Here is a 144,179-nt window from a genome sequence, read left to right as displayed (position 1 = left end):
TTTTGGGTTCTTGAGAAGGATTATAAGACGTTAAAACCAGGGTGCAGAATACAGAAAAGGAAGTAGGCACAGTTTGCCCTTCTACAACAGACAATCAACAACAGATCTATAAACCACAGAAAGAAGTGGTACTCTTGAAAGCCAGGGTGGACTATTCCAAAGGCTGCTCATGGAGGAAGAACATCAGGGTAGTGGGCCATTACCAAGGGGGCAAAAGGTCAGAGTATGGACTGGAAATTCGGCAGACAGAGGAGGTGTTGGAAGGGAAGGTCTCCAAGTTATTTTTGGTCCAGAGTGTCAGCGAGACCGGATCCTCTGGGTTTGCGCCTGTTTCCAATATGTCCACCTCTTGGCAGCTCCAAACTCTGCTAGCTATCATAGCACAGAATTAAAGAATGGCCGAATGGGGGATGGATTTTAGGACCTGTGGAAGCAAGAGTTAAGAACACAAAAGCAAGTATATTTACATTAATCTTCATGAACTTTATTTTTAATTCTTTATGCTTTAACAACATGAGAGATTAATAACTTTTCAATAATGTGACCTTTTTATAGTCATATGCTCTGAACATTGAACTCACTCAAGGTAATCCTTAGCATAGCAATTACATCACAACATGAATCAATGAGTACTTTTGTTCCCAAAGAATTAACTGCTATAGGATTCATGAATAATACTGTAGCATAGGCAAACTGACTAAACTTGTTTTGTCTAGAAATATCACACTCTGTTTGTTCTGGATTTCAAGATTCAATTGCCCAGAAGTTACTGCGCACCTTATTACCAGACTGCGCATCAAGATTCAAGTACCTGGAATGATCGTGCGCTCTGTCGATCTGAACTGCATAGGTTTATTGCCAAGAATGAATTGCGCACACTGTTGCTGATTCAACCATCAAGATTCAAAGGCCATGAAAGGATTGCGCACTCTGCCGATCCGAACTGCAAGGGTTAATTGCCAAGAATGAATTGCTCACACTATTGCCGATTCAACCATCAAGATTCAAATGCCTTGAAATAATCGCGCACTCTGCCGATCCGAACTGCAAGGGTTAATTGCCAAGAATGAATTGCGCATACTGTTGCCGATTCAACCATCAAGATTCAAATGCCTTGAAATGATCGCGCACTCTGCCGATCTGAACTGCAAGGGTTAATTGCCAAGAATGCATCGCGCACTGTTGCCGATTCAACCATCAAGAACTCAAATGCCTTGAAATGATCGCGCACTCTGCCGATCCAAACTGCAAGGGTTAAGTGCCAAGAATAAATCGCACACGCTGTAAATCACAAAGCCAAAACTCAAATGTTTCTAGAAAACAGAGTCAAGGAAATTTCCCCAAACTCTGCCTTACTGCCCTGCTTGAAGATCAGCTAGATAATGAGGGCAGGTCCAGGAAATGTCCAAGTAGGCCTCTGGAACCGGAACCCAGGAAAATGCTGCTGCTCTGCACCAGGCCCTCTGAATAGTGAGCACATGGAGCTGGGCTGGGTTCCTTAAATAGATCAAAGCCTCGCCCAGATGCCACATCCAGCCAGGTTGCAGGAAAGGCTTGAAAATGAACAAGCTTGAAAATGAACAATACATTACAAACAGCATTAATGACAGTTCAAGACAAATACCTGCAATGCAAAAAGTTAATATGCAATATCAGCACACAATGCATGAATTATTACATTGCATAAGGTTTGGCATTTTGCATTATGTTGCCCGTAGAGCGCGCACTGCCCTGGTGTTGACACAGAGAGAGCACAGGGTGCCTGATTACCCCTCTGCACCATGAGCACCACCAAGACCAGTGGTGGCCAGACTCTTCAGTGTCCGAGACCAGGACAATATACTAATTTAATGCCAATCCTGTGATGCAAGGGTAGATTTCTCTACTGTTATGCCAGCGGGGACCCCATTGTGGGATTTGACAGTGACTGACTTGGATCACCCCCATCATCAGATAGACTTTGTAGTAGTGTCTGAATCATTGATGGCAATAAGTGGCTGTAACTGATTGAGGGTACAGCCAGGGTATGGGGCTTGTTGGAGATTGTTAACAATGTTTTATGAATTGTTTTTATTGTCTTGCTGCTCAGTCTCCCTGCTGCCGCTCCCACTCCCAGGCTTGTGTTCAGCCACAGGAGCTGCTCACCACATACGTTTTGTATGACTTCCAGGGACTATACCATACTGACATGGAATAAGGCCTGGGCATAGAAGTCCGCTCCGGTCGAGTTTGTGGTATTCAAGAGAGATTTTGACTAGATTTTCTGCTCCAATGGACCCTGCAATTCCCTATCAGCTTGAGAAGCCTTTTTTCAAACAGGAAGGAAGTGTGTCAGAGACTCCAACTTCCTGTTCCTGTGCAGCAGGCTCCTCCAAGTGCTTTGTCCATCCCCTGGTCACTTTTCACTTGAATTCGAGGTGCAAAGATCACTCTCTTTGCCCCTGGATATACCATTGGATTTAAGGACTTTGTTTTGTGAAACCACACAAGTAAGTTCTAAAACTATTGAATAAGGGTGTTGTTTGTTAATTTGGGCATGCACCAGTATTTTGTTGTGCTTTAATTTGATTTTAAACATTCATAGTGGTGGGAGGCCTGGAGTTTAAGTATGGTCCTAGTTATTATTTATTTTGCATTTCATTGATTTTCCACCTTTTTAAAAGGAAAATTGTTGCACAGCTCAGTAACTTTTCTGCATGTTTGTAATCTTTGCATTATTATTTTAGTACGTGGCATAGATTTCCAAAAGGCCATTTAGCCAGTCGGCCCAGGCCAGTACAAGTAGCCACCAGTGCATGAAATAAATGTTTCAGTTGTATATGTTTTAAAACTTCATTTATGGCAGGGATGGCATTAGATTAAATTAAAAATGTTGGCTATTTTTTGCATTTCATTTTCTGCAAAAAGTGTATATATTGTGGGCTGATAATATTTGATGGCATAGGAGGATGTTGTTTGACCATGTGGCTGGCAGCCATTTTGTGCATGCAGCCAGTGTCCCTTTGCCATATGCTTGCATGCGTTCTTCTTTCTTCTCCTTGCTCCTTGTTGTTGTTGTTTGAACATGTGGCTGGCAGAGCCATTTTGTGCATGGCTCTGCCAGCCAGTGTCCCTTTGCTAGAGGCTTGCATGTGTTATTTGCTTGCCATGCCTCCTTGCTCCTTGTTGATGTTTGGCCATGTGGCTGCCTGGCAGCCATTTTGTCCATCCAGCCAGTGTCCCTTGCCATAGGCTTGCATATGTTCTTTGTTCGCTCTGTTTCCTCCTTGCTCCTTGTTGTTGTTGTTTGATCATGTGGCTGTCTGGCAGCCATTGTGTGCGTACATTGTGCAGCCAGTGTGTCATTAACATAGACTTACATACAAACATTGTCAAATATTGATCATTTGTTTTTTAAGTTTAGATTTTTTACTTTTATTTCTATTTTAATTTTTACATTTTTATTTTTTATTTAAATGTTTTATGCCATTTTTATTCAATTTTTTAAAATTATGTAAAGTTTTATATTTTAGTTTTAATTTTTATAATTGTATTTTTATGATTTTTTTTATTTTAATTTTTATTTAGTTCTGCATTTTGCCTTGATCATGCATCCGCAGCCATCCGATCCAGTCCATCCATTCCTCCATCCATCCATTCATCCAGCCACCAAAGATGCACAGCTGCACTACAGCATTCAGTTTCATAGGTGTTATAAAATTCCATGCCCTCCAGGACACCCTGGCTGTGGAGCACGGCAAACAAACAGCATAATTAATTTTATTAATACCACCTTGCTGTTATAGGTTATTTAAATGATTATTCCATTTACCCATGCACCTCTCTCTGACTACCCCAAGTTTCTCCTTCAACACAGACAGAGATAAAGCAAAGAGCTAGATCTGCCTGATGTGCTGTCTGATTTAAAATGAAATTTATTTGTGGTGTGGCTTACCTTTACAATGTTTGATGAATTAGATATATTACATAAATAACCAACCAAACTAAGATTGCATTTCTCTCTACTATTTTCAACCTGCAACAATGCCACATTTAACTTAGTACACGTTTTCCTTACTTGGTTGTTTTAGGTGGACAAGAGAAGAGACCCCACATCATCCACAGTACTGCCAAAGAGAAGGCCTAACAGTTACTTTGGTCCACAGGCACCAAACCTTTTCGCTTGTGTATCTTAGTGCCACTGCCAACTTAGAGCTTAAGATTGCCCCCAAGAAAGTTGCTCTCAAGAAAGTGGCTAGTGAGAAGAAGAAGCTGTATGCAAGTGGCGTGCCAACCACAACTTTTTTCGGGAGTTGAGTGCCTGCCACACCAGCCTCTGGGAAGGAAACCTGGAGCACTCCCACATCAATAGCACCACCCCAACCCAAGCCCAAGACCATGTCTGTCAGTGAGGGAGCCACTTCAATCATGCCGATGAGCTATGATGTTGAGTTGTATTTGTCCCTTTTTCAAAGTAGTATCCAATCGTTTTAGGAAACAGAGCAAAGTGGACAGCAGCCACTTCCAGATCTTCCCAAAGTCAGAGGAGAACAGAAGATCGAGCTTTCGGTCGAGCAAGAAACTACTCTTTTAGAATCAAGGGCTCCCAGATCTCCAGCAAGAAAAAGGAAGGATACTACACCACCATCTTTTCCAATCACCACTTATGATGATGATGATAGGGACATGGAGTTGACCCCAGCAGAGTCAGAAAGACGGCAGGAAAGGCAAGGGAAAAGAAAAGTTCCAGAAAGTCTTAGAATCATGGAAGGGGATGATGAGGATGATGACGATGTGGTGGAAGCTGGAACAGAGGAGTCCAACATCACTATCCAACCTGCTCTGGGGGATGTGACAAAGGAAGCACTGCCAGCTCCCATATTTTTAAGGCTTCAGCAGAGACCTGCATTAACCCAGACCTCAGTAGAATTATGCACTGCAGAGAGGCAATTGACACACTTGTAACCTCCTACATCCACATCTTCTACATACATTGGCAGTAGCTCAATAAGAAAGTACTCCTCCCCAGTTTGGGACTTTTTTACAATTAGCTAACAGGAGGAGAACATTTCCTTATGCTCCATTTGCCACTGGACTTTCGTCAAGGTCAGTCTGGTTCGCATTATGGTACTGATGGCCAGATGACCCATATGAAAAAACAACACGCACTCCGGTAGGATCAGCACCTTAAACAAACAGCTCAACATAGTTGCGGTGGTGAAGGTGAGGAGAGCCAGGAAACATCACCTACTACTAGTCAAATCACAGTGGAAGGTGAGGAAGAAGAGAGTGACATCCTCACACATAGCAGCTGTGCCCCCAGCAGTGTGCCAGAATTACCTGCCCCAGTGACCTTACAATTGCACAGGAAGACTCAGAGTCAGATGGTGACACCACAGCATAGAGTGACTGCACCACAACGTGCATTGAGTCTACCACCACCTACATCTTAAAAGTCACCTACGTCAGTGGCTCCACAAAAGAAGAAAATCCAGGCTACAATTACAGGCATGATTAGGCAGCAGGAGACATGTGACCACAACCTACCCAAAATCATATTTGTACAGCAGTAAGCTGGCAAAAATTATAATGCTTGACCTCCTCCCTTTTTCTTTTGTAGAAGGAGTGGGATTCTTAGAGTTTGTGGCAGCCCTCTGCCCAAAATGGAAGGGTCCAAGCCAGACTTATTTTGCCAGAGCTGCTTTTACAGTGCTGCATCACGATGTGAAGCAATTGGTTGGACAAACTTTGCAGCAAAGTGTTGTCCACACTATCCATCTGATTCCAGACATGTGGACCAGTTGTCAGGTGACTGCTTACATGCGCATCACTGAACACTAGATCTCTTTTGCCATGGAAAAGTCATACAACGCTACAAACATCTTGGCGAAATTTAATAGCATGGTGTCTGAATGGCTGCGATCCAGAGGCCTTCAAGTTGTATTTGTTGCCACAAACAAAGGCAGTAACATAGTCAAAACCATGGGAGGTGGTGGTTAATTTAGGGTCCTGTGTTTGGCACACTGCATCAACCTGGTTCTCAAGACTTTCTTAAAAAAGAAGACATAGGCCCTCATTACAGCCCGATTACCGCTGTGCTGACGGCCGTCAAGATACCGTGGCGGAAATCCGCTACATGTATTACGACCCACATCTCATAATCTGCCACAATACAGACACCCACACAAGTCCGCCACACCAAAGGTCAGTGATAAACTGGCGATAGTAAAATCTACAGAACTACGGCCACACTATTACGACCCACGAATCAACCGCGGTAATCCATTGGCCGGGCTCAAAATACACACACATTTACAAAACACAACCACATTGGACAATTTAAACTACACACACCTGATACACATACACACACCACACCCACACACCCAATCCAATATAAAACACACACCCACAACCCCATACAACAACATTTTTGGAAGTAGCATAGAGAGAGAGAGAATAGCAAACACAACACCAGCATCCACATGCACACAACACCATCACTCATACAACATCCACGCACTTCAAAGAACACACACACCAACACATCCCCCACACATCACAACAGACAGCACCTCACACATCACCCACACCACATCATGGCACCTCAAAGACACCCCAGGTTTTCTGAGGAGGAGCTAAGGGTCATGGTGGAGGAAATCATCCGGGTAGAGCCACAGCTATTTGGATCACAGGAGCAGCAGACATCCACTGAAGGGTCAATGCAGTGGGACAGCATTCAAGAACACAGGATGACATCAGGAAGAGGTGGAACAACCTATGGGGGAAGGTGCATTCCGTGGTATCCAGACACCAGGTAGCAGTACAGAGGACTGGCAGTGGACCCCCACCTCCTCCCCCACAACAAACAACATGGGAGGAGCAAGTCTTGGCAATCATGCATCCTGAAGGCCGCGCACGAGTAGCAGGAGGACTGGACTCTGATAAGTCAACCCTTTACTACTTTATTCCCCACCCTACCTGCATGCCATCACAAACTCCTACCCCTACCCTTACTCCCATCACCCAAACACCCCACAGATACCGCACTATCACAGCCCACACATCCGAATTCCAAGGCCTGCATGTCACACCAATGCATGGACATGCATCACCAAAGCATGTCCAGTACAAATACTCGCCCAGCCCCAAAATTAACAATCACACAAGGCCAAAGACAATAAGCCAAGCACAGGAGTAGAGGGTAACTCACACTTTGGACAAGAGGGCACACACAGACACAATAACTATGCATTTACCCCCCAACAGGACCCCTACCCAACGTCACCGGACAGGAGGTGACAGACAAATCCAGTCCCCACACGAAAGAGGCCCACAGTGACGACACCCCAAGAGCACACACCCAGCGGGCCCATGCCACTGTCTCCAGGCCATGTCAATCAGCAGTGTGTCCACCACTACAGGGACCCCAGGCAACCCCACTAACCCAAGACAATCAGGGACCTGGGGTCAGTGGCAGTGAGCACACTGTTCAGGGGACAGAAGCAGAGGATAACAGGGAAGCTGGGAGGACTGCTGTGCAACAAGGGGAGGACAGGCGCAGGGAACCCACTCTCCACGAGGCCCTCTCCAACATCATGGGAGCATACCATCATTCCCAGGAAACCATGTGCACGGTACTGGCCAAGTTTCAGGAGACCCAGCGGCTGCAGAAGGAACACAACCTGGGGATCAGGGAGGACTTGAAGTCCATTAACAACACCCTGGTCAACATTGCAGGGGTGGTGGCAGACATGTCCAACACCAAGAGGGACACAGTGGCACACCAACGGGCCCCTGACACTAGCCTGAACAATGAACAGCCCTCCACCTCCATCGGCGCTAGTGGACAGGAGGTCCCGCCACAGGACCAACATGCCACCAGCACCCCAGCCCCTGCAGAAGGAGAACCACCCTGCAATCGGTCCCTGCGATCCAGGCACAAGACAGAGAACATTGCCAAGACCCCCACCAGGAAATAGGACTCTCCTGATAGTCACCCTTCTGTCCCACTCAGTAACCCTGCCCACTTTCAACTGCTATTACCCCACTTCATATGCCCCCTTGGACAATGCACCTGCGATGCCAATAGACTGGACTCTACCATGGACATTCCTCCACCATCACCCCAGCCCATTGCACAGCCCCCTCCACTTATTAGCACAGAAATAAATACCCTTGAATCACAAATCAATATGGAGTCAGTCTGTACTTTCCCAAATGTGTTATTGCAAACTTTCAGAATTATACAATGTCAATGTTCATTTCCACATACCAATGTTAGGCAGTTGTTGGGCAGCAGTAAACTTAGCAGAAGGCAGAAAGTGGTACACAGATCTGTAAAATTGAAAGCCAATGTGAACTGTCAGGGTCCATACACAGAGGCAAAAAGGCAGAATCATGCAATGTCCTACAGTAGTCTGATATGAGAGAAGCAGTGCCAGTCACTTACCTGTGTCTCACTGGAAGTATTGCACGATGATGTTGTTTCGGTTGTCTATATCTTCTTCTTCTTTTGCCTCCTCTTCTTCACTGTTCACAGGCTCCACTGCTGCCACAAGACCAACATCAGGCCCATCCTCCTGCAGCAAAGTCACCTGGAGTCGCAAAGCCAGGTTGTGCAACAAACAGCATGCCACGATGATCTGGCACACCTTCTTCGGTGAGTAGTATAGGGAGCCACCTGTCAGATGGAGGCACCGGAAGCTGGCCTTCAGGAGGCCGAAAGTACGCTCAATTATCCTCCTAGTCCGCCCATGTGCCTCATTGTAGTATTCCTCTGCCCTTGTCCTGGGATTCCTAACTGGGGTAAGTAGCCATGATAGGTTGGGGTAACCAGAGTCACCTGCAAATATAGAGGGACAACTGTGAGACATACAGCAACCATTAGGGACTCTCCCATAGCCAGACACCTATGTAATCTGTGTTGGGACCTTGGGCTCATCTATTAGCCACACCCGGTGCCTCTGGAGTTGCCCCATCACATAAGGGATGCTGCTATTCCTCAAAATGTAAGCGTCATGCACTGAGCCAGGATTCTTGGCATTCACATGTGAGATGTACTGATCTGCCAAGCACACCATCTGCACATTCATAGAATGGTAGCTTTTGCGGTGTCTGTACACCTGTTCATTCCTGCGGGGGGACAAATGCCACATGTGTACCATCAATGGCACCAATGATTTTGGGGATATGTCAGAGGGCATAGAAGTCACCTTTCACTGTGGCCAAATCCTCCACCTGGGGGAATACGATGTAGCTGCACATGTTTCAGCAGGGCAGACAACACTCTGGACAACACGTTAGAGAACATTGGCTGTGATATCCCTGATGCCATGGCCACTGTTGTTTGAAGGGACCCTCTGGCCAGGAAATGGAGTACCGACAGAACCTGCACTAGAGGGTGGATTCCTGTGGGATGGCAGATAGCTGACATCAGATCTGGCACACGGTTCATGGATTGTGGCACGATCAAGTCTGTAGGTGATGATGATGTGTCGGTCTTCCATTGTTGACAGGGCCACCAGGGGTCTGTATACCTAAGGATGATGCCATCTCATCATCTGCCCCAGCGGATGTGGCCTATGGAGGAGAAGGGTGAGCAGAGGGTCATACACCACATAGCTTGCACAAGGCTGTTTAGAACAAATGTGATTTAATCTGTGTTTAGCGGTGTATGTCTGTATATCTGCACAAAACTGCTGTGACACAGTTAGTTGGCCTGCCATGTGGCCACCTGAAATGGCGTCTACCTGACCTATAAGGAGGGACAAGGGGAAATGAGGTAACTGCGCTGGTGTTGTACACCGTCGCAGTAGGCGGACGAAGAACGCAGTGCAATTCAACATTGGTTATCATTGGGCCCTATGGGTTCCAGGAGCCAATGACGATGTACGCCAGCGGTGACTGTACGCACCGCCGCAGACGTGACTGCCATTTTCTATCTGTTCACTCACTTAATACCTGACCTTCAACAGGAGAGGACCTACACTGCAAGTGCTGCTGTGACCTGAGTCTGGAAGTGACAATGGCTACAGTGTTTGAGGAAAGGGCCCCTGCCTTCTCTGCGGAGGAGTTGGACAAACTGGTGGATGGGGTCCTCCCCCAGTACACGCAACACTACAGTCCACCAGACAAACAGGTGCGTACACTGTGAGCATGATGGATGGGACATGAATGTATGGAGTGGCGTTGATGGAAGTTACAGATGGGCGTTGGGCAGAGGCCAACATGTGAGGATGGTCAGTGTATGTGTTTGTGGGCAAGGGTGGGTGGTTGTGGCCAATGAGTGAGAATAACCAGATGGGGGAGTAAAATCCATTCCTACTTTACATTTCCTCTAGGTCAGCACCCACCGGAAGAAGGGTATTTGGCGTGCTATTGCCAAGGAAGTGCGGACCCTGGGGGTCCACCATAGACGGAGCACCCACTGCCGCAAAAGATGGAAGGACCTGCACCGCTGGACCAAGAAGACGGCGGAGGCCCAGCTGGGCATGGCCTCCCAAAGTGGAAGGGGTGCCCGTCGCACCATGAGCCCCCTGATGTACCATATCCTGGCAGTGGCATATCTGGAGTTGAATGGGCACTTGAGGGCATCACAGCAGACACAAGGGGGTGAGTACTGTCTCATGCAGCTGACTCTGCGTGCTTTTTGAGGTTTCTGGGTGTGGAAAGAGGACTGTGGGTTCCCCTAGGGCAGGGCAAGCGTGCCAGGGTAGATCCATTGTTAGGCAGGCTCAGTGCCAGTCCAACCCCAAAAGTCGTAGTGGCCCTCTACACCTAGTCAGGCTCCTGTGGGTTCCAGGTGTGCATCAAACGGGTATCGGCACAGTCCACCATGGGCATGTCATTTTCCCCAGAACTGTTAGTGCATGGCCTAGTGCATAGGGCTGCTCCCTCTGTGTTGTGTCTGCCAACTGTGGCGTTGTTGCAGGACTTGACCATGTCTCTCCTCTGTGTTTCCCCCCCTTTTTGTTTTGTCACCCGGTACTTGTGTGCATTGGCATCATCTTGCGGAAGAGCAGTGGCACCGGAGCAGGAGGGAGCTGCAACCCACATGGCCCTGGAGGGTGAATGTTCGGAGTCTGAAGGCACCAGTGGGACGGAGGGCGAGGGGATCTCCATGACGGGGACAGGAGGAGACACCAGCGACAGCGAATACTCCTCTGATGGGAGCTCCCTTGCAGTGGCGGGCACCTCTGTGCCCACCACAACAGGTACAGCCGCCACCCACCCTCCCAGCAGCCCCTCATCGAGTTTCCTGTGCCCGCTCACCCAGGAGGGTGGGCATCTCCTTCGCCCCAGGCACCTCAGGCCCTGCCCCAGTCAGCCCTTCTGCCCTCAGTGATGAGGCTATTGACCTCCTGAGATCCCTCACTGTTGGGCAATCAACCATTTTGAATGCCATCCAGGGTGTCAAGAGCCATTTGCAGCAAACAAATGCATATAACTGGAGGGCATTCTTTCTGGTGTGGCAGCCCAACAGAGAGCATTTCAGGCCCTGGCATCAGCACTGATGGCAGCCATTATCCCTGTGTCCATCCTCCCCCCTCCAACTTCCACTACCCAGACCCAATCCCCCCTGCCTCAGCCTATCCCAAGCACACCATCAAACCAGCATGCACACTCCTCAACACACAAGAGTGGACATGGCAAACATAAGCACCACACATCCCACAGGCACTCACACAACCACCATCCCCATGCAGACACGCCAACATCCACTGCCTCCACTGTGTCCCCCTTCTCCACGTCCTCCTCCTCCCTCTCAGTCTCATCTCCACTCACACCTGCATGCACTACATCCTCAGCCACTACCTCCATCACCAGCACGCTGATCACCACACACCGCTCATGTGCAATCACCACCCCCACTACCATTCTCATGTCCCCTGTGTCCTCTCCTAGTGTGTCTGTGAGCCCTCCTCCCAAAGTGCACAAACACCAGCACACACCCACTCAACAGCCATCCACCTCACAACAGCCTCCAGCCCATGCACCTTCACCCAAATATTGCAGACGTACACCTCCTACAACCACTACCCCTTCCTCCACTCCCAAACCCCCTCCATCTTCCCATCCCAGTGTGTCTAAAAAACTTTTCCTTGCTAACTTTGACCTCTTCCCTACACCTCCCCACCCAGTCTTTCCCCTGGGGCCAGGATGTACAGATCACAGCCCAGCACCTCAGCCACAAAATCATCCAGCACTGCGGTCCCTGCAAGTCGTGTAACATCACGGGCCGCACCCATCAGGGCTGCCAGTGCGCCACCTAATGAGGCCAAGGATCACCCTATTGCACCACCTGCCAAGGTGAAGAAGGAGACAACATGCCATAAGGACAAGCCGCACCAACCAAGCAGCAAGGCCTCCTCCAAGACAAAAGAGGACAGTGCCAAGGTCCCAGCAGTGACTTCCAAGGTGGGGAAGGGACACAAGGCTAAAGGGAAGTCAGCTCAGGGCACAGAGCCTCAGGGTGAGGGACCAGTGACACCCCTTCTGCAGGTCAGAACAGCAACCTGTAGGACGGTGGACAACGCTGCAAACACCGCCACCTGCACCGCCACCTGCACGTCTGCTGCCTCTGATCCAGTCCCCAGCATCATCCTAAGTGGGCAGCCATCCGAGGCTGCAGGAGATGGCCTGGTGTCTCCCTCCAAAGGTGCTGACAGACACACCACCTCCAGCATGTCCACCCCTGACACCGGCGCAACCACCGCCACCTGCCCCATGACGTACTCAGACTGTGCCACCACAGCCAACATGGACATCATCCCCAGTGGGCAGTCGTCCGAGGCAGCAGGAGACGTCCGGGACCCTGCACAGCACACGCAGATGTACATGAGGCACCACAACTAGCACTGGAAGGACCAGCAGTTGGCAGGTTGAGTCGCCGCAGGGTGGAGTGTGTCTCTGCCTCCATGGAGTATCATGCTACCTGTTCCCAGGAAATCTCATGGCTCTGACATCCAGGTGCAGGAATGGGAACTGCCACACACCATGAAAAGCACTCTGGGCACTAAGCCCCCTCCAGAACCAGTGGAGAAAATCATCCACTACCCCAGTCCTTGGCAGGATGAAGCACTCTGTGCACTAAGCCCCCTCCAGAACCAGTGAAGAAAAGCATCCAATATCCCAGTCCATGGCAGGATGAAGCACTCTGGGCACTAAGCCCCCTCCAGAACCAGTGGAACATGTCACCCACTTGAGAGACTGTGGCTTTGCACTCCCCAGAACCAAGCATTGAGGAAACCACCCACTTGAGAGACCTGTGAGACTGTGGCTTTGCAGTCCCCAGGACCAAACAGTGGGCAAACCACCCACTTGAGAGACTTGTGAGACTGTGGCCTTGCACTCCCCAGGACCAAACGGTGGGCAAACCACCCACTTGAGAGACTTGTGAGACTGTGGCTTTGCACTCCCCAGGACCAAACAGTGGGCAAACCTCCCACTTGAGAGACTTGTGAGACTGTGGCTTTGTACTCCCCAGGACCAAACAGTGGGCCTGGAGCCCCCTTGTGGAGCAGTGGCGTTGTCCCTTCATCTGGCTGAGGTGCCCCCCCTTTCCTCCTGAGGTGCCTGTTTTTTTTCGACCTAATGCCCCACCAGTGTTCTCTCCGTTTAGAGGCAGGTATCATGTGTGGGCTTTGCCCATGCATTTTGGGACCACTTTTCCACGGACAATGAATGGAACACTATCCGGACTTGTGTAGTTGCTGTACATATTTGTATATACTGATCTGTTACAGACCTGTTTCCACATCTGAATTTTAGATGATTACACTCATTACAATCATTTCCTTTTGTCCTTGCGTTCTTCCAGAGGGTTACAGGGTGTATATGTAATGTTGTGGCATGTGTTTGTGTGTATGGTGTGGTGGTGAGGGTTGGGGTGGAGGTGTTGCGTGTTGCGTGTGTGTGTCACTCTCTTTTTCCTCCCCCCCTCCCCTGTGTGCTAGGTGCAGTACTCAGCTTGGTCATCACCGCCGTCTTTGCTGCTCCTGGTAGAAGAGGAGGTAAACCAACATTGGTAGCACCTGTAACTCAGGCTCCATGGCGTCCTGGTTCCTCATTGGGTGTCGAGAAGTGAGTGGTTTCCGTTCCAAGTCCTGTTTCCGCCATGCTTTTGATGGCGTTGGCACCGCCCCGGAAAAGCTGGAGGATTGGTGCTTTGTAATACAGTGGGCAGTACATTGTCTTCCGTCTATCTGTTGGCAGTTACTGCTGCGGTGTTTGTTTCTACCGCCGTGGCAATCAGAGTGTTAAAGTGGCTGTCTGTGTTGGCGGTTTCCGCCATGGTTATGATTCCATTTTTTTTTACCACCGGCCTGTTGACGGTATTACTGCTGCTTTAACACCGACCGCCAGGTTTGTAATGAGGGCCATAGTGAGCAACATACCAAACACCTGCAGATGCATCTCAATTCAGCCATTCTTTTAAAGCCCAGAAACAGGTGCGGATTATTCAGCGTGATAATAGAGTACCAGTTAAAGCCCTGAAACAGGAGGTGCCAACATGCTGGAACTCAACCTATCATATGTTTGAGCAGTACAAACAGATCAATGACTATGTCATTCACAGAGGAGCTGATGCAATTGGGAAATCTATGACCATGAATGCGGACAAATAGGACCTAGTCAAAAGCCACACACAGTTGCTGCTCCCTTTTGTGGGAAAGCTGGAAGTTAGCAAGGAAGACAGTACAATGGGCCAACCTTTCATGTTACTACAACTGCTATAGGAGCAGCTAAAGAAAGTTTCTGAAAGGTTTGCATTTGGGGCTGCGAACAAAAACCCAGAAGCCTATGCCAGTGGTTCCCAACCTGTGGTTCGGGGACCCCTGGTGGTCTACAAAGTCTCTACAGGGCGTCAGCGACTGCTTAGAAAATTAAATAATATTAACATATTAGGTCCACAACTTTCAGTAATGACTCCGCAGGGGTCACCTGATTCCAATAATGATTCGGGGGGGTCCTCAGGTTCCAGTAGTGATATAGTGGGGTCCACAGAGGTGAAAAGGTTGGGAACCACTGGCCTAAGCTGTAGCTTTACTTGTAAAGCAAGGCTTCAAAAGAACATAGATGGTCATTTTGACCCTGGCGGTCCGAGACCGCCAGGGCTAATAGGACGGAAGCACCGCAACAGGCTGGCGGTGCTTCCAGCCCTATTCCGCCGCGGTCACAGCGCCGGGACCGGCGGTTTCCCACCGTTTTAGCCCCGGCGGTGATAATCCGCCAGGGCAGCGCTGCAAGCAGCGCTGCCCTGGGGATTATGACACCCCTACCGCCAGCCTGTTTCTGGCGGTTTGCACCGCCAGGAAGAGGCTGGCGGTAAGGGGTGTCCTGGGGCCCCTGGGGGCCCCTGTACTGCCCATGCCACTGGCATGGGCAGTGCAGGGGCTCCCTAACAGGGCCCCGGCCAGCTTTTCACTGTCTGCAGAGCAGACAGTGAAAAGCGCGACGGGTGCAACTGCACCCGTCACACGGCCGCAACACCGCCGCCTCCATTAGGAGCCGGCTCCTATGTTGCGGCCTCATCCCCGCTGGGCAGGCGGGCGCAAACTTGGTTTGCGCCCGCCGGCCCAGCGGGAATGTCATAATGGGGGCCGCGTGAGTGCGCCCGCATTGGCGGTTGCACGCCGGTTACCGCCTGGCGGGCGGCAGTAGCCGCCCGCCAAGGTCGTACTGACCCCCATAATCTCTTCCAAAGAGCACATCTGTGCCAGTATACCTACTCCACGCTACAAAAAGTTCTTCCCACTATCATTCCATTTTCTGAAGGGGACATTTCACAATACAAAAGGTGAATTGTTGAGCAAGCAGGAGAACTGGAAGAAGAATGCCTAGAAATTAGAGTCCCACTCCACAGTTCTTGGTTGCAGCTTTCAACTTGCAGAGAGGGCAGTCTTGTCTCACATCCGCCAACCCCACCAACAAGAAAACCAGAGCCAACCTCTCCATTGGCTTGGTTTCAAGTGGTAGGTCTTAAGTCCAGTGCAAAGGTGAAGGAAAAATTGGGCGAGCAGATGGCAGCAACAATGACAATTCAGAGGATGTTCCAGGAGTCTCTGGATGACCCGAATGAGGTGTATGTTGATCAATACCCATTGGTGTATTCTTATAGGAAGATGAGCCAATAGCCAGATCTCAGCAGGCTGGCAATAAAGTATCTGGCTTGATCTGTAGCCAATGTGTGTGCTGAACGTATTTTCAGTGCTGCTGGTGCAGTTGCTGGTGCAGTTGTAACACGATTAAAATGAAGCAGCATTTAATACCACCTGATAACACCATTCCCAAAACACCACAGGAGGAGGAAGAGGATGATTGGTCAGAATCAAGTGTCTTAGCTGACCAACTTCTGGGTGAACCACGAGAGTCTAAGCATGAACTCTGCTACCCAGACTGAGTATGCCAGTGCCACCAGAGAACTTTTTAATTATTTCTTGTTGAACTTATTGTTGTCTATTTTTTCTGTGCAAAAAGAAAAAGAAGTGGGACATTATATTTGTGTCTGATTTATGTTGTCCCACCATTTTATAGTCACATATAATCCCGGATTAGAGTTGGACACATGGACAGTGAAGAAGCCCCTATATACCTTTCAGGACATTGGAAGCAATGCCTGTCTCCCTCACATGCCATTGCCTATCTTTTTTTTTTTACATCACCCAGCAGGGCTGCCTTAGATCACTGATTAAAACAAAAGACTGTCAGTGCCAACGTCTAAATCCAATGTGTTGAGGTGATACCATCCAAGAAGAGATATTTTGTTCAACCACCATGCTTTGATTGGAATAGGTAACTATTACTAGTACTAAAGTAACTCTTTTTGCAACAATGAGTGGTGATATATTGAGTGTTTGTGAATGTGTGAGTGATGACTGATGTACTATGAGGTGGCTGACAGTGAGGGAGGGAGTTCAAGTAATTTGTAAACTTGTTTCTGAGGATTTGCAATGTTTGGGGGCTGATGGGTGATCTACCCGCAGGGTCCACTCCTTTTTTCTGGGTCCTCAGAACAGACCAGCCACTTTAGTTACCAAACACAAATCCACACAAAATACTCTAATTCTGTTTCACTATTTGCTCTTCATTTCAACTGCAGTGTACTTCATTGGTTTATCTTGCTTGGTTTTAGACTGGGATGGAGTTACTAAGAATCTGTAGGAGGAGGATGGAGAGACTCAGGGTAGGGCTATCTCAACAGCTAGAAGGAGAACATTATCAACTTCTAAGAGAAACCATGATGAACTGGAGAGTGGTGCGTTGATTTGGAAGTGTTGCTGAGTATGTGTGGGCTGCATTGCTGGCTCAAACGTGAAACTCCTTATGTTCTTGCTCTGCCTCTGGGTCTTCTTGGTATATTCCTGACTCTTCATGAAGCTTATGTTGCTTCCTTTTGTCCTTCTCCGTTACTCTATAATACAGCTACTGTTTTTCTCAATACACAGGCCTTTTCCTAGTCCTCTCCTACATGAACAATACTTGGGAAAAGCTCAAGACTCCAGCTTACCTACTGGACAAGTCCAGACTTCAGAAAGGCACCCAAGAGTGTCCAACATTCCAAGAAAAATGGCGATGCATCGCTCAATTTGGCAATAAAGTATCATTTTCCATTTAACAATCGTAATTTTTACAACTGTGTGGGTTATCTTCCATAATTTCTATTTTTCAAAATTAAAAGACATAACATTTAGGATATACTGTCTGGGTCTCTCTGGGGCAGAATGATTGTTTGCATGCATTTAATTAACTGTGTCATACTTTTCTCTTTGTTTCCACTTTCCTTCCACAACAGATTGATGATGGTGTGTTGCTCAGTGCCCCAATGAATATTGCTGCAGTTTCTTTTGTGTAGCATTTGCCTTTTCACACCTTTTCCCAAATCCCTTTTCTCATCCATTCATCGATCCCTTAACCCTCTTCCCCTGGGCGGTTTGATTTATTGAGGTGTGACTTAATTTTACACCATAAATGAATCACACACTTGCTGGGGTGGATGTGGTGAAAGCAACACCAACTCACTTAATGACCTTCTGCCTTCTTCTACCTGAGCAATATTCTACACCAGCTCAATCAAATCATTATTCATGCCTTGTGTGTGTGTTCTTTGAATGCTTAACTGGTGCATCCACTGGAGTCTGAGCCCCCTTCTCCTGATTCCATGATTTTAAATTCTAAGTTTAGTGTTTATAGCTCCCCACCATTGCTCTTAAGAAATTGATATTGCTAGATTTTATTATCATATCAGGTCTTCTGTGCTGTGTGTCATTGTGGTAGCTGGTCTCAGTATTCCTAAAGTTATAATAATATGATGACCCAATAACTCTCTGTTTTACTTTTCTTTCAATCAAGTTGACAGTGATGCATAACTCTTTGATTAATCCCTCTATGATTCATCCTGTAGTGGATTGGTACCTTTTCTGAAATTCTGCCTTCCCTGTTAACATGCTAGCCTGCTATTACTATCGCCTACCACTCCCATAAGAGTTAAGATGCCACCTTGAGAAAATCCCTGCAGTAAAAAGAAGACAACTCCCTGGCTTCATCTATTTAGGTAAGAAAGCAACTATGGATTGAAGTAGTTAACCTGTTTAGGTATTAATTATAAAACCTATTAAAGAAGATGCTAGCTTACTTGTCTATGTGTATCTCGTTTTTTTAGACAAAATAGGCAATGGCAATCATCCACTAGTATAAAGCAAGGGTAACCATATAAGTAAATGGCATACACTTTTTTAGAAGATTTAAAAAACAGGCTGCACTAAAATACAACAGTGCAAACTGAAACACCAAAATAAACATTTGAATGAGGCATCAAGAAAGTAGAATAAACTATTCCCTTTATTATTGTACAAAACACAACACCCACACTTTCCACCCACAACAGGTGCACCACTCCCCCTAAACAAATAGCCTTGTCCCCAAAAACGTCCAACGCAAAGTCCAATTTGAAGTCAAACCCTATCCCACCTTCCTCCCCACCCTCTCCGTCCACAACAAGTGACCCACCCACCAAAACAAAATATTTTAAAAAAGGGTTTGAAGAGGGCACTTCCAAGTTCAGAGGAGGGTCTGGATATCATTGAGTTTTGCCTCAATGCATGCTACCTGGCAGTTCAGTTGTGCAAAGTGTTGCAGGATGTAGACTTAAAATATGCACTCCTGGCCGAGGAGGGGGGTAGTAGTGGTAGAACCTGGATGGGTTGATGGCTGCTGGCTGCAATGGTATTGCCACTGGGAGACTGGAGGTGCTGGTGACTGGTTGGATGAGCTAGGGCTGGTGGCCAAGAGTTCTTCCTCGGCCTCCTCCTCCTTCTTGAGGACTACCAACCGCTGATATTCATTTCGGATGCCCTCCAGCCTTTTCTGCCAGAGCTGAGCTGTTATCTCCTGGCGAGTTGGATGATGTCCACAAGGAGCGGCTATAGCAGGAAAGAAAGAGGAAAATGACAAATTATAAACTGTGATCTGTTCAAACTATTTTTCTAAAAGTGACACAGTAGAAGTAAATTGCTATATTCTTAGTGCCATTAGAATTTTATGTGGCTGATTATGATGAGCCACAGGGACATTTTTTACCCACACATGCCCCACTGTAGTTGAGTTGACGTCCGAATGTCAGAAGGCTAAAATTTGAACTGGCATGAATCCATTATAGAAGCCATGAAATATTAACATATACATAAATGTGGTGCATGCCAAAAGCGATTTAAAACATTTTTGAGTGGCTGGGACAGTACTTTGGAAAAAAGTGGACTTAAGTATTAAGAGGTGACAGAGTGTGCACTGGGTTTGAAGGGAAACACCTTAAGTTTGAATGCATTAACAACTTTGCAAATGCTGCATTAACTGAAGGAGATGCACACATTACACAGAAAACACTATTGTACATTGCCACACTTCAGTTACATCATAGTAGGACTGGTGACTAATGGGGAGGGAAGTATGACCATGATGGCTGGGAGTATACATATCTGCCTTGCTTTAACTACTGGGAGTTAAGGGAGAAGACAGAAAATGTCAATACCTCACTTTGAACAAAAGCTTTCATAACCAAACAATCCAACCAAGTGAATTAGGTGAAAAGCAGAAATATCCCTCTCTACAACAGCTCCCTTATTTCTTCTTGATCCAAGCAATTATACACTTATCTTTTCATACATCTATTATATCCACCATTTGATACCCACCATTTGATTTAAGCTTACCCTCTCTCATCCAGTCTTTCCATGTTCCAATCCAGTCATCCATATTTATTCACCTGTCCAACCATAGACTCACCTATCCAGTATCCACCTTTTCAAACACCCTGCTTTCACCTTCCCATCCATTTCCTCATGTATCATTCATTGCCATCTACCCATTCCTCACCCTAGCATACTCATTCACCCTTCCTTCGCCCACTTAGCGTCCTTTCACCCCTTTCAAATATCTTCACCCACCCATGCATCTCCTAGCATTCACCTACGTATCTTTCTTTTCCTTTCACCCACACATCCTTTCACTCATATACGATTTCACCCATTCTTTCTTTTCGCCGTCCATCCTTTGCTTTTCCATCAAGCCATCATTTTTAACCTCCATTCAATCATTATGATGAGCTTTTGCCTGCTGATTTGCAGAGAGAAGAGGCTTTAAGATTAAGAACCCAATCCTTACTGCAACTGTTAAACCAGGTGCTTCACAAGCAACACCCTTGCAATGAGTATATAAGTAATTGTCAATGAGCAAGAACAATATGACTTACAAGCACCAGTCCCTGCTGCCACTTGTTATCCCCCTCCGACCACTGCCACATTCAGTGCGCTGGTGCTGCCGCTGTGCCTGAACTGGTGGTTGGTGGGGATAGAAAAAAGATTACACAATTTAGTTCCAACAAAATAAATACAACCACAATAGATCATTATAGTTCTATCGTCTATCATTCTCTATATGAATTTTGTTGATTGTTAAACAAGCAAGGTAGACAAATCAACCACAAACATTTTGTAATGGAGAGACATAGCTCAGCTAAGTCACTGAAGCGCAATAAAGGGGTGAAATACTTTGGTCAATCCAGGAGAACCTGTGAAGAGGTCCTGTGAAGAGAACCTGTGAAGAGTTCTTGGTTGGCAAATGTAATTGGCATGAGCAAGGCAAAGAAAACCTTCACATATACATGTAGAAAAGCTGACTTGGGCATGCAATCTTGTTGGTAGGGTACTTGTCTTAAACATCTGTCCTCTTAGTGTTAAGTACAAGTCCGCAAGCTATATAAGGGGAGAAGGGAAAGCTAAGCTTAGTAAATAGTAACAAAGCAGAAGAAAGCTAATATAGACTGCAGACAGGAGGAAGTCAGCTAAGGGAGAAATATATAAATAAATAGATAAAAGCAGGAATAACAAGAATTTAGCAAAGCTTACTTAGAATGAAAATAAGTTAAAAAAAGTAGACAGGCATATTAAACTAAAAGAAAAAATATTTGAAATGAGGCGAAGTGAAAAACAAGAGTAGAGAGATAAACATAATATAATAGGAAGGCTTAATGGGGCCAGCAGATCTGCCAGCATTGCACTGATAGTGGCACTAGAAGTACTGGCACCCTCTCCTCCCGGACCCGCAGACGCTGTTGCACTCTTCTTCCCCTTGGGTGCTGAGATAAGAAATAAAGAAGAAGATAAAAAAATAAAAGATTAGTGGTACAGTTAATCTTCCCACAAATTGTTTTTGACAAGCAGAGGCAAATACAGTAAGTTGTACTTTTCTATATCAGATTGCCTAGTATGATGGACTCAACTCAAGTTGACCTATTTTGTTTACTTCCCTAATTTCTACTTATAATCCCTACTCTAAGTTTCCTAAACTGCAAGCCATATCATTAACAGATTTTTGATGCAGGGCAGTGCCGCAAACCTTCTTGTAGCTCTTCCCTGCATCAGAAGGAGAGGGCAGGAATTTGCTTTATCTACAATAGATATGGCACATTCCTGTCCTCCTTTTCACCTGGGCACACAATGAGCTGCCATCAGCCAATGCAGGAACCCTTGTACCATGCAGTAAGGGCTCCTGCATTGAGGGGATGATTGTTTTTGTGCAGAAAGGGACAACTTCCTGTAAAAAAAACATTGCAAGAGGAGTTTCCCACCGTAACACCCATGGCACGCCTCCCTGTCTCAGGGTGAGTCAATGTAGGGACTTGCATTGTGGAACAATAACACACACAACAATAAATAAATGATTAACTATTCCTCACCAAGCTCTGACACCTCGATGCCCAGCAGGTTGAGCAGATCCTGTTTCTGGTTGATGATGTCTGCCCAATAGTGTATCAACTGATGCTGGGTGCACTGGCTCCCTGTGTGCCAACAAACCAGCCGGGGCACCCTCCCCCACAGCAGTCGACACTCCCATAGTTTGTAACAAGAACTAAGTCTGCCGCCTGCTGAGAGCACAGAGGGGAGGTGGCACTGCACCCTTTGGTGGCGTTGCCGCCCAGAAGGTAGACGGCTGCTACTACCTTGATCTGCATGGTGCTGGGTGGGATGGAGTAAAGAAGAGAAGAAAAAGAGAATGAAGGAAGAAAGAAATAGGAAAAATGAACAAGGTACAAAAAGTCACACAAAAAAATGAAAATGTTTTAAAAAAAACTAAAATATAAATTTACTGTAAGAGAGGCTAAAAAAATAAATAAAAATGAGGGGTAGATTAATTGGGAGGGTGGAGGATTACAAGGATAAAAAGGGATGGAAAAAAACAGGCGTTCACATGTGATTTTCAATGTGATTACGTATGTCGAATTGCATTTGACATCAAATGCAACACGAACAGGCACCACAGAGAACTCTGCCCGCTCACGGAACTCTGCATAGCGTGGCTGACTTTTTTTGCAACTTCGCAGAGTTCCGCATAGCGTGACTCTGTGCACTCTGCCCACCCCTACATGGAATGTGAGGGGTATAAGCACCTACAGTAAACATCATAGGACCCACTCATACCTAAGGCAGTGTAACATTCAGTTTGTGTGTCTCTAGCAGACCCATTAACTGCAGGGAAACCTCACCAGGTTGTGTAAGCAATGGCAGGGCACAGTACTGAGCATCACTTACTCGGCTTACGCTAGGGGAGGATTAATCTGGGTCACCCCTGGGGTACCATTCATCTTAGAGCATATTTTGGCAGACCTAGAAGGCCACCACGTCATCACAGAAGGCACACTGGATGGTGAACACCTGAGATTTGTGGCACTATATGCGCCAAATGTGAGCCAGCCCCTAATTTTCAGCTCCCTTACACCAGCTCTCTTTCATTCCCCACTGTCTCCATCATTCTAGTACAGAGACCTTAACTGTGTCCCAGACCTTGCACAAGATAGGTCCACTACCCTCGTTCCAGGGGCACAATCTCATATTAACACCAGGCAGTTACCTCATTGGGCTCATAAAGTGCAGGTAGCTGATGGATTGCGCTTCTTATTCCACTCCACCGTGAGCATTCACATTACTCTCCCATGCATGTAGTCCACGTGAGAATATAACAGATTTTTGATAGTGGGACACTTGGCAGCTGCAGCCATCATGTGGGAAGCCTTAGTAACAGTACTACTGAACCCTGGTAGAGACTGACTTGAGGTGGCATCCTATCGCTCCCTTTCATTACTGGACCTTGACTACAAGGTGTTGAATAGACTGATTCTTATGATACACACAGTGATCCATTTGTATCAGAATGGGTTCATAATGGGCAGGAACATGTTTCTAAACCTTTGCCGGTTATTCGGTGTTATGGAGTGAGCATGTAAGGCCGATGGATGCTGAAAAGGTGTTTGAAACCCTGGGGTGAACTTATTTACAGGCAGCATTCTTGAAGGTAGGGCTGGGACCCGAGTTCTGCAAATGGGCAAATCGACCCTCTTGCTGTTCGCCGTGGCCACAGACCCATTGGCCTGTATTCTGCGGGTGCCAAACATGTACCTGGGGCTATCTTGTGGGAGACCACCCTAATATAATTTCTATATACGTCAATGATACTTTGATTTATCTAGTAGCAGACCCCACATTGCTACCAGATGTCAAATTGGCTTTAGACGCCTTTGGTCCCATCTCTGAGTTGTGGATAAATTTGGAGAAATCATGTTTATTTCTTTTGTTATGGATGCTTGAACCACTATGCCACTCCACTAGGAACAACCCCCTACCATAGAAATATGAACCCTTCAAATATTTAGGAGTCCAAATATACCATTCAGAGCATTATCTTGTGGCGGAAATCTGAGGAAGGCCTTGACCTTGATTCTAAAGTCACTGCCCTTTTGAACAAAGCTACCCCTATCACACCTGGGAGAGTGTCTATTGTTAAAATACTGGTCCTTCCATGACTTTGATTTTGTTTGCAGCACTCCCAGAGATATTGAAGAAGTCACTCTTTCTAGACTTACAACACATACTTACATCACTGATTAGGGCTAACAAGAGGCATAGAGTTAAATTGGACACTTTACACGCTATGCTAGAGAACAGGGTTTGGGAGATTAAAATTTTGAGCTTGACTATGTCGTGGATTAACTTCAGTGGCTGTTTCGATGGGTGCTCGACACTTCTAACCCGGAGAGTGATCTATTGGGTTTCAACCTTGGGGACACTCTATTATTGCAGTGGTTAATGGATTCCCCCTCACACCATACTATCCTCTGCGTTGTAATGAAGGTGGCAACATGGTGCTGGAAGAAATACATACACCATGGTAAAAGGGCAAAGCCCTATGTACCTAGCCTCCCCCTTCGGGTTCTCTCACAGTGCAAGTGGCTGAGAGAGATTTCTCAAGTCGATGCCTGGGCCACAGCTGGATACCATACTTGGGGGGACATAGTAGAGGAGGGTAAACTTTGCTTGTTTGCAGATCTGATGGAGGGGGAACCTTGGTCAGTTTCTCCTATACTCCGCTTTAAGAGGGGAGCCAGGGAAATTATGGAACTTAGATAGGGATCCTGCACAGGTTGCTAGCCAATTAGAATTGATTTTTTTGCATATTTCTTTATTGCATTTATATTTTAACATGACATATTGCAGAATAATAGTACATGTGACCTACATGATCGCAATCAATGTCAGTTCACAACAACAAACAGATGGGAGTGAGATGCTGGCAACACAAATCCAAGTACCCACATTTCAGATTTAGTAAAATTGTGATACAGCTCACATGTGCTCGGCACACTGTCCCCACACATCCATTCTATGCAGCCCATAACTAGCGCAGAATCCCGATATCTGAAGGGGGGGTACATATCTGGTCTAGTCATGTATACAGTTCTGCAACATGCTGAATTGAGTACGGATTCTTCCAACTCTCTATCGCTTACAACAGGAGAATCAAAGTGGAGTAAGCGCAGAAGTTAGCGGCATGCAGAAGTCTGTTAACATTAGCTCTCATTGCGTCGCAAGGGGCTACCTGCGCAGCCTCAATGCTTCCTCACTTTGGAGATCCGTCCATTCTGCTCTCACCCAGGCAGACAATATGCCAGTGCCTCAGAAGAACTCCATTTATGGGTTATAAGGCGTTTGGCCACTAAGAACTCCAGGTCCAAAAAAGGGGGACTTTGCATTAAATTTTTTACCCCTAGGAAACAATCCCAGGATACACGTCTGCTAACTAATTAGAATTGATGATAACCTTAAAAAGGTCGGGCCTGCTATTTTGCACATTTACAGAGCTTTGCAGGATGATGTTGCTGGCACTGGGTTCCCTGCTCTTATGGTTTAGTGGGAGGAGAAGCTGTCAGTGGAAAAACAGGATGCTGCATGGCAGAGGTGCTTCGGGTTCATTAGAACGATTAGACGAAAGGCCAGATTTAAGTTTATACAATTCAATTATTTACAGCACTCGTACCTCTCACCTGAAAAAATAGCAAAAATGTATGCAGTTGCCAGAATGGTATGCCCCAGATGCCTTCAGGCTGACTCAGATTTTCTTCATAAGATGTGATTTTGCCCAGTAATAGTGGACTTCTGGCAAACTGTAACCTCTTGCATATCGAATGTCACTGCTTTCATTTTACCGGTTGACCCTGTGCACTGCCTTCTTTATTCTGGGGTAGTAAAAAAAAAAAAAACAATTAAAGGGGTTTCAGGGTCCAGCACTTGTATTTGCAAAACATTGAATTGCTATGTCCTGGAAGGCAATGACAGCCATTCTGGTTACTACATGCAGAAAGACGTGGTCCGTTGGGGTGTCCGCAGAACTTTCAGTTCAAGTGGATTCTAGCACCCAGGAAGGGATGTGTATCTTTATGGAACAGTGGAATGACTATTTAATTAGATTAGGAGCTATTCTTAATCCTCTTGAACAGACTTCCATGATACCTGGAATTGCTGCCCTTTAGATGCTGCGACCTGCTGCGTGTATGATATTGCTTTTGTTCTCCTGGAGATTTGATGGGGTGAGGTGTGGTGGGAAGACGAGGGGAGTTGGTTGTATGTTTCGTCATTGTTTCCCCTTCATTATGATTCATAGTTCTGATGCTCGTCTCGTTTCATATACTTCACCTTTTTGCTGAAGGTGATGGGATGATTGCTTCCACAGGATTATGTTTCTCCTTTCATTACTATGGTCCTCATTATGACCCTAGTGATCCCAAGACCGCCAGGGCCAAGGTGGCCGTCTCACTGACGACGGGCCAGCGGTAAAGACCGCCACATTACAAGTTTGGTGGTTTGGCCTGTGCCAAACTGGCTCATCTCCACTGGTTCCGGCAGGGCGGTAGGACTGCCGAACCGGAGGACAGCACCTCCGGGCTGGCGGTCCTCTGAAGACTGCCGGCGGTAGTACAAGTCGCCTTTCCACCAGGGATTCTGCAACAGTAGCACTGCCATGAAAACCCTGGTGGGAAGCCTGCCGCCGACAGGAAATTCCATGCCTGCCTCCGGCAGACACTTCCTCCAACCCCCCTTCATTTACCTGCTGCCCGCTACCATGACAGCACCACCCTTCCCACATACTCGCACACACACATGCACCCTCAATACACGCATTCACCAATGCTTACATACATGCATTCACCAACACTTACATACATTCATTCACCCACACGCATACATACACTCATTCAGCAACATGCATACATACACTCATTCACTCACATACATACATGCACTCATTCAGCATCATGCATGCATACACTCATTCACTCGCATCAACAGACACGCATTCACACAAACATACCAACACGCACTCACTTCAATAATCACACACACATTCACACATGCATACACACATGCACACACACATGCATACACACCGACATTCAGACATGCAGACATACACCCATTCATACACAACACCCACCATCCTCCCACCAAACTCCTCTGTTGGAGGAACGGCTTACCTTGCCCGGCGAGGAGGTCGTCTGCCAGGACCCAACGCTTTAACTGCCGGCAGCACCCCGCCATCAGGACACCGCCACGCTGTATTACTGCTTGTAATAGGGTGGGTGGAGTCCTTTTGGCGTAGCAGTGATGGCTGTGGAACCGCATCTGTGCCGCCGACTGCTGATGCATTTCCACCCAAATTGTGGCAGAAATCCTTCAGTAGTCATAATATGGTGGTCGGAAGACTGCCAGCACTGGAGGTCTTCTGGCGCCCATGGCTTCAGCGGTCTTTGAAAAAAAAACTCAAAGTGATAATGAGGGCCTATATGCCTGTATTGCTGAACAGGGAATCTGGGCCAGACTAGCCCATGCAACAGTACTGCAACATCTTGATGTAAACAGTGCATTTATCAAGTAAAGTTAATACAAATATTTGAAAAAAAAGATGTGTTGTAAGTTCTTACCTTGAGATGTCAACTATGGCAGCCAGAACATCAGCCATCTTGAGTTATTGAAACCTACCCTTGATGAAAGGAAATGATGTATGTTTGATCTGCTGTCAGATTTCCTGCGCTGAATAGCCAGGTAGAACCATTGCTACTTTTGCTGAGGAACTGTTAAAGTCTGGTGAACTGTCCATAGATACAGGACAAATTGTGGCAGGTTTCAAGAAATACCACATGGAAGGAAACACCACAAACTCCTGTTGGGTAGACCACCAGGTCGGTGGAGGTTGCATCTTGGTAGAATATCCAAACAGCCTCACCTCTCAATGAGGTTCTTAATGCACTAATAAGAGTCTCCATAAAATGCCCTATGGTCCTTAAATTGAATTGAGAAGAGACATTTTATGTGCTGAATGTTCAGATATTGATGTGATTGTGCAATACTTTCCATGCAACAAACATGTTGTTACCCACATTTTCGTATTAGGATCTTTTTTTTTTTTTTCCTCTGCTGCCAACAACTCATTAGGTGCTAGTGTTCTGTAGTAGAATGCATTTCCTCTAGTATAACTTGATTTTGGGGTACAAGTCCCAAATCAGTAGTCTGTTTTTATTAATCCCTTACTGCTTTGAGGTATGAGAGATGTAAAATTCTATATTTATCCAACCGTTGAATACTACAGTTATGAGCTCTTGAAAAAATGCAAATAAAATATGAGGTGGGCCTCTCAGATCCTTTGTTCCCTTCTTACTTCAAAGGCTTCCTGAATAACAGGGAATGAGGGATTAAGGAAATGCAAGCTTCCTGAGCCTGCCTGGAATTGTTAAGTAAGTGTGAACCAGAATTCACCCTATGTCCTAGTAAGACGTTCTATCTTCCAATGTTCTCTGCTGCCATGACTCATGACCACTGTGCTCTGAAGGGATGTGAAAATTGTGTAATTTTCTTTTGTGCAACTGTGCCAAATTTCGGCAAAGTTTCTCAAAATGTCATCTATTTATGCAAAATGGAAATATGGCACTTGGCACTACATTTCAGTGCAAAATGTGTCCTTTAATCACAATCCGTGGTAAGGAAATAATGCCTGACACTTTCACCTCCTGCACCTAGCCCCGATGGTGCATTTAAGTCCATACAGTCCTGATGGAAGTCTTTTGACACAATCCATTGCCAAGATTCACAAACTCAACTGAAGTCCATGAAGTGTTCACAAAATATGACTCTCTTTCTTCAAGTTCAGATATATCATCAATAGAAACAAATTATGTAAGGAATAGCCAACACGTTTCAAGGAGCACCTCTCAGGGAAAAATGATATCAGTATATTAAATGCTTTGTTCCAAATCTTCACATTGGTCATCTATAATATTATTATAGCTCTCTCTGCAAGAAGGTGTCAGAAGAATCAGTTCACCTTTGCAGAAAATCAGTTAAGGACCTGCATATTTTGGGGGAGAGCTATAATAGTGTAGACTGACTTCAGCTGAATTTGTTACTCATGCAATTGATTGTATCAAAAGACCTCTAACAGGACAGTACAAGAGGCATTCTGGCTTTCATTTTGGACGAAAAAACGCATGACATGCTAAAGATAAACAAAACATCAAAACACATGCACCAAGAATGACAGCTCCACATGTTCTGGTAATTCACATTTTCCCACACTCTTGTGCTATAATTTTGCACTAACTGCAGCGTAATCAAGTGATGTGGTGTAATGGCTTAATTTCTGGAATTTCACATAACAAGCTCAATGTGAACTTTCCGCAAACTACACCAATGTAACTGAGATCTCTCTTAGATTCCTGCTAAGCAGCCCCTGAGCAGCTTATAGGTGGTGCAGCAGGCAGCAGGGTGAGGTTAGGCCTTGTTAGCCAGTTCCCACCAGTTCCCAGAAAAATACTATAAGAAATTGGAATATTAGTTGAGGGGGTGAGCATCCACCTCAAATTTTAATCACAATCCTTGTCATGATGAACCATTAAAGTTACTAAATAAAGCTGTGCTTTACACACTGATAGCTTGGCACACAGCAGTCATGCTAAAATTAGAGGCAATGTGTAAAGTACTCAAACAGTAACAAAGTGAAAACACAAAACAAGAAGAATCACGAACAAATACAAAAGTGAGTACATTTTATAAATAAAATGACTCTAAAATTATAAAAAATCCAATAAGTAGAACTGGAGATTTCAATTTTTACATTTTGAATTTTAAGCACAAAGTGGCAACCTTAGTTATATGGTCACGCTAGGCCGGGTCAAAGTCAAAAGTTAAGGAAGACCATGATGGAGCATGGCTCAGATACAGGGACCGGATTCATCCCAGTGGAAAGTTTACCGTCTGACTTATATAGTTTTTTGTGAAAAAAAGTGTTCATTGATGAGTCATCAGCATGGCAAGCTGCAAGCAGGGGTTGAGAGTAACTCGCGTGATTTGCTACAGCACAATTATGTGAAATTACCAGAGATGCAAGGAGCTTAATCTGGTATATCACTATTGGGGCAAACTAGCAAGATGTATCCAGTCAGCGATTCAATGCCAATGAGTTTGGTTCAACGGGTCTCCTAGTGGTTCTTTGAAAGAAAAGTTGGCAACCACTTTGTAAGTACTTGCTTTGGCAGTTTGGGCAGGAGGAGTACACTCTAACATCAGCCATGGGCCCATAACCTGGGGATGCATCTGTTTGGGGTTAGAAGTCACTCCAACAGAGGCCGGAAGCAGGGCCCACAGAAGGACCAGTTGGCAGCCTTGGATACCAACTGGACCTGGGATCACAGCAAGCATATCCAGTCAGGATTCATCCAACAGAGCAGCCCTTCTACTGATCTTCACAGGTCCAGGGGTGTTCTGAGAAGGGATATGTGTTGACCGCTTTTATGCCCACTGCTGACATGTGAGTGGAGGACAAGCCTTTGTCCACCTCTAAATCAGTTCTAGTTAGTTCCTCTAGCCGCACTGGGTTTGATGCCAGCCTGACTAGGGGAACAAAGTTGGGGCATGTCTTGGTGGGAGCATCATTTGCTAGTGGGAAGGTAGACATTCTTTAAAACTCAGAAAGTGGCTGGGCCATTCTGTCATGGGAGGGATTCCCCTCCCCAATCTCAGGGCCCTTTGTACACTCTCTAAAAGCAATACACATATCATTCCGGGGAGCCACCAGGGGTCAAGTAACACTTAACACTGGCATGAACACATTTCAGGTTTGAACAGGAAAAAGACTACTATCTAAAAGTCTCATTTCCAAAACAGTAATATAAAATCTGGCTTTACATTAAGTTGGAAAAATCTTTGAATCATCTTTCTAGCAGCTCCCAACCTGAAACCAAGCAGTTATTGTAGTGTAACCAAGTGTTTTTCTATGGGATGGTCACCCTTTCCACAGTGAAAAAAAGACTTTTGTACTACCAGGACAATATGAACTATAAATATGCATGTGTCACTTTTCTTAAACAGCATGCACCTTGCTTTATGAGCATTTGTGGGCCTAGCAGGGGTGGCTTTTAGGTACTAAAAAGGAAGGTGTAGCCTTGGCAAAACGTTTATTTTGCGAGGTTGAAATGGCAATTTAAAAGTGCGTACACAGGCTGCAAGGGCAGGCCTGGACATGTATTACAATGCTACTTTAGTGGATGGCATTATGAGTGCTGCAGCTCACTTAGCAGGAATTAACAATGCTGATAAATCTCTTACATTTCTTTGCACCATTTGTTCAGCCCTCCCTAGTGCTGGAATGCCCCTCTTGCACACATAATGCCTGGTGCTGGCATAATGTGGTGCAAGGGGTTACAAAGTGGCGCAATGCTTGCATTGCGTCACTTTGTAAATATGGTGTGGTGATTTTGGCATTCCAATGCCACATTAGAGTAAAGAAATTATGCTAATGTGGCGTTGGAATGGCACTAGGCCCTCCTAGATCTGGGCCTATGTGTTTATGGACAAAAATACCTCACCCACATGATTGTGGTATTCTTCATCCTTGACCATTCCACCCTGTTGGGTTAAGATGGAACTAACCCAGAGGTGTCAACCATAACCTGAGAAAAGTTGTTGAGAAAATGGAGCTCAGAATAAAGTATGTCCTGGAAAATGTAGGCAACCCGATCTCAGTAAAATAAAACCGCCTCTGTGCCTGTCCTGAATATCTCCTTTATTAACTGGATCACATAAGGTAGGATTAAACTAAGCTTGCTCCAATCTCAGCAGTGACCTTAGAGGGGTGTCTAGGTGTGATAAGTATCCACCACACACACCCTGTCCATTAATGCCAACATGTTTTGGCTCCTGTGTGAAGTCTTTTACAGGTAGTTTATTAGTATGCTGAAGGGTCCTCAACACCTCTCAGCTTTGAATGAATGACTGAAATGGGTACATATCATTTAGCAGGTGATCCGTGTTTTACTGAATACCTTTCTTTTTTATAAAGACTTGCACAATTAGATTGATTTAATGTATTTGAAACACGGGACTCTGAAATATACACTCTGCTCCGGCTTTCAATATATTACTACCAATGCCAGTGGCAACAAATCAAATTTTGGGACCTCTAGGTTTAAGCCATTTATAGACCTTTGTTTTAAAATCTTCCAAGATTTTGGCAGCTGTATATGATTTCTCCATAACAAACATAGCAACTGTTGCATGCTGCGAATGCCCTGAAAGGCATCATTCACAGTGAGACCAGCAGATAGTATTTGCCAAACTCCCTGGTAAGAAATCAAGTGTGCAGTGATACACATGTACTCTGTTGCGTGCCAACTCGTCCAAATGTCCATCGTGAGAAGGATGGACTAAATGATGTTTCCCGTCATAGCATTTCCAACCAATTGGAGCACTAGCACGGCCACTCTGGCAAAATTGTTCCAGCTGAAAACCTTCCATTTTGGGAAGCACTAACAGTTTAGCCAAACTCCCATTATAGAAATGTTTGTTTCATGGTTCCATGGTACAATGACTTTTTGGTAAACATAGCCTTAATAATGGGCCGTTTTTCCTGTGGTACTACCGTAATCTATGGATACCAGCAGCATGTAGGCTGTCTGGGTGCTTTAGGGTGGAAATTGTGGTATCCTGCTGTGCCTTGTACCATGCAGAGGTTGCTACAGGTGAGGATTTTATATTATGGGAGAGGATTACAGGGCTGCGTTGTGTGATGCAGCTACTGGAATCGCCTTCTTCCTCCTGGCTGCCTTCCTCTTTCGGTTCAGCTGCTGGATATCTCTCACTACCACCAGCTATGTTTTATATGTGCTCTTCCCACATGATTGAGTGTGTGTTTTTTTTTCAAATGGGACATGTGGTCTCCAGTACCATTGTCTTTCTTGATAAACAAAGCATATTACAATGTTAGTGTCATGTGGGGTAAGTGTAAAAAATTCCCAAATGGGGAGGAAAACTTTCTTGTTCTGTCAAAGCCTGAAGAACTGGAAGTAACCCTACCTGGCTGTGTTGTTTGCTTTTCTGTAGGGCATGCTGAGACTGTGGTAAGGGTGGATGGTAGTGGCCATTGCAGGTTTCTGGAGTACTGAGCAAATGGGAGCCAGCAATGTTGGTGGAATCACATGCCTGTGTGCAGGCTGAAGAGAGATGAACTTTACCTTCTATGTGCCACTCTCCACACTGATGACCATTGGCACATCATCATCACAACCTTCATCACTTGCAAGGCTTTCAAGAGCTTTCCTTTTCCATTATCTCTAGGACTCTGCAGGGGTTCAATCCATGCCCACCTCATGAAAGGGGGCTCAGAGAAGTTGGGGCGGTGCTCTTTCTCTTCCTTGCTGGAGATCATGAAGTTGATGAGGGAAGACCAGTCTTCACAACAACATCTTGTTCAGCAAGAACCTCAATCTCCTATTCTACTACTTCCGGAAGATCTATTGCTGACTGCAGCTCCGGTTGTCAGCTTTCCAGCAATGATTTGGTTTGAGGCTTCAGATTCACTGTTCTGTAGTACTGCAGTCACTGCAATGCTGAGAAACATGCCCTTAGGTATTGATGGGGCTGCTGATGCAGGAATATCAGCCTCTTTCTGCCCAGAGGACACCTTGATGCCCGTTGTGGCAACTGGATTATTTTCATTTCCACTGGCCACTTTCTTGGCAGGAACCTCCTTCTTTGGGGTAATCTTTTTAGCATTCACCATTAGCACTTAGCAGTGGAGGACTCAGGTGTCACTATCATCTGAGTTCCTCAATGATTTCTCTCCACATCAGTACTGTGTGTGATGCCTTCTACAGCACCTGGGAGCAAAGCAACAAAAAAGTCAGTGAAAAGTGAAGAATCTAGCCAAATTAGCACAAGTGAAGTCATTGTCATCCTCCTCATCATCCTCATTATCCCAAATGTTTAATGACAGTGTATTCAAAACGTGCATAAACTGTTCTCATATGACAACATTATACAGAAAATGTTAGTTTGTGCCCCTCCATAGCCAAGGGACCCATATAAGAAGCAGGGTTTGCAAGGGTGCTGGGAAAGTGTAGCATAAGTACATTAAATATGTGCTGGTTCCCCACAATGGTCCGGGGAATTCAATAGGAGGCAAGCAAACATAGATTAAATAATTGGTGGTGCCCCACCAGGGCACAGGTGGACTTTATGGAAGGTCGGGGTTGATAAAAATTGATGTGATGGAAATGAATAAACAGCACTGTATAAAAATAAGTCACAAACACAAATAAAATTATTAGGAAACAGAAAAAATAGACAAATATGTTTTAGGTCTCTTCTGTCAATGTAATTCGAAAATAAATTTTAAAAGTGAAATATAGGAATTGAAGCACACACTGGCTGCACAAAATGTTGGAAGCTAGCTCATCCATGACAAAGCCACTGAAGGAGGCATGAACAACAAAGGCAACATGGCCACCAAACACAACTAAATAATTTCACAAAATGGTGGGCACAGCATGGCCAGCAAAGGAGGAGGATTTTAGAGCAAAGACCAAATGGCCACCATGTTCGCACCAATAGACACACACACACATGCATGTGTTATCATCCTCGTGAGGACTACGTGTGGATACTTGCCTTGTGGGGAACAACCATTCCCATTTTAAAAAAAATATAATAGTAACAAAAGAATGTTAAGAAACAATTCATGATACAGGATCCTGCTTCAAATGTGCAAATATATTGTTATTTAACTGCGCGCACAGAAGCATCATTGTGGGGACTTGAACATGCGCTACCATCCTTGTGAGGACTTACTTATGATAGCCATTTGTGACTGAATATAGGCAAAGGCAAATGGCAACATTTTTATGTTATTAACAATATACACAACATCATAATCTATTCATATATTTATAATTACTGCACATATCGTGGGGTACACAAAATATGGAATCTGCTAATAATGTGTCAGAAAATACCATATATCATGATTACTGAAATGCACTTTAAACTGTATTGAACCAATTGTGTAGTGCTCAAAATCGTAGTAGATAAGATAACTAAAGCATACAGAAATTACTGGATGGAATCAAGCAAAATGGTCACGTGGAACCCTGAATTTTAATATTTGCTTACAAATTTGGCAAAGTAGCTATTAGGCCACATCTCCTTAGGAACACATGTAATGCTAATGCTTACATAGGATTTGTGTGTGATAATGCCCATGCAGCTGGTGTGTGATGTCCGCATTAGGATGGCATGTAATGATGCTACAGAAGTGGTATGTGATAACAGTAACACCATGATCTCTATAGAAATAACGTCTACAGCAGTACAGTGTGAAGATAATTATATTCAAATTCCCACAGAAATAGTTTCTTGGGATGTTCAAGTCTCCACAGAGATAGCCTGTGAAGATGATTGTGTTCAATTCTCCACTGAAATGGATTGTAAGAACAATGCCCCAGTCCCCACACAGAGAGCATGAAGATAATTATCAAGTCCAACCAGAGATGGTGGGTTAGTATTGTGGTGTTCAAGTCCCTACAAAGCTAGCGGAACATCATAGTGGTGTTCAAGTCCCACAAAGATAGTATGTGATTATAGTGATGTTCAAGCCCCCACAAAGATAGTGTGTTATTACAGTGATGTTCAAGTCCCCTCAAAGATAGTGTGTGATTATAGTGAAGTTCATGTCCCCATAGAAATATTGTGTTATCATAGTGATGTTCAAGTTCCGGCAAATATTGTATGTGATTATAGTGATGTGCAAGTCCCCACAAAGATAGTGTGTGATTAAAGTAATGTTCAAGTCCCACAAAGATAGGGTGTTATTTCAGTGACGTTCATGGTCCAACAAAGATATTGTGTGATTATAGAGATGTTCAATACCTCCCAAAGATAGTGTTGTTACCGTGATGTTCAAGTCCACAGAAAGATAGTGGTGGTCATTACAACCCTGGCGGTCGGTGATAAAGCGGCGGTAAGACCGCCAACAGGCCGGCGGAAAAAAAATGGAATTACGAGCGTGGCGGAAACCGCCAACAAAGACAGCCACTTTAACACTCCGACTGCCACAGCGGTACAAACAAACAGCGCGGTGGTCACCGCCAACAGACAGGCGGGAGACAATGTACCGCCCACAATATCACAACCTACCAATCCGCCACCTTTTCAGGGGAGGATTCACCGCGAACAAAAACACGGCGGAAACAGGACTTCGAAGGGAAAACACTCACCTCTGCACACCCCACGAGGAACCAGGACGCCATGGAACCAGAGCTCCACATTTTACCAGCCCTTATCTTCTTGCTCCTCTACCAGGAGCACGAACTCCGGTGGCGAAGACCACGGTGAGTACTGCACCTACGACATAGGGGAGGGAGGAGGGAAAAAACAGTGACACACACATGCAACACGCAACACCCCCACCCCCACCCACGACAACACACACTAATACAGCATGATACATTACAGTTACACCCACAAACCCCCCGGAAGAATGCAAAGACAAAAGGAAATGAGGTGAACGATTGTAATATATTAAATTTCAGTAGTCAAATAATATACATACACTATTTACAAATATATACACCAAGAATATTAGTCCAAGGCATTCCACCCTTAAAGTCCGTGGACCACTGTGCCCCACTGTGCCCACCCTGCATGGGCAAGGCCCACACGAGATACCCGAACATGACGGAGAGAACACTGCAGGGGCATCAGATAGAAATAAAACAGGCACCTCAGCCGGTTGAGTGCACAACGCAAAATCCATGAGGGGGCCCCATGCCCACTGTTCAATCCTGGGGAGTGCAAAGCCATAGTCTCTCAAGTCTCTACAGTGGGTGGTATGTCCACTGTTCAATACCGGAGAGTGCAAAGCCACAGTCTCACAAGTCTCTACAGTGGGTGGGTTGCCACCTGTTCAATCCTGGGGAGTGCAAAGCCACAGTCTCACAAGTCTCTACAGTGGGTGGGTTGCCCACTACTATATCCTGGGAAGTGCAAAGCCACAGTCTCTCAAGTGGATAACAGTCTCCACTGGTTCTGGAGGGGGCTTGGTGCCCTGAGTGCTTCATCCTGCCAAGGACTGAGGTAGTGGATGTAAATGTCCACTGCTTCTGGAGGGGGCTTGGTACCCAGAGTGCTTCATCCTGCCAAGGACGGAGGTAGTGGATGTAAATCTCCACTGGTTCTGAAGGGGGCTTGGTGCCCAGAGTGCTACATCCTGCCAAGGACGGAGGTAGTGGATGTAAAACTCCACTGGTTCTGGAGGGGGCTTGGTGCCCAGAGTGCTACATCCTGCCAAGGACGAAGGTAGTGGATGTAAATCTCCACTGGCTCTGGAGGGGGCTTGGTGCCCAGAGTGCTTCATCCTGCAAAGGACAGAGGTAGTGGATGTAAATCTCCACTGGTTCTGGAGGGGGCTTTGTGCCCAGAGTGCTTCATCCTGCCAAGGACAGAGGTAGTGGATGTAAATCTCCGCTGGTTCTGGAGGGGGCTTGGTGCCCAGAGTGCTTCATCCTGCTCGTGGCGGCCTCGGTAGCGTCAGTGCTTTTGGCGCTCACGGGCCTGCGGTGCTTGTGGCGGTGGTGTCTTTGGCAGCGGTGCTTGTGGCGGCGGTGTCCTTGGCAGCAGTGCTTGTGGAGGGGGTGTACTTGGTAGCAGTGATTGTGACGGCGGTGTCCTTGGCAGCACTTCAGCTGCTGACAGTCCTGTCTGGGGCAGCGGGGCTGCTGGCGATCGCCTCCTGGGCAGCGGGGCTACTGCTGGCGGTCCTGTATGGGGCAGCTGGGCTGCTGGTGGTCGCCTCCTGGGCAGTGGGCTGCGGCTGGCGGTCCTGTCTGGGGCAGCGGGGCTGCTGACGGTCGCCTCCTGGGCAGCGGGGCTGCGGCTGGCGGTCCTGTCTGGGGCAGCGGGGCTGCTGGCGATCGCCTCCTGGGCAGCAGGGCTGCTGCTGGCGGTCCTGTCTGGGGCAGCTGGGCTGCTGGTGGTCGCCTCCTGGGCAGCGGGGCTGCGGCTGGTGGTCCTGTCTGGGCCAGCGGGGCTGCTGCTGGCGGTCCTGTCTGGGGCAGTGGGGCTGCTGCTGGCCGGCTCCTGGGCAGCGGGGCTGATGGCGGTCTTCTCCGCCATGCTGATCTTCCCAGACTTGCCGTGTTTCTTGTGCCCCTTCCCCACCTTGGAAGGTGTCGCAGCTGACTCCACACTCCCACCATTACCCCTAGGAGCGGCTTTGGTGGCTGTTGTCTTGCCCCTCTCCCGCCGGGCACTTGCCAACTTTTGATGCTTGACAGGTGGGGGACTGTCCGTGCTGTGGCTCCTTGCCACACTGGCTGCCCTGTTGCCTGGTGCACTCCAGAATCCGGTGACTACTGGCACTACTGATCACGCCGATGTTGTGGCTGAGGTGCTAGTTTGGGACCTGGAGAGTCGGGCCCTAGGAGACTGACGGGGTGGGGAAGGTGAGTGAAAGAGGTCAAGGGTGGACAGGAAAAGTTTCTTAGGAACACTGGGACAGGTAGCTGGAGGGGGTTTGGGAGAGAAGGGAGAGGTTGTGGTTGTAGGAGGCGTACGTTTGGTGACTTTGGGTGAAGGTGCATGTGCTGGAGGCTGTCGTGAGGTGGGTGGCTGTTGGGAGGGTGTGTGCCTGTGTTTGTGTACCTTGGGAGGGGTCGTCACAGACACACTGGGAGAGGACACAGGGGATGTGTGAATGGTAGTGAGGGTGGTGACTGCACATGAGCGGGGTGTGGTGGTGGGTGTGCTGGTGATGGAAGTAGTGGCTGTAGATGTAGTGTATGCAGGTGTGAGTGGAGACGAGACTGGGAGGGAGGAGGGAGATGAGGAGGAGTGGGACACAGTGGAGGCAGTGGATGTTGCTATGTCTGCATGTATGTGATGCTTGCGTGAGTGCCTGTGGGATGTGTGGTGCTTATGTATCCCTGAGCTTCCTTTGTGTGTTGAGGTGTGTGCATGCTGGTATGATGGTGTGCTTGGGGTAGGCTGAGGTACAGGGGATTGGGTCTGGGTGGAGGAAGTTGGAGGGGGAGGCTAGAGACAGGGACAATGGCTGCCATCAGTGCTGAGGCCAGAGTCTGAAAAGCTCACTGAAGGGCTGCCTGACCAGAATGAATGCCCTCCAGGAATGCATTGGTTTGTTGCAACTGCCTCTCTACACCCCGGATGGCATTCAAAATGGTAGACTGCCCAACAGTGAGGGACCTGAGGAGGTCAATGGCCTCCTCACTGAGGGCATCAGGGCTAACTGGGGCAGGGGCTGAGGTGCCTGGGGCGAAGGAGATGCCCACCCTCCTGGGTGAGTGGGCATGGGGCAAAGGCTGAGGGGCAGCTGGGAGGGCAGTGCTGGAGGTGGGATTGCGGCTGTACCTGTAGATGCGGGGGCCACAGATGGGGCAGCCACCACAAGGGAGCTCCCATCAGAGGATGAGTCCGTATCACTCGTGTCAGCTCCTATCTCTGCCGTGTAGCTCCCCTCGCCCTCCGTCCCACTGGTGAAATCAGACTCTGTAGTGTCGCCCTCCAGGGCCATGTGGGATGCAGCTCCCTCCTGCTCCGGTGCCACTGCTCCTCCGCCTGATGATGCTAATGCACACAAGTACAGAGAGACCACAACAACGGGGGGGAGACAGAAGAAAGACATGTTGAGTGCATGCATTACCACTACCGTTGGCGGACACGACAGACACAAAAGCCCCCTGCACTATGCCGAGCACTTGGGGTCCACTATTCAATCCCTGGGACATGGCCTACAAGGCTTTGGCCGATATCTGCACACATGGATGTCACAGGAGCCTGACTAGGTGTAGTTGGCACTGTAGCCAGGTGAGGTGGGGTGCCACAGGGTCTGCCTGAAAAAGGTGACTTAACTAGCACACTCACCCTGGCCTAAGGAAACCCACAGCCCACCTCCCCCACCCAGACACCTCCACTACCCACTGAATCAGCTGAATGAGAGTGTACTCACCCCCTTGTTGCTGCTGTGATGCCCTCGAGCGCCCATCCAACTCCGGGTACGCCACCGGCAGGATCCTGAACATCTGGGGGGTCATGGTGCGAGGGGCACCCCTCCCACGTTGGGAGGCCATCCCCAGCTGGGCTTCTGCCGTTTTCTTGCTCCAGCGGCGAATGTCCTCCCATCTTTTCCGGCAGTGGGTGCTCCGTCTGTGATAGACCCCCAGGGTCTGGACGTCCTTGGCGATTGCACGCCAAATATCCTTCTTCTGGTGGGCGCTGACCTACATGAATTGTACAGGGGAAAAGGAGAATTTATTACCAACTGCACCGTCACAGTCATTGGCCCGCATCCCTATCCTTGCCATGTGGCACATGCACTCACCGTTGTTTGATGCACGCATCTTTCTCCCCCCCTTATCTTTCATCCACACCACTCCACACAGGCATTGCCCATATAGCATGCTCACAGTGTACTTACTTGTTTGTCTGGAGGAGCGTAGAGTCGCGTGTACTGGGGGAGGATCCAATCCACAAGTTTTTCCAACTCCTCCGTGCTGGAGGCAGGGGCCCTTTCCCCAGACGCACAAGCCATTGTCTCTTCCAGAGGTCACAGCAGCACTTGCAGTGTAGGTCCTCTCCTGTCGAAGATCAGGTATCGAGTGATTGAACAGATAGAAAATGGCGGTCAGGTCCGTGGCGGTGTGTACCGTCACCGCCGGTGTACATCGTCATTGGCTCCTGGGACCCATAGGGTCCAATGTTAACCGATGCAGAATTGTGCCGCGGTCTTCGACCGCCTACCGCAATGGTGTATAACGCCAGTGCAGTTACCTCACATCCTATTGTCCCACTTTACAGGTCAGGCAGCCGCCATTTCAGGGGCCCACAGGGCTTTATTTTTAACTGTGTCACACATACCTAGGCCTTGCCTCAACACTCATACAGGCAAAAATCGGGTTATGAATGGTTTTCTGAGTAAGCTGTGTTTATGTACCTCTGAGTTGGTTGACTCTGTGCTCGCTGTTGTCCTTCAAAGGCACCGTCTGCTGGGACATGTGAGGAGATGGCGGCATCCTCCGGTGTACAGACCGCTGGTGGGCCTGTCGACAATGGAGGAAAGACATGTAATCATCACCTACAGGCTTGATCGTGCCACAATCCTGGAACTGTGTGCCCAGTTGGAGCCAGACCTGATGTCAGCTATCCGCCATCCCACAGGAATCCCCCCTCAAGTGCAGGTGCTGTCAGTACTCCATTTCCTTGCAAGTGGGTCTTCTCAAACTACAGTGGCCATAGCATCAGGGATGTCCCAGCCTATGTTTTCCAACGTGTTGTCCAGAGTGTTGTCTTCCCTTCTGAAACACATGCGGAGCTACATTGTTTTACCTCAGGTGGAGGATTTGCCAACAGTGAAAGGTGACTTCTGTGCCCTGGGACATATCTCCAACATCATAGGTGCCATTGATGGGACCCATGTCCCCCCGCAGGAGTGAACAGGTGTACAGAAACCGGCAGAGTTACCATTCAATGAATGTGCAGATGGTGTGTTTGGCAGACCAGTACATCTCCCATGTTAATGGCACATTCCCTGGCTCAGTGCATGGCGCTTACATCCTGCGGAATAGCAGCATCCCTTATGTGATGGGGCAACTCCAGAGGCACCGTGTGTGGCTATTATGTGAGCACTTGGAACCAAATCAGTAAGAATAGTTGTCTGGGTCTGGGGATATCCCTACAGGTTAGTGTGTGTCTAACAGTTGTCTGTCGCCATTTGCAGGTGACTCTGGCTACCCCAACCTCTCATGGCTACTGACCCCAGTGAGGAATCCCAGGACAAGGGCAGAGGAACGCTACAATGAGGCACATGGGCGTACTAGGAGGATTATAGAGCGGCCTTCGGCCTCCTGAAGGCCAGGTTTCGGTGCCTCCATATGACAGGTGGTTCCCTATTCTACTCACCAAAGAAGGTGTGCCAGATCATCGTGGCCCGCCGTATGCTTCACAACTTAGCTTGGCGACGACAGGTGCTTTTCTCTGCAGGAGGATGGTCCAGATGGAGGTGTTGTGGCAGCTGTGGAGCCTGTGGACAGCGAAGATGAGGAAGCAGAAGAAGAGGACATCGACAACAGGAAATCTGTGATCCTGCAATAGTTCCAGTGAGACACAGGTAAGAAGACAAACCTGCCTACTACATGTACTTTAACACTACTACCTCTCTACTGTCTGTCCTTTTCACCCAGTGTATGGTCACTGAGTTGTCACTTTCCCTTACGATTTCACAGATGTGGGTCCCACTGTGTGACATCTGCTTTGTTTCCTCATGGACTAGAGCTGTGTGACATAGGTATGTTGACATTACAATAGCAAGAGCATTTTGTCACTGTAATTGCAAATACACTATTTCGAAATCACAGACAGACTCCAGATTGTTTTGTGCTTTAAGGGTGTTTATTTAAGTGCTCAACATTGGAGGGGGTTGTAAAATGGTGAGGGGTGATGGTGGAGGAATGTCCATGGCAGAGTTCAGTCTATTAGTCTCACAGGTGCATTGTCCAAAGGGACTTCGGAAGTGGAGCTGGGGCAGTTTGAGGATGGACAGGGTGACAAAGTGGGACAAAAGGATGACATTCAGGGTGGTCTCATTTCTTGGTGGGGGTCTTGGCATAGTTCTCTGTCTTTGTCCTGGATCTCCGGGAGTGTTTGCGGGGTGGTTCTCCCTCTGCAGGGGGTGGGGTGCTGGTGTGGTGGTCGCGTGGCGGTGCCTCCTGTCCACTAGCGCCGGCGGAGGAGGTGGGCAGTTTATCGGCCAGGCTAGTGTCAAGGGCCCCTTGTTGTGCCACAGTGTCTCTCCTGCTGTTGAGGACTTCCTTCAGCACCCCTACGATGGTGCCCAGGGTGGAATTGATGGATCTGAGTTCCTCCCTGAAGCCCAAATACTGTTCCTCCTGCAGCCGCTGGTTCTCCTGAAACTTGGCCAGTACCGTTGCCATCGTCTCCTGGGAATGATGGTAGGCTCCCATGATGTTGGAGAGGGCCTCTTGGAGAGTGGGTTCCCTGGGCCTGTCCTCTCCCTGTCGCACAGCAGCCCTCCCAGTTCCCCTGTTTCCCTGGGCCTCTGTCCCCTGAACAGTGTGCCCACTGCCCCCAGGTCCCTGTTGTTGTTGGGGCGGTGGGTTAGCCTGGGTTCCCTGTAGTGGTGGACACACTGTTGATTGACGTGTCCTGGGGACAAAGGTATGGGCCCGCTGGGTGGGTGCTGTGCTGGTGTTTCCAAAGGGGGAAGCTCTGTAGTGGCCTGTGCCAGTGTGAGGGGAACCAACTGTCCTGAGGTCCCAGATGGGCCGGTATGTTCGTCTAGATCCAGTTGGACAGAGCTGCTGTCATCACTGTGGGCCTCTTCTGTTGGTGGTGTGGACATGTGTGGACCCTCCTGTGCGGTGACGTTGGGTAGGGGTCCTGCAGGGGTGTAAAAGCATGGTTATTGCATCTGGGTGTAACATGGTGTGCAATGGGTGGGTGACCGTGTACCCCAGTGGTTGCATTCCTATTTGGGACCTTGTGTGATGATGGTTTAGGGGGGTGTATGGGTATGTGCAGTGGCCATGCATTAGTGATGGGTGTCCATGCTTTGTTGTTGCATGCAGGGCTTGGTGTTGGGATTTGTGGTTTGTGATATTGGGACATTTGTGAGGAGTAGGAGTCATGGTGGTGAGGGCGAGTGTGGGGGTATGTGATGGCATGCAGGTAGGGTGGGGGATATAGTAGTTAAGGTTTGACTTACCAGAGTCCATTCCTCCAGCTACTCCTTCGAGGCCCTCAGGATGCAGAATAGCCAAGACTTGCTCTTCCCATGTTGTTAGTTGTGGGGGAGGAGGTTGGGGTCAGCCGCCAGTCCTCTGAACCGCAAGGTGGTGTCTTGAGACCACGGAACACACCTTCCCCCGTAGGTCGTTCGACCTCTTCCTGATGTCATCCCTATTTCTTGGGTGCTGTCCCACTGTGTTGACCCTGTCCACTATTCTTCGCCATAGCTCCATCTTCCTAGCTATGGAGGTGTGCTGCACCTGTGATCCGAATAGCTGTGGCTCTACAGGATGATTTCCTCCAACATGACCCTGACCTCCTCCTCAGAGAACCTGGTGTGTGTTGTGATATGTGGGGTGATATTTAGTGGTGTGTTGTGTGAGGTGCATGGATGTTATGTGGGTGATGGTATTGTGTGCCTGTGGATGCTTGGTTGTAGATTGTAGTGTCTCTCTCTCTGACCTTCTGTCGCAATTGTGGTCGTAGGGGTTTGTGGGTGATGTGGGTGTGTGTTTTATATTGTATTGGGTGTGTGGGAGTGGTGTGTGTATGTGTATCAGGTGTGTGTATTTTGAATTGTCCAATGTGGTAGTGTTTTGGTAATGTGTGTGTATTTTGAGCGCAGCGGTGTGTACCACCAATGGAATACCGTGGTTGAAAGACCGCTGCGTGGATTCATGGGTAGTGATAGTGTGGGCGTATTTCTGTTGGTGTGACAGTGGAGGCTTTGTTTTCACCAGTTCATCACTGACCTTTGGTGTGGTGGACTTGTGTGGGTGTCTCAATTTTGGTGGATTCCAAGCTGTGGGTCATAATGACCGTGGCGGAATTCCGCTGCCGCGGCGGTGTGTTGGCTGTCTTCTGCACGGCGGTAAGAGGCTTTTACCGCCAATGTTCTAATGACCGCCAGTGTGTGATTATAGTGATTTTCATGTCCCCACAAAGATACTGTGTTACTGTAGTGATATTCAAGTTCTCACAACGATTGGGTGTGATTATAATGATGTGCATGCAAGTCCCCACAAAGATAGTTGTTTTTACAGTAATGTCCAAGTCCCCACAAAGATAGTGTTTTATTTTAGTTTATGTTCATGTCCCCACAGAGATAGTAGGTGAAGATAATCGTGATCCTGACCTGAAATAGTGTGTAAAGTTGGTATTCAAGTCTCACACAGACGGTGTATGAAGATAATGCCATTCAAATCCTAAAAGAGATATGTGATCATAGGCATGTTCAAGCCTTCACATGGATGGTGTAAGAATGTTTTACCACAGAGATGGTGTGAAAATGAAATTATTTTCAGTTCCTCAAAAAGACAGTGTGTTATTATAGAGATATTCTTCAAGTCCCAACAAAGATAGGCCCATATGTAGGAAAAATGATGCATAACTGTGCTAATGCTGTTGTGCTTTAAACTTTTTAACGGTAGCTATCATTATTCTATAGCACCACCCATTCCCTCAATTTAGAAAATGGTGCACAATGGCACTAAGCAATGGTTAGCGTAAAAAAAAGACGCTCACAATTGCGACATGCCATAAGAACAAATTACGTTAATGCTGCAAAAGTGGCGCTAGACCATGTATAACTGCATTAGCGTAAAAAAACGCACAAGCAAGAAAGAAACATTTGGAAAGACAAGATGGAGAATACAGGCCAGAAGAGACGCAAGGGAGACCCCAATCACCCAAGTACCAGCCGGGAGGGTCTATTAAAGTCAGAGGAGAAGAGGAAGCGGAAATGTCGCATTAGTGAGGAGGAGCATGATATTCTGGTCAGAGAGGTGATGGAGCACCAGCTCTTCATCACCTCCAAATTGCCAGTCAGTAGGAGAGACCCCATACGGCAGGCAATAGTAGACAAAGTCAATGGCATGGCAGAGGTGAGGAAGACTGTCAACGATTGCAAGAAGCACTGGCATGATTGCAAGTGCAGGACTAGGAAGAAACTGGCCAAGAACCGAAAGGCAACACTGCAGACTGGAGGTGGAAGTCCTGCATCACAGGAGGACCTGGACAAGCTGGAGGAGATGGTTGCAGCGGTCATACCGGATGAGCTGGTCACTAGAATCGCAGGACAGCGCAGACTACCAAGAACTACCACAAATGCAGGGTAAGGTGCAGGGGGAAACTATCTGGAATCTCATAAATGGCAGAAGTGGGAGGCACACAGGATACACTCAAAGCATGCTAAAGGGTTGCATCGGGACACATAGGCCCTGAATCAAAATGCCCCATCGCCACCCAAGCCACACTTGTTCTGATGCTCTGGTTGTGCAATGCACTCCGACATATACACAACGTTGACATAAGCCACTCACTATGGTTATACTCCTCCATGTAAATATCCAGCACATTGCCTGGAAGTGACATACAATTAGTGTGGCTCTGCCATGACAACACCCATTGCATATTGTTATAGCCCCTGATCCATCACAACTTGTACATCAGAGACTGGGACCAAAGTCAATACCACCCGAGGGTTGGGGTCAGGAGGTGTAACAGGGCAAAATGCTTCCCTCGCTCCTTGTGTCATTGCCCTTCTCATGTGTACTGCATCCTGCAGCACACATTGAAATGCCACCTTCCAAACATAGCTTGTACATCTGTAGGAAGGGACACCTTCCTTCACATAAGCAATGTATCCCCTCTACGCAGGCACCCCTTCATCATGCTGCAACAATGCGTGCATTGGTGCAAGGAGATCAAATGTGTGCAGGTGCAAGGGGAATTGTAGGGGTGTACCGTATTCCAGTAAACATGGCACATCCCTGCATTTCTAAACTTGTGCAGCATCTTGCAACAGATATTGCTGATTCACTGAGCTGTGCCACTTGAGCAAAAATCAGGCCTGAAATTTGCAACCTGTAGAATACAAACCACACAGGATGAACCAACAACAGCTCTCACAAAACTCCATGTAACATTTGGAAATTGCCACAAAATTCAACACATAGAACACATGGGGCATGTCTGTGAACGTCATGTGTGCAGCTGTATAAGTAGCTGCAATTTCACCACCTGACAAGATAGAGGTGGTCATTACAACCCTGGCGGATGGTGTAAAAGGTGGGGTAATACTGCAAACAGGCCGGCGAAAAAAAAAAGGGAATTACGACCCTGGCGGTAACCGCCAACAAAGACAGCCACTTTAACACTTCGCCCGCCACGGCGGTACAGACAAACAGCGTGGCGGTCACCGCCAACAGACAGGTGGGAGACAAAGTACCGCCCACACTATTACAACACACCAATCCGCCACCTTTTCCGGGGCGGATTCACAGTGGATAAAAACACAGCGGAAACAGCCTTTACTATGGGAAAACACTCACCTCAACACACTCCACGAGGAACGACGACTCCATGGAGCCGGAACTCCAAATACTACCTGCCCTTGTCTTTCTGCTCCTGTACGAACAACAGCGACATAGGGGCAGAACATACTGGTGAGTACTGCATCTACGACACGGGGGAGGAGGAGGCAAAAGTTAGGTGGTCTTGCCCTTGTTCAGCGGTGCTTTGCCATGGCTGGCTATGGACTGTTCAGCGGTCTTGGCCTTGTTCAGCGGTGCTTTGCCATGGCTGGCTACGGACTGTTCAGCGGTCTTCACCAATGCGGTCTTGGCCTTGTTCAGCGGTGCTTTGCCATGGCTGGCTATGGACTGTTCAGCGGTCTTCACCATGGCGGTCTTGCCCTTGTTCAGCGGTGCTTTGCCATGGCTGGCTATGGACTGTTCAGCGGTCTTCACCATGTGCAATGGCTGGCTGTGGACTGTTCAGCGGTCTTCACCATGGCGGTCTTGCCCTTGTTCAGCGATGCTTTGCCATGGCTGGCTATGGACTGTTCAGTGGTAGCCTGAGATGGTGGTTCAGATACTGACATTGGTGTGTGGCATGACAAACTCCACACTGGACATTGGGGTGTGGCATGACGAACTCCACACTGGACATTGGGGTGTGGCATGATGAACTCCACACTGGACATTGGTGTGTGGCATGAAGAACTCCATACTGGACATTGGGGTGTGGCATGACGAACTCCACACTGGACATTGGTGTGTGGCATGAAGAACTCCACACTGGACATTGGGGTGTGGCATGACGAACTCCACACTGGACATTGGGGTGTGGCATGACGTTCCATCATCGCCCAGCGGGGCTGTGGGATCCTGGTCCCTCCTGGGCACTGACTCCGGCGGTGGTCTCCTGACCAGTAACGATACTTGGGCCCTCCTGGGCACTCACTCTGGCGGTGGTCTCCTGACCAGTAACGACGGTGCTGGCGGTTGTGTCTGGACCGCCGGAAATGATGGCGCACTTCTCCGCCGTGACACTCACAACAGGCTGGGCAGACTTCCTCAGAACCTTCCCCACCTTCTTTGGAGTTACAGCTGACTCACCACTCGCCTTCGATCCCATTTCACTTGTTGTCCCACCAGGAGTCTTGACACGGTCCCGTCGTCCACTCTCCAATGTCGGTGCCTTTACCGGGGGTGGGCTGACAGTGCCTTGGCTCTGGGTCCTACTGCCTGCCCTGGTGGACGGTGCACTCCAAAAACCCGGAACACGTACCACTGGTAGTGGAGGCTTTTTGGCTGAGGCGCTACGACAGGACTGATGAACTGGAGGGGGGGGGGTGGGGGCAAACAGGTCAATTTGAGAGAGGGACAGTTTCTGACGGACACTGGGATGGGTAGTTGGAGGGGGTCTGGGAGTGGAGGTAGAGGAGGTGGTTGTAGGAGGTGTCACTTTAGCTGTTTTGTGTGCAGGTGCAGGTACTGGAGGCTGTCGTGAGGTGGATGGATGTTGGGTGAGTCATTGCCGGTGTTTGTGTACTTTGGGAGGGGGCGTCACAGACACACTGGGAGAGGACACAGGGGACGTGTAAATGGCAGTGGAGGTGGCGAGTGCAGGTGAGCGGCTTGTGGTGCTGGGTGTTCTGGTTCGAGTCCTAGTGCCTGTAGATGTGGTGCATGCAGGTGTGTGTGTAGACGACACTGGGAGGGAGGAGGGAGAAGAGGAGGAGGGGGACATAGTGGAGACAGTGGATGTTGCTGTGTCTGTATGGGTGTGATGCTTGTGCTTGGGATGGGCTGGGGTACAAGGGATTGGGTCTGGGTGGAGGAGGTTGGAGGGGGAGGCTGGACACAGGGACAATGGCTGCCATCAGTGCTGAAGCCAGAGATTGTAGGGTTCGCTGAAGGACAGCCTGACCAGAATGAATGCCTTCCAGGAATGCATTACTGTGTTTCAACTCTCGTTCTACACCCTGGATGGCATTCACAATGGTAGACTGCCCAACAGTGAGTGACCTGAGGAGGTCAATGGCCTCCTCACTGAGGGCAGCAGAGGTGACTGGGGCAGGGCCTGAGGTGCCTGGGGCGAAGGTGATGCCCACCCTCCTGGGTGAGCGGGCACGGGACACACGCTGAGGGGCTGCTGGGTGAGCGGTGCTGGTAGGGGAGGTGGCGGCTGTACCTGTAGAAGTGGGGCGCACAGATGGTGCCGACACCACAGGGGAGCTCCCATCGGCAGACGACTCCGTGTCGCTGGTTGGTGATCTGGTGACCGACGTGAAGCTCCCCTCGCCCTCCGTCCCACTGGTGAATTCAGAGTCTGTGGTGTGGCCCTCCATGGCCATGTGGGATGCAGCTCCCTCGTGCTCCGGTGCCACAGTACATCCGCCTGTTGATGCTGATGTACAAAAGGACAGGGAGAGCAGGAAAAGGGGGGAGACAGAAGAAAGAGAGTTTTAGTGCATGGCATACCGCTACCGTTGGCAGACAAGACAGACGCAGCAGCCCCATGCATTACGCCGTGCTCCTGACCTCTGCACATGCTATTTCTGGGATATGGCCTACATGGCAATGGTAGTAATTTGCCCACATGGATGGCAAAGGGGCAACTATACATCAACTTCCCTCTGTTTTGAGCTGGGGTAGAGCTTACATAACGGAGGGGCCTTGCCTACCTAACTCGCCCTGGCCTAGGGACACCCACAACCCACCACCCCCACCCAGACACCTCCACTGCACGTAAAGTCCATATGATGAGGTAGTACTCACCCCATTGTGTCTGCTGTGATGTCCTTAAGCGCCCATCCAACTCCGGGTAGGCCACCGCCAGGATCCGGAACATCAGGGGGGTCATGGGGCGACGGGCACCTCTCCCACGTTGGGAGGCCATCCCCAGCTGAGCCTCCGCCGTCTTCTTGCTGCAGCGGCGAATGTCCTCCCATCTCCTACGGCAGTGGGTGCCCCGTCTCTGGTGGGCCCCCAGGGTCCGTACTTCCTTGGCGATGGCACACCAAATGTCCCTCTTCTGGTGGGCGCTGACCTACATGACATGCACAAGGAAAGAGGACAGTCATTACCTACTGCACCGTCGTTGTGATTGGCCCTCTGCCAACTCTATCCCTGTGGCCCATTCATCCCCATGCATAACTGTTCTACGTACTCTGCCCCCTTCCCTCATCCACCCAGCCCTCTCCACCCAAGCCTAGCCCATCCAACGTGCTCCCTGTGTACTAACCTGTTGGTCTGAAGGACTATAGAGTAGCGTGTACTGGGGGAGGACCCCATCCACAAGTTTCTCCAACTCCTGTGCAGTGAAGGCAGGGGCCCTTTCCCCAGACGCAGCAGCCATCGTCGCTTCCAAACCGAGGTCAAAGCAGCACTAGCAGTGTAGGTCCTCTCCTGTCGAAGGTCAGGTATCTAGTGATTGAAGAGATAGAAAATGGTGGTGACGTCCGCAGCGGTGACGTCCGCGGCGGTGCACATCAACGCCGGCGCACCGGTTCATTGGCTCCTGGGACCCATAGGGTCCAATGTTAACCAATGCAGCATTGCGCCGCGCTCTACGACCGCCTACTGCGACGGTGTCCAACGCCAGCGCAGTTACCCCACAATCCCATTGTCCCAGTTGAGAGGTCAGGCAGCCGCCATTTCAGGGGCCCACATGGCTTCAATTACTACTGCGTCACACATACCGAGGCCTACACTCAAAACCTTTCCCGGATGGGTTAATTGTCTGTTGTAGTCTTGTGTGTGACTGTGGGTACATACCTGGAGGAATGCTGACAGTTTCTTCGCTGTTGTCCTTCTTAGGCACCGTCAGTTGGGACATATTGGAAGATGGCGGAATCCGCTGGTGTACCGACCGCTGGTGGACCTGTTGACAATGGAAGAGCGACATGTCATCATGACCTACCGGTTTGATCGTGCCACAATCCAGGAACTATGTACCCAGTTGGAGCCAGACCTGATGTCACCAATCCGCCATCCGACTGGAATCCCCCCTGACGTGCAGGTACTGTCATTGCTGCATTTCCTTGCAAGTGGGTCTTTTCAGACAACAGTGGCAATGGCATCAGGGATGTCCCAGCCTATGTTTTCCAACGTCTTGTCCAGAGTGTTGTCTGCCCTGCTGAAACACGTAAGGAGATACATCATTTTCCCTGAGGTGGAGGATTTGCCTACAGTGAAAGGTGATTTCTATGCCCTTGGACATATCCCCAACGTCATAGGTGCCATTAATGGGACCCATGTAGCTCTGGTCCCCCCCGCAGGAATGAACAGGTGTACAGGAACAGGAAGAGTTATCATTCCATGAATGTCCAGATGGTCTGTTTGGCAGACCAGTACATCTTGCAGGTAAATGCTATGTTCCCTGGCTCTGTGCATGACGCCTACATCCTGCGGAATAGGATCATCCCTGATATGATGGGTCAACTCCAGAGGCACTGTGTATGGCTATTGGGGGACTCTGGTTACCCCAACCTGTCATGGCTATTGACCCCAGTGAGGAATCCCAGGACCAGGGCAGAGGAACGGTATAATGAGGCCCATGGGCGGACTAGGAGGGTGATCGAGCGGACCTTCGGCCTCCTGAAGGCCAGGTTCAGGTGCCTCCATATGACTGGTGGATCCCTATTCTACTCACCGAAGAAGGTGTGCGACATCATCATCACCTGCTCCATGCTCCATAACTTGGCATTGCGACGCCAGGTGCCTTTTCTGCAGGAGGATGATCCAGATGACGGTGTTGTTGCAGTGGGGAAGCCTGGGGAGCCTGTGGACAGTGATGAGGAGGAAGCTGATGAAGATGAAAACGACAACAGGGAGTCAGTCATACAGCAATATTTTCAGTGAGACACAGGTGAGTACATTTTCATGTTTCACATATTATTAACTTTCACACGTCTACCTCTATCCTGTACCTACATTTCACTCCCTATTTGTTAACTGAGTTGTCCCCTTCCGTTTCAGTTTCACTATTGTGGTAACCTACGTGTCAACAGCTTGCACCCCTGAAAGGCTTGTGATGTGTGACATTGGTATGTTGGCCTTCCAATGGGTAACCTTTTTTAACATTGTAATTGACAATACAAAGTTCACAATCATTGACTGACTCCAGTTTTATTAGTGTTTCAAGGGTGTTTATTTAAGTGCATAATAATGAAGGGGGGTTGTGAAATGGGGATGGGTGATGGTGGAGGAATGTCCATGGCAGAGTCCAGTCCATTAGTCCCACAGGTACATTGCACATCTGGCCATTGGAAGTGGAGCTGGGGCAGTTCCGATTTGGACAGGGTAACAAAGTGGGACAGTGGGAGGAATATCAGGGTGGTCTTATTTCCTGGCGGGGGTCTTGCCATCTTGCTCTGTCCTGTTCCTGGATCTCAGGGCCCGCTTGCGTGGTGGTGGTCCGTCTGCAGGGGATGGGGTGCTGGTGTGTTGGTCCTGTGGCGGTGCCTCCTGTCCACTAGCGTCGGCGGAGGTGGTGGGCATTTCATCGTCGTGGCTAGTGTCAGTGGGCCCTTGGAGTGCCACGGTGTACCTCAAGGTCTTTTGAATGTCCGTCAGAACCTCTACAATGGTGCCCAGGGCAGAGCCGATGGTCCTGAGCTCCTCCTTGAACCCCAAATACTGTTCCTCCTGCAGACGCAGGGTCTCCTGCAACTTGGCCAGTACCGTTCCCATCGTCTCCTGGAAGTGGTGGTATGCTCCCATGATGGAGGAGAGGGCCTCGTTGAGAGTAGGTTCCCTTTGCCTGTCCTCCCTCTGTCGCACAGCAGCCCTCCCAGTTCCCCTGTGTTCCTCTGCCTTTGTTCCCTGGACCGTGTGCCCACTACCACTGCCCCCAGGTCCCTGTTGTTGTTGGGGTGGTGGGTTCGCCTGGGTGCCTTGTAGTGGTGGACACACCGCTGATTGACCTGTCCTGGGTAGGGAGGTTTGGGCCCGCTGGGTGGGTGCTGTGCTGGTGTTCCCAGAGGGTGGCAGTTCGGTGTTGGGCTGTGGCTGGGCAAGGAGAACCGACTGTCCTGAGGCCCACGATGGTCCGGGCTGGTCATCTAGATCCAGTGGGGCAGAGCTGCTGTCGTCACTGTGGGCCTCTTCTGGGGGTGGAGTGGTGTTGTCTGGACCCTCTGGTGTGGTGATGTTCCTTCGGGTTCCTGCGGGGGTATGAGTACATGATTATTGCATGTGTGTGTTTCATGATGTGCAATGTTTGTGTGTATGTACCCCAGTGCAGGCATTCCTGTGTGGGGGCTTGTGTGGTGATAGTTGGGGGGTGTTGTGGGTCTGTGCAGTGGGCATGCTTTAGTGATGGGTATCCATGCTTAGTTAGGTCATGCAGGTTTTGGGGTTGGGATGGGTGGTTGGTGTCATGGGTAGATAGGTGAGGATTTGGAGTGATAGGGGAGGGTGTGAGGGTGGGGATGTGTGATAGCATGCAGGTAGGGTGGGGGATATGATAGTTGAAATTTTACTTACCAAGTTCCGTTCCTCCAACGACTCCTGCGAGGCCCTCAGGATGCTCCTCCCATGTTGTTAGTTGTGGGGGAGGAGGTGGGGGTCCGCCGCCAGTCCGCTGTACCGCGATGTGGTGCCTGGATACCGTGGAACGCACCTTCCCCGTAGGTCGTTCCACCTCTTCCTGATGTCCTCCCTATTTCTTGGGTGCTGTCCCACAGCGTTGACCCTGTCGACTATTCTTTGCCATAGCTCCATCTTCCTGGCTATTGATGTGTGCTGTACCTGTGAGCCAAATAGCTGTGGCTCTACCCAGACGATTTCCTCGACCATGACCCTGAGCTCCTCCTCGGAGAAGCGGGGTGTCTTTGGCGTGCCATGGGGTGGTGTGTGTGATGTGTGGGGTGGTGTATGTGTTGATGAGTGTGGTGAGTGTAGTGGTATGTGGTGTTTTGTGCGTGGGTGTTGTGTGGGTGATGGTGTAGTGTGCCTCTGTGTGATGGGGTTGTCAATAGCTGTGCTGTCTCTCTCTGGCCTTCTCTCAGAAATTCTGGTCGTAGGGGTTTGTGTGTGATGTGGGTGTGTGTTTTATATTGTATTGGGTGTGTGGGAGTGGTGTGTGTATGTGTATCAGGTATGTGTATTTCGAAATGTCCAATGTGGCTGTGTTTTGTATATGTGTGTGTATTTTGAGCACGGCGGTGTGTACCGCCAATGGAATACCGCGGTTGAAAGACCGCTGCGTGGATTCGTGGGTCGTAATAGCATTGGCGTTTTTCTGTTGGAGTGGAGGTGGAGGATTTGTTTCTGCATGTTTCTCGCTGACCTTTGGTGTGGCGGACTTGTGTGGGTGTCTGAATTTCGGCGGATTCTGAGATGTGTGTCATAATAGTTGTGGCGGGCTACCGCGGCCGCGGCGGTGTGTTGGCGGTCTTCTGCACGGCGGTAAGCGCCTTATACCGCCAAGGTTGTAATGACCCCCAGAGTGTGTTGTGTGAGTGGTTGGTGTACTGCTTAATGGTACAATCAACATGCGTAAGAACTGGCACAAGTGGCATCAATGTTGCACTACCCGCACAATGTCACTAGCCCAAAATGCAACTGTATCATCATTCAAATAGTGGCCCATGTGGAATCAAGCTGCACATTCCCCTTTATGCCACATCAACCAAGACAAAAAATGCATGCATTGATCCACATTCAACATCCTTACATCAACACATGCTTGTTGCCGATATGTTGTGTGAAAAGAAATGTTCCAAATATAGGGAGGGACAATCTAATAGGGAAGGCAATCCATAATGATTGCACTGTCCCTTCCAATTTGCACATGTGTGGGGCCTGCTACAGGCAAAGGAAAATTTAACAAAAGCATTGTATGCAATGGACCTACATGTGCTTTGCAGCACTAGTCCCATCATGCATGGTGCCAATGCATCATAGCACCAAAAGAGTGACAGCACACATTACACTACTGAGGCAATGCCCACCATGGTGAATATGAAGGCTAATTACATGCCACCATGGTGTCAATGGCAGAGAAAAGGAGCCTACAAGGAAGTAGGTGGCGTGCGATCATTGCACAAAGCTGCCAGATGTAATAGTAAATGATGGTGTGCCACGCTTCCACAAATTTGACAGTGTTGCGTGCCATCATTTTCAAAACTGAGTGATGCGCAGCATTAACTAGAATACAGGGCACACTTGTGTTACTACCTGTGCCGGCACAAAATTAGCTGACGTGGGCCAATGCAACAACCCTTGCATCATAGTGCAAGGATGGCTGCGTTGAGGGAGAGATTGTTTTTGTGCAGGAAGGAACACCTTTCTGCACAAAAACAATCTTAAAATGCATTAGCTCTGTCTATGTGTGTTGCAAAATGCAGCACACATAGAAAAAGTTGAAAATGAGGAGAAAAGATGGCATTTAATTTCATTGCGCCATGTCAACACCATCCCTGGGGTGGTGTTATATTTTGGCAATTACTCTGGTTTACGAAAACTCTTACTTCTGAGGCACTATCAAAATGCAATGGGTGTTGCTGTGGCTCACAGCAACACCCATTGCATGCCCCTACAACGCAATGTGCTGCGTGGGAAGGGACCCTTTTTACAAGGTGCAGTAAGCCACAATAAGTAGCTTAGCGCCACTTTGTAAATCTGCCACAGGGCATTGCACTACCGGAGCATAATGAAATGTGACACTCCGGTGGCACCAGGGGCTCCTAAATATGCCCCAAAATATCTTGTGAGCTTGCTCCATGTGAGATGCATAATCCTACATTTAGGGGGTCATTCCGACCCTGGCGGTAAATACCGCCAGGGCCGGGGACCGCGGGAGCACCGCCAACAGGCTGCCGGTGCTCCCTTGGGCATTCTGACCGCAGCGGTTCGGCCGCGGTCAGAACAGGAAAACCGGCGGTCTCCCGCCGGTTTTCCGCTGCCCTGAGAATCCCCCATGGCGGCGCAGCTTGCTGCGCCGCCATGGGGGATTCCGACCCCCTCACCGCCATCCTGTTCCTGGCGGTTCCGCCCGCCAGGAACAGGATGGCGGTGAGGGGTGTCGTGGGGCCCCTGGGGGCCCCTGCAGTGCCCATGCCAATGGCATGGGCACTGCAGGGGCCCCCGTAAGAGGGCCCCACTTTGTATTTCAGTGTCTGCATTGCAGACACTGAAATACGCGACGGGTGCCACTGCACCCGTCGCACATCCTCCACTCCGCCGGCTCCATTCGGAGCCGGCATCCTCATGGAGGGCTGTTTCCCACTGGGCTGGCGGGCGGCCTTTTGGCGGTCGCCCGCCAGCCCAGTGGGAAACCCAAAATGACCGCCGCGGTCTTTTGACCGCGGTACGGTCTTCTGGCGGTTCCCTCCAGGCGGGCGGCTCCCGCCACCCGCCGGGGTCAGAATGACCCCCTTAATATACAACTACAACCTTGGGTCTGTAACATGTCACTGAGCCTCCAATAGAAAGTAAATGATGTGCAATGTCAACAGCCCCCACAATCCAAGATTGACATTGCACTATCTCTTTGCAGGGAATGATGCCTTACCTCCTGCCAAACTGCCTGTCCTGGATTTTACAGATGACATGGATGACCAACTGCCGACCATCAATGAGGAGACTCTCCAGGATGTCCTGGGTTCCCTCCAGACATCATCTCTAGTTGCAGGGAGGTGACACAGCGTTGCAGAGTCTCCACATAATCCACCCAGCTACCAACACACAGCACCAGCCAGTCATGACACAGTCCTGGGCTCTGAGGTTTCAGCCATCCCCTTCCAAAGGACAGTGGTAGGAGTCCAGCAGGAGCTGGCTAAGCAGGTGCGGGTGGGGATAGAGGCTATGGCAGACAGCCTAGAGGGAATGCAGAGGTGCCTCAGTTCAATTAAGGACAACTCAGCTGCCATCAGAGACACCAGCTACATGGACTCCAGCTGCTGTCATGAGACAGAGGCTTCAACATTTGCCCTCCCAAAGTGGCAGCATCATGATAGACAACAGGCTGGGTGATATACAGGAAATCCCCAGAAATCAAATCTGTGCAGGCAGCTTATTATGCTTTTAGAATAGAACAATCCTCTAATTCTCCTAAGGAGATTTTCTCTATATTCAAGGAAATGACTCGGGAACCTGTTGCCTCCAGTCTTATGAAAGCTTCCAAAGAACACAGCAGTAATTTAGCTTGTTTTTTTTGTAATAAAATTTCTGAGATGCAGTTAACCTTTTCTAATGACTCATCTAAAGAGCCTAAAAAGTTATCTCAGACTGAACACCATCACTCCAGACCCTCTCTCTCAGTCATCCAACTGATGGCATGTGATCTACTTGGAAATTATTTGTTAAGAATAAAATCAGGATCTCCTTTGGATCCTTTTCCTCCAGCCATTTTAGTTCAAGGTTTAGATGTTATAGCGCTGATTTTAACTAATATTTTCAACTATTCTTTTATAGTTGGGAGTCTACCCCAAATTTGGAAACACAATATTATTAAACCTCTACTGAAAAAACCTAAGCTGGAAGCATCTCTACTAAGCAATTATAGACATTTGATCTTCTCCCCATAGCATCCAAAATAGCAGAAAAGCATGTTAGCAAACACATTTCTGGCTTCTTAGAAGAACATAAGCTCCTACATCCCACTCAGATGGGTTTCAGACCTCAACATAGTATGGAAACTGCCCTTTTGGCAGTGACAGAAGAAATTCGACAACGACTAGATACTGGTGGCTATGCAGCAATTATTTTATTAGACTTGACACAGTCGAACAAAAAATCCTTCTTCAAAGAATTACTCAAGTGGGATTCGAATGTACTATTTTTAACTGGCTTTCTTCCTTCTTAGAAGGTAGATGGTTTCAGGTTTTGGATAGGTCTTTTTTCTGATATCCATTCCTTTAGATGTGCGGTTCCTCAGGGCTCCTCTCTAAGCCCCACTCTTTTTAACATCTATATGTCTCCCTTGGCTAAAATTGTGGAACCCTATGGTCTCTCTCTGACATCTTATGCTGATGATACCCAGCTGGTCTATTCTTTTAGCACAATGTAAACTCTTATCAAGAAGCACTATCCTCCTGCCTTACAGACATCACTAACTGGATGTCAGATAGTAAGCTCAAGCTAAATGATGAAAAAACTGAAGTAATGTTGGTTGGGAATTTTTCCCTACTTAAATCTCCCATCTCAATTCCAGAAGAATTTAAAAGACTTCCTCCCCTAAAGGAAACCATAAAAAGCCTAGGCGTATGGCTGGACTCCTGTCTATCGATGGAACAGCATGCAAAAATATTAGAGGCTTCTTGCTTCAATCTTCTAAGAATGCTTAGAAACTATTTCAAATCTCTCCCCTTTCTTGCCAAAAGGCTTATTTTTCAAGCCCTCATATTATCCCGCCTAGACTATGGGAATGTGCTGTTCCTGAGTTCTCCCATCTGTGTATTAAGGAGACTGCAGATAGTGCAGAATGCGGCAGCACAACAACTCATGGCCAGCCCCAGAACTGCATCCATTGGCTTCCTATCCAGCAAAGGATTCATTTTAAAGCTTTGTGTATGGTATATTGAGCTCTTCATGATAGGGGACCTTCATTTATCAAGCACATGATCACACCATACACCCCCCAGAGATCCCTTATATCCTCATCTGCTGCTCTAACTAACACCTGCTGTGCTAAAAAAACAAGATGGGGAGGTAGGTCCTTCTCATTCAAAGCAGCAATCTATGGAATTCCCTCCCCCTGTCACTTTGAATGGACAATTCCGAACTCTCTTTTCGAGGTAAATTGAAGACTCTACACCGCTGGGAGGCCTACCTGTAGCCATGCACTTTATAAATCTATTAGCCTAACCTTAAACTAAACCCTGGAGTCCATACAGGGGGAAGTGGCCTCTCTCAGGGAAACCATGGCTGCCTACCACTGTGATATTGCTGTGATGTTGAGAAATCAGCAGTTCCTCCTTTCTGCAGTGATTCCTTATGTGTTCCCACAAATGGCAGCTGCTGGGACCTTTGACTCCACATCTCTATCCCCTGATGTGTGTGTGGCCCCCTCAACCTCAACAACAGCACCACCCATGTCACAGGAGGCACGACACACATCAGAGAATGAAGATGTTGAAGGAACAACATTCACAAGGAAAACCACCCAGTAGCACCAGTCCGTGCCACATGGACAGTATCTCCTTAGTTCTGTGCTTAAGATCATGCCAGTGTTGTGACAGCAAGGGATGTGCCCTCTTCACTCAGCCACTGTTGACTTGTCTGCTATGTACTGTCATTGTCTCAAATCTTACCTATTGGCAATTTGGACACCTCCTCACTAATGCACACTTTTCCTAACCATGTCTCATTACATGTCCCTCACCCCTGGACTCTGATTGTATAACAAATGGCGAAGGTTCTCTCTTGGGTTCTGTTAACTGGACATTGTGTAGCATTGGAAAATACACTTGAACCTGTAAATAAAGCACCTTGTTCACATATAATATTTCTATGTTTACTGTGATCCATCAACTCAGATAAATGGATGCATTGTGTGAAGCCATATCAATGAGTACAGAACATAATTACATGAGTGCATTACTGTCAGACACGAAGCAACACACTATGATCCTAACATGAAAAAGGTGAATGATGGTGTTGTGGGCTGCAACCAACTTACAGTGTCTTAAATACATGTATTGAACAGAAATCCTTGGATGTTAACATATGGCATGTATGGATCAGAACCAAGTCAATGGTAATTTTCCCAGATGGGAGCACCAGTACAACGAATATGTGTGGTACAGAAGAGGCTAATCTAATCAGTGACAGGCAGCTATAAGTTTTGCAGGATACAGTTCCAAATTTGATTATAGTCATATGTGCCACTATTCAACAATTATACTGCTAGACCCCACCAATGCCGGTTGAAGTTCCATACTTACCTGTCTAAGACATTTCCATCATCTGTACCATTTTCTGAGTAACTGTAAGCTATGTGTGGCACACAGTGCTGGCAAAAGTGCTGTGACAAAGTTGTTGGCATCAGGCATGGTAATCACATAAAGAGCAGCTCTGATACCTATTATGATTGACATCAATGTATATGTGGGCATGCTTTCCATTTCCTAACATCCACAATTGCACAGCAGCACACACTGCCTCTTGTGCAACAATCAAGCCATTCTCAATGCTCAATATTGCATCAGACATGATGTCAATATCCTAACTCAGATGACTTCATAGTGTTGGTCACGCAAAACTTTTAATCATTGAATGCACACATCAGACTGTCTCACACAGAACCCTGGTTTGCCACACGTGATGCACAAGGTGGCAGCATGGGGGTCTTCAAATCTGGATACCTCTCCACTGGTGTAGGGTGGAGGTCCACCTGCAATACATGAAAGGAAACCATAGCTTTGTGATATTTGGACATTTCTGTGCATGGGCAACAGTTTCAAAATCAACTTGTTAAGCTGAGTGAGAAAGTCAACCTAGTGGTAGATCATAACAACTGTCAAACATCTATAATCTGGCACCTACAAAACATCACTTTCCCTGACACTCCTGTGGCCCATATAACTGCAATGTATGTACCTGGAATTATCAGGCACGTATTTTGTTGCTTTATGTCTCCATGACCATATGGGGCTGCATGACACAGTATTCTGCATCTGAGGGGCATGCGATGGTTGTTGCAGTGGCCATCCCATTATGACACCCATAGCTTTTGATACTTCCCCAGATGTTGAAGACATCTAACTCATTGTCACCGCAAAAAGACGGACAACTGCCCAGGGGTTGTGTGAGTATTGCAAAGTGTTGAGGAATGCATTGATACATCCTTGTTTCTTCTTTCTACTATGTGTGTGCCATTACAAGGCACACACACTTGAGCTATTATGCCAAGACAGTTTACTTATATTCATTTAGTTCTTCCTACCTGCACGTTAACTGAATGAAATCACAGATGTCTTGCCAATACTGTGTGGCCAGCCATTGTTGCCATAGTATATCGTTTATTCTCCAGGAATGGATACCGACATGCGCATAGACATTTGCCTCCACACAGACACACTTGCTCTGTGGTTCAAGGATGCCAGGGTTGGTGCAGGTTTCTGAGTAATGTGCTAGTGCAGCTGCAGGCCTGCCTCATACTGTCTGTAAGACGCAGCAGGCCTGTTGTACAAATTCAGCACATGTGTGTGGGGTAATAGACACATTTTGGGGTATATGTGATACACAATTTACAGGAAGAGGAAAGTTCTAGTAGTCTGGACCCAGTGCATAGACAAGCTCTCCTAAATGGTGTTGGTCAATGACACAAAGGGGCATATTTAGGGAAAGTGGTGCTGCACCAAGTGCGTCACTACAGCCCTTGTGGCCCTTAGTGAAACCCTTTCCCCCGCCATGTGTGCACCTTATGAATAATGCGGTGCAGCATGGTGTAGGTAGGGGGCAAGTGAGTCAATTTATACGGGTGCAAATGATGTACTTAGCAGGATTAACAACAAAAAGATTAGCATGACTTCTGCTGAGTACATAGGAGCCCATCATATACATTGATATGCCCCCTCTAAACACCTGCTCTGAGCAAACGTTGAACGTGCATGAAATATGGGAATAGGAAATGTATCATATTTCCCAGAGCCATGTACTTTAGTCCCCCATACAAGGCTAGCCCCCCCATACATGATGCCTGGCGCAAGCCTCATGTTTTGCTGGTCTAAACTGAGTAGTGCTATGCATGCATTGCACTTCTTTGTTATTGTGGTACAGGAAAATAACACTTCTGCCCTGGCTCTGCTTCATTAATGCGAATCACAAAGGCAGCCCTAAGGTGGCGCTGGAGCTCTTAATACAGACCTAATGCAACCTGTCCAGATCCTTCAATGAAACATGCTGCACTCAACCTTATCTCCACCTGTCATGCACATGCAAATAATGGCGTTGCTATCCAAATGGGATACTTACCAACTGCTGCACCAATCTGAATCCCCAGGTGATCCACAACCTTATCTCCACCTGTCATGCACATTCAAATAATGGTGTTGCTATCCAAATGGGATACTTACCAACTGCTCCACCAATCTCAATCCCCAGGTGATCTAGTAGGTCTTGCTCCCTTGAGATCAGGCCAGCCCGACAGTGTTTAAGCTGGTGGTCATTGCAACCAACTCCAAAAATTCTTGTTAGGTGGTAGAGCACCTTGGCCCACCGCAGCTTTCTGGCCTCTGTGGGATAACCCTGGATAAAGCGCCAACCCAAAACCAGCATTATTGGTGGGTAATGCTGCAAAAGCCATATAAAGCTCCCCCCAGTTCATCAACCGCCATCTTTGACATCCTCCTTCTCAAGACATATTGTAGTTTTTGTATACTGCAAATGTAATAGCACAAAAAATGAAATATAAAACTACCCAGCCTACCCCAAATACCCCACAAACTATGCTACCCTATACAGTGACAGATACAGTACAAAAACACTACAAAAGACTTATGAAAAGATACATATACACAACAGCAACAGGACACAGCACAAAAACACTCCAATCCACCAACAACACAAGCTCCATACACTCTCACACAGTCACAGACAATAAGACTGTGATATGAAAGTGAAAGTGAACTCAGTGCATCATGTATGCTTACAGGATGTCCTGATTCATCACTTTCTGGGCCTGTGTATCACGATTTCAGATTTTCGTATTTTTTTTTTAAGAATGATGGTCATGCGTCGATTTTTTTCCCATTGTAACTGACAATGCCTGTGGACTTGCTATTGACACTCAGGGGTCAGGTGTCATTTTTCTGCATAAAAAAGTATGAAGTGTTGGTGTTTGTTTCTAAATTTCTTTACGCACAACGGTCATGCATGGTATTCCTTCCCATACAGTCTGACAAGGCCAGTGGCCATGTGGTTGATGCACAGGGGCCAGGTGTTATTTTTCTGGGCTTGCAGAGTATGGAATTTAGCCTTTTGCCTCAAAATATTTTGACGCATGACAGGAATGCATGGAAATTATTTAGAAAGGCTTACAGTGCACCCAGATTCACATACCATGTCATGTCAGCTACATGTGTGTGCATATCTGTTAATAACTTGACGGTGACATTGTTGTGTTTTACCTATATGTTTTTATATGTGTGTGATGCATGCAATGACTAAAACCATGTGCATATGTGTATGTATAGCTAGACTGTGTCCAATTACATATTAGCACATGTGTACTATGAGTGCACATATGTGTTCTAACATATATTTGTGGGTATACCACATTGTAATGTATGATATACAAATGGACTTATACCAACAACACAGTAACTATGATGGGGTATGTCCAATATCTTGTAAGGCATGTGACAGCCATGGCAAATAGTACTCAGAGGATGCAGTGGACTACAGCTGGGTTGACATCATGTTATTCCTGGCAATGTATGTGCATGTGTGTCCACTCTGTGGTGTGTTGTTAGGTTCAGCCTTCTTATGCTCTGCTACACCTGTGACCTGTAGTTTCCCATGCATCTAATTTGCTCAAGTTGGTGTACACACATGTGTCAATGAAGGTTGGTCTGTGCTGTGTGTGTGTAAAGACATGTGTAGTGTTATTTCAGTAACATATGACCACAGCGGTGTGTTCATGGGATATGAATCCTCGCATATTTATCTTCCTGCATGGAGTATGTAGGGCTTTGGCAAATGCCTGTGTAGTCATATCAATTCCACCTATGTTTCTGTATGTCGGAACACAGGTCATATTTTCCCGTCAATGATCTTGTGATACATATGCACTTACCATTGTGGTAAGTTGCCTTTTGTTCAGACTCCAATACACATTACCAGGCTTTTGCCGTTTAAGTTGTACGTGTGTGCAGAGATATCTGGCATATGTGTGCATGCCACCAAATAGGTACTCACAATCGATCACATCATGTTTGTTATGACTTTCACATAGAGTGGCATACCATTGTGTAGCAGTGTTGCAGTCTGGCAGAGATGACAGCCTACTCATCATCACTACTGTGGGAGTTTTTAACATACACCCATGTTTGCATGTTTAGGCGCAGGTGTACGGAGCTCCACACAACTCAGTCCACTGTGCACATGCATCAGGCCCTTGACAGTGGTGTTAGTGTGTTTTGAGTAGGGATCTAGTGATTGCAGAGCAATGCACTGTCCCACGGAGACAGACACATGCACAATTGTGATCAAAAGGACTGGAATATAAGTTTTTCCCTGGGGTTCTTAATGTCAGCCTTCCCCTATCATGTACTGAGGACTAGCTACTTGCACATGTAGGATATGTCTCATGATTTGACATGGTCTGACAGACATGATTTTATGTCCTTTGTAATTTCCATGGGCAACTTGGATGAGGGTTGCATCTCTGTTGTGACTTCTAATGTGGTGTTATCTGTCACTGTCTCCTGTCATGTTGGCATGTGATGGGCAACTAACAGGTTATTGTAAAAGCAAACATGAATGGGTTATGTACTGACCTAGCCATCATCTCTGTACAAATGTTGGGTGATCACATGTTGACATTGATGTGTTGCACAGTCAGTATTGGTCTATGTGTGAACCTTCTACACGTTTTAGTGCATAACTTGTTAGGAATAATTTGTGTCCTGCATTGCTACCAATCTTTATGCTGCTTACACCTTGTACACATCTTCTATAGCAACATTGTCCAGTAATACATGGACAGGATGCAACATGTGACTTGTGTAAATTGTAGATGGGCACATCTTACACTAATGGCTACATGATAGTTACCGTACCATTGCCTGGCTTTACGAGATTACATGATGTCTACACACACATGACATTACACCTGCCACAGCACTTGTGTTGTCTCCAAGTGACCTCCCATGTTGTATCTCCAAGTATCTGTGGATATCTGTCAGCTGTCCATCCACCTCCTTCATTGAACATGGGTATGCATTTATTCTTCCATTCCACAACCTATGTCACTCTTACCATGACTATATGATGTTAGTGTGTAAAATCATCTCAGTGCTGTTTTTTTATTAGCCACATGCAACATATCTATCTACTTCTACTCTCATTCATTTTTTAATTGGTCTGTGACATGTTTGGACTTTGCCGGATATACTTGCACATCCCACACCTGATTGGCATGTTGGAGACCTGGACATATTAGGGATTTTTGTCACTGTTGGTAACTTTCTCTTGGTCTAGCATGTGAGTGACAATGAGTGGTGCGTATTGATATGTTCTGTGTGATGGTGTAATACAGACTATTCTAGGTTACCTTGCTGATACATGTCAACCATTGTTGGCAGTTGCAAACCCTTTGCTACGTAAACCATACTCCTGTACATCAGTCTTCACATGTATATCCAGATTTGTTGTAGACGTTTAAAACAGCAGATTTGTGTGACAAGTGTGTTTAGAATGTACATAGGGAGTGGAACACACTCTGCCTACATTCTGCCCAGACATTAATTTAGTTTTAGTCTTAAATCCTGACAATGGGCCATATGTTTGGATAATGGTTTAGCAACCATTGCTGCTTCATTTGTCTGGCATCATAGCGCACTTCACAGTCAACGTGTGTGTGCCATAAGTGAGGTACAGCTCACCATGTTTCAGGATTGGGCTCAATGGCAGTGCCAGGACTTAAGGCCATTGATTTACAGTGCAGGCTTTGTCTCTAACGTCGGTTACTAATCTTGAACAGTAAATGAAGGTCCATAGTAACCAATGACGCCCCCCGTCACACATGCACAGTGCTGGTGTAGCAGCAATCCACCTGAGATGTGACACTGTTCAGTTCCTACAGTAGTTTGATAACAGCCCCTACCTTATTTACGACCCCCTTGCATACATCCTCCCAGGTGAGATGATGATGTGGGGAAAGGGCTGGAAATTTGCACATTGTCCACTTAATGGCAGGTTATATTTTGTGGTGCATGGATCTAGGCCTTCAAGAGTTACATGCCCATGAGTTATGTGACACTGATGTGTGACATGGAGGCACTAGACCCTCTTACATACCAAACTATGTTGTAACCATACTTGTAACGGTTGTGTTTCTTTCCCGCTCTCTGAGATATGAGTTGCATTTCAATCGTATATGTTGTAGAAAATGAGTATACCATGGAGATTCAGGTGTCAAGTAATTTATTGGTATTATTTACAAAGTGATTGTATTTGTTCAGTGACTATATGTAGAATTTCTGTATAATTTGTAGTCTTCTGCAAACTCCTACAGTAGTGTTTTGTAGTTCCCATCAAAATGAGCTGCGTCATTGTCATCCTCCTCCTCATTGGGGACATCTACCTCTTCATCCCAGGGAACATTGGTCAGTATATATACATATATATTATGCAAAAATGCACATACCAGTATCATCTTACATACCAGTGGTGGAGCATACAACAGGCTTCCTCCTGTCAGGGCCAGGCCCTTAAACCTTGATTTCAGAAGCCCAAATGTCCTCTCCATCACATTTCATGTTCTTCTGTGCCCTTCAATATATGCACGCTCTTCCACCATTGTGGGATTGCCACATGGAGTCATCACCCATGGCTGTATGCCGTAACCTTGGTCGGCTCCAAAGGAATGAGAGAAGATGTGTTGGTAATGCTTGATAGTGGTTTGGTATGTACCTTGGCAGTTGTTAGTTTTAGGTGGAGTGGTGAATCAAACTTGCTTCTGGTATAGTGTATGTTCCTGTTTTGTGTAATGGTTTCATAGGTCTGTGTTGATGGGCATGAAAATCTTGGGTTGTGGCTCGCGGACCTGGGGATTGTAATATTCAATTCAAACTGATGGTTCAGCCATTGCAAATATGTGTTGTGTTGTCCATATTTGTGCCAGTGTCCTATTATTGGTAGAACCTTCCACCTCCTTGCACCACAGTGGTGTCATATGTAGAGACACCATGGTAGCCTTACAAACTTACAAAGCCAAACTCTGGTCTCCATGTTACCAAGTGGCACTAGGCATGCAGTGCAACACCTAGTGACCCTTTGTGGCAGATGATGGCTGTGCTACGCATCAGGTGTACTAAGGTGTGAATCACACAACTGGAGGATAAGCAAAAGCTGGTACAGTGGAATATCCTAAATTCCTATACCTGATTTGTCACAGACACTTTCAACATATGCACAATACAGGCATTGGGAGGGGCACACCATTCTTGTACATGGGTCCCTATGCACGGTGCATGAAAGGTCGGGTATATCCTCTATACTCCTAGAGAGTCCTACTATGGTTTCCATGATCTTTACAGTATTGCACAAACTCTGCACCATGGTGGACCATTTATATTATACAGCACACACATGGTGGTATTATGGGGCACTAAGAAGTGCATGTGAGGAGGCACTTGGTGGGTGCTACAGGACTTCTCTTCATTCTGCCCCATGGTCATTCATGGCAGGTATTGTTGTATTCCTATGTGTGTGCAGCAGACAGGTGAATGTGTACACTACAGGTGTGTCAGATATATATATAGGTGATATGTAGTTGGTCATGGAAGCACTTGGTGGCATTTGATATTGGTGCTGCCAGAGGCTTGAACCCCATTATTGATGTTGGGCTGTGCCTATGTGTGACTTTCTTTACATTGGCATGGTCTATCCCATTCACATTGCTGAGCTATACAATATTATGTGTAATGTGTGTGGGATCTGTATTTAGGTGTCAACCAGTGGACACTTGTAGTGGTTTGTGCTCAGCTTCTGTATGCAAAGGGGACATGGCCCATCCTGTCCTCATGTGGTCTGTCAGTCAGGTTGTGGCTGCTTCATGTACATGTGGGTGTGTATGTGTGTGTGATGTGCATTGTTTGCGGTGTAGTGTGGCATGTGGTATATGCTTGTTGCCTGTACATCTGTGTTCCCCTGCCTATGTGTGCTTAGTGCGGTGTATGTCTTGTTTGTCCTGCATGGTAGGTGTGTTGTCTCTGTACTGATTGGTATGGTGGCTTACCTACGAGTAGGCTATTGCCATATTGCCCATCCTGGAACCACTCGTCGATGGCAGAAGGCCAGAATATGCAGGCATGATGTATGCTGCCACGGTTTTTGGCAAGGATGTTTGAGAAGAGCTCACGGTGGTCAACAATGGCACGAACATTTATGGCATGGGTGTGCTAGCGGTTCCTGTAAAGGTGTTCCGTTGCTGCAGGTGGCACCAGTTGAACATGGGTGCAGTCCATTGCACCCAGCACATGCGGGAACCAAGCAATTAGATAGAAACCTTGCATGGTCTCCTGCTGCAGTTGCTTGGTGTGGGGGAAGCAGATGTAGTAGAGTGTGAGGTACATGATTGCGTACATAACCTTTGGAAGGAAGACCAAGAAGGATGGCTGGGACATACCTGCCACTTGTGCACCCATTGCCTGAAAAAATCCTAATGCCAGCTTATGGAGGACAGCGCGAAGATGGTCATGGGTGGTATGTTAGTTGGATTTGCCACCCTTGCAGTGATGTCCGGTGCAGGTGTACTATTGACTCCCGGTTCAGACGATAATTCCTGATGACATCTTGTTCCCTGAGCACAAGGATGATTATACGCTGTCAAAAGATCCTCTCCTGCCTTCTGTGCTGCTTTTGTGGCTCTTGTGGTGGTGTTTGGGGTTGCTGCTGTGGTGGTGGAGAGACTTGTTGTCATCGCTGATGTCAGTGGTGTGTGCCAAGCTGGAGCAATAACAGTTCCATGTTGTCCTGGAGGTTGCCAATACTCCTTCTGTGTGTTTTCCTTAAGTGGTGGTGTGTGGGCCTCTTTTTAAGGCCTGGTCTGACCAGGCATTAAAATTTTACACAAATCAGACTTTGCATCATTTTTGTGGTCTGTTTCCTTTCTGTGTGTCATTTTTGCATCGGGGTAAATATGACGCTGGAGGGCTAGCATCATTTTTAGAAAGGGAACGCCTAACTTGCATATCACTGTCGCAATAAAATGCAAGATGGGTTGACACTCCCAAAAAATTATGTTAACTGGGTTGTATTGATGCTAGACAGGTCTAGCATCAAAATATAAATATGTTGGTAGGTTTGCACCACTTTGTGTAAAAAATAAATTACGCAAAGGCGGCGCAAACTTTTCATAAATCTGGGCCATAGTGTTTTATTATCGAATGTTTAAGACCCCACAGAGATAGTGCATGGTTATTGTGATGTTCAAGTCCCCACAAAGTGTGTAAGATAATCGTCTTCATGTCCTCCCTGAAACAGTGTTGAAAATCAATGTCTGCTCACCATATTCTGATGAGGTAGTGCCACAAGCACCTGGTGCTACTCCCAGGCACTACCTCGTCAGAATATGGTGAGCAGATGCCGATAAAGGTTTTTATATTGCTGATGTGGCCCGGAATACAGGGTCCGGAGTCTGCATGTTTTATCTTAGTTTACATCAATGGAAGTGTGCCGAGCAGGAAATGGATTGTGTGCCTTAATTCTACGTGAAACCAAGAGACATTTAGAACAGCTACTACAATCGCACGATCTGTGAATAAATATGTGATCTGTGAAAGGATAATAACTTTCTTACTTTAAAATGGAAGTGAAAGACATACATTCAGAAATACATTTTGTAATGTGTCAATGGATGAAAAAGAAAAAACGAAAATGACATATTATAAGCACAGTTTTTCACAAGACAAGTTAAAAATGAAAATGCACAGTATACCATTTAAAGTTGACGTTCGTGCCGAAGTGCAAAGAAATGTCGTAATTGTTTTCAGGTGTGAAAGATTTGTGGACTATCAATCCCAGAATGCATAAAAACTAGACGGCAGGAGTAAAATGGAGAGAGCAGACGAAACGACCTGGAAGAAGACATTTTTGTCCAAGCGCGTTGTTGTGTTGTGACAAGTCATGGTTTACAGCCTCTGGGAGTGCAGCGTGGTGTTTCTTGATGGTTTATAGTGAGGGTTTGGGTCTTTACCCTGATGCTGCATCGGCAGGAAGGCACGTCGCTAATCAAGGACCGAATATCTGTGGATGATATATATATATATATATATATATATATACAGGGACGTTATAGTTAGGAAATAGAATTAAAGAAACATAGAAATTTATGTTAAAAAAACAAACGATACAGAGACCTTATAGTTAGGCTGACATTTTAAACTTACAAAACCATAGAAATTCACCAGTTAAGTTTACTCAATCCTAAGGTATCTATAACTCTCACTGCTAATTGCCACACAAATTATGGCACTCATGACATCTTTGTGAACCTCATTGATAATATCAATGTAATATTTGCAGTAACGGTTTTGACATAAAAAAGGCAGGGTCGAAAGTTATATTTTCCTTAGGGCACGAGTTATAGTTACTTGAGATAACTCAAACCATAACAGGTAAATTTCTATTGTTTGATATGTTTAAAATGTGAGTATAACTATAACTTCCCTGTAACCTTTGTTTTAAAAAAAAATATATATATCTCATATAGTATATCTATATACTTCTCATCAGTATTTTTACTGCAAATGTTGCAGTGATATTATCAATGATGTCATAGAAGATTACATGAATGATGCAATACGTAGGGTAACTAGCAGTGTATGGTGAGATTACAAGTTATAGTTATCTTGCTGCCAACCCCCATCATGCAGCCAACTCCATGCTGCACAAGGCCTTTGGCTGTGAGTGGGGGGGGTTGGCCGCAGGACTGAGCCTGCAGCCAGGCCCTGCGCCCAACACCCCAAAGCCGCTCAACCTGGCTGGGGGGAATGGAGCCCACCTCTCTGGCCCATTTCAGCTTGAGGGACCCCATCCCCGTGGCCTGCCACCTTATTTAGGGGAGAAGGTACCTGGTTCCACTCCGTGGCCATATTTGGCCCTGGGGGCCCCATCTCTAAGGTCTTCGCCAGTAACTAAAGCGTGAAGGGGGACATGTAGCCACCCTTCATGTGCCAATATTGGTCCCGGGGACCCCATCCCCCAGGGTCTGGCCAGACACTAAAGAGGGAGGAGGGGGGCATGCAACCGCCTCCCAGAGCCAATATTGGCTTACGGGACCCCATCCCCTGGGGCCAGGCCAGTAACTAAAGGGGGGTGGGGGCATTCAGCCCCCCTCCAAGGCTACTATTAGCCCCAGGGCCCCAATCCACTGGGGCCTGGCCAGAAACTAAAGGGGGGAGAGGGCATGCAGCCTCCTCCCCGGGCCAATATTGGACCAGGGGATCCCATCCCCCAGGGTCAGGCCAGACACTAAAGGAGGAGGAGGACATGCAGCCTCCCTCCCATAACCAGTATTAGCCCTGGGGGGCCCATCCCTGGGGACAGGGTCTGGTGGCTACATGGTGGGTGCCATCGAACCTACCTAGGGTACCCACTGGCTTTTTGTAGGAGGCTGTGCGGGGTCTCCAACACACAAGAAAACACATTCACAATCTCTTGTGTAAATTATATAGGATTTTCATTCATATTCTTTTTGAACAATTCATTCATATATTATTTCTATTTTCCACACCATTACCAAGTGCATTGTGGGTTATTTAGTCATCTCCATGTTTGTCCCTGTATTGGCTATTTGGAAGCTTTTACTCTCACCTTTGCATCTCTTTCTTTTGGTTAAGAACCCCTCTGTTACTTGCCAATTACTTTCAATTACATCTAAACTTCAATTTTGTGCAAAAAGTTCTATTTTCAGGTATTGGTACCCGTTTTCCCTTTGTTATTTTCCACACCATACCAAATTGTATTGTGGGTTACGTATTTATCCCTATGTTTATCTTTGTGTTAGCTGTTTGAAAGCTTTTATTTTCTCCTTTACATCTCTTTCTTTTAGTGAAAACCCCTCTTTCGCTTACCAATTACTGTTAGGTATCTTTGAATTTTAATTTTGTACACGATTAAAGTTTACGGGTATTGGTACCCCTTTTGGAAACCACTGTTCATATTGAGCTACTACTTTTTAACTTTTTTTAAATATCAAACATTACTATTTATTTCCAGGGTATTGGTACCCATTTTGTACTTCATAATTTGATGGCTATATTTCCTCACATTTCTACTCCGATATCTTAATTCAAATTTCAATCTCCCATTTCAGCTGTTTGAGCCACAATATATTGAGTTCTACATACATGAACTTCTTTCTTGTGCTTCTTTCTTCTCTCTCACATTATTGCCAATTATTATTTTTTCTTACTTTTTCTCTTATTAATAATTTATTGTGTGTGTAAATATAGGAATGTAATCCATTTTTAATCATTGTGCCAACCTGCCCACAAATTGTTTTCTTCTAAAACATTTTTATGTGAACACTGAAAATTTACATGGAGAAGCTTAAGCCAATTAACCTATACTTGAATGAAAAACATTGCTTTCCACACATGCAGTGCTGAGAAGATAAAAATCCATCTACATTATCCATCTAGACCTGTGTTTAATCCACATGGAATCAAGCACTTCCTCATAATAAAAATTCAAATAGTTCTTGGTCCTGAGTTAGACCTATGAGAGCGAAAGAGCAAATCTCTATTATATGTCTTGATTCTAGCTGGCATAATTTTTTCTCTCTGTCTCCACCACGCTCATTTTTGGCACTTGATCTACTGCATAATATTTCAATAGTTGCCATTGGCTGTTACGTGCCTTCTCCATGTACCTTGAAACTGCATAACTCCTGTCCAAATTAGTGGTGGCACGAATGTGTTCTAAAATCTGCTTTTTTGTCTCACATACTGTGCTACCCACAGACTGCGAATCGACTCTTGCATGTGATGTGTTGTCTAATTTGTTTTACTTGTCCATTTCTAATGAAATATTCTTTTTTGTTAATGCCAATTTTGCATTTTGCAGGCTTTACAATCTCCACATTTTCAGAGTCCTAATTGTTGTAACCAATTTTTCTTTCCATAGCTGAACTGACTTCTAGTCGATTTGTCCCTTAAATTAGGGGCCCACCTGACTGTGATTTGTGGTTGCTCCCCCATGATGTCACAAATTTTTCGGATCTATTTGTAATATAATTCGGTATTTCGGTATTTCCTTAAGATTCTGCAAATTGCTGTTGTATCTTAAATATGTGTGGTGCTAAACGTATTGAATTATCTGAATGCTTGACAGATTTTGTCTTTTTATTATATATTAATCGGTTCTTGGGGTTCTTATCCATTCCTTTGCAGTGGCTATACATTTTATTGGATATTTTCTGGCCTCAGATCTCTCTGCAGAGGCCTTGAGATGTTTTTCACATTCGCTAGGTTCTGAGCAGATTTATTTAATTCTATGAAATTCCCCATAAGGGGTTTTCCATTTTGTATTAGGTGGATGAAATCTGTTGGTATGTAATATTGAGTTTGTAGTTGTGCTTTTCCTATGCAATGTTGCTTGTACTGAGCCCTCTTTTATATAGATGTATGTATCTAAAAGTGTCACTCTGGTGGCACTATTGTCATATGTAAAGCTGAATTTAGTTTTATTGCTATTCAATATTTCGAAATATTCCTTACATTCTAATTCTGTTCCATCCTAAATAAGAAATAGATCATCTATAAATCTGAACCAACTTGACAAAATGTGAAAAATGTATATATATATATATATATATATATATATATACCTATATATCTATATATATATACATATAGATATATAGATCGATAGATATATATCTATGCATATATATATATATATATATATATATATATATATATATATATGTATAGATAGCAGCTCCAGTAAGAAGCACACTGCACCACCAGCAACACTCTATAGTTGCTCACCTCAAATGTCTGTTTATCTAGCAAAGTTTTTAAGCATAGGATCAGCACAGTGCTATCCATGCCACGCTAGATAGGGACAAAGTATTTTGCCATTTGTACAGCAAAACCTTTAAGCTTAGGATTGACATAGTGCCATCTTCGCCGAGCTGTAAAATGACAAAAGCCATTTACTACTCCGGGTACAGTATTACTCATTTTGAACTGGTAAAATAACACCCAAGCCAACCTGGAATGAGTAAAAGCAACCCCTAACACATGTTTCACTATCAATATAGCTCTTCAGAGGGGTTTAGCTTTGTCCAGACTCAAGAGAGCACCCAGTATAAGTCAAAACAAAACTATTTCAAGGTTAGAGTGACACAAAAATTATGCAAAAAAGAAGAAAGAACTCTGGGTAGTTCCCAAATTTAAGTGGAGAGCAGCTCCAGTAAGAAGCACCCTGCAACACCAGCGACACTCTAGAATTGCTCACTTCAAATATCTGTTTATGTAGCAAAATGTTTGAGCATAGCACAGTGCTATCTATGCCAAGTTACATAGGGACAAAGGTGGTAATTTTGAACAGGCTGGTAATGACCGCCACGCCGGAGTCATTACCACCAACACCATGGCGGTCCATACCGCTGTATTCTGGTCACAATAGTGAACTGGATGCAAAGCAGCCAGTTCACTACCACCCACCGCCAGGCCAGAATCGACTGCCGGGCTGATGGTAGGCACATTGGACCCGGCAGTGGAGGCCAGACCGGCGATGGGATTATGAACCCTGGTGGAAAGCATACAGTGACAGGAATTCTCATTCCTGTAACCTGTATGTGACATGCCAGGCCCCCCCTTGCCACTACCCCCACCAACCCCCATGGAATTGGAACTGCCTCCAACCCCAAAAACCCCAAAAAGTGACCCCTAACCCTCCTACCAAAATCACTATGTAGGCCTTCCAGCACCTGCTCACCATCCCCCACCCACCCCCTCATACAGGTCCCCCAAACCCCAACCCCCCCATATCCTCATGCACCCATACACCTAAATGCACACACACATTAATACACGCAGACACACATCCCACCTTCACAAACACTCACGCACACCCCCATGTACTCACACACACACCATCTTACCCCCTTCCCTCTTGGACAGCACTTACCTTTTCCGACGTGCTGCTCTGGGAGGTAATGGGCTCCTTGAATGCTGCTCCATTGGCATTGATGCGTCTCCCTACACCACCATGCTCATAACTGCATCATTATAGGCATGGCAGTGTTTGGTCTGACGTGGCGGTGATGGTGAAGCAGCATCCACCCCCCTGCCACCGACCACCAGTATGTCGCATGGCGGGCCTCAACGCCATCAATGATGGTGAGGCACCATGCGTCAGAATATGGCAGGATGCCTGCCACCGCCACTGGCGGTCTTCCGTCGACCAGCAGCATAGTCGGCGGCAGTTCATCCTGCCATGTTCGTAATGCCACCACAGTCTTTTGCCCTTTGTACAGCAAAATTCTAAGCATAGTGCCAGCCTCGCCGAGCTGTAAAATGACAAAAGCCATTCACCATTCTGGGCACAGTATTACATCTTTGGACTGGCAAAATACCACCCAAACCAACCAAGACATGTGTTCCGATATCATATCATATGTGTATATATTATGGCTAAAGAGGCAATAAAAACATTGACATTCTGACAGTCGTAGTGCAACAACCTAACTATATCTTGCATCCTGCCATGCACTGCTTATGACCTCACAGGTTATACTGCTCATGACATGTTCAATTACATCATTTAGGACATCACTCATGACACGAGTGTGACAGTTTGATATACACTTATTATACTGCAAGGTTTTCAATAAGGTACATCTTGACCTCATTTTCTGTGGCCTATTCACTGCTACTGTTGTGAAGAGGTCAGCTCCTCATGAATGGTTGTGCGCTAAGTAAAGACCATGACTAACAGACACTTGCTGACTCACAGCTCATTGTTTACCCACAAGAAGTCGACTATCTGTAGAGACGTCCATAGGCGTGGAGAAAGTATGCACTAAGTACTTGCGCACCCATGTGCACTTGATTATCCACAAGAAGATGACTATCTCCAACGTTTGTGGTACAAGGTCAACACTGCACATAGTAATTCCTTCACCACATTGGTGGCCATTGGTGGCCATGGGTGCCTAGAGGGAGTGGCTCTCCTTGGAGGGTGCATAGGGCGAAGCAAAGACTGGTAATTTCCTACCTATGTCTGGTTTATTGCTCACAAGAGGTTGGCTATCTGCCAACAGTTTCATTATAGGGCAAGCTTGGTGCATAGTATAGGCTTGGACATCTGGGGTTGATATAAATGTGTTCTCCATAAAGAGTTATTCCTGCAGTAAAGATCATGGGCAGCAGCAACTGCCCCACTCAAGTCTGATTGATTGCCCACATGAGGTCAGCTATCCACAACGTTTTTGGTAAAAGTGAATGCTGCATGTAGGAGGAGGTTGGTTCACCTAAGGGGGCTTCTGTAGCTGAAGGATGATTATGCTACACATAACTCTACACCACTCAGTATTCACTTTCATTTTTGAAATGCTGTTCTAGTTTTTACATTTGAAGGCTGTGTATATTAATACCACATAAAATACAGAAAGTTGCAACATCACAATATAAGAGGGTTCCATCAGAATATAAATGGCAGGTCTACTGGCTTTTGTCAAGGGGTGACCACATCAGTATACAGGGCAAGATTATTTGCTAAATCATGAGAACAATAACTTAATAACACAGCAATCACAAGTTAGGGTTCAATGTTAAACACAATAGAATCCAAAACTATATTTAAAAAACATTCATTATTAATAAAAAGCATTTCATTGCTTATCAATAAACCTTTAAATAAAGCACTTTTATTTATAAAACATTAAGCCCACTCTAAGTAATTTTTTTTAATGGTTGTCAAAAAATATCTTTTTTTTAAACATTTTTCCAGCCATCCATAGTACTCCCGTTGGGACCCCTGCCACACGGACTAGCGAGTTAAGGTATGCTTACCCTGCCCCCTTAAATATCTCTTTAAAAACATTTTTAGGACACACACCTTAGTCCTTTAAGGGCTGTTGGAACATTTCTTTTATGTTGTGGCCAGAAAATAAGAGATCTCACTCCAAAATAGCCCCTTCAGCCAATCAAAAGGCTTGAATTTGTGACTATCAGTCCAACTGTTAATTATTTATACATTTTGAACCTTAAATTCTCAACAAATACTGAACGGATTTACACCAAATCATGCACAATTTCTAGATCGCCCCCCGGGCCAAAAATTTTATTAAAAAATAAATCTGCAAATTTGCTGGGGAGCCACAGATCGGCTGTAAAAATGTTTTTAAAGAAGCAAGGCTCCTGCTTGATAAAACAAAAAGTCCCTTGGGATGGGCCAGGTCTGAGGATTTGGAAAGATATTTTAGGAGGAGGAGTAGGGCATGCAGCCCTTTTCCCTTAGCCTTCAGAAGGACTCAGAGACCCAATCTCCCCAGGGCCGATCAGGGAAATTATGGGGAGGGGGCATGCAACTCCTAATTCCGAGCACAAGGGGCCCCACCCCCAAGACTAATTTCTAAATTTAGGAGAGGGAGTTTGCAGCCCCCTTCCCCAAGCTGATTTCAGCCCGTGGACCCGATTCCCACAGGGCCCATCTGTTTTTGAATGAGTGGCCATGGGGGCTCTATCCTTGATCTGATTTTGGCCCAGGAAACCCCATCGCCTGGGGTCTGTCAGTTTTAAGTAATGGCAGGCAAGGAAGAATGGTAGATGTTTGCTCTTGCTGCAGGAGAAGAGTGAAAATCTGCTCCCGCAGGGTGGGAGCATACTTGTTGCCAGCTTCTGCAAGCACCCAGGAATCGTTGATGGCCGGGGAGCCATCAGGGGTCATGAGAGCTCTGTGGCTACCTCTGCAGCCTCCAGCAAAAATTTTAAACTTGTGGGTTCCCAGATGGCACACGGATACCCATAAAAAATAATAAAACACACACAAAAAAATAATGAGCAGCCAGAGTTGGTCATTTATTTTTCACTGCCCTGGGAAACAGAGCCCTATAATGTTCTTTGTGGACTAATTAAAATATATTTGGATGTGTGGCGGTGCCCCAGTCTGGAGAGGGCACCACCAGTATATTTTGTATGTTTTATGGCAGGCTGCATGAAGTACAGCAGCCACTCAGCAACACTTTTAAAGTCAACTGTGTGTTGCCTGTGGTCTATAGAGCATGCCCCTCTAAACTTTGTTGAGATATTTAACCATTCCCAGAGGTGGAGCTTCTGCTCTTCAGTTTGGGAATGCAGGGATTCCTTGTGGTTGGTCTGATGGCAGCATTATGTGGCCTGAAATTTGTAAAAGAAAGACTCTGACACGTATTTAATGTTGCTTTCAGTATAAATGCTTTGTTTAAATGTTTGTTGACAGACATTACTATGAAACTAATAAGCCTGCTTTTTATATATGGACAGTGACTTACATTAAATAACACTAGAAATTTTCTGAAAAAGCAAAGGCTCAAGTGAAAGTTACAATTAGATATTCAAACAAAACATAGGAAGGAACTAAAAATTACCTCAGATTTCACATCACAGATGTTCTGTGACATCACTTATAACATCTCTGCAATGTCTGAAATAAAATCATTTAAGACAACACTGTGCATGGTGGGGGAGTGACTTGTAGATATTGTAGGGCATGAGCTATAGTTACTTGTGATAACTATAACTGTTGGATTTCAGTGGTTTTGTTAGTTTAAAATTGTATGTTTTAACTGACAATTCACCTAACTATGATGTTCCTTAATCCTTTGTATTTATCAGTGAATTTCTAAGGGTTTTGTAAAAAGCTAACTATCGCTCTCACTTTAACCTTTGTTGTTTTCAGTGAATAAAGAATTTGCATTATGCCCCATTACATAATGAAAAAAGGTATGCATGTTGAATTGAAAAAAGGCAAGCTCATTCATTTGCTGAAGAATAAGGAACTTGTCATGAGTCTGTGGTTGACAGCATGGAACAACTTTAGAAACAAAGGCCTAGGAGTTAAGCTTGCTAGGTACCTTCTTAGTTGTAAACATTCTGAAGACAAGGACAGGATCACGGGGAAGATAAAGTCTTATTTACAAAGCATCAATATGTTTTATTGGCTAAATGTGCCTCTGGAAGGTAGGGCAATGGATTTTCTGCAACAGAACCTCCACTGTTGTCTGTCACTGTCTGTGGCAAAAACATAACGGTTTGCTCTTCGATGATATGTACAGAATGAAAAGCTCAGGAAAAATAGGGACTCAGCTGAGATCTCCCTGCCCTTGTTGCATAAATTACGACTGGGGCACAACTCTGCAGGGTTTGCTTTCCCACCTGTACGTGATGCAGGTGAATTTGGTTCAGTGCACCAATGCTGAATGTGACAGATAAGTTATTGTAGCCCTACAGAATCCCATCCAATACCTTGTTAGTGTGGAACCATTGCTTTTGGGATACCATCACATCCATCACTTTGTGTTGTGAAGCCTAAGGGCCTGATTTATACTTTTTTAGCACTGCATTTGTGTCATTTTTTGTCGTAAATGCGTCGCAAACTTACAAAATCGAATTGAATTTTGCACGTTTGCGCCACTTTTGTGTCAGAAAATGACACAAATGCGGCGCTAAAAAAGTATAAATCAGGCCCTAAGTGTGATAGCAGTGCCCAGACATGGGTCACATGCTCACTGTGCCCCTGGATTCAAGCTGCACCTATGAGCCCATAATTTGTGTGAAACTTGTCCTGGGATGCTAATTTTCTGGTTCAGGGAGGACCTGGCCTGGCAGTTCGGGCAGGACTTTTCCCATTTGAGCAGGGTCGAGGCTGACTTGCATTTGGTTGGATCTAAACTGAGGTGGCATGGTGGGAGATAAATGATGGCTTGGGATACGGCCAGAGCGATTGCCAGTGACTGAGATTAATGTAAGCATTCCATCCATCACTTTTTGTTTTGATGCCCTAAGTGTGATGGGTATGCCTAGAGATGGGTCGCGTGCTCTTTGTCCCACTGGACTAAAGCTATGCCTGGCTGATGAGCCCATAATATGGGCAAAACCAGTCCTGAGTTCCTTTCTTTCCTTGTTCAGGGAGTCACTTGCCCTGGCAGTTTGGGCTGGATTGTTCCTGTTGGGCCTGGGGCAAGGCTGATTTGCATATGGTTGGATTCAAACTGAGGTAGCATGTTGGGAGATAAATGATGGCTTGGAATGCAGCTCGAGCAATCACCCGTGGCTGAAATAAATTCACGCATTTCATCCATCACTTTTTGTTTTGATTCAAATAAAGGAAAACTTTATTTTTAAGAAGCATCAACATGACATTCTTTAGAAGTACATGTGCTGTTAAAAAAAAACCTTTCCTCCTGACTGATTCACACTGCCGCTAATGTCACCGACATGATTCACAAAGGGGGAGGGATGACGCCTTTGTGAATCAGCTACCATTCCAACTCAAGAGTTTGGTAATTCATCACACCTCTTTCATTATTTCAACTGTTACATTGCAGAATGAATTGCAAAAGCACTTTTGTGTTCACAGACCCTCTGATTATGGGCCAGATGTACTAAGATTGGATTCACAAAAAATAGTTGCAAATTGTGCACTGATCTTTTGTGAATCCAGTCTAATTTTGCGAACTGACCATTGCACTAATAGGCCAGGTTGAAAAAATTCCCATTCAAAGGAGGACACAATCCAACCTACTTGATGAATATTAAAGAGATAGGTCCCAAGCTGTGACTTAGTCCAAATGGTGACCTTCACATGGATGGTGGCCTGCTAGGGTCAGTAGACCCCTATGACTGTGTTCAACTTTCAGTACAGTAAACTGTTTTAAAGTTTGTTTGAGTGTTGGATGTAATCACCTAAACCAGTGTCTACTCCCCAACAAACTTATTTTTGCATTCAGAAATGGAATGAAGTCCCATAAGGAACCCTCCACTTTTGTGAATTGGTTATACCCCAACAAAGGACTTAATAATTTCAAAAAGCTTTGCAACAGGATGAGGTCACTAAATGTTGATGCAGCTCATACTGACTTATAATTTAGAGGAGACATCTACAAAATACCTCTTGCAAATTCCCAGTCAGTAGCCACTCCAAATCTCAATTTAGGTTTTGATAAAGGTTTTAAAACTCCTAAAATGAAAAAAAAACTATTTTGCTGTTGTGTAGCCATTTTAGTTTTAGCTCCATGCACTTTTTTTAGCACACTAGGCCTGCCACTTTAACCTAGATATATTTTATTTAGCTTTGTTTATTAGCCACTTTTTTGGGTCTGGCTTTATTTCTCTCTATCCAGCTGTTCTTTGCTTAGGCCAGCACTGTGTTCTTAAACAAGCACTCTGTGCTTCTCTCAAAGCTACAGTAAGATAGGTTGCCAGTGAACTTAGTAAACATTTTGTCTCTGGTATTCATAGAAAACATACATCCTTACGTAAGGACATTTTCTCAGAACATCAGTTGTTTTATTATAAAAACACTTACTTGTCCCATACACGTTAGAGGGAGATTCCAGCCAGATGACCACGACTGTATGCTGATTGTGGAAAGCTTCGCTACAGCTGCTTATGCAGACTTCAGGCCTTTGCTCAGGTATGGGGGATGAAGTCTTCTCAGGGGAACTTGAAGGGCAGAACTTGAGCTTAACATGCCGTGCTCGAATATAGCCTAGGTAGGAATTAGTCTACTGACTTGAGTGACAATATGGTAGCGTTATTTCTATGCTTCACTCTCCTTGTCACAATTTTAATCCTGTCATGCTTTATCATCCTGGTTATTGCAGTACATGCTTTATTTACTAAGATGCAGTTGCTTCATTAAAACTATATTGAAACATATACTGCCTCTGCTTGTCATTGTATATGTGAGATTAATGTAACTGAGATTGGGGTGACAGGTGTTACCTGTAGTGGGTTCAGACTCAGTCCCCCAAGGTACAAGTGATTCTGCCACCCAAATCCAGTAGTCTCATTAGAATAAAGAGAGACTACGTGACGCTACTAATTTGTTAATCACCACTTTTGAGCCCCCACAATAGGTTAGTTAATCTCTGCTTTGTAATTCAAAAGTTTGGAAACTGCAACAGAGCTTCGTACATCTGGCAACTAATCTCTTATTTAATGTTTTGGAAACTTCATGACAACTTTGTGACACTCAGCGTGACAACTGTAATTTACTGTGCACAATAACGTTTCTTATATTTTCAACATCACTTTTGTGGAGTTTGCACAACAGTCTATAATATTTGTGTATTAAGTTAGCGACACAAGAAAAATTCCATGATAAAGTTTCAAAAACAGCATGACAACCATGTGATAAACAGCATGATAATGTGTAATTGTTATACATGATAACCTGTAGCTCCTCATGTACGACTTTTGGCCTCATTACAAGTTTGGCAGTCCCACCGCAGGATAGCCAAACTCGCAGAAAGGACATCACCCCCTTCCCTATTACAGTGTTCCCACCAGTCTAACTGGAGGGAACATTGCAACTGAGAGTTCCAACTGGTCAGACCAGCAAGAACAGTGCTACGACATATCAGTCAATCAATCAATCAGTTTTTGTAGAGCGCAGCTACTAACCCGTGAGGGTCTCAAGGTGCTGGGGGGAGAGGGTGGAGCCTCATTCGAAAAGCCATGTCTTGAGGTTCTTCCTGAAGATGGGGAGTGATAGGCTTTGTCTGAGGTATAGAGGTAGGTTGTTCCAGCTCTTTGCTGCGATGTAGGTGAAGTATTGTCCTCTGGCAGTGGTTTTCCGAATGTGAGGGATAGAACTCGGTTCCATTAAAGCAGCTGAGTGCTATCTCGTAGCACAGAGGGGACCAATCAGCAACCTCGGAATGCTCACTGTCTGCAATGCAGACGGTGCACATTCCAATTAAGGTGGAACGGGCCCCTACACTGCCCATGCCACGGGCAGTGCAGGGCCCCCCGTCACCTCCAGCACACCCTCACTGCCAGGTTTTCCATGTCTGTGAAACCACCATGGAACAGCTGGCATTGAGGAGAGTTGTTATCAGCCCTGGCTAAGGACAACACTGACCACCATCACGCGGTTGGGAACCATGTTCCCAGCAGGGACGGTGGTCCCCTGGCAGGTCAGCCCACCGGGGCTGTAATTGGGTGGTCAGGCCGCCCGGAGTGCAGCGCTCCAAACGTCAACACGACCGTGGTGCTCCTCTGACTGGCACACTCATAATGAGGCCCTAAATCTTTAATGCTGACCACCTACAGAGTAGAGCACTATCTGCCCAAGAGGCACTAAAGCATTTTAGTAGCTCTATATAAATATCCATACCATGCCATATTTTCTATTCTTACCAACTTTAGAACAACCTCCGAACCTCAAACCAGACCCAAAGTAACCCTTTGCGTTCGCTAGTTTACCAGAGAACATTTATATGTTTAACTTCCGGGTCACTATATAGGAAATGTGTGCATTAAGTTTGTATGTGAAAATGACTCTTGATCATGAATTAATTTCACTTCTTACGTTCCGCTATAGGAAAATCATTTATGGTGCCATGTTTTTCTTTCATGTGCACAGCACAGTCTGCATGTGTGCGCAAAATATACTAGTGCCAGTGTGATGTGGAATTGTACTATTGAATAGTTTGTGTATGTTCGTTCCATATTATCCATGTATGTTATCCATGTATGTTAGGGACAATTGGTTGCATGCTAAATACAAGCATTTACAATGCAATGGGTCTCGCGTTTGCTCATGTTAGAGCTATTAGTGTTGTAAACTCCTAACTGGACTTTTCTTACCAAATAAACTGAAAATGAAAAGTAATACCATTTCACATAAGAGAGCCGATTTAAAGCTCCACACCATGAGAAAAAAAAACAATCGCAATTGCGCTGAGTAAAACCCTGAATTCGCAAAGGAATGCTAAGATAAACAATAGAATTAGACTGGTAGTCCTGAAAAGCACCCGATTACAGCCCAGCAAGATCACGCTGTCTATGAAATAAAAATAAAAAGTAGTCCAGAAACCACACGAAAACATGGAGACTTGTATGTTTTCAGTAGTTGGTTGGTCCTGTAGAGGAGGGCTAAGTACCAGAAAAGGCATCACGCATGCATGCCTTTCACTAATGAAATCAAGCAAATTTTAAAAGGCAAGCCCACGAACCAACAAAGGTGATGGGTGTGACATGGGCGTGGTTAAAAGCCCATCATAAAGAGATTACACCAGGGGCCAGAGAGCTTGTGTGCTCAACCCTAATGATGGGGACACCCTGCAAAATGTGATGAAGGGCCCGAGTCTCCCATATGTCACAGATAATAAGTGAAATAGTAGTGATTGGCTCGACTGAGGCTCAACTCTCCTTGTTAATTTGCTGGCTCACCCACTTTACTGTACATATGGGATGCGCCTGATTTGTAGTGTGAAAGGCTCTCTGTTATAACAAGTAGCTCTGACCAGAGCATGCATTTTGAAGTCCATAAATGAAGTACACTTAAAAAACCAGGACCATTTGGAATTTAAGTATGGGTAAATAAATGTGCATCTCTGTTTGAAAAAGAAGACACTTTCAATACATAATACAAATTACCTGTTATTACTTATAAAAGTGCCGCCGTTTTCATGCAGAAGCACAACATCCCTTTGTTTTTAGTGCTCTGGACCCCGCAAATTTGTAGCCATGTGGATTTATGCAGAGGCAATAACCAACTTGTGAAGGGGCAATGGAGACCCATGTAGAGGAGTCCGGCTCAGCAGACAATTACAGTATCAAGATACCTCTTGTGATTAATGTTCCTGCTAGGGAGAGAGATAGGAGTTTTGTCTAGGGGCAGCTTTGACTCACCATAAAGTAGCGTAGAGGGTTAATATGCCTGCTGAAAAGAACAGAAATATATTTTATGTGAATAGCTGAGTGGGTTAGTACTAGCACTTTAAAACAAATGAATGTAAGTGAAAGGGGGGCTATGGAGAGATGAGGGGCACATTTGCCAGGTGGTTGTGAGTGAATCCGAGGAGGTGGGGTGAGGGAGCCAGAAAAGAGTATCGCACAGTGCGCCACCAGGGCTAAAGTCAGCCCTGATCAGAAGTCCAAAACTGCATGGGTTGGCCTCAGAGGGGAAACGGATAAGAGTATCTGGAAGAGTGGCAGCATTCACACAGATTTTAAGGGTTCAGTCAGGCAGAATAATAGCACCTGCTGGGTGTCTAGTCAGTATAGTGCTGCTGCAATGAAGGAGAGTTTTGGGTTGACGGCTGCACACTGACACTGACAGTGATTGTGGCTGTAGCGCGGCTCTCTTGCGCCATCTCTTATGTTTGCCAGACCAGGCGCCCAGGACACAGGCCCCTCCCCATCAAAACTCAACACCACAACCTCAGACACTACCCACCCATATATAAAGCTAGGTTTGGAAGTCCGTCTTAAACAGCACATGCAAAGAAATGCCGATGGCATTGCGGCCCCATTTTGGTAGGAGCAGGTAATATTATAAGGTGGACTGGTCTTTGCATCCCCGCCACTCTGCTTAAGCCGCATTTACAGGAGCACAAAAAGAGGTGACCCAGGTGCAACTCTGCACAAAGTTCAAAATACACGTCTCCAAAGTGCGAGGCTGTAAGACTCACCCGAACTTCCATTCACTTGACTAAATAATCACTGTTTAATTACTTTTCTATTTATCGTTCCTATTAAGGAATGAACAATTGACAATTTACGAGGACAAGAGAAGGACAGACACCGGGGCTGTGCAGGCAGCCTGTGGCAACGAGACTCCAGGAGAAAATGTTTATTTGAATCGAAGACCGGAAAAAAAGCAAGTTCTAAAATTCACATAAAAGGTCGTGCTTCCCAGAGCACCTGAAGCAGAACTCTGTGAATGCAACACTTATGATCTCACAGGGTCTGCAATGTGACCTCAGGAGGCCACAGTACATGCAGAGGAGAGGCTCCACTGCAAAACAGAAAAAAGCAAAAAACAGCGCGATCACGCTGCTACAGTTTAAACGTAACAAATATCTATCAGCAAAAAATGCAATTATGAACATAAAGAAGTGAAATTAATCGTGTAACAAGATCGATGGGATGCGAAGCGCTGGACTTCTGCTAGCGAGATCGCGCTGCGAAAATAGATGAAAAAGTAGTCCACAAACCTGAAGATAACAGCGAGCCTCGCATGTTTTCTGTACTTGGTCGCTGCGCTCGAGGAGGGATTGCCACTGGAAAAGGCATGCCATATGCGTGCCTTCGACTAATGAAAGCAAGCAGATTTAATTAGGGAAGCCCACGAACCAATAAAAAGCACTGACGTGAAGTTGACAGGGCTCCGAGCCCTTTTATAAATACAAAAGAGTCTCCCTGCTATACGCATGCGCGAGCGCATGCAAAGCAGGCTCGACCCTAAAAAACTGAGAAAGTAAAACCGAGGATCACTTACGACCTATATTTTTAAACGTTGTGCGTGTTTTGGTACTTTTTCCTCTCAATGTTGGTGGCATTTTCATGGGAAGAACTTATGGATGGTCATAAAAATTAAGAATATTTTGATTATTTAGTCAGTTTTTGTGGCTACAGTTAGACTTTAACTAGAACTCCAGTGGCCTCTGTGCATTACAATGATTGCAAATGCTGTGGACTGCAATATATCTGCATGAACGTTACTTTACCATCTCTTTGATTGCACCCTCCATTAAACAAATATTTGTCTACACTTACAAAATCATTGCGACTCTTCTCGGAGCAATAATATCAGGTGAAGCAAACCGTCTTTGGTTAATATCTTTAGGGGCCACTATGTTTTAAAATTATATTTTCACCATATTGCAATAGAAAAATGTATATTTAATAATTCGTTAGAATAAAAATTAAAATATTAATTTGTAATGTAATTGTAACGCGTCCAATTATGTGTCTGTAAACCAGTAAAACTACCGCGCGCATGTCTTATAGGATATATACAGGGAGTGCAGAATTATTAGGCAAATGAGTATTTTGACCACATCATCCTCTTTATGCATGTTGTCTTACTCCAAGCTGTATAGGCTCGAAAGCCTACTACCAATTAAGCATATTAGGTGATGTGCATCTCTGTAATGAGAAGGGGTGTGGTCTAATGACATCAACACCCTATATCAGGTGTGCATAATTATTAGGCAACTTCCTTTCCTTTGGCAAAATGGGTCAAAAGAAGGACTTGACATGCTCAGAAAAGTCAAAAATAGTGAGATATCTTGCAGAGGGATGCAGCACTCTTAAAATTGCAAAGCTTCTGAAGCGTGATCATCGAACAATCAAGCGTTTCATTCAAAATAGTCAACAGGGTCGCAAGAAGCGTGTGGAAAAACCAAGGCGCAAATTAACTGCCCATGAACTGAGAAAAGTAAAGCGTGCAGCTGCCACGATGCCACTTGCCACCAGTTTGGCCATATTTCAGAGCTGCAACATCACTGGAGTGCCCAAAAGCACAAGGTGTGCAATACTCAGAGACATGGCCAAGGTAAGAAAGGCTGAAAGACGACCACCACTGAACAAGACACACAAGCTGAAACGTCAAGACTGGGCCAAGAAATATCTCAAGACTGATTTTCCTAAGGTTTTATGGACTGATGAAATGAGAGTGAGTCTTGATGGGCCAGATGGATGGGCCCGTGGCTGGATTGGTAAAGGGCAGAGAGCTCCAGTCCGACTCAGACGCCAGCAAGGTGGAGGTGGAGTACTGGTTTGGGCTGGTATCATCAAAGATGAGCTTGTGGGGCCTTTTCGGGTTGAGGATGGAGTCAAGCTCAACTCCCAGTCCTACTGCCAGTTCCTGGAAGACACCTTCTTCAAGCAGTGGTACAGGAAGAAGTCTGCATCCTTCAAGAAAAACATGATTTTCATGCAGGACAATGCTCCATCACACGCGTCCAAGTACTCCACAGCGTGGCTGGCAAGAAAGGGTATAAAAGAAGGAAATCTAATGACATGGCCTCCTTGTTCACCTGATCTGAACCCCATTGAGAACCTGTGGTCCATCATCAAATGTGAGATTTACAAGGAGGGAAAACAGTACACCTCTCTGGACAGTGTCTGGGAGGCTGTGGTTGCTGCTGCACGCAATGTTGATGGTGAACAGATCAAAACACTGACAGAATCCATGGATGGCAGGCTTTTGAGTGTCCTTGCAAAGAAAGGTGGCTATATTGGTCACTGATTTGTTTTTGTTTTGTTTTTGAATGTCAGAAATGTATATTTGTGAATGTTGAGATGTTATATTGGTTTCACCGGTAATAATAAATAATTGAAATGGGTATATATTTTTTTTTGTTAAGTTGCCTAATAATTATGCACAGTAATAGTCACCTGCACACACAGATATCCCCCTAACATAGCTAAAACTAAAAACAAACTAAAAACTACTTCCAAAAATTTCAGCTTTGATATTAATGAGTTTTTTGGGTTCATTGAGAACATGGTTGTTGTTCAATAATAAAATTAATCCTCAAAAATACAACTTGCCTAATAATTCTGCACTCCCTGTACACCTGCCATACGTCTCTGTGAAGCTCACTATACACTGATCTGCAGAGGCAAAGACACATTTACCTAATTCCCGTTAATGCTTGGAGATTCCGATGGGGCCTGTTGGTTGGGAGCAATTGCTCGGCAACTACAGATATGTTGATGAAATCGTTTAATTCTTCTTTTGTGCTACTCGAAGGTTGTGCCCAGCAGCCTAGGTCAGGTGAAGACGGCCCAATCACCCCTTTGATAAGTGTAGCTGGCTCATGCTGTGACTGGGGCTCTGAGTCACTTTCAAGCTAATTGTCATTTCAAGGAATCCTAACATTTTAAACTCTGAGAAAGCCCAGCCCCATGCAGGAACATTCCTGGAATGTGTAAAATATGCTAACCATATTTCATTTAGCAGCATATTTCCCCGAAAGGACTCAAACTAAAGCATCTCGACAACAAATGATTAAATAATTCTGGTTTATTTAGAAAATATGTGTAAAATGAACTTACAGCATGTTTATTGCCACCTTATGAAGGGGTTCCAATCTGCTTGTAGGCCTTTGAATTCCAGCTTCCTACATGCAACAGGGAGGTAGCATAATTATACGACATTTCATTAACAAATTACAGATTAAAACAGTAAACCCGTTTTTACCAGTAAAATTGTGTGTACTTGATCCTGTTGCAGTTGTATGGTTTCATGGTCACCCACTAAACTACTAGAGAGAACATTTGATTTGATGTTACTTGTGCCTTGCAACTGATTATTAACATCCAATTCTGTCTGTAGTATAAACTGATAATCTAACTGAACTAGCACAGTGTTTTTGCATTTTTTCAAGTTGTATTTGGTTCCCTGTTTCGCGTTGTAAAGCTTGTAACGCGGAGGTAATTGCACATAAAATTATCCTAGCGAATGGTAGTCACCAGTGTTGTTTTACCTCATAAATAATAATGAGGGCCAAGACATCAAGACTTTCTGAAGTGAGCCAATTCCCCATGTATTACAGTTTGCGTGGTTAGAAATTGTAAGAAACTTAAACCACCCCTTTTGTCAAAATAACTGTATACCCTATGTCCGGATGGCTCAGTGATTTAAACTCTAGCTGCTGAGAAGAGCGCCAATCCGTAGGCTATGCGCGGTATCCCAACAAAACCTACTCAAGCTTCCATTCGTCGAAAGTTTGTGAACTGACCACGATTAAGGTGAATAACAGTAACCCCTGTTACTTTACAGAGCATAGAAATGGCGAAATTGCGGTCCGGGAACAATAGTTATTATTGTGGTACTTCTGTTACTATAATTTAGGGATAAACAGCACACATTAATGTAGCATCCTTTTGACCCAAATTACAAAACGAGTATAAAAAGAATTTATGCTCGTGTTTGCTCCCCCTAATTACCACTAGTTTTCAAACTGGGCCCATTTGCATTTTGTGCTGGGGTTTACCTCCCTTTTTGTAAAAAAAATAAAATAACACTGCAAGGAAATGGTGAAATGCAAAAACTGATTGTGCACTCATTGGTAAATCCGGTATAAAGACGCACCAAACATCCAGCATGAATGTATTTGTGCTGGGCTGTTTTTTCACCCGCTGATTACAATGAGCTATTAATTGTAGCTTAAATGTTATGTTCCAAATTCTCTCACTGTCAGTATGTGGACAGCAATCAATACTTAGCTCTGCCGCAACGTTTTTCAGGTCATACTAATGCCTGTGTTAGTTAAAGTTAATTTACCAGTAATCTTTACCAGTTACTTTTTGGTCCGCATTCTGATTCTAGAAGAAATACTGGGCCAGATTTAAGAAAAATGCAGCACAACTGTGCTAGCGTAGTTGTTCTGCAAAACCAAAAACAATTCTTCCACTTAACGACATTCCCTTGCACCATCAGTGCACCACATTTGGAAAATGATGTACCATGGTGCAACGGAAAGGTTAGCGTTAAAACAAAATGATGCTAACCATTGCAACACACCATAAAGAAAAATTACACTAATTCTGCAAAAGTGGTGTTAGAACGATTAGTGCTACGTTTTTTGACACTAAGGGGCATATTTATACTGTGTTTGCGCCGAATGTTCATCAAAAATTCTGACGCACATTCGGCGCAAAACTTGCCCCATATTTAAACTTTGACTCCCGAGCCCCCGGACGTCAAAATTCCTCTGTGTGAGTCATTTTTTGGATGCGGGAAACTGCCTTGCGTTAATGACATGCAAGGTAGGCGTTCCCGCCCAAAAAATGACTTTAAGTCCTGTGCACCTTATTTATACTCCTGCGTCATTTTGACGCACAGGAGAGGGCGGGCCTTAAAAAACGGCGCACAGCCTGATGTGCTCTGTTTTTTAATACCTGGGTCAGGCAGGCATTAATGGATCTGTGGGCTCACTTTCATGGTCTCTGACCATGGAAGGAGGAGTCCAGAGGTGCCCTTGCCTGCCCCCAGGGACACTCCCTGCCACACGCGCCCACCCCTGGAGGTGGGACCCATCCCAGGTAAGTACAGGTAAGTTGAGGTAAGTATTTGTTTTATTTGTTTAAAGTGGCATAGGGGGGCCTAATTTGGCCCCCCCTACATGCCACTATGCCCAATGGCCATGCCCAGGGGACAGAAGTCACCTGGGCATGGCCATTGGGCAAGGGGGCATGACTCCTGTCTTTGCTAAGACAGGAGTCATTTCAATGGGAGTTGTGCATCAAAAAATGGCGCAAGTCCGGTTTGAGGCATGATTTTTGCCTCAAACCTGACTTGCACCATTTTTTGACGCACAACCCCCACTTTCCCCTACGCCGGCGCTGCCTGGTTTGAGTCATTTTTTTTTACTCTGACCAGTCCGCAGCACCGGCTAACGCCATTCCTTAAATAAGGCGCCCGCATGGCGCGTAGGAATGGCGTTAGCCGGCGGTAAAATTTTTGACGCAAACCAGCGCATAGATCTACTTTGTCCATCCTTCCAACATAATATGCCTGTGCCAGATATGATGTATGCAAGGAAATATACCTTAGTCAGGGAGGGAAGAACTATTGGGGCTGACAATCCATAAAGGTTTCACTGTGCTATTTGATAACCTCGTGTGTGAGGCCTGCCAAAGGCAGATGTCAAAGTGGCACAAGCACTACTATGGTGACAAAACTCATTAGACCACTGTGGGAATGTCCACCATGGTGACCAGTAATGTAAATAACGTGCCTCCAAGGTGTCGGTGGCTGGGTCAGGGAGCCTGCAAGGAAAATGGTGGTGTGGGATCAATGCACCAAATGCATTGATACTTTGCCCTATGTGTGCTGCACAATGGAACACACAATAAACAAATACAATCTGTAGAAATACAAACTTGTCACACACCCACTTGTCACTCCTACATCACCCTGAGTTCTTGGACTACACTACAAATCCAGATGTGCAGATCTTTTCAAAAGCATCAGAAGCTGGGTGGGTCACACATGTGTTTCATGGGAAGATCACAAACATACACATGGAATGGCTACTATGTAGTGTCAGGTGAGAGGGGCACATGATAAATAAGTCAGGATAAGGCATGCAAGGTGCCTTCCCTTGGCATGTTAAGTTTGACCTATCACTTTCCACTACTGGAGTAAAAGTAAAAACATATGCTTGGGTAGAGCACTATGATGTCTGTGTCTGGATATTCTGGCACATAATTACCCATTTATGAAGAAACACGCACTGCAACAGCTCAGCTTGCTCTGCTGTGCAGCATCAATTCAAACATGCAGGGATGTGAACTTGCCACATCCCTCTACTAACCTTGGTAATGCTAAAAGATATGACAGACAATACCAAATTTGCCACACAATTTCCATGGTGTACCGCTGTACCTCTTGCCGGTCCAAATGCATCATCAAGACGGAACACACCCTGCTAAATTTACTGACAGGAATGCTGTCAGCCACTTTTAATGTTTGACAAAGCTGGAAACACACATAGAAAGTAATCCACAATAGGATTACAATGTCAGTCCTTCGTACCACAACTACAGTGCGACCCCTGATGTGGTGTCCCAACATGATGCATCCAAACATCAATAAGCCTCAAAATGCATCAGGTGTGCCTCCCACCACATGTGTGTTGTCAGAGTAATGGAAGTGGGTGGGCTTTCCACATGCATCACCCTAGCCACTTTGAGTGATGTGTTCAGCATCCTTCACCACACAGCATAACAATGAACCACCTTGTGTGTATGTGTGCAAACAGGAAGGATACCTTCCACCAATACAACACTCGGTCCAGCAATGCAGCCATCCTTGCAGTTATGCAACAAGGAAACCTGAGATGCAAGGATGAGTGTTACCCTGCAGGAAGGGAGAAAATCCTCTTTGCACACATACACACAAGGTGGTTGAATGTCACAGTGGGTGGTGCAAGTTGCTGGGCACTACTCAAAGTGGCTAGGAGGATGCATGTGGACAACTCACTCCCTACCATCACTCCAACAGCACATTTAGGGTGACAGATGAGTCAGTTACTTCCCCCGCATTCACTGCACCACATCTGGTGGTAGATCCTTCTCCCACCTAGCCGCCAAAACATGGAACTCCCTTCCCCGTCAACCTATGTCTGACCCAGGTCCTCCTGACCTTCAGGAAGCACCTCAAGACCTGGCTCTTCGAGCAGTAGCACCCTCCCAGCGCCTTGAGACCCTGCCGGGTGAGTAGCACGCTTAACAAATCACTGATTGATTGATTGACTGATTACTTACTCAAATATCTGTAAAGCCAAATTCTAAGTATTTCTGTACATCTCCACTTGTGTTGTGAGCACAGATCCGGAACAATGCCAATGCATGCATATTTAACACAGACAAGTCAATGAAAGGGGTACATATGTCAAAGATCATGATTAAAAAAGCAAGGTGGGTGTAACACACTAGGAACTGTGGACTGGCACATTGTGCAAATGGTGACTCCGCAGAAATGATGCTCAGGTGGCACAGAAATGTGTGCCTTGATGTGGGGGTAAGTACCATGTCACTGAGCCACCAGTAGCAAGTAAATAATGAACCATGCCAACAGCCACTACAGTCAAAGATTGACCTTTCACTATCCCATTGCAGAGGCTGATGCCTTACCTCCTGCAGATTCGACTGTCCTGATTTTTACAGATGACATGGATGACCAGCTGTTGATCATCAATGCTGACACTCTCCAGGATGTCCTGGGTTCCTTCAAGACACCATCTCCAGTCACAGGGAGGACACACAGCATTGTGGGGTCTCCACATAAACCACCCAACTAGCAAAACACAGCACCAACCAGTCCTGCCACAGCCCTATACTCTGAGGTCCCAGATATTAACTTTCAGAGTACAGTGGTGGGAGTCCAGCGGGAGCTGGCACAGCAGGTGCGGGTGGAGGTGGATACCATGGCGGGTAGCCTAGAGGCAGTGCAAAGCCTGAATATGGACAGCTCTCCTGACATCAGAGGCACCCACTCTATGCTATGTGGACTCCAGCAGTCCCTGGCCAACATTACTGCTGTCATGAGACAGAGGCTCAACCAATTGCCTTCCTAAATTGCCAGCAGCATGATTGAGGGCAGGCGGGGTGCTATACAAAATGTCCTGGGGTCCATGCAGATGGAACTGGCCTCCCTCTGTGAAAACATGGCTGCCTACCACTGTGATGTAGGTGCTGGGTTGCTAAACCTACAGTTCCTATTTGCTGCAGTGATGCCTTATGCATTCCCAAAAATGACAGCAGCTCGGACCTTTGATTCCACATCTCTATCCCATGATGTTTGTGTGCCCCCCCTCAACTTCAACAATAGTACCTCCCATGGCACAGGAGGCACCCCACACATCAGAGGATGAAGATGAGTAAGGAACATCTTTTACATGAAAAACCACCCACTAGCTACAGTGTGTGCCAAGTGGACAGTATCTCTTTAGTTCAGTGCTTGAGATCATGCCAGTGTTGTGACAGCCGGCAACAAGCCCTCTTCACTCTATCACCGGTGACTTATCATGCGTGGACTGGTTTAGAACTGGCAGCTTTAGGTTGGTCACCCCTAACTTTTTGCCTGCCTCCCTCCACTGTTTGGACACTGTTTTTGCTGGTTTTAAGACTCTGCACACTTTACCACTGCTACCCAGTGCTAAAGTGCATATGCTCTCTCCCTTCAAACATGGTAACATTGGTTCACACCCAATGTGCTTATTTAATCTACTTATAGGTCCCCAGTAAAGTGCACTACATGTGCCAGGGCCTGTATATTAAATGCTACTAGTGGGTCTGTAGCACTGATTGTGCCACCCACATAATTAGTCACTTAACCATGCTGCAGGCCTGCTATTGCAAGGCCTGTGTGTGCAGTTACACTGCCACTTCGACTTGGCATTTAAAAGTACTTGCCAAGCCTAAAAGCCCCCTTGTTCTACATATAAGACACCCCTAAGGTATGCCCTAGGAAACCCATAGGGCAGGGTGCTGTGTAGACAAAAGTCAGGACATGTACCTGTGTAGTTTACATGTCCTGGTAGTGTAAAATTCCTACATTTATTTTTACACTACTGTGAGGCCTGCCCCCTTCATAGGCTAACATTGAGGCAGCCCTCATACATTATTTGAGTGGTAGCTGCTGATCTGAAAGGAGTAGGTAGGTCATATTTAGTATGACCAGAATGGTGATGCAAAATCCTGCTGACTGGTGAAGTTGGATTTAATATTACTATTTTAGAAATGCCACTTTTAGAAAGTGAGCATTTCTCTGCACTTAAATCCTTCTGTGCCTTACAATCCACGTCTGGCTGGGCTGGTTGACAGCTCCCTTGTGCATTCACTCAGACACACCCCAAACACAGGATACTCCGCCTCACTTGCATACATCTGCATTTTGAATGGGTCTTCCTAGGCTGGGAGGGTGGCAGGCCTGACATTTGCATGTCAAAGGACAGTAGCCTACCCTCACACAAAGGACTGCCACACCCCCTACTGGGACCCTGGCAGACAGGATTGAACTGAAAGGGGACCTTGTGCACTTCTAAGACACTCTTTGAAGTCTCCTCCACTTCAAAGGCACATGTCGGTATTTAAACAGGGCCTCTGCCCCTACTAACTCAGACACTTCCTGGTGAAGAACCAGAACCTGCATCCTGCCAAGAAGACTTGCCTGGCTGCTCAAAGGACTCACCAGTCTGCTTTCTGCGAAGGACTGCTGCCTTGCTGTTGCCCTGCTGCCTTGCTGCTCTCTGGCTGTGGTGAAGAAGTGTTCTCCAAGGGCTTGGATAGAACTTGCCTCCTGTTCCCTCAGGACCTCAGGACCAAAAATACGTCATCTCTACAAGAAGGACTCCTTGTGCGGTGAAATTAGACGCCCAGCCTGGCAGAAACGACACACAGCCTGCACCGCGATGAAAATTGCACTGCATGCCGAACCGGTACGACGCAGCCCGACTTCTCAAAGAGAAGATCGACACAGCGGCAGTGTAGCGACTTGAAATTCGACGCATGGGCTCACCGGATCGACGCACAGCTGAGCCAGAATGACGCGGCTGACTTCCAGAGAGGAATCAATACAGCGCCTGCCGTGAGGTAGAAGATTCGATGCAACGCCCAATGGATCGACGCAGCTCCTGTGACTTCGTCCTAGCCGAAACGGAAATCCAGGCATCATCCCTGGGGTGCCTGAAAACCCGCAACCTGAAGTGGATCCACGACCGAGCACCAGAAATCAATGCACAGCCGTCCCTGCGTGAAAACTAAATGACGCATCACCGTGTGCGGCCCGAGAAATCGACGCACACCCCTTTGTTTCCACGCATCTCCTCCTCTGCGGTTCTTTGCTGAGATTTTTCACGTGAACCAGGTACTTTGTGCTTGAAAAAGACTTTGCTTTTAAAAGACTTAAGACACTTTATATCACTTTTCAGTGATATCTCAACATATACTTATTGCATTTTAATCGTTTTGACCTGTTTCTTACCAGATAAATATTATATATTTTTCTAAACACTGTGTGGTGTATTTTTGTGGTGCTATATTGCGTTATTGTATGATTTATTGCACAAATACTTTATTCATTGCCTTCTAAGTTAAGCCTGACTGCTCAGTGCCAAGCTACCAGAGGGTGGGCACAGGATAATTTGGAATGTGCATGATTTACCCAGACTAGAGTGAGGATCCTTGCTTGGACAGGAGGTAACCTGACTGCCAAACAAAGACCCCATTTCTAACAGACTGTCATTGTCTCAATCCCTACCTATTGTCAATTTGGACACCTCCTCACTAATACTCACCTCTCTTACACATCTCATGACATGTCCCTCACTTTGGACTCTGACTACACATTCAATGGCTTGGGATCTCCCATGGTGTCACTGAACAGTACATTGTACATCATTTGAAACAAAACTTGCACATGTAAATAAATCTACATAATCACATGTGCCTTTTTACCAGTGTTCTATCAACTGTTACAAATGTATTAATTGTGCCACGCTATTTCAATGACTACAGAACCAAAGGACATGTGTGGCTTTCTGTCAGACACAAAGGCACACACTAGGATTTAAACATGATTAAGGCGATTGATAACATTGTGGACTACAACCAACTTCCTGAGTCTTCAAAGCTTGAACTAAACAGGGAGCCATGCAAGTTGACATATGGCATGTGTGGTTCAGAACACAAGTGTCTAGAAATGTCCCTGATTATTGTGCCAGTACAACATTGATGTGAGCAACAAAATAGGCATATGTAAGACTGTGAGAGGTAGCCATTAGTGTGCCAGTATCCATTCCCCAAATACAATGGAGTGCAATGTGCTAAACGTTTCAAGAATGATTGTTACAGACCTTAGCACTAACAATTGAAGTTGCATGATTCCCTGTCTAAGAATTTGTATCTATACACAATCCGAGTGTCAGGAACTGCACTGAAAAGTGTCTTGAGTAGCTGATGTCATACCGCTGTCAGTCAGACAAGTCCTTGGTCATAAGGGATAAACATAGCCACACATGTAAATCAATACTGAATGCATACACAAAGGCATTTGTCTAACCTGGCCAGTGCAGACAAGATAACACCCAGACAGTCAATCATCATGGACACCATATTGTTGAAAATTGACAGAATTTATTAATAGTAAAACACCTAAACTACACATTAATCTATCACTAAGCTAACCTATACTAACTTATTTTTAAAATTTTCTACAGCTATCTATCCTTATCTAAACTTAACTTATACCCACACAATGAACATAGTCTCCTAACCCTTTTAAGAGACAAAATACTAGTTGGACAACATGAACTAAAGCTACACATAGACTAAACCTATTGCCTAAACAGATATAAAGGGCCTGATTACAACTTTGGAGGAGGGTGTTAATCCGTCCCAAATGTGATGGATATACCATCCGCCGTATTACGAATTCCATAGGAAATAATGGACTGGTAATACGGCGGGTGGTATATCCGTCACTTTTGGGACGGATTCACACCCTCCTTCAAAGTTGTAATTAGGCCCATATTGTTTTGTATTTTTTAATTTTTTTATATATTTTTTATTTTCTTATTAATCATGTTGCCCCATACATAACGTCCCCAACATCCCAAAAAACAATAAAAATCCCTAAATCCCACCCCTAACTATATTACCTATGTCCTACAACTAATCTAATCTATAGTACCTAACCTATGCCTACCCATCCAAAACCCACTAAAACTATTTAGTTAAAATGGAAACTAGGGGGAGGGAAGGAACCGGGAAGCTGTCACTGTCCACACTCAGAATTTCTTTAGCTTCTTCTTGATGTATTTTAAGAGTTTAAAGTTATGGGCATTGTCTGCCCCAGTTTGGCCAACCTTGCTTTGACCTCTGCGATACTCTTCTGCATATCTACCGCAAAGGTAGAGCTGGTGGTGACTGTTGCTGGGCTGCTGGTATTGTATTTGCTGTGGATGTGGAGAGGGTGGGACCTGATGAGGAACCCCTGACCCTTTGTGTTGAGATCACACATTTTTTGGTGCTGGTTACAGACTGTTTTGCTGGTCCCCCATGTGGGAAAGCCAACCACCACCCTGATGGCTTCTCCCTACGGTACCTCTTGGCCATCTTGAGGTAACCTGTCAGGACTTTGAAAATGTGGTGAAAATGCTTGCCCCTCTTCTCAAAAGCAATCTTCTGTGCTAGTATCATTGTGGCTGGTAAAACATGAGGAGAACATGTCATCATAAAATGCCCTGGGTAGAAGAAGAACAGCCATGCAATGTAAACAGTATCTTCAGATGACACATGTTGTCCACCAGCCATACTACAACAATGTCAAGACTCAAGTCTTACAAATCTGCCTACCAGGCATCTACAGTATCTTGTTCATGTCACAAGGATTATGGCTATTCTATGTTGCACACTAGGGCCCAGATTTAAGAGGCCTAGCGCATCCTTGCACCACATAAGCGTCATCATTATTGTGATGCTGGTGTGGCCCAACAAGGCCAAATTCCCTGTGCAATATGAACAAAGTGGCACAAAGCATGCATTGCGCCACTTTGTCACCCGTTGCGTCACATTATGTCTTTGCCAGGCATAATATATGCAAGGGAGTTCCCCCAACAGGGGGGGTTGCAAAAATGGCACAGTGTAATTTATTTCAGCTACTTTTAATGTCTGCTCAGAGCAGGTGTTACAAGGGGGCACAGCACTGATTACAATGGGCCCCTATGTCCAGTTCAGGGTTAGGGGCAAATTATTTTGCACTAACTCTGGACAGTACATCAATAGAGTAAATATTTTGTTACATTAGTGTCCCCTACCCTGTGCTATGGTGTGCTGTATTTTAAATATGGCATGCACATGGTGGTGATAGGGGGGTGCTAAGGGATGTAGGAAAAATGGCACTGCACTGAGTTCAGTGCCACCTTTCTTAAATCTTAACCTATCTGTGCACAAGCTTGTTACATCTCCTAAGTTTGAGGTAAACATTCACCATGCACATCTCATACACATGTGATGTGACCATGCTCACTCACAATTTTCATGATGAGTAGATCATGTCGGTTCATCTGCACACATCTTATTTACTACAATCCATAGACATGTCCCACTTCCATTAGGAGAAGAGTTGAAATCTCTATGTGTACTCAACTGACTGTTGCCCTTCACAAAAGCTCCTTTCACGGCCAGTGCCTCACTTAATTTCTGAAGAGTAGTGAAGCACCGTTGGTGCAAGTGTCTAATTGATAAGCCCATTGGAGACCTCAACACATGTACGTACATTGTACCATGTCCAGAGTACATTAATGCAACATGTGGCACACAGTGCAGTAACATATGCTATGACAAATATGTTGGCAACATCCATACAATTCCAAAAGCCTGCACCTCTGACACATATCTTGACTGACATCACTGTGTTTGTGGGCATAATGACCTTTTTCTAAGACCCACAAATCCATAGCAGCACACGTTGGTACCTGTGCATCATTTAACTCAGTTCACATCCTCAACATAACATCAGACATGATGTTGATACCTAAGGATAGATGATGGTGTCTTAATGGACACACATGCCATTTTAACATGTCATTGCACACATCGTACCATCTCACTCAAAACCCTGGATTTACACGTGTGACATACAAGGTGACACTTACTGGCTGCATCGGGGTCTTTAAAACGGGAATCTTCACCAATTGTGTAGGGTGTAGGTCCACCTGCAAGACATGACAGGAAAACATTGCTTTGTGATTGATGAACAAAGAAAAGCATGGACAACTGTTACACATTTCACTTATCTAGCTGAGTGACCTAGTCAACATAGTATTAGGAATAAACAACTGCCATCTATAACATGTCAGTCTGACAGACATAGTAAGCCCACAAAAACATGTACAGATATGGGATGCACCCATACATACATGTCTCAGATACATACGTTACAAACTTTTTGTCGGCAGGATATTGTCCATTAGCAGAAGCTTAGAACTTTCTAGTTAATCTATGTGAAAATGGAGCAACCACTCAGACGCTTGACTCTTTTCAACCCATACTACCACCACATAACTCCATAATGTGCGTGCCGTATGTAAGATATGGCACACAATGGCGCATGTCAGGACACTGACGTTGTAAACTATGACATAATGGTGGCAGTTAGCATGCTTTGCACCATTCACGAAGGTGCTAAACCTGCTAAGTGAAATTAGGCATTTTGATAACAATGGAATTTTCATTTAACCAACCTGCCTTAGGCACAGATTCAATTTAACTCCAAAAATGGCACAGTGGAATCAAGTAGATTTAAAGGCTCATTTTTTTGTGTGCGACATACCGCAGGAATACACACCTTGCATTCTTCAGGCTTGCCGCTGTCATCATGTAGCACCAGGCTTTAAAACTGCCATAATGTTTGCATTGCACAACTTTTGACATATGGTGTGGTAATACTTGCTTCCATCAGCCACGTTACCTTCAACAACTGTGACACTGATGTTGCAGTAGGAGCCAATTAGCACTTCTTATATTTGTGTTCTTGTCGTGTCACTCTGCACACACATGACTCAAGGAAACACACACCCATGACTACCAATACTCCTGTGTCATGTTTGTCATCACTCAAACATTACTTAGCACATTTCCACAATTGTAAAGCTCATGATGGACATTTACATTTGTGCCTGGGAAACATGAACTCTTGAATCATTGCACATGTGTGTACCATTTTCAGCATTTCAATATGTATATGTGATACACAAGGTACACAATGGTGCATTGCTGAGCTCTCATGAACGCAGGTTGGTTGAGACATAAAGCTTGCTGTCCTCAGCCTGCTGCAGTCATCCTTATGTTCTACTGTCATGCACATGCAAATGAGGATGTTGCTATGTAAAAGGGATACTTATCAACAGGTCTGCCAACCTGAATCATCAAGTGATCCAAGAGATCCCCTTCATGGGCAATGAGGTCTGCACACCAGTGTTTCAGCTGGTGGTCCGTGCACTCCACTGAGAAGAGCCTATGAAGATGCTAGAGCATTTTTCTCCACCGCAGCTTCCTTGCCCCTGTTGGGTAGCCCATGATGACCCAGCCACCCATAACCACCATGTTAGGGAGGTAGTAGCATGCCAGCCATATGAACCATCACAGTTCATCACCATTCATGCTATGTGCCCTTCCCTTCCCCGAAATCTTACTGTTTTCCACCACTACAAAATAATACCCCCCAAAATAATAAAACTATACCCCACCTAACCGCAAATACCCCAACAAACTTAACTACCCCAAGACAGACACCTGACAATACTTACACAAGTGCTACTTTCTGGTCTCACACATGGTTTACTTAACCTGTACCACCCACTTTAGTTCCAATTGTAGTGTTTTGACAAATTTTATTGATGCTTCTGACTTACTTACTTGAATTGATTGGGAAGATGTTGACTGCATCCTGCCTTTCCCCGGGTAATCCGACTATTTATTATGATTCCCGGCTCCCTACTACTACAGGAGTCAGTTTTTTGTGTTTGTTTTCCCAGGAGTCTGATTTGCGAGTCCTTTCTCACTTTCTACCATTAGCTCCGGAACACCACGTGACTCAATCACCTTCCCGAGTCACGGGAGACTGACTTCCGGCTCAGACTGCTTTTGACCAGGTTTTCCCCACGCCTCCCCATTCTTACGGGAGACGCGGACCCGGGTAGGTCGCTCGCATTCAGAAGTACCGATAACTAGTAAGTGCTATCTCCCACCTACTCTGTTTTTGTTGCCAGTTACACGCGCCTCTACCGAGACCCGAGCAGGCACTGCTCTGGTTTAGACAGATCCCCGCTTTGAGGATCCCGGGACTTTACCCTTCGTACTATTTGGTTTTGATGGCTATACCTCTGACAGATTTACCTGTAATCGTTCTTATGCTGTCTCCAGCAGGGCCATTTCAGTTGATTTGCTCTGTGTATGATTGAGATGGTTTGACTTTACCTGATGGCAGTCACTGCTCGTTTGGTGATTTATATGTCGACCCAAATCAGGCGTTTACTGTGACATTACCAGTATTTACATCTTTCAATATATGGATGTGAACAACTTTGTGCGTTTGATGCTAGACTTGTTACTCGTTCCATCAACTAATTGTTGTATTACATTTTATCGTTTTTGCACTCTTACTCCAGAATAGTTTTGCACCTCACTACTGGTACATGTTGTGCCATGTAGTGCGCTCCTTAACGGGGATGGTAAGCTTGCCCTCATTTATGTGCATGCACCTGCTTAGTCACGTGTTGACACTGTCACTGTGCCCCACTATTGGTCTGACACCCCCTTTCCCCACTCCCATTTTGATGAGTACATCACAATGAGGATACCTATTGATATTATTTCACCTGTTTTACCTTTTCATTACAGGGCAACAGTCAGGAATAATAGTTCCTTCCTATACTAGTGTAAGTGATTGTATACGTTTGTACTGACAATTTTAGTGTGTAACTATCCATGTTGTTTATGAATAGGAGATACATATAGTTAACTGGTCCTGAAGAAGCGTCACCGGACCCATATGGGCCACTAGCGAGGTGAAACATGCTGACCCTGACGAGGGATGGCTTGGAAGTTAACCACCCTCGGTTCTTTTTCATTAGAGAGTGATTGACCATTACCTCTGTTTCACTCCCGTGACAAATTTTTAATCTTGGCCTCTGATCCTCGTTTAGACTAATAAATAGATTATTTACTTCAGGTTTAGAGAGTCAATCTTAAACCTCCTTCTTTTGATCTCCTTCCTTCACACTATTATGTAGGGTCGTGGCATCATCATTGATTAAGATCTCCTGCAAAGAGCCCCCCCATTCGGGGTGGTGCCCGTCAGACATTGCAGCACCAGTCTGACGAGGAGCAACTCAGATGATGAAGCATGACACCCTTGTGGGTGTGTGAGGTTTTTTGCTCCTAAAGATTAGGACCCTTCTTGAGTATCCTCTCCTTTTCTAGCTGGAACAGTGTATTATCTTTATTAGCATATTTATTGGGAGGCCATACACTGGACCATAAACCCTCCCCATCCCTCTGTTTATTGAAATACTTACACAATAACAGGACAACAATGTACAAAAAACTTATAAAATTTACCAAATGGACTGGACATAGACAGACACAGCACAAAACACCCTAAAACCAACACTCCTCACACCAGCACAAGCACCACACAACCTCACTCTAACAAAGACCACAAGACTGTAAAGTAAAAATGTAAGTAATTTCACTTTTCCATGTGTGCAGCGAGGAAGACATATTACATCACTTCCTGGGCATATGCGTCCTGTTTTCTGGTATGCAGAATTTTTTCTTGATGCATGACGACCATGTGTGGATTTTTTAATGAAGGCTGACAAGGCCTGTCAACTTAGATTTGACGCGCAGATGCAAGGTGTCATTTTTGGTACAAGCGATGCATGAAAGACTACGATCTGTGTCTTTTTTTGATGTATGACGGCCATGCGTGGATTTTTCTATGAAGGCTGTCAAGGCCTGTTGACTTGGATGGTATGCACATGGTGCTAGGCGCCATTTTTGACATATGCAATGGTTGAAGGCCTACAGTATGGGTCTTTATTTGATACATGACAGCCAAGCATGGAGTCATCTTTGAAGTTTGAGAAGGCATGACGATTTAGGGTAAAACTCTTTTAAAACTCTACCTGAAAGTTGCCAACTTCAGCTCTGTAGTGCCTTCTCTGATTGCCTTGATGAGGTGTGAAGTGGCCTGGGCTGAACACTAAGGATGTTCCTGGGGAAGCAGATCTGCCTCAGCAGATGGTGAAACAGGATGGGGGGGAGAGCAGCCAAACTGGTCTTCAAAGGCAGGGAAGGACATTTGGAGCAGCTCAAGACATCCCGCATTTCCTGCAACCCCAGACAATTAGGTGCCCTCTCGATTAGATTAGAGGAGGGCATTTTTTAACACATCAGTGGGTGGGCATAGCCAGATCAAACTATAACAATCAGTTTCAGCCATGTTGGATTTTTGAAGAATGTAACTCCCTGGGAATTATTTTTGCCACACTTCCCAGGAAGTGGTCATCAAATGGGGAAGAAGCCTGCCTGTGATTGGACAGTCAGGCCCCTTGCTTTCCACCTCAGGAGCAAGGATAAATATGGCAGAGCTGCACCCCTACCCCATATCCCACAATGAACAAAGCAAAGAAGAAGAAGGGCTGCCCTGCTGAACCACTGAAATGCACCTGGACACTGCATTCTGAAGGACTGCACCTGCTGCACACATGGGTGTCACCACTAAAAGGACTTTGCGTGTCTTCAACTGCTTCAAGAAGGGACTCCCTGTTTGTTATAGGTACAAAGGAGCAGCCCAGAGTCCCCTACATCAAGTTCTGCAAGAAGAGCCCAGCTGACCAGCGTCCAGTGGCCATTTGAGGATTCTGACCAGGTGCATTCTGGGAATTGTTGTCCCAACTCCCAAGGAACAACTTAGAGCTTCTGAAAACTTGGATCAAGCTGTGGACACTTCAAGGATCCAAAAAGGCCCTTTGGAAGAAGATCCAGAAGTTTGGAGACGTTTGGAGCGACGCCATATGTTGAAGAGGTGCATTGTGGGAGTTGTAGTCCCAGACACCCAAGAAACAAACCAGAGCCTCTGAGCCCTTGGCTGGTGCTGTGTGCAACTTTCCTGAATCAAGAAACACTTCTGAAAGTAAGTGTAACAGTGTTACCTCGTGGGTGGCCTGAACTCTGAACTTTGTCCCTGTCCAGTGTGACCTTTTTTAACCTTTTCAGCGCTAGTTGCTTCTATGTGCTCGTAAACATTACTTCTTTAAAAATTCACATCTCCGGTACCCCTTATCTGATTTTAATTATTTTGGTGTAACTTTAAAGATACAAATATAATCTATTTTTTAATAAACTGGTGTCAGATGTTTACAGTGTGTTGTGTTTTACTCATTTACTGTTTTGTGATTTTTAAATGCTTAACACACTTGTCTCTAAAGTTAAGCCTTGTTGCTCGTTGCCAAGCTACCAAGGGTTGAGAAGGGTTTAATTTATGGAGACCTAACTGGACCTAAGTGGGGGTTAGTGACCTATTGCTGGCTGTAGGTACTTACCCTCCCTTACAATAATCCAATTTCCAACATCTGCAAAATGTGTGCTCCCATGGTCAAGTATGCTTTGTTACCTTTGGGGTTCTTGATGTCAGGCTTGCCCTCTCATATACACTGGGGACTGGCAGCTTGTTTTTGTAGGACAAGTCTCATCATTTGCCATGGTTTTACACGACTTACATAGGTGAGATTATCCCTATGATGCTTGGTTAGGTCATTGATTTATTGTGGAACTGGATCATGTCTTTCGACCTAGGGTACAGATACTGTCATTTGTCACTAGCTTCTATCACACTTGTTAGTCCTGGCCAAGCACATAGTTGTGGTTGTTGTCAATTTCACTGGAATATGTACTGACCTACACATTCTCTGTGAATTTGTGTCTGTTGTTACATGGAAACATTGTTGTGTTACACAGTTAGTATTAGTTAGTTGTACAGCATACTAAGTCAGACTTGTGAACTTTGTAGATGGACACAGCGTCTTCTACAGGCTCCTATTATCCCTCCCATTTCCAGGCTTTGCTAGATCACATGACTGTCTCCCGCACATCACAGAACACCAGCCACAGCACTTGTGTAGTGTCTGAGTGGCCTCCACATGTTGGATCTCAAAGGGATGTAAGGTAGTCTCTCAGCTGTCCTTTCACATCATTTATCAACATGGGCATGCACTCATATCTGCATTCCACAAGTTATGTCACATTCACCACAAGTGTATTTTGTTGGTGTGATTACTCATGTCAGCTATGAGTAGAGGAGATGCCACATTCAAGCTTTCTGTCTCATTCATCAAGCATACAATTTGGCAAGGGCCTGTGACTTGTTTGGACATTGCTTGAATTACATGCACGTTCCAAACTGGATTGGGTGTGATACACCTGGACGTTTATGTGTTTTGGTCCCTGTATGTCACTCCCTCTTAGTCAAACATGCGAGTGCCACTGAGAAGTATGTTTTTAGTTGTCACGTGTGATAGTGTCATTCAGACTCTGCTTGTTTACCTAGCAAACACAAACCTGCTATTGTAGGTAATTGCTACCCTTCTACCTAGCACATACATCTATACCGCAGTCTTCACGTGTATTTCCAGGATTGCTGCAGGCATATGTCAAGCCAAACCACTTGTGTGATATGTGCGTGACAATGTAAATTGTAACTGCTACAGACTATACCTACACTCCACCCGCACATTTATGTGGTGGTGCATTATTTTGATTATTTTTTTTGTTCCTGGCTATGGGTAGAATCTAGAAAAGTGGTGCTACTCCCAGTGCTGCTCCACTTTTCTTGCTGCCCTTAGCGCCCCCTACTGCCACTATCAGTGTGCCGTATTTGAAAGATGGTGCACCATGGCGCAGGGTAGGGGGCAATAGCATCAGGGTATTTGACGCTATTGATTTACTGTTCAGGGTTAGCACCAACATTTTGGACCTAACCCTGAACAGGACACAGAGGCCCATTGATGCAAATGGTGTGCCCTCTTTTAATGCCTTCTCAGAGCAGGCATTAAAAGTAACTGCAAAATATTACACAGTTGAATATCTTTGATTTCACAGTGCCATTTTGGCACACCCCCTACAGAGTGTACACCCCTTTGCATACATTATGCCTGGCACAGGCATCATGTGGCATAACATATTACAAAGTGGTGCAATGCCTGATGCACATATTTTGGCATTGTTGGGCCACATTAGTGTATGAAAGATTAGGCTAATGCTGTTCAATGAGGCGCTAGGCCCTCTCAAATCTGGGCCTATGTTTCAAAGTTGTTTACAACTGTTGTGTTGTAGTCATGATTTCTGAGATATGGGGAAGCTACAAATGGTATGTGATGGTGATAATGCGAACGCCATGAGCATTCTGAGTTAACATGAATTTATTCAAATATTTAAATGGTGAATCTTGGAGTACAGTGTCTATGTGAAAAAAGTTCTGCACAGTTTGTTCTCATCTTCGTGCTCCAGCAGCAGTGTTTGGTTGGTCCATCTTCTCCTGTTGTGCATCATTGTCGTCATCATCCTCATCGGGTACATCTACCTCTTCTTCTGAGGGGACATTAGTGCCTAGACAAATGTTATGCACAAAAGCACACATAAGCATCATTTTGCAGACAAGGGGTGGTGCATATACCAGGCTTGTCCTGTTAGAGCAAGGCTTCGGAACCTGGATTTTAGGAGACCAAGGCCCTCATTCCAATGTTGGCGGGCGGCGGAGGCCGCCCGCCAGAATTCCCCCCTCCGAAATACCGCGCCGCGGTCAAAAGACCGCGGCGGGTATTACAAGTTTTCCCCTGGGCTGGCGGGCGGTTGCTGAAAAACCGCCCGCCAGCCCAGGGGAAAACGACCTTCCCACGAGGATGCCGGCTCGTAATCGAGCCGGCGGAGTGGGAAGGTGCGGCGGGTGCAGTGGCACCCGTCGCGTATTTCAGTGTCTGCAAGGCAGACACTGAAATACTTTGCGGGGCCCTCTTACGGGGGCCCCTGCCGTGCCCATGCCACTGGCATGGGCACGGCAGGGGCCCCCAGGGGCCCCGCGACCCCCCCCCTACCGCCATCCTGTTCATGGCGGCTTTCCCGCCATGAACAGGATGGCGGTAGGGGGGGTCGGAATCCTCATGGCTGCGGAGCGCGCTCCGCAGCCATGGAGGATTCACACGAGCAGCGGAAAGTCGGCGGGAGACCGCTGACTTTCCGCTTCTGACCGCGGCTGAACCGCCGCGGTCAGAATGCTCGTTGGAGCACCGCCAGCCTGTTGGCGGTGCTCCCGTGGTCGGTGGCCCTGGCGGCCACCGGCCGCCAGGGTCAGAATGACCCTCCAAATGTCCTCTCCACCACATTCCCGTTCCTTCAGTGGCCTTCATTGTAAGCTCGCTCTGCAAAGGTTGTAGGATTTCCAAAAGGGCTCATGACCATTGGCTGGATGCTGTAACCTTGTTCCGCTGCAAAGGAATGTCAATAAAAGTGTCAGTCATGCATATTTGTTATTTGCTATGGGCCATGACACATATTGTTTTTCAAGTTGAGAGGTGATTCAGACTTGCATGTGGTATTGTGTGTGTTCCGGTTTGGATGGATGGTTGCATTGGTATGTGATGGAGCACTTTCCTATCATGGGTTGTGTCTCAGGGACCTGGTGATTGTAATGTAAATTTTGGTCTGAGGGGTCACCCATACCAGATATGTGTGGTGTTGTCTATATTTGAACGTGATGCCGACATTTAGGAGGACCTAACACCTCCTTGCACCACGTTAGCCTCAATTTGATTGATGCTATTGTGGCCCAAATATGCCAAAATCACAGTGTCATGTTTACAAGGTGGCACTACGCATGCAGTGCAACACTTAATGACCCTTTGCCCCACAATATGCCTGTGCCAGGCATCGTGTATGCAAGGGAGGCGTACCCCCATTAGGGGAATGCAAAAATGGTGCTGAAGAATCTAAGAGGCTCCAATGTGTCATTTTTAGCAGATACTTTTAACGCCTGCACAGAGCAGAATTTAGAAGGGGGCACACCATTGTGTTAAATGGGCCTCTATGTATTGTGCAGGATTTGCAGCACAAATTTGGCAATGATTCTTCACAGTCCATCAATGGCATCCATTATCTTAACACTATTGCACCTACTCTGCACCATGGTGTGCCATGTATTGATTATGGCCTACACATGGTGGTAGTAGGAGGGCGCTAAGGGGAGCAAGTAAAATGGCACTGCTTTAGATGCTGCAGCACTTTTCTAACATGTCACCCTTAGCCCCTTCACTTTAGACCTGCAGAAGAGAGTTGTTATGGGAATTTGTACCTATTTTGTGTGTTGTGTGCCAGGTTACAGGTGTCGCACCCTATGTGTTGCATATGAATCCCACCTTTTTGCCCTTGAAATGGCTCCCTTGCACAGAGGGTTGTTGTTGCTAATTGCTGGCTGGCATACGTATGTGAATGAGGTTAATATGCCCAGTGGGGCACTGTTGTATGGGATCTATTGTGGTGTATGGAAGAATTTTCAGATATCTGTGGGACAGGACAGGGCATGATGTGCTTTTCTGCACTGCCCTGCATTCTAAATCCAGCTTTGTCTTCTCACTCATATGCATTTCTTCCCTCTCCCTGTACATTGTCAGTAGTTCAGCTGCCACAGTCCACTGTTGCTACCCTTGTATCATGGCAAGGAGATGTGAGATTTGCACGTATGGTTGTTGGTGTGCTGTGAGGTGTCCATTTCTGCACATGATCTTTAATTGATGATGATGTTGTATTTCAATATGTGCCGCAGTATGCACCACACAAGGGAAAGGTGAACACAGTGAATATATCTGGTATGGTTTGGTGATAGCACCACTCCGGTGGTAATTGATATCAGTGTTGCCTGTGCTTTCTACAGCATGGTAAATGTTGGGCAGTGCCAATATGTGAGTTGTTTGACAGTGGCATGGCAATGCAATTCACATAGCTAAGCTATTCCTTGGTAAGTGTTATGTGTGAAAGATCTGTATTTTTTGTCAACCTGTGGACACATGTAGTGGTTTGAGGCCTGCTTTTGTTTGCAAAGGGGACACAGTTCCACCTGTTCATCATATAAAGTGTCAGGTGGTGCCTGGAACTTGTAGATATGGACGTATGCGAGGGTGATGTACATTAAACACTGTGTAGTGTGGCATGTGGCATATGTGTTGTTGTCAAAACATCTGTGTTTCCCTGCCCATGTGTGTTTAATCTGGTGTATACATTGTTTGTCCCACAAGTTTGGTGTGCTGTCTGTGTTATGATTTGTATGTTGGCTTACCTACAAGTAGGCCATTGCCATATTGTCTGTCCTGCAATCGTTGCTTGATAGTTGAGTGTCTAAAGATGTAAGCATCATGGACACTGCCAGGATATTTTGCTAGGATGTTGGAGATTATTCCACGGTGGTCCACAATGGCCTGAACATTGATAGAGTGGGTAAGTTTCCAGTTCCTGTAGAGGAGTTCAGTTACAGCAGGAGGGACAAGTTGGACATGGGTGCGGTCCAGTGCACCCAGTACATGTGGGAAGCCAGCTATTTGATAGAGTCCTTGCTTAGTCTACTGCTATAGTAACCAGATGTGGTGGGGTGTGAGGCAGATGATGGCATCCAGGACTATAGGAAGGAAGGCAGAAAGGGATTTGCGGGAGAGACCACCGACTTGTGTAGCAGTGGTCTGGAATGATCCGGAGGCCAGCATGTGTAGGACAGCCAGAAGTCTGATCATGGGTGGGATGGTTGTGTGACTTTCCACTCCTGCTGTGATGTCAGGTGCAATGTTGTGGAGCAGGCATACAATGGACACCCACTTCAGAAGAAAGAGTCTTATCACCTCTTCTGCCCTGAGGCCAAGGATGGATGCACGCTGGCAAGAAATCCTCTCCCTCCTTCTGCACTGCCTTTGTGGCTGCTGTGATGGTGGTTGAGGTTGCTGCGGTGGTGCTGGTGGAACTTGGCGTCTTCTAGTGCCAAACTGTAGCTGTAACAGGTTCATGTTGTCCAGTTGCTTGCCGATGGTCCTTCTGTGTGTTTCCCTTATGTAGTAGTGGCTGGGCCTCTTTTTATGCCTGGTCTGACCAGGAGTTAACATTTTGATGCCAATCTGACTTAGCGCCATTTTGTGGACCCGGTCCTATGCGGCCCTCATTTTTCTGTGGAGTAGTAAATATGGTGCAATCAGGCTCCAGGATAGTGTAATTTTTGGGAAGGGAATACCTACCTTGCTTCTCTAGCAACAAAATCTAAATATGGCACTGGGTTAGCACCGCTTTTGTGTAAAAAAAAATGGCACAAAGGATGCGCTAACTCTTCTTAAACATGGGCCACTGTGCGCTAATTTCACTCTAGGAAAAATTCATTATCACATGTCGAGCCTCATTCTCAGTTCCCTGTTACCTCTCTTGGGAAATAGTGGCTGGTGTCTCCCTTAAACTAATAGGGATTACAAACTTACCTCTGAAATGGGGAATAACATGCAGACCCTAAATTTCAGCTCCAATTCTGCATGTTTTTCACTCCCGGTTACAGCAGGTACTAGATTTCATGAGAGTTTTTTCTTCTTGGCCACAGGGTGGCGGGGGGAGACAGGGTAAGGGGTGGCTGGAAAGTAAACTTTTCTGAACTTCAGCTGACGGAAGCATTTTCTTCTACTCCATGCTGAATTGTGAGGGTGGGAAGGGTCTAGGCACAGCAGCTGCCCGCAGCTCCCACAGCTCTTCCAAGATGTTTGAGTCATGGGTGTCTTGGCTTGAAAATCCTCATTCAGGAGTTTGAGGACCTGATAATTTAGGGCCCAGAAACACCAGAAAACCTTGTAATAAGGTCCTTAGTGGCTTTTGCCGGGGTCAAAATTCTGGGCAAATGTGAATTTTCTTCTCAGGATGAGAAATAATGTGTGGAATCTGGGTTATCACCTTAGATTTCCACACATTTTCCATCTTCATAACCGGTTTTCACAATTAACATTTTGGAAGGTACTATCTGGCAAAATGTATGTTTGGGCAATTAGAACCCAACAAAAAGTAGCAGGATCAGACACAAAAGTCCCTACTGGCATTCTGAGTATTATCTCTTTATCCCTGTTTCTCATTCCAGTCATTACCAAATAGGTGCACTAAAGCAAACAGGACAGCATATGGTGCCACCACGAAATAAACATACTTCTCATGCATAAGCACTATGGCACCTATATTAATTCCCAGAGAGTCAGTAAGTGCTAATTAGTCACATCTAAAGACCCCTCATCAATGTTCAACATTATTGACATGTGATGAAGAACAAAGCATGTTCAGCAGCCCATGATGCAGCACTGGACCAGAGCCATGATCCATCCAGAGAGCCACCAAATAAGAGGATTGCAGCACGTAGGGTAAAAGCAAAAGTTTATCCCTCAAGGCTTCTAACACCCTGGGAGCAAACTGCCATGGACTCACATCTCAAGTGAAATAAACAGATAAGCTTGTCTTCCCAAATCTTGACTACAGAAGACAGAGAACCATTCCAGGTTTCAACATGCTTGAACTAAATAAAAGGTAGCTTTGAATGTCTACTTGGGTAGGGATCTGAAACAATTTAAACAACACATCTATACTCCTGGATTGAATAACTATGTGGGGGCAACCCAGTATCAAGTGGAGTGATGGTGTAACCAAATGAAACTGCAACAATGGCCTCTGGTGAAGGAGAGCATCTAGTGCACCAACCCTCATTGTACCTCAACCTACCAACAGGTGCTTGCAGGGCCACGAGGACCAGAGGGGTAAACCATGACATGGAAAGAGCTTTCGACAAAGGTTTGGTCAAAGGAAGCCAATCTTAGAAAAGAGCTACAATGACATAACCTCACTTGTCTCACTACTCTGTCCAGATAGCTGGAGCTACACATGTTAATGTATGCATGTATTTATGTGATACTTCTATAGTACAAATCTAGCCAAAAGACAGATGATTGCTGTATAGGGTCAAAGACAGTCACAACATGAACAAGTGATAGGCGATGTTTTTCAACTGTTAATGCATTGTGATGCAGTGTTCTTCAATGAAGCGTGTTTTCAACTCTTTTCTAAACTGAAGCAACTTTGGGGCTGTCCTGATGGATATGGGGATGTTGTTCCCAATAGCAGGTGTATAGATGGAAAAGGCCTGCTGCCTGGGTTTTATCTTTTTTTATACTTACTAGTCTTCAGTCTGATGGTGTCCTGGCTGCTGGTGTTCCAAGAACCACCAGAGATGGTGAGCTTGTCTGTAAAATGAGCAGGTGTTCTGGTTGTGATGGCTTTGTAAATTATGCAGTTGGTTTTGAATATGGTGTGAGCTGGTAAAGGGAGCCCTGATTTCATCAGAATGGGGATGATGTAATTATATTTCTTCAGGCCCTGGTTGAGATGTGCTGTGGGATGTAGGATGCCCTTTATGAGTACCAGCCTGGAGTCTGGGAGGCTATGGGGCAGGGTGTTACCACCATCTAAATGTGGATGTATGACGGCTTTAAAAACAGTTCTATAGTCTTTTTCTGAAGAAAAAAAACAGTATAACTTTTTTTTGGTACCAGGCTATTCTTGGTTGTTTGCCAATGTATTCCTTGAGGATAAGTCTCAAGTTCAATGTGAATCCTAATAGCTTGCCATTTGGTGAGTGGTGGGATTGAAACTGTCACTGTTCATATCAATGAGCCAGGTTTATACTGTTTCTTGTTTGTTGTTCTTAGCAAATACCAGGAATTCTTTCTTGATTTGGTTGAGCTTCAGGAAGTCACTGAAAAACCATGTCAAGATGATGGGCAAGAAGTGTTTGAGTTATTAGGGCCCGTATTTATACTCCGTTTGCGCCGAATTAGCGTCGTTTTTTTCGACGCAAATTCGGCGCAAAACTAACGCCATATTTATACTTTGGCGTTAGACGCGTCTAGCGCCAAAGTATGGGCAAATAGCGTCATTTTTTTGCGTGAACGCCTTCCTTGCGTTAATGAGATGCAAGGAAGGCGTTCCCGTCTAAAAAAATGACGGCGACGCAAATGCGTCGTATTTATACTCCCGGGCAAAAGTCACGCCCGGGAGGTGGCGGGTCAAAAAACCCCGCATTTGCGCCACTATTTAACGCCTGGGTCAGGGTAGGCGTTAAGGGGCCTGTGGGCTCAAAATGAGCCCACAGGTGCCCTCCCCTGCCCCCAGGGACCCCCCCTGCCACCCCTGCCCACCCCAGGAGGACACCCAAGGATGGAGGGACCCACCCCAGGGACATTCAGGTAAGTTCAGGTAAGTATAATTTTTTATATTTTGTAATTTTTTTTGGGTGGCATAGGGGGGCCTTATTTGTGCCCCCCTACATGCCACTATGCCCAATGACCATGCCCAGGGGACATAAGTCCCCTGGGCATGGCCATTGGGCAAGGGGGCATGACTCCTGTCTTTACTAAGACAGGAGTCATTTAAATGGCGTCTGGGCGTCGAAAATAATGGCGCAAATCGGGTTGAGGCGATTTTTTTGCCTCAACCTGACTTGCCCCATTTTAAGACGCCCTAACGCCATTTTCCCCCTACGCCGGCGCTGCCTGGTCTACGTGGTTTTTTTCCACGCACACCAGGCAGCGCCGGTCTGCTAGCGCCGGCTAACGCCATTCCATAAATACGGCGCCCGCATGGCGCTTCAGAATGGCGTTAGACGGCGCTAAATTTTTTGACGCTAAACTGCGTTAGCGCAGTTTAGCGTCAAAAAGTACAAATATGGGCCTAGATATCAGTAACAGAGGAGACTTTCAAGTAGTCTTATGTATCATCTGCATATTTATATATCCCAATGCTGTTATCTTTAAGTAGAGCACCAAGCAGCTCCATGTAGAGGTTGTAGATGACAGTGGACAGTATAAAACAGTGGGGGGCTCTGCAAGTGATAGGGATCTGTTGAGACATGAAGTTGCTAATGTCAACAAACTAGTGTTGGAAAGGTTGGACGGCTACCAGTGGTGGACATTGCCTGTCAATCCCATTTGAGACTCAAAGGGGTATATAAGAATGGGATGGTCGATGGATTCCAAGGTAACTGAGAGGTCCAGCAATGTGAGGAGGCATGGGTCATCGCCCTCAGTGGTCAGGAGGAAATTGTCTATGATTACATAAGTTAGTAATCTCTATGCTGCAGTGTAGTCTGAAGCTTGACTGGTAGTCATGGAGTTGAACATAGACTACTTTTTCCAGTTATATTGCTGATGAAAGGTAGGTGAGTTATGGGCCGGTAGATGGTGAGGTAATCAGGGTCTAGTGTTGGTTTCTTTAGAGTTGGAGAATTTAGCCTATCTCAAGAGCTTCTGGGAGGGTTTCTTGAGTGAGAGAGGGTTTGACAATGGTGAGTCAAAGTGAAAGAGCATCTCAAGAGAGAGTTTTGATGATCAAAGAGGATAAGATATAATCTTCGGAAGAAATGTTTTTGAGGGAGTGGAGTAGGTTGATGAGATTTGGAAGAGATAGGGCTTTGAAGGGTGATCATAGCCGGATTCTTCAGGAAGGGGTGGTAGTAGGAGATGAAGCAGGCTTGCAGTCATCAATGTGCTGTCGGATCTTCTGTATTTTTTCACTGAAGAAGAGGTAGAAAACATTGCACTTTTCAATTGAGTGTTGTATAAGTAGGTCTTGCAGAGAGTTGATACACTCCTTGAATGTCATGAAAAGTGTTCTGCTTCTAATGGTGACTTGAGTGTTTTAATTAGGGTTTGGAGGTTCACATAGTTTTCCACAAAATGGTGAAGTTGTTTAGGAGGGCACTGGAGTCAAACATGGAGTTGATATAGTGATGAGTTCAAACATTAGGTTGTCTATGGAGAAGTCATTGAATGATCTGAAGGTTTAGCTTTGTTAATAAGTTAAATGGCCGAGGTGAGAAGTCATAGTAACCTATTTTGTATGAATACTATTTATTCAACTTTTAGAGTGACAAATCCAATCCCCTGGAAGTTTGAATATTCTGCAAATGACAAGCATCTGGGTACGACAGGTATCACAGGTGATTTGGTCCAGCACTCTGATACGACCCATCTTACCCCTACCCTCCCAGATCTCACAATGCTAGAAAATGCTGATCATGATGCACCCTGTTTTTGTTCCCCAAGCCATTGCATTTTTTTGTATGAGGTTTTCCAGTCACCGATCGAGGTCAATCAGGCACTATTGATGTGACTCCAACCAAGACAGCTATTGTGCAAACACTTCCCTTACCGTAAAGCTTTTCCCCTCACCCCACTGCCTCCACCAACTGATTAGACCTGGACACTTAGCCTGCCACCTTCCTGTGGCACCCAGTACCTGCTTGTTCCAGCCTGATCCACTTCTCACCATTTAACCAAGTGACACAGCCGTTACCTTTGTTTTCCCACCCAGGTTTTGCCCCTCACCATTCTTCCTACCAACGGAAGGCCCACCCACCCAAGGACTGACTTAATGCAGGCAAGTCCATCTGCGCTGAGACTGTGCCAAGCGCCTGACCCCTGGCTCTCCCACCCTCCACATATACACCATCACTGAGCTGTACACCCCAGACACCACAACAAACACTCCTACTATGCCAATCCAAACTCCACGGTAGGACCTTTCACCTGAACCCTGTGTCACTTCAGCTACCAAAGCACACACACCAGCCCACCTACCAGCCCCACTCTGAACACACCACAGACACCACCTGAACAAAAACTCGTACTCACATGTCCCCTTCTCAATACGCGATCACTATGCAAACACACCAACGAGATTTAGGGTGCATTAAGAACTTGGGGTTCTACTCCCACACATGCATTTATCCCATATGGACCAATCAGAAATATTTTATACCAACCAAAAGCTTTCTTGGAGGGAAAAACAATGGGATATTATGCCATTGAGATCCAGTTCTGCAACTTCTTATTTTATATGCATGATAATTGGCATTCAACAAAGTGAATGTCACACCTTTCCAGTGTTCAAGCCTGTGGGAACGGTATATTGATTACACTGGAAAAACTGCACAGGCCTTTCAAAAGCACACGCTTAAGGGGCTAGTTTGCTTAATAACAATAAGCTCAGTGCCCAAATCCAGGTCTTCTCCATCACTCTGTCCATAGCACTTGAAGCAATTCTCTCTTTATGCAAACTAAAATTATGTTAATGCCACATAACTTTAAGGTAACAATGAGCAGAGCAGAAAGACAATTTACAAGTAGCTAGGAGATGAACTTGGGGATAGAATACCTCACACAGGCTCATTACCAAACACAGAATACAAAAATAAAAAACCCTACTTCAAATGTGTATCAGTCTCCAAACATGATAAAGCAATTGTTCCATACAACTGAGGAAGTAATCTCTCCACCAGCACCACAATCCAGAATTCAGCCTTTTCCACAACTTTGCAAAGAGATTCTAGGTTTCCTCTCCAACAAAGTTCCAACGTGAGGCCTTTTGTGCCCTTAATAGAAACTGCTGCTACAAGCAAGACTGCCATTGTGTAGGGATTTCCTGATGCTACATGTTACACACCAGGTAGGCCTGATTGTATGACAACATGAGAGCAATATGCAAGGCAGATACAAGGCTTAGGGTTTTGAAAACATGTGTGCAAAAGCATCAGTGTGGCACCTCAATTGGTCAGTGGGGAAAGACATGACTTTGCAGAGTTTATATGTATCCCAAAGTGCACCCCAAACCATTGGAGCTCTTTTAGCAGTCCAGCCACATATAGCAAAATGACATGTATCTGATATGAACACCCAGCATAATTTCGGTATGGAGTATGTGGCATGTCAGAGACTCCATTGCCAGCACAAACACCAAAGTGGAGAAGGGACACCCCTGACTTGTCATGCAATGCAGTGGAAAACATGGGAAATCAGGCTCCCTGTTTTGACCAAAGCAGTCACAGCCAAGTAAAGGAGCTGCACCCATCTAATGATACTGTAGGAAGCTGGCTCTCTACATGGTGCACACACTAAAAAGAAGTACACCATGCAGAGAGTCCAGTGGATCCACAATTGTTTTGCAGAGGCAAAAGTAGATATGACTAATGCTCTACTTTGTGGTAGTGTGGGTGAGCAGTTAGGCTTATCAGAGGGTAGTGCTAAGCATGTGTTGTGTTCACAGAGGCAATAAATGAGACACACATTCAAATAATAAGTCAGATACCACATTTGAAAAAATAACCCAATTTCTGCTCTTTCCCTTTCTTTGACCAGTATCCTGTCCTCCAGGGTAATTCTTTGAGCTAATCTCTCTAAGAGAATCTCCTCATCCGAGAGATCTGTTCCGGACCTTTGAGGAACTTGATCCATTCTCACAAGAGGGGTGTGTTCTGGGCACATTGGGTTGTTTGTGGGGTACAGGTTTCACTCTTTCAAGTGGTGGAGGGTCCAGCTCCTCCTCCTCCCTTGAGCTGTCCTGATCTACAGTGTTAGTGGCGCCATCAGTGGGATGGGCCTGCTCAGAGTCTGCCAACAGCTCCTGGAGCTTTAGAGAGGTAGGGTTTGAGCTTGTTTTAATTTTGCACCCTTTACAGAGGGCTCTTAACTGCTTGTGAGAAAGCTAGAGCCAAGAGGTAAGGCAGAGCACCTTATCCACACCCTCTGTGGTACTCATTTTGTTTCTAAAGTTGGGGCCTTTTTGAGCTAGAGAAAGAAAATCCTAACATAGTTTTACAGTCCTAACTACAGTAAGTTTTTAAGACTTTTAGTGTTAAGCTACAAGGACCTAACCAGGGTCCTAACAGTACTTTTAAGGATCTGGAAAGTTACCCAATTCAAAAAATGCAATTTAACTAAAAGGCAATATTTGGATTTGTGTAGTCAGTTATTGAGTATGTGGTATCAGCCAATCCAAAGTCAGAGACCCCACCACTCTTCCACCAATGTAGGAAGCTGGCTCTTTACATGGTACACCATTTGGAGAGTCTGATGGATTCCCATTTGGTTTACAGGGGCAAAAGTAGATAGAACTAATACTCTAATTTATGGTAGTGTGGGCCAGAAGATAGCCAGTATTAGGAGGTAGTGCTAAGCATTTGTTGTACTCACAGAGGCAATAAATGACACACACACACACACGCACACAAAGATTAAATGTGAGACTGAATTAGACAAATAACACTTTTTTATATATATGTTTCACACACAAGAAATTCGTAATCAGGTAAGTAAGTTTTCGAGCATAAATACTTTGCAGTTTCAGAAATCAAGACTTAATACTATTCTTAAAGTTCTTCAATGTTAACCTATGGAGGAAAACAATGTTCAGCAAACACACAGTTAACAACAACTTATGGACTTTATCTTAGAGAGCACAGGTGAGTACTGGGCACTAATCAGAACCACACCAACAGGTCACACCAGGCGGCACTGGGGCGGCCGGGTACAGGGATTCAGTAAGGAATGAGGTGCCCACTAGTTGTCAATGGGAGTTGGACCTCGTGACAAACAGGCAGCAGGCTCTTGCTAGGTACCCTGTCAGTGACAACAGACAGGTAGGTTGTAGACTTGGGGCGCTTGGGGATGCAGGTGCACCTTTGGTCATTTCCTCATCCGAAAGCACTCACAGTTAGGGGTCCTGTGTGTTGAGGCTGCAGATGTCGTCGGGGAGAGCGGGAGGGGTGGACTGAGGGTTGACTCAGGCTCTTGGGAGCCAGGGTATGTCATTGGCACATGGGGCCCACCTCAGATGGGTTAGTGGATGACAGGTGTAGTGGTTGCTGGAGGTGTCAGGTTGTTGAGACCACACTGGACTCGGTCTCTGGAGAGCTGGGGAACCTTGTTGGCAACATTGGTTGGCTTCACCACGGGGTCGTGGACATCGCGTCCAGTGGTCACTTCAGGCATTTGTGTCGTTGCGGTTCCAGATTCTGCAGAGTCTGTTCTTGAGGCTTTGCTGCACCGCAGGTCCACTGCTCATGGGACACTTGAGTCTTTATGGAAGGCAGGATGAGTTGCTTTTTTGGGCAAAGTCCTTTGAGGTCAGCAGGCAGTCCAGCATGCTTTTTCATTTCCTCTTCTACAGATTTGACTCTTCTGTGTCTTTATCTTCTTAGGTCATCAGGATCTGAGTTCTAGGGTTCAGGGGTGCATCCGTGGTGGCTGAAGTGGTCAGGACCAGTCAGTCTACACACCAGTAGCTGATACCACTTCGGGGGTACCTCTAAGGTGCCCTCTGGGTGCATTTATTAATAAATCCATCACTGGAACCAGTGAGGGTTTATTATTCTGAGATGTTTGATATCAAACATCCCAGTGTTCAGAGAAGCCATCACTAGGGACTTACAGTGAGTGCTAACACGTGGCCAGTTGTGGAAAACAACTGTGCAGTTTTAGGAGAAAGGTCTGGCACTGGGGACCTGGTTAGCAAGGACCCAGTCCACCTCCAGTCAAAATCACATCAGAAACCAGGCATAAAGTGGGTGTGAACATGTCAAAAATGTTGCTTTCCTACAGATACCATTCACATAGCCAATGTGTTTTAGGAGTGAATATAGGAGATTAAATTCAAGCGAGTCAAAAGCTTTCTCCATGTCTATGTAGGCTGCAGTCTCTCTGGTGGATCTAGCTTGGACACTACTAAGGATATGAAACAACTGCCTCAGATTTGGCACTGTGCTGTGGCCAGGGACGCACACATTCTGATCATTGAAAGCAGCCTACTAGCCAAGATCTGCCAAGATCTTCTCCAAGATCTTGCAATCAAGAGAGTGGGTCATGGCCAGCCTTCAGCAACACAACCACCACAGCTCCTTTGGAAGTCTGGATTAATTGTCCTCTCATGAGGGCCTGATGGTAAATTTTCAAGAGGTGTAGAGTTAGCTGCCCCTGGAATATGTTAAAGAACTTAGGGGGAATCCTGCCCCTGTCCCGAGTCTTTCCCATGTGCAGCTCTGTCAGAGATGTTCTGACTTCATCTGGTGAAATTGGTATTTCCAACTCCTCTCACTGTTCCTGTTGGGCAAATTACTGTTTAGATTAGCGCATGGATACCGAAAGTATGAGCCCGCTTGACCTTTACAGGGGACCCCGGGGCAACAGGAGCACTGGGCAGCTGTATATTTGACTCAGCACTAACAATAAAAACTATTAAAAAGGTAGGCAATCATTTCTTTCAAGCTTTATTTGTTTTACAGAAAGGAAGTAACTAGGGAGTCCTGCGTAGAAGCTTAGAAACACCTTAATTGATAAAGACATCTTGAAGCAAAAGTCTAAAAATATGACACTCTTCAAATTTCAAAAAGTGTTTTTAACTAGCATGCAGAACCTTATCACTTTAGTACAATTCATTGTATCAGTGCATTGAGAAGTTTTTATTAAAAAGTAATAGATTTCAAACATGAATTTAGAAACATTAATTCTTCCCCCTAGACTGACAACAGCACCAATAGTAAATTAAAGATGCAAGCCAGTTGTTATGTGCACTTTTTGAGAGGCCTTGGTTGCTATTATACATGAACAACATTATCGTTTATTAAATCAAATGCAGGAGCAGGCTTGGTACACCGCATACCATGAAATCATATATTTTGAGGTCCTCTTATATATGATAATGAAGAAAGAGGAGGGAAAGTGAAGTTAAGCAATTGCACAGAAACACACAATTTGAAAAAGTGGGGAAGCCGTGATTGATCCCAGGGTTTCTGGTTTCAAATTGCTCAATTCAGCCACTAGATGTATATCTTTCACTTTGCCTACATCTACCATTCTGCCAATCCTCCCAGCAGCCTTGTTCGACTGCTCCTCCAGACCTACATATTTCACTTTGCCTACATCTACCTTACCGCCAATCCTCCCATCTGCGTTGCCTGATTACTCCAGTTCCCCCCTGCCCCCAATACCCCACCGGCATCAATGGCCCTTGGGCACATCACAGACTACAATTTTGGACCTTGGGAAAATGATTGTGAGTACGCATGGATTAGAGTATTTGATGTTACAATACTTAGCATTACATTATTGATGCCCTATTTTACTGCGTGTGTTAGCAATTATTATGAAACTAAGCCATTTAGAGAAATACAGAAAATATTTGGGGTGTACTGTGGAAACAAATGTATTCCTACTCTTGGCTGGAGTAAATCTCTGAACATTGCCATGTTAAGAATGTGGTGAGAGAAAGGTTGCACAGGACATGCATGCTGTGAAAAGCACACACCCCACAATTCACTAGATTATTTTCCATGTATTACTGTCTGTGATTATGTTTGAGTATGCATTCACAGTTAGCGAACATAAGAAGTTTGTCCTTGTAAATTCAAGCCAACAGTTATGTCTGTAAGGTGAGTTTACACTTGCAAATGGAGCTGGCCCGCTGATCTGAATATTGTCTTGCTCTGTGTTAAACGGTGTCAATTAGGTTTTATTTATTCTGCTTTGACTTCTGCTCTCTGCATTACTTTATCCATCATCTGTATAACATATTACAGCACTTTACTTGATATCCTGCCTTAATAAATCGCACAATAACACAAATATTGAGTACAAATATCATATAGAATCTCCTTTCTTTCAAATAATAACAATCTTTTTCGGGACTTCGGATCTGTTTAAAAAAGTATGAATATCAGAAACGCATCTCACTCTTCCTCCCATTTAGGCAATAAAGCAGATGAAGGAAGCATTTTAAAGGAAAAAATTAAAGAGACAGAGATATAAATTATTAAAATTATAAAGTGCCTTCCCTTAGATGGAGCAGCCAAATGCAACTGTTAAAGCTAACGCAGTTCTTGAGTATAATACATATACATATAGAACAGCAAGCAGGAAATAATGGTGCACATTTTATATGATTAGTACCATTACAAACTTTAAAACGGATACATTGCTTTTACGAGTACAAAAATACAGCATGCTGCGGTCTGTACATGTGTAACCTCTTTCTGTGTACTATAGCAGTGTCGGGCCAGTCATATCAAAGGCTTCTTAACCAAGGTGATTCTGTTCCAGCAGGAGCTATCCCCCAGTGTGTAACAGAAACCAACCAGACCGATTTCAGCACACTAGTTTCTTGTCAAGCAATTGTCCCCACGCACTAGTATACATCTTTAGCTGCCGATCCCAAAGGCTGACTTCCTTTTCTTCTCTGTGCAGAGAACAGTTGTCAAAGATCTTGGTATTATTTTTGAACAGGGATCCAAAGATTTTTTCTGATGTGAGCAAACTAACACCAGCACAATGGGTTTAATATATAAGATATTTAGGGGCATATTTATACTCTGTTTGCACCGAATTAGTGTCATTTTTTTTTACTCTAATTCGGTGCAAAACTAACTCCATATTTATACTTTGGTGCTAGACCCCTCTAGCACCAAATTTCTGGAGTTAAAGTCATTTTTTGAAAGTGGAGACCTACTTTGCCTTAATGAGATGCAAGGTAGGCGTTCCCGTGCAAAAAATGACTCTATGGCCTTAACGCCATATTTAGGGGCATATTTATACTCTGCGGCATATTTATACTCTGTTTGCACCGAATTAGTGTCATTTTTGTTTACTCTAATTCGGTGCAAAACTAACTCCATATTTATACTTTGGTGCTAGACCCATCTAGCACAAAGGCCCTGATTTAAACTTTTTTTGCACTGCATTAACGTCATTTTATGACACAAAAGAGGCGCAAACTTACAAAATATTGGCCCTTATTTATACTTTTTGCTGCAAAACTGCACTAACTCAGTTTTGCACCAAAAAATTTAGCACCGGCTTGCACCATTTCTGTGCACCAGCCGGGCACCATATTTATTGAATGGTGCAAGCCAGTGCAAAGGGTAGGCTAGAGTTTAAAAAAATGACTTTAGTCGGGTGGGGCTGGCAGTATGGAAGAAGAGGGTTTAGCACAAAAAAATGTCTTTAGGCAGGTTAGAGTAAAAAACTAAACCTACCATGCCACATGACTCCTGCCTTAGAAAAGGCAGGAGTCATGCCCACCACCCCAGTGGCCAGCACAGAGGACAGGGTTCCCCTGGGCATGGCCATTGCACCCGGTGCCATGTATGGGGGCCCATTTCAGGGTCCCCTATGGCACTTTCAAGAATAAAATGCACTTACCTGTACTTACCTGGGATGGGGTCCCCCATCCTCGCAGTCCCTCTAGTGTGGGTGGGGGTGCCCCTAGGGCCTAGGGAGGGCACCTCTGGGCTTATTCCATGGTGTTCCACCATGGAAATAGGGCCACAGGTCCCCTAACACCTGCCCTGACCCAGGTCTTAAAAAATGGGGCAAAGCATGCTTTGCCCCATTTTTTGACCCCTCCTCCCTCCCTTGCACCATTTTTACATGGGAGTATAAATATGGTGTTAAGGCCATAGAGTCATTTTTTTGCACGGGAACGCCTACCTTGCATCTCATTAAGGCAAGGTAGGTTTCCACTTCCAAAAAATGACTTTAACTCCATAAATTTGGTGCTAGACGGGTCTAGAACCAAAGTATAAATATGGAGTTAGTTTTGCACTGAATTAGAGTTTTAAAAAAATGACGCTAATTCAGTGCAAACAGAGTATAAATATGCCCCTTAGCGTCAAAAAATGATGTTAATCTGCTCAGAATCATTTATTTTGACTCAAAACTGCCTAACGTTATTTTTTTTTAAGCTAGCCTACCCTTTGCACCGGCTTGCACCATTCCATAAATATGGTGCCCAGCTGGTGCTAAAAAATGGTGCAAGCCGGTGCAAAACTTTTTGGGGCAAAATTGCCTTAGTGCAGTTTTGCACCAAAAAGTATAAATAAGGCCCTTAGTGGCACATGGCAACTAAATGCTCATTGAAATGTTTTGAAACTATTAGGCATTTTGGTACAAGTTAAGCCACCAGGCAAGCAAATGAACTACGCCTGTTCAAGAGGATATTTTTACATTATTTGCTCCACTAAGGTGTATAATTCTCTTTTAGTGAATTTTTGAATCTTTCAATAAAGAGTTTTTTTTAGCATGGGTTTGTGTTGTCTATGTCATGTAAACACTAGAACAAAATACAAAAAGTAAACATGTTGGGTACTCTTGTTGGGTGCTTATGTTGTTTGCTATGCAACAGTGATGCATAGTTTATATTAGGGATGTGCAACATTGACGTAAATTAATTTTGGTGGCATTTTGCAAAATTTCAGAATAATTTCATGGAGTGCTAATGATTCATTCAGCACTATAATTTATTGAAAAATAGCATAAAATGTGTCTCACATTATCTTTTGAAATGAGAATACTTTTCACACTAAAAAAGTGCAAAAAACAAAAGCATTATGCTCTTTTGTTACAGTGGATTTGCAGTCAATTATTAATGCAAATGGTGTGTGAATATGCGAAGTGGCATAATGGCATAATTTTGGGAATTGTAGAAAGCGTAATGTAAAATTGCTGAAATTGTGCAAATCATGCTGGAGCAATTTAGACTAAGCGTTCTGCAGGGAGACTGGGAATCAGATTACTGAATTGTGTGAAGATTCCTTGGTGTGTTTGAGTCTGCAATACCGGCTCCTGTCTACATGGGTAGAGATGATAAAAAAAAATAAACACACTTTATGAAACACAAGTCCACACAAGGCAAACTTGTGAAACTTGGCAGAAATGTTCCTGATGTGATTTTCAATCATTTGGAAGACATTACTTTGTGGAGACTTGTGTTCAGATCCCCACAGTGGACTAAAGTCCCCATTGCGTGAGTGTGTTACCACACCTACGTCCTCACAAGGATAGTAACACAAACCACACAAACATACCACCACACCAGCTACACAAAATGTCCATCTTCGTATGGGCCAGCAAAGAACAGTTGGCAACCTATGGCAAACACAACAGCTATACAAAATGACCACTGCTGCGTGGCTAGCAAAGAAAGAGGCATGGAGAACAAAGAAGACAATGGCTGTGTACTACCTAGAGCACCTTCCCCCTCCTCAGAAAAGACATCTTGTAGCATTGTAGGGGAATTATTTCAAACATACTATTTACCTGATGTGTCAAGGCCCACAGATGCAACTGCCCTTTACCCACCAACATGAAGTCAAGGGCCACATGTATGAAATATAGGATTTGCGACTCACAAATTGCGAGTCAGAGAGACTCTCAATTTGCGAATCGCAAAACCTTATGTTCAACAGTATCAATGACACTGTTAGCGATTCGCAAGGGGGTTGCAAATGACCTACCCCATGAATATTCATGAGGTAGATCACAATTTGCGACCCCCTTGGGAATGGCCGCCCTCACAGGGATGGTAGGCTGCAGGAGACAGCAGACCACCATGTCTGTGACTGCTTCTAAATAAAGCAGTTTTTTAAAAATGCAGCCCGTTTTCCTTAAAGGAAAACGAGATGCATTGCAAAAACAAAAAATTTAACGTTTAATTTTTTCAGAGCAGGCATCGGACCATTCCTGCTCTGAAAAAATGTTTTCAGTGCCATTCACAAAGGGCAAGGAGTCCAATTGGGATCACTTCCCGTTTGCGAATGGGTTAGCACCAGTTTGAAACTGGTGCTAACTGTGATTGTTTTGCAACCACATTCACGGTTACAAAACAATCATACATGGGACTGCGACTCGCAGTTAGGATGGGAACACCTCTTCCTAATTGCGAATCGAAAAAATGGGTCTGTACATCCTAAAGTGCATTTTGCACATCACAAACTGCCCGATTCACCGTTTGCGACATGCAAAATGCTGCGTACATGTGGCCCCAAAAATGATAAACATTAAAATGAAATTAATAATAAACATTTCCCAACCACAATATCAACCATGTCACACATACACAAACTCATAAACAATGGTGAGCAACAAGAAGGTAGCTGAGAACAAAGGCTACATGAGCCTGCACTTCACCAGCCATACCCGCTGTAGTCAGCCACAGGCACATGCAGTTAAAAAATAAAATAATCTACTTTTTGCATTAATCAAAAGACACCCACAACTTTCTAAGTGTTTTTAAAAAACAACAGAGAGCACAGCAGCAATTAAAATGTTGAAAAATAAATCAAAAATACACACAAGGCATAGTGCAGAAGAGAATAGGCCCCATGCAGCGAAAAAACATTACAGTAAAATGCTAAACAAATCAGTATGAAATTCAAAAAGTCCACATAAGAAATTGGACAAAAAGTATACTTAACTCTAGGCCTCCACCATCCAAAAAGAACAAACAATATCACTTAAAAAAGTTAGTCCCACATGGGCCCTCCCTACTCTATCCCAAGCGCCAAGTGCACCAACAACAAAGTAACCTTTTTTTATAGGAATATAAAATGCTTGTGGGCAACCAATGCCCTTAAATGCCCTTAAACAACAAACATTTTCCAAAGTGCTGGTTTGAACTTGATTTCTTCCAAAACGTTTAGATTCCAATGGTGTGGATACAGCAGAGATAGCAGACAAAGAATGAGAGGGGTGCTTTTCCTCCAAATTCCTTATCCAAAGTGGGAGGAGTCTTCAGGTCAGAAAGAGGAAGTTGCTGCTGTATACTGTCTGGACAGTAGCCCTCCAGCCTTTATAGCACTTCCTTCCTTTTTATCAAAAATAAATTAATAAATAGTGCATGTTGGTCTAAAATATATGCTAATGGTCCATTCAGGTAAAAGATCAACTCAAAAATGCATTTTGAGTTGATTTTCTGGCCTCCTGAGTAAAACATTTACTTGAAATACTGACCAACAACCGGCCTAATCAAAGTCCTGCCACTCGCATTGAAAATGAAGCAAAATGTTTTGATGAAATTCACCAAGAGACAAAAGCGAGGGTTCACTCCCTGGTATCGGTCCAGTGGTTCTCACAGTCCAATTTTCTCTGAATGAGACAATCGGTTACACAACATAGCATCATGGTGTTACAATCGGTAATTATGTGTCACAAGAGTAACACTGAATTACTCAAATTACTCTGGGGCAATTAAAATTACATCCAGGACTAATGCAGTGCCCCCTGAGATCCCCCCTTTGTCACCTGAATGGCCTACTTTGAAATGATTGAATGGTCTCATTAATATCTACAAGGTTGCAATATATGATCCTCTGGCAATATATGATCCTCTGGCAATATATAATCCTCTGATAAACTACAGCATTAAATCCTGCTTCTCCAGCAGAAGCATTACTTCCTGTAATTTCACCTTTGATGCCTGGATGGGCTAGTGCCTACTTGAGACAAACACATCTATCATGGTGTTTTCATGTTCTTATGTAGCTCTCTGTGTCACAGCCTCCAGAAGGAGCATGATGACGCCATCGTTCAAACAAGGCGATAGTTTATTAGTTGTATTGTTAACATCCAGTAATTGGGTAGCATCTTAACATTAAATGGCTGCACCTAGATATTAAGGGATCATATGACAATATGAACCGGTGTTGCACAGTGGAAGACTCCATGTTTATATCACTGCAAACTTGGGGTTATTCTGCCTCCGCAAGTGTTATGTATTCAGGCATACGCATGGTGTAAAGATCATTGGCAATGACTATTGGACTATTGGAATTATTGACAATAATTTACATTGCAATGAAAGGGGTCAATGTACATGGCACATGCCTTTGTGACTTGATCTGGCAGGATCATATTGTTTGGTGTCATTACCTTTCATGCCTTCTCACATTGGACAACTTTGAACATCTATGAAGAGCTCTGTTGCTGGTGTGCACCTTACGCGGACATGACTTGGTTTTATAATGAGTCCCACATATTAGCCATGGTATGTGATAATTCATAAGCATAGTGCCTATGTGTACTAGATACGGGTGTATGTAATGTCTCCTTCCACTTACAATCTTGCAAAGGTATTAAAAATTGGGATGTTGTAAATGATGCATTTCAGTATTAGTTCAGTTTCTCTGGGAGCAATACCATGATCTCCCCAAGATGGGCTTCATTTACGAGGACCTAGTGGCACACTGCACCACCGGAGCTTAATTTTTTTGGGATCTCTGGTGGTGCAGTGTGCCACCCATATTTAAAAGACCACGCAAAGCCATCTTGCATGGCTTTTCATGGCCTCGTAAATATAGATCCCTTTCACACATAACACTGCATGAAGAGGCGATCCATGGGTGTTGCTTGGGGTGTTCCCATGCAACTCCCATGGAACCGGGAGGAATCTGATGCATTCCCAGATTTAGAAGTCTGGGAATATGTCAGAGTCCTACGCCACCTCAGGGGTGGTGTAAGAAAGATGCAATGGGGAGTATTCTTTTTATTTCTCCCCGTTTTTCTCTATTTCTCGTCTGCTGCATTCTGCAGCACATAGAAAGAGTTGAAATTACCTCTTGCGATTTTTTTTGTGCCGGAAGGTGTCCCTTCCTGCACAAAAACAATCATCCCCGCAATGCAGGCATCCTCACACCATGGTGCAAGGGGGCCTGTGTGGGTGCTAGGCAGCAACTTGTGCACCAGAGAAGGGGGAGAGGACAGAAATGTGCCGTATCGTGTAGATACTTTCTGCAATTTCCCGGTGGTGCAAGGCACTTGCTGCGCCTCACTGCTCCAGGGCCAGTTCTAGGATTTGTGGGGCCCTGGGCAGAATAGAAACCTGTGAGGCCCCTCTAAGATGTAACATCACAGGAAGTAACATCACAGGAAGTTACATCAATTGCACTTTACATTTTTGGCATGTAGAAGCAGCTTTGCAAGAAACTACTTACCTAGTGTGGATGTCACTAAAATGGCTAAAATATAAAACATAATCCTAATAGAATAGGTACATATTTTTTCAAGCTGTGTTAAGGGAAAATATATTACTTTAATCAAAAGGGGTGAAAAACTATGCTAGGTTTCTCCAAAACTGATACATTTACTCCACTGTTCGCTAAGTGTTTCCATATTAGTGCACAATTAAAATTCCAAGTCAGATTGGTGCAGAGATATACAATGAGACTTCAAATATCACACCAGCCTTCCCTTTACACCAGTGAAGTCCAAGAGAAGGCATTTGGTTTTCAACATACATGGGGGATCAACATATACCGATACATGCTAGATTGGGTGAGTGACCTGCAAAAGCTGCAGCAAACAACAGAAAGAGCAGATTGCAACAGAAAAGAAGAGGAGGTGGCACAAATGTCATAAATGGGTGGTCTGGCTAATACACTGGCTGGCAGAAGCAGCAAAGGCTGGACCATATTGAGTGCCTAAACACAGCAATTACATTTAGACTCCATTTGTAAGAGATGCGAAGAGCCTAAGTAACTTAGGAATACACATTGTAGAAGGATAAAAAGGGAAAAAGGTTTGAGGCCAGAGAAAAAAGACAGTCAAAGCTATACTGGCAGCCAGTCACTAAAGAGGTAGTTTAAAATAACAAAACAAGAACGTCTTATTATAATAGACTTTGTGCAGTTTACAGCAATATGGAAAGAAAATGTAACACAGTTGAATAGGTAGATTGGGGGAGTTGGTGCTTAACTTGCAAAATAAAGCTAACGTAATACCAGAGACTTACATTTAAAAAAAATGTAAGGCACATGCCCCTAATATCTGAGAAGACACTTACCGAATTTCTAAGGGGACAGAACCATGCTACTCGACTCATATTGAGCCTAAGAAGTGATAACCACTGACTTGAGGGTCTGCCCTCAGGTAAATCAACTAGATCTTGGTTAAACAGATAAAGTCCTCCGTCAGTCCTCAAGTGACCTCCTCCCTCCACATCCCCTTTCTTCTCCTTGCCTTCCACAGGAAGCCAATTCTAACTGTGCTCCTGAAAAGTAGTCATTTTCCCAGGTCTCACTCTCACTTCCTGAGGTTTGGGATTATTTGTTGTGGGAGGAGGTGCACAATAGGCTCACATCATACTGTAATGCCCAATTGTAATTTTACAAATAGCAATGAGCCAGCTGGCTTTGCGAGCACAATTAAACTGACTCTGTGAACACCATCCTTAAGACTGCAGCAGCCTTTTGAATTATGCACTAGCGGTCAAGCCAGCCCAAGCAAGAAGCCCAGTTTATCAACATTAATTTTAAAAATTCTCACCAACTGGCTTGGTCATGGGCCTTTTGGTCAATTGTGGATTCTCCACATTTCCTACCTGTACCTAGCCACTTCATGGGCCTAGCAGCACTTAAATCTTGCAGAGTGGACTACTGTCTCTTTGCAGGACACTTTGTACACACATAGACTTTGTCAGAATTGTTTGGGGTATTGGGGCGTTATTAGTCACAGAAGGCATTTTTCAGTGTTTCATACCCCAACCACATGCTCTAAATCAATCCCTTTAAAGAAATAGCTAGATTGGCTGGATAAGGTGCTAATTGAGTATGATTAGTGTAACATACTATATTTGAGTTACAATACCTTCTGGAGTAAGCTTTGACGACTTGTTATTGCCACTTTTGGAGAGACAAAGGGGCATAATTAAAGAAAATAGCGCTGCACCTAGTGCAGTGCCGCTTTTCTTGTGCCCTTTGGCCCTTTAGCGCCATCATGTGTGTGCCGTATTTAAGGTACGGAGCACCATGGTGCAGGGTAGGGGGCAACACCGTAATTATTCATGACGCTATTGATGTACTTTGCAGAAGTAACGCCAAGATATTGGCGCTACTCCTTTAGAGTACATGGGGCCCATTATAAATAATGGGACCCTAAAAGTGCTGTACAAAATGACTGAACGAAATCTGTTCGATTTCCTTGTGCCATTTTTTTGTCCCACCTAACGGGGGAACACTCCCTTTGCATACATTATGCATGCATTGCACCACTTTGTAAATATGGAGCAAAAATGTTGGCCTCGTTGGGCCACATTAGCATAAAAAAATTATGCTAATGTGGCACAAGGTGATAGGAAAGTTTAAGAAGAGCAAACTCAACCAAAGCAAAGGCAGTAGTGGTATTTGTTCACCTCACAAACATAAATGAATTAATTCATCAAATGGTGCTCGCTCTCAGAAGTTCTACTGCCTAAGATCTCCTTTCCCACTAGGTTTCAATCAAAAATATAGACAGTCCTTGGTCGTATCACTGTGCAGCAGAGGGACCGGGGAGGAGGAGAAGCAACTCTGCAGGCTTTGTGGAAGAGCTGCTCAGGATCCCGCACCCCTGCAACTGCTGCCCCATGTGCGTTCCATGCAGCTGCAGGAAGACAGGCACATGCATCCACTGCAGCAGCATGTGGGTCACACTACAGTGGTCCCATACCAGCCAACGGGAAGGAAAAAGTTGGGGTAAGACGATATTCTGACAGGCTGAAGGAATCGGGCAGGCAGAATACAAATGAAGAGATACTGGAGAAGACAGGAATTTTGCACATGGCATCCTACTTAATTTGTCAGTATAGTGGATCTCCGATGAAGTCCTGTGTAAAGGACAAAACTTGTTGACTGGGCTGAATTAGTATTTGCATTATGTGGTGAAGAACAATGATGAATAAAAAAGTCTATAAGTAAATTGGTCTGTCTGGATGAATTAATGGACTGAACATGGATTATTTATATTTATGACTGTAACACTTAATGATTGAAAACATATGGGATATAGTGATTGCAATTTTATATGCATTTTTGAGTGCTCCTCTCGAATGTGTTAATTTAGAGGTCATGAGAGTAATAGTAAAAGTACACAGAACAGGCTGAAATTCAACAGACACATTGAGGATGATTCACAATTACAGCTGGTTGTGAAAGACGATGCATGCATTTTAAAACTAAGACTATTTTTTTCTATTTTGTACATGGATGATAAAGTGATAGGTAATTGAAAACAGACGGCTAAATTGACTTAGCAGCACACACTAATCCATTTTTTTTCCTTTTATATAGTCCCTTACTTTTTTTGGCTGATTCTCCCTACTTACACCCACTTCTCCCATCCATGTTCTGCTTTTCACCTCAGCTCTTGCAAATCCTATTATCTACTCTGGCTGGTTTAGTCCCCTCCTAAATCTACTTGACCCCTGAATTATCTCCTTTCCACCTCTCATCTTTCCCCAAGCATCTTACCTTCTCTCTCTGATTCAGCCAATCTTGCATCCATATTTCCCCTCAATCCCTCTACTCCTATCCTCCCATCTTTCCACCCACGCTCTCACCTTCTCTTGCCTCAGCTTGTTTTGCTGGTTCTGCCCCTTTGTATCAACCTCTCCCTTTTCTTTCCCTCTGTTGGCTCTAGTCTTCTTACATATACCTCTCCCTCACACCATTATGCAGCTCTTTACCACTCGGCCCCCCCTAGCCTCTTACCTTAGCCTCTTACCTTGTTTCAGCTGCTCTCTTTCTTTACACCCACCTCTCAACTCCCACCCTCCCACACTCTGAAAGATCTTTATATTTTTTCATGAATTCTGCCCCTCTTAACATTACTCTTCTTTTTTTGCATCCTATTATGGGTGCGAGAGCCACTGAAAGCTCAAACAAGGGGCCTGGCTCTGCTCTGCTTGAGATCCTCTTTGAACATCACGCCCAAAATGGACCAAGCACTCGCAAGAGGTGATATGGCCTAGTGGTTATAGTTGCCCACCATGCATCATGGGGAGCCATTCTTAAATCCCGGCCTTGGCTCAGCATCTTGTCATTCCAGGAAAATATCTGTGCTAGTTAAAATTAATGCGGTCTTTGCCTGTTGCAAAGCGGCCTCATGTCCATGACCAAGGTTTGAGTTATGTAACACTGCCAACAATACCAGTGGACCTTGCCGGTCACCCATGCACTAGTGTCATCTTCCAAGAATTAAAGTTCAAACATTAAGCTTTAGTGTTGTAGAGAAATAACCCGCAAGAGGCTGAATTGCACAGTGAGAAACTGGAAAATCTAGGATCAATCCTAGTTTTCCCTGCTTGACCAAAGTGCTTTCTTCTAGGCAGATGCTTCATTTCACCAACCCCCATTCTGTTCATTAGTGCACATCAGACCACTTTCAAATATGTGTATTCAGGAAGTGCACTGTACAGACACGTCTTGTGTTTGATGAAATAGACTTTAATTTTGCTGATTTAATAAGAATCTTCGCCACATACAAGGTACATGAACCCTGATGTGCCTCCCATTCTGAACCACTGGCATTATGCGATTTTGCACTCGCTGTGTTTTCCATTTAATTGGCTGCATTTGTCTCATAATCAAACTGCTGCATAATCTTCAGCTTTTAACAAAAACATGATTTTGCTTCTACTTCAAACGGATCAAAAATAGCTAAAAACACAGCAATACATGTTGCCCTTCCCAAATGTTGACAGGTCTTCTTTATTATTGCCTATTTCTGTATTTGAGTGTCATACTGGTATTAATGAGATGAAACCTTTGCGCAGATAGTAATATCAGGAAAGAAATGACACCATAGTGAGCTAATACATTCACAAAATGTGCTCCATAATGCCACATAATTTGTTTTTGTTTTCTTGCCTTATGAGTTATTAAATTCTGCTGCATAATTTGATCCTTTTCTGACACATAATTCCAGTGGCCCTTCTCTTCCTTTATTAATACCATCATCATCAGGGCGAGGGCACAAATGTTTCTCAGCTCAAGTTCAAAAACTCTTTCACTAAATCTCACTGCAGTGATATAATCTAATGTACTCAGATAAACCGCTTCAGTGCGTTAAAGAAATGTGCTTTTAAAAAAAAAATTGGCAAGCCTCACAGGATTGTCCTGTACATTTTTTGACTCGTCCACATCTACATTCTATCTCTTTCACCATATCTTTCGCCCAGATTTTGCATACAATGCTCCTCTTCCTCTGTCTCTCTCTTTCTTTCCTGCATACTAAGTGAGTAATGCCCTTTGGGGATGGGACATGATTCTTTCTTTTGTTGTGAGCCCGGCAGGTCACCTTGCTTTTCATTCACGCTGGGGCAGGGCTCACTTCACACCCAAGGGCACTTCAAGTACCCATGTAATCACTGTTATTATGCAGATGCAGAGATTAATCTGAAGCCCTTTCAGACCATGGCTGCGAGATCCAAATGGAGGGGGGCGCTCTGCTTTAGGCCTCGCAGCTATGCCTCGTAAGACTCGATTATTTTTAAAGGCAGTACTCTAGTGCGGGGCTCCCTGTTTTTGAGCAAGAGTGGGGCCCTCTGCAGCTGCCCACACTGCCCATGCCTAGCACCGGTCCTACCCTGCGCCATGGGCCTGGTAAATGAGGGGCGTTGTGTTATAAATTTGAAGCCTGACTATTTTTCCATTCAACACAGCCTAGCAGTTTTTCACGTAATGCTGCAAAAAGATTAGTGAATCTGGACCCAAATTTCATTCTTACAGCTCTCATATTAACTGCAAAAAACATTTTCCAAATCACCAGTCCTATACCTCTTGGTTAGGCAGCCTGCAAAATTGAAAGTCTGTAGCAGTTCTCCATCTTGCATTTGTACCCTGTTCCTTCCCTTCAACCAAATGGATATGCCTGGGTACAGCATTCAACATCAGGGTCCTTAAGTTAAACAATAACATTTAACATTTAATAACATTTTTTTAAGAGCCCCTAGTACCATTCGAACGCCATATTAGCGTCATTTTTTGACTTGTGTGGCATTAGAAGACCAAAAACTCTGTGCCATATTTACTTGCGTCACTTTGTAACCCTTTGCCCTACATTATGCCTGCGCCAGCATAATGTGCGCAAACGGGGCGTGCCCCCGTTTGGGGAGGCTAAAAATGGGAAATCTAACAGATTCCCTTGCCTAAATATGCCCTTAAATACTTAAATAACTTCGCCTTACTGACCTGCTTTATCGAATGTTTTCCCATTTAAATCTTGGCAGAAAGGACTCTTTGCATATATCTAAAAAGCCGAATTTGGCTTTCATGAGCAGAACTGCTAACAATACACATAGACAAAAAAGTAAAATTATTTCCTTATGGCTGTACAAGGATTGAGAGCCTCATTGCAAAAGGAACTGGCCCATTAAACTGTCCGTGTGTAATTCACGGTAAAGGTTTCGCGAATGCAACTGTCTAAATCACACAATCACCATCTAAAGTTCACTACAAATTGGCATACTTGGCAACTCTTGAAGAACGTTTTAGAACATTGGCAGCCATTCAACGTTTCCTTTCAAAAGACATGGCAGCCTGGACTGCGTGCACGTTCTCACGCTAAATTGATCCTGAAGTTCGAATGGGAGAACCAGGAAATGTTCCTTGAAATACATTACTATTTGTTGGGCATAGATCATACGCAGCAGCATCAGTATCCGGTTCAACCCAATTTTGTTTCCGCCAGTGCGCATTGTCCAATAACATAATTTATTGGATGCTTTTCCCTTCCTTTTTGAAAGAGCTGGGCATAACTCTAAAGAGGCTTCCCAGTACCCCAGCGATAACATCTGTAGAACCAATTTGTGATCCATCCAACATAATCTATTTTTCTATTTCACGCTGCTCAGTCTCAGCAGTACGTCTGTGAGTGTTGTAATCCGCATGGCTGACATCCTTTGGAGAGCCATTCCCCTAATGTATTTTTGTTGCTAAGCCGTTACACTCGGCGGGTTAAACATATTGCTAATTAAATGAAAGAAACTATCGCTAAATGAATGAAAGAAACATTCATGAAATTGAAATCAGCAGTTAGCATCTAGGCACACCTCCATGACGTGTCCCGAACGCAATCTATTGAGCCTCCACTTAACTAAAATAGTGGCTGGTTTCATGAAAACTGCATGAAAGTTCCTTACAATACATGGAATTCTGCAACCCCTGTATAAAAAAATGTCTCTAATTTCTTCATAATATGTAACTTGTGACACACCCAGCAGCCTGATAAAAAGAAAAAAAGTAGCCGCCTATTATAATGTATGTCTATAAAGTTATGGAACCTCTAATCTGTTCATTCCATTAGAGCTTTGTAATGTGTTATAAACGGTCTTGAGGGAAGCATAGATTCTATTTTCAGTCAGCCTGTTAATGGCTGGCAAAAAAGGACCACGCTTCTCCAGACTGTTATAATAAATACTTGAATTTTTTATCAGACTTTGTGGTCTCTAATTACTAAATTGTGGTGATAATTTGCCAGCCACAACAGCCTGGGTGCTGATCAAAGAACCAAGGTGACCACCAATCTCGAACGAAAAGTTAGCACTTAGACACGCAAGTACCAAGAGCAACATAGCTCAGAGACAGATGCTGGAAAACTGAGGAACATTATAGTGGTCAGTGGCATAAAAAAGGGCTCTGCAGTCCCTGTGTTGCTGGGGCAGAGGGGTCCCCTGCTCCAAGGGCCCCTTCAGCACAGTTCCCAGGCCTGGCAGCCCCTGAGTGAGTCTGGAGCGGGGGTCTCTCCATGTACTTTGCATATAGGCCCCCCTCAAGTTTCATTACACCATTGATAGTGGCGGAAGCTGTGAGTAATGTTAACTGTATTTGGTGGGGCACAGCACCACAAATAGTATTCGCTCGAGCACATATACCATGAGACACTCTTGTGCGCTGAGAGAGGCGATCCATTTGAGCACTGAGGGAAGCGGCACACAGGAGCTCATCCCAGCCCAAAGCTCCTGCTTTTGTGAGCCAGCACGGGGTGAAAGACCTCTTGTGTGATGGCTCACACGCATTTGCAACCATAGGGACACAAGGCCCGATGTAAATCCTATGTGATAAACTGCACCTTACCATTATCATCAAGCCAGCAGGGCCGCCTAACCTCCTCTCTGTTCACTTGCTCTTTAGAGGATTATATTGTGCTGATTAGAGGAACGGCACTCAAGCCCTCATTACGACTTTGGCGGTCTTTTTGAAAGACAACCAAAGCCACTGCAGCCTGCATACCGTCAGTGCGGGTGGTATGCTGCCCGCCCTATTAGGAGCTTTCCGCTGGGCCAGCGGGCAAAAACAATGTTTCCACCTGCTGGCCCAGCAGAAAACCCATTGCACATTTCACTGACTGTAATTCGGGCAGTGAAATGCGCAATGGGGCTGTCAATTGGGGCCCCTGCACTGCCCGTGCCAGGTGCATGGGTAGTGCAGGGGCCCACATGGGGCCCCCAATGCCCCCTTTCTGCCAGCTTTTGCATGGCAGTGAGACCGCCATGCAAAGGCTGGCAGAAAGGGGACTCGTAATCCCCAGGGCAGCTGCCCTGTCGGATTGCGACCGTCGAGACCGACAGGCTGTCGACAGGCGGCAACCTGGTGGATGGACCGTGGCCCATCTGCTACGGTCATAATAGGGCGGTCAGACCACCCTGTCTGCGGTGGTCTGACCGCCATCGCGAGTGTGGTGGTCTTGAGGCCACCACAATCATAATGAGGGCCTGAGTCTTTATGACCACATAACTATTTAAGGAAAACACCTTGCAGATTGGAGGAAGACTTTGTCTTCTACTAGTGGAACGTGCTTTACATGCAACACATAACAAATAAAGCACATTGTAGCCTCAGGAACATACCTGTAAAATCTATTCCAGAATGCCATCTTCTTCACTTTTTATTCCTCCTGCATTTTGCCTCATGACGGTAAGCCAGCCACCCAATCGGAAGATTGGATTGATCTGTTTGAAAACTATCTAATTGCATTAGATGGGCAAGAGTTTTGGCCAGAAAGGAAGAAAGCCTTATTGTTGGGTCCCCTGGGCAAAGAAGGGCCCCATATTTTTAAATTTCATGCAGAGATATGTGACCATGATGACCAACCAATGTAGGATGTATACAAGGGAGCCACACTGCGTTTGGAATGTAGGTTTGTCAAAGAAGAGAACATTGTCATGTCCAGATATAAATTCTACACTCACCCTCAGAAATCAAGAGAGTCATTGGAGGGCTTTGTATTTAGCCTGGGCGAACATTCAGGTTTTCAGTGTGGTCAAATGATGGAAGAAATTATGAGGAACCAGTTAATCATCCAATGCAAGAACAATAAAACACAAGAACATTGATATGGAGCAAGGAACCCTTCACTAAAGGATGCACTTATTATAGCTAAAGTTGTGAAAGAATCAGAGCTGTGCATGAATGAGATGTCCAAAAAAGACTTCACAAGTAGCGGTGGTGAAGTGTCTGTAATTGGGAAACAAAGGATTTTCAAGAGAACATAGATACAAACAATCCCAGTAACAAATCCAACCACAAAGTTCAGTAAGGGGCAAAAAATACCAAAGTTTGCCATAGGTTCAGAAGCATATTACATTCTGGTGACTCTAAATTGTGTTATGCAGCAAATAAGGAGTGCAGGAAATGTGGTCTCAAGGGACACTATTCTTGCATGGCTAAAGTGGTCAATAAATCAAGAGTAGCAGTCACTGAAAAAGCTTGAGAAGACAGACAAGAAAAAAGCATTCTCATTTTGTATCAGGAAGCAGATGAGGAAGGAAGGATAGTCTTGCCAAAGGCTTCCTTTGAGGATAAAAGTGGGAACATTGAACTGATGCTAGACTCTGGGTCTTTTTAGACCATCATCCTGAAGAGTATGTTAGAGAAAAAGTTGCCTCAAGTGACATTGATACCTAAGGAAATCAATCCAAGAGGATTTCAAAGGAAAATATACTTCCAGGCCTTGAACAGGTGTATGACAAGAAAAAATGTGGGAAAGGTGTATGTAGCAGAAGATGGTAGTGGACGAGATCGGAATTTAGGAGGTGCTGCATGATATGGTTTATATGTTTGATGACAAATTGGGGCAGTTGAATGGATATGTACACAAAATTGTGGTGACACAGGATACCATTCCATTGAAGCACAGGTGGAGAAGGGTGCCTGTGGTGGGAAGGAGTGAAATAAAGAAAATGCTGAAAGATGTGATGAAAGAAGGAATCATAGCGCCCGTAGAGGCCTCTATTTTGATTTCACCTGTGGTATATGGGGGTGGAACTTGCAGAGTTGTACTCTGTGGAATTCCGCTGAGTTACATAAAAATCCAAGAAATTCCATAGAGTTCTGCGCACAGCAAAATTCCGGTCCTTAAGTGCATGATTCTCAAAGCAGCACCTAGAAGAGGTTCTGTTCAGGTGCATGCACTGGAAGTAAAGCACCATTCATGCAGAATAGGGCAAACAGGCGGCATGAGCAACAAGCCGCTCCTACTCACCTGAACAGTGCACTTTGAAGGCCTTGAATAAACTTCACCCCGGTGACAGTAGCAGAGTAGCAGACCCACTGCACGCAACCATGAGAAGGAGTTAAACAAGTTAAAGGGCGAAGTTTCCAACTTACCAGAGGGGCATTTCTGCTGTGGAGATACTGAGCTTCACTGACTTCTACTCACCCTCCAGGAAGGCCAGGGCTCATGAGAGCTGAGAGCACTTGGTGATCTTGTTCTTCCAGCACCAGAAGACAATGGCCAGGCCTACCAGCAGCCTGCTGAAACTCAGACCCAAGTAGCTCAGCACATACACCAGCAAGATGAGCATGAAGTTATTGCCTCGTACCTGGCCCCTGCTTGCAGCTCCACAGGAGGAAGGGGCCCTTTGGCTAGTCAGCCCTTTTCAGGGTCTGCCATCCACTGGGTGCTGCAGGAGGACACTGCAGAGGAGTCTGCCCAGCCCTGCAGTGCCTCCCTCACTGGTGCCACTTCCCCGTGGCAGCTCGGAACTCTGACAATGGCCTCTGGGTTCAGGGCTCAGCCTGTAAAAGAGGAAACAGTAAAAAATTATAGGTCACTGATGAGGAGTTTCACGGGAGCAGCACCCTCTGCTGGGATTACCGACCTCTGCCAATATTAGAGCAATCACCCACCAGCTGCAAGGAATTCAAATTAATCAATCCCTCTTAATCTGCTGTGTGTAGCTTCAGGACTCTGCTGACTGCACAACACCTTGCCTCCACCTCTGCAATCTCCTGTTCCGAGGGGGTGTTTGGCTACTTCTTTTATGTCCATATCCCTCCACCCCTTGAGCCCGAATTAATGAGCTCTTGTTAATACATGGTTTACAGAGTGAGGGCCCTCACTGACACATCTGCCTGCACATTAAGGGTTCACTGTGAGGGATCCGTGCAAAACTTGCAGGTGATATGTTTGATGCAGTGCAGGGCCAACTCAGGCATTGATTCACCAAAGAGAAAATAGTGACACTGTTCCTAGGGAATGACTACAATGTTCATAGCTAACCTCATTAACCCCTGTGCCAGAGACACTGTAAAAAGCAGCTTTCTGCAACGTTTCTTATAGACAGTAATTAAAGTGATGACTAACATAAAATGACATTTCAGATTCCTCTCATCTGATCCTTTTTTCTAAACTTGTTGTCTAAAGTTGAGGCATGTTTCTTTGCGCATTTAAAGTACTGATGGTAGATTAAACAGAGAAGGGAAGGGTATGTTTACAACCAAAGACATGAGAATGTGCTTCCCAGAGTGGTAGCGCGGTGCCACATCAGCAGCGGCTCTACCATTGTTAGTCTAGAGCTCATAGCAAGCTGTGTGACATCAGCATCTAAGGGCCTCTCTTGAATCTAAAGTGCCTGAATTGGGCTTGACTGTATTAAAGCAAACTTACATTACACAAGCTTTAGGTGACTGATGAATCTGCTTTCAGTGCTCCTTCAGCCATCAGACTCCCTTTGCAACTTATTACTTAAAGGCCAATGGATTAAACTGTGTCAGCTGTTGTGTCGCTGTATCTATAAACTCTGCCATGCAGCATGTGGTGGAGTTTGTGCTGAATTCCGTTCTTAAAGTGTAGTGTGTAGTGGCCCTAACTCTGTAATCTCTGCCAGTGGAGCAGAGTTTACCGGCCACCACTACTGTGGTAATAACTGAAAAAGTGATGATAAACTGAGATTTTGTGTAAACCTACAAAGTCTGAATCAGCACATTTCCTTCACCAAATATCAATGAGCTACTCTTACGGTGGGAAAATATTCTCAAAAGTGTGTCGTAAGAGCACGTTCCACCAAATTCATTTGCATGAGGACTCAGAGAATTTGTCAGTCTCTATTAAGATGGAAGGCATGTTTCAGTATACAAAAATGCCCTTTGGGTTTCCTCCTCTGCAAGCATCTATCAGCGCATGATGACAAAGTGTTCAAGGGTTTGAAGAATGTCCAAGATGATATCTTAGTGTACGGGGAGACTGTATAAGAGCATAATTGTACATTGCATTGAGGTCAGTGTTGTGTAGGTTGTGCAGGTTGTGTGAGGCTGGGCTCAACCTGAGGAAAGACAAGTGTAGGTTCTTGGTTAAAGAAATTGAATACCTGGGCCATAAAATGTTAGGTGGTGGAGTCAGACCTAAGGAAGATTTACTTAAAGTCATCAGATCAGTGCCCAGACCTCAAGACAAGGATCAACTGTGATCTTTTATGGGACTTTTCTGATCTTATTACAAGCTTGTGAACAAGTTTGCAGAGAAAACAGTAGGTTTGAGACTGTTGTTGAGGAAGGGGTGCACATATATGTGGGGCAAGGAGCAACAATTTGCTTTTGATAATATAAGGAGACATGTAAGGCAGTGATTTTAGCACCATTCGACACTCAGTTGAAATTCATCTTTACAGTGGATGCTTGTGCATGCAGAGTGGGTGCTGTATAGTCCCAGTTTCAAGGATGAGTGGAGAGAACTGTGGTGTTTGCATCAAATTCATTGATTGAGAGTGAATGGAGCTACTCAGTGATAGACCATGAGGCCTTGGCTGCAACATGGAGTGTGGAATACTTTAGAACGTTTTTGTAGGGTTGGGAGTTTGTGTCTGCATGGTACACAAGCCTTTAATCAAGGTTCAGACTCCAGAAGGGGCGGAGGAAGGATCTGCAAGGTTGGCGAGATTGGCGTCTAGGTTATAGCGATACTAATACAAGACTGAGCACATTCCAGGATGGCGGGTGGCTCAATCAGACTGTCACGATTGTCACTGGATTGGACTGAAGTTGACAGGCAGGCTGTCTTGGCCAAGGAGCAAGAAGGAGCCATGGTGAGGCTGTTTGACATGGTAGAATGTTTGTGTGGAGTGTTTACTGTGGAGGAATGGCACACGTTTATGGAAAATTGCCATGTATTGAATGTTGTAAAACAAATGGTGATTGGAGAAGGATGGAGGGAGGAGGGAGAGTACAGTTGTTCCTCCTGTGAGACATTTTGTGAAGGTGTTGTATAAGTTGACACTATGCGGCAAGGAAGTGTGCATGAGAAATGATAAAATTGTACAGCCAAAGGATTGAAGGAGAAGGTTATTAACGTAGTATATGGTGGACATATGGGGCAAACCCTATCTAAAAAAAGAGCAGAGAAAAATATCTGGTGGTCAGCCATGGATGACCAAATCACTTCGCAAGTAGAAAAGTGTGATAATTGCAAAGAGAGTAAAAAGAGACTCAAAACATGAGTGCAAGCAGTACTGGGTCATATTGAGGATCCAGGTAAAGCATGGAATACAGTGTGTTTCAATTTTCATGGGACCTCTGCAAGGTGTGAGGGGTGAGGGGTGAAGTCAAGACTGCATTACTCATGGTGGATGTTCATTCCAAATGGTTGGTTGTTAAGTTTTTTCCCAGCTACTTATTACTGTTAGCGGTACTCAACTCACTTCACTGGAGAGGAGATCAAATTTAGAAAGATGTGGTATAAAGCATCATCCCACTGTGCTGTACAACTCCCAAACCAATGGGATGATGGAGAATGCCAAGCAATTGGTTACAGATGCAATATTGATGATGATTCAGGGAGAGGCTGATGTGGAAGACACAGTAAATAGCATAGTATGGGCCCATCGTACTACATAGAATGGAGTGTCTAAAATATTATCTTTTTAAAGTATGAGAGAGAGGAAGCCAGGCACCAAATTGACCACAGCATGGTTGATGAATTGTGGTAGTGAAGTAAAGGAGGACAAGTTGTGTGGGATCGTCAAAGTGGGAGATTGAGGTGAAGGTGAACCATGGTAGAGTGAGTGGGGCTTAGCTAATTTTGAGGTACGTACAAAGTGAAGGAGGTGCATGAGGGATGCATCAAGTTTGTTAACGGTAACAAATGGGGTCGTCACAAGTTGACTTTATGTAAAAGAGGGAATATTGACAATGACGTGGAGCAACTCAGCCAAGGCTTCAAGTTAGTGAATGATGGAGAACTGACAGGAAATGCTACTAGTGATACGCTAAGACATGAAAATGGTGGGGGAGATGTGAGAAAGGGAGAATGCAGTAATAATGTATCCATTTTGGGTGAAAATGAGGTACATTGTCAAAGGTGTCTCAGACCACCTTGTTATTTAGAAGATTACATACAAGTGCGGTGAACGCTTAAATGTGAGCTCTATATGCTTTAGAGATCACAAGACTTTATCCTCATTTTTCCTCAGGAAGTTCATTTCTTTTATGTATTATTTTCTTTAGTGTATTTTACATCTTCTGTTTCCTGTTATCTGTTGGGTAGAAAGGGAGAGGA

This window comes from Pleurodeles waltl, chromosome 2_2, assembly GCF_031143425.1.
Source record: "Pleurodeles waltl isolate 20211129_DDA chromosome 2_2, aPleWal1.hap1.20221129, whole genome shotgun sequence".
NCBI lineage: Eukaryota > Metazoa > Chordata > Amphibia > Caudata > Salamandridae > Pleurodeles > Pleurodeles waltl.
The sequence above is the reverse complement of the archived record's forward strand: the minus strand, read 5'-3'. Positions refer to the sequence as shown.